This window comes from Pan troglodytes, chromosome 6, assembly GCF_028858775.2.
Source record: "Pan troglodytes isolate AG18354 chromosome 6, NHGRI_mPanTro3-v2.0_pri, whole genome shotgun sequence".
Classification (NCBI taxonomy): Eukaryota; Metazoa; Chordata; class Mammalia; order Primates; family Hominidae; genus Pan; species Pan troglodytes.
The window spans coordinates 156,896,833-157,004,846 of NC_072404.2; the positions used below are offsets into that span (position 1 = coordinate 156,896,833).

The 108,014-nt window shown below is 39.9% G+C and overlaps 1 protein-coding gene across 4 annotated transcripts; it reads left to right on the forward strand.

Moving 5' to 3' along the window:
- The first annotated feature begins 5,139 nt into the window (after positions 1-5,139).
- AGK (acylglycerol kinase) lies at positions 5,140-107,477 on the forward strand. Of its 4 annotated transcripts, none has more exons than XM_016945479.3 (16): positions 5,140-5,400; positions 9,414-9,528; positions 46,769-46,808; positions 50,175-50,254; positions 54,822-54,897; positions 64,790-64,882; positions 67,738-67,770; positions 69,067-69,161; positions 75,335-75,404; positions 87,482-87,561; positions 90,533-90,590; positions 94,822-94,972; positions 95,387-95,484; positions 102,840-102,910; positions 105,101-105,185; positions 106,357-107,477. In XM_016945479.3, exons 2-16 carry the CDS (start codon positions 9,428-9,430, stop codon positions 106,492-106,494), a joined length of 1,269 nt encoding a protein of 422 aa, XP_016800968.1. In that variant the 5' UTR covers positions 5,140-5,400; positions 9,414-9,427; the 3' UTR covers positions 106,495-107,477. The 4 variants fall into 4 exon arrangements, with proteins under 4 accessions (XP_016800968.1, XP_016800970.1, XP_016800969.1 ...); XM_016945480.4 differs by having other exon boundaries at positions 5,367-5,584; XM_016945481.3 differs by lacking the exons at positions 105,101-105,185; positions 106,357-107,477 and adding an exon at positions 104,050-104,183 and having other exon boundaries at positions 5,271-5,400.
- Positions 107,478-108,014: the final 537 nt, after the last annotated feature.

The window sequence follows — 108,014 nt, forward strand, 5'->3', positions numbered from 1 at the left end:
CAACAAAAATCACACAAAAAAACCTTGCCATCATTTTTTTTTTCTTTTAAATCACTGTCCTCATTGTGTTTCCTATCCACCAATATAGCCTATGGCTTGCAGTTTATCAAGTTGGGGCTCATGGCTCCAGGGAACAGAAAACCCTGACTCCCCCCTAAACAATAAGGGAATTTATTATTTCATGTAATAGGATGTCCCAGACTTTGGGCAAACTCCAGACATAGTACAACCATTTGGTTCCGTGATGTCATTGAGGACCTGGGCTCTTTATCTTTTTCCTCTGACATTCTCTGTGAGTCGGCTTTGCCCTAGGGCTGGCTCCCTTCATGGATGAAGAATGACTATAGCAGTTTCAGGCATTACGTACACATATATGATCCTATAGGAGAAAAGTGCGACCATCTCTTTCTCTTTTTTAAAAAACAGCTTTATGGAGATATAATTCACATACCATACAATTTTCCTACTTAAACTTCATGTTTCACTGAGTTTTAGTAGATTCATAGTTGTCCTACAACCACCACCATCAATTTTAGAACATTTTCATCTCCCTAAAAATAAATCCCATACCCATTAGCAATCATTTCCCACTTCTCCCCAACCTCCCCCAAGCTGTAGTCCTAGACAACCTCTAATCCATGTTCCATTTTCATGCATCTGCCACTTCTGGTGGTTTCATGTAAGTGGAGTCATACACTATGTGGTCTTTTGTGACTGGCCTATTTCACCTAGCCTAATTTTTTTTTTTTTTGAGATGGAATCTCACTGTGTCACCCAGGCTGGAGTGCAGTGGCGTGACCTTGGCTTACTGCAGCCTCCGCCTCCCGGGTTCTGGTGATTCTCCTGCCTCAGCCTCCAGGTGGCTGGGATTACAGGCATGCACCCCTGTGCCCAGCTAATTTTTGTATTTTCAGTAGAAATGGGGTTTCACCATGTTGGCTAGGCTGGCCTTAAACTCCTGACCTCAGGTGATACTCCTGCCTTGGCCTCCCAAAGTGCTGGGATTACAGGTGTGAGCCACTGCACCCGGCCCACCTAGCCTAATGTTTTTAATGTTGATTGCCATTTCTTTCTTGAATTCTCCCTTTTAAGAAGGAAACCTTTCCTAGAGATCTCTCAGCAGACTTCCTTTTAAGACTGTTCTAAATCGAGTGACATGATCTATTCCTAATCTAATCATTGGAGATGGAAGAGGAATGACTGTGATTACCTAAAGTGACTGTAAACTAACCCTTGGCAAAGGGGATGGGGTTATCTAGTCACCTGCTTTGTAGTTACAGGCAAACAGGGGCTGGGAAGGTGAAGAGTGGATGTCTGAACAAAATTTAATTCCTGTTAGGAAAGAAGAAAGGGGCAATGGATGTTAGGTAAGGAGATAAAATGTACAATACACTTTAATGATACAACATAACAGTTACGAAAGAAGCTAAGAATGGTGAAGGGGGCTCCACTTATCTTTGGTTTATTTATTCCACCAGTCTTCCTTCCTTCCTTTTTGTTTTACACCTGTAAGCTTCAGACTCTAGAGTGGTGGGTTCACCAACCACTCCAAATCCTACCCCTGCAATGGATTTTATTATACCACCAGGTTGAGTGAAGCTGACCAACTTCAGGGGCTTCAGGGAGGTGGTAAAGGCAGGGAGGGGATAACTGAGAGGTGAGAGTCACACAGTGCCCACTTTCTAGGTAATCAATTGACAGCAATTCAGCATGCCATCATTGCTGTTCTAGCTGTATGTAGTTGATGTACACAACTGAGAGGGAGGTTGCAAGTATGAGAATTTTTTAATACACATATAAAAAATTATATATCTCTATATATCTTGTCAATGAGCAAAAAATTGAAATGTGAGACTACCTTAAACCTTGATTCTTTCTCTCGTCTTATGTTCTTGAACACTCTTCCACAGTAGGGGGCAATCTGACTGGAGAGTGAAATACTCTTTCTTGTTGAATGACCATGGCACTCCTGTCTTAGTTTCTTCTCACCCTATTTCTAGGCCAAGGTCATTTCCCTGTAACATCCTTAATAACGGATTCTGAGCCAAGACCAGGCACGGTGGCTCATGCCTGTAATCCCAGCACTTTGGGAGGCTGAGACAGGCGGATCACCTGAGGTCAGGAATTCGACACCAGCCTGGCCAACATGGTGAAACCCTATCTCTACTAAAAATACAAAAATTAGCCAGGTGTGGTGGTAGGCTCCTGTAATCCCAGCTACTTGGGAGGCTGAGGCAGGAGAATTGCTTGAACCCAGGAGGTGGAGGTTGCAGTGAGCTGAGATCACGCCATTGCATTCAGGCCTGGGTGACAAGAGCGAAACTCTGTCTCAAAAAACAGACAAACAAAACCAAACAGATTCTGAGCCAAGAGAATGTTACCTCAGGATTGGTTCTGGACTAATGAGAAGCTACTGGGATGGTCAGCCACCATATTTGGAAAATGCTAGAGATCTTGAGTTGTAAGTAAGACTCTTCCATTCCTGGGAGCTACTGGTTGTCAGTCAGTACATTCGTCCTCAAGGGAACATAAATTCATTTTGTAAGCAACTGGGGCCCATACTTTCAATGTGTCACTTATTTCAATATGCATAAAGTATAGTATTATATGTGGCAATGTGTTAGATGTGAAAAGAGACACAAGTCCCTATCCTTGACAGTGCAAAATGTTCTTCTCTGACGATCCCAGGCAAGAGCTGAAGACCCAGGCAAATTCCAAATAGCTGCTTGGGATGACTTTTCTGCTCCTTGGGAACCTCACTCAGCTGTTAGTGATAGTGAACAGAGAACATGGAATAGGAAGTACATAAGCCAAGCCCTTCTCTCTGGCTGTGTGCATTTGGATCTGTCTTTGGTTCTCTCTGTGGCATGAATGTGCCATTGAGCCTCAGGGACTGTGCCCGAAGCACTGTTCCAGGCCTCTAAGGGCCAGAGTGTCAGACCTGAGTCTTCTCTGGCATCGTAGATCCTTAACACGGATCAGCAAAGGAAGCTCTCCAGGACTCTCTTTGACTATGAGAGGGAACTTGTGTTAGTCCTTGACTAAGAGTTTTGTTTTGTTTTGTTTTGTTTTTTGAGAGGTAGTTTTGCTCTTCTTGCCCAGGCTAGAGTGCAATGGCACGATATCGGCTCACTGCAACCTCCGCCTCCCAGGTTCAAGCAATTCTCTTGTCTCAGCCTCCCATGTAGCTGGGATTACAGACACCTGCCACCACGCTTGGCTAATTTTTATATTTTTAGTAGAGACAGTTTCACCATATTGGCCAGGCTGGTCTCAAACTCCTGACCTTAGGCAATCCACCCATCTTGGCCTCCCAAAGTGCTGGGATTACAGGCTTGAGCCACCGCGCCCAGTCTAACAGAAGTTCTTGGGGCTGCCTAAGTCAGAGTGTCAGGTTTCTGTTGGGCTGCAGGAACCCATTCAGGGCTGGCTAGAGCTTGTGCCTGATTATTATGGAATCTGAATGCATCCTAGTAAAATGGGATTTGGAAGAGAGTAGAATTGGTATAGGTCTCCAAAACTCCAACCTACACATCTGCCTGCAGGTGTGTATTCGGATTCCCTTAATCTCCTATATTTCCATCCTTCTTCATCCTTCATCAAAGCTGACCTTTTCTTATTTGGGGAACCACTTTCATGCTGAAGCCCTAAAGCATACGCTGAGTCTGACCCTTGGAACATCAGCATCAAGTCTCAGATTTTTCTAGCCTGCAGGTGAGCAGTTCAGAAGCTTATTTCCAAACACAAACGCTTTAGATAGTTGGAAAAGAGGAACTGAAAATAATGGTCTTCCATACCCTATGACAACATTTTAGAGCTAGAAGGGTTTTTTTTAATGGTAATGTTCTCAGTCCCCTAGTTTACAGGTGGAGACTCAGGAGAGAGGGCTAGAAAGTTATTGCTGCTAAACAGTGTGGCCCAATGGATTGGTGCACCCTGGCATAAGGAATATGTTTACTGCACCATAGCCTCATTGAATGTCCCCACCCCGGCCTTTTTTTTTTTTTTTTTTTTGAAGCATTCACCTAGGGGGACATAGGTAGGATGCATGTCTACACGTAGGAAATGTGCAGACTAGATAGCAAGCTCCATGGGGCAGGAACCATGAAGGGCGTTGTACCTGAGCATACCCCCAGTGCTTGATGCAGGGCCTAGCGCACCCTCAAATGTTGGTTGACTGGCCGGGTGCGATGGCTCATGCCTATAATCCTAGCACTTTGGGAGGCCAAGGCAGGCAGATCGCTTGAGGTCAGGAGTTCGAGACCAGCCTGGCCAACATGACAAAACCCCCGTCTTTACTAAAAATACAAAAAAATTTAGCTGGGCCTGGTGGCACACACCTGTAATCCCAGTTACTCAGGAGGCTGAGGCACAAGAATTGCTTGAACCCGGGAAGCAGAGGTTGCAGTGAGCTGAGATTGCACCACTGCACTAGCGCCTGAGCCACAGAGTGAGACCCTGTCTAAAAAAAAAAAAAAGTTGGCAGACTGAATGCTGGAAAGAAGAAGGACCTGGCTTTGTCCCCACACCAATCTGGTGAGCGAGTACAGAATGTAAACTGTCTGGAGGTTGGCATTGGCCTAGCTTCTCCGTTGCTCTCTTGTTCTCTAGAATCCAATCAAGCACCTGTGGCCAGAGAGCTGTGTGAAATGGAAACCAGTCCCACCAGCCCCTGATTGCACCCCCGCAATGCCTTCTCGCCCTGTTTAATGTTATGTCCAAACTCCTGGCCGCCGTGGCCTGTCTCCACCTCTCCAGCTTCCTCGCTTGGCCTGTCTCCTTAGCTCTCTCTGTCTCACCCACACTGGCCTGCAACTCGCCAGAGTGCCCCAGGCTTTTGAGCTTTTGCACGGGCCCTTCCCTCTCCAGGCTCTCTCCCCTGGATCTTTGCTTCAGCTGCTCCTTCTTGACATCCGGTCTCAGACCAATGGCCCCTTACTCAGAAGGCCTAGCACAGGCCGCCTAATTCCACACAGTTCTCCCCCTTCCCGCACTGCCTTCCATCACCTCGTTTCATTTTCTTCGTGGCACGGAGCACCATCTCCAATGGCCTTGTTCATTTAGTTAATTTATTTTCCGACTTAGTTCCAGGTGCTAAAACAGTGTTACCTTGGCAGGCTTCCCATCAAATATTGTTGCGCAAAGGATGGATGGATGAAAGGAAGAGTGAGCCAATAAACGAGGGAACGCCGGGAAAGGCAGCCTCAAGGCGGCGGGCCCTGCCACCCCCACCGTCCCAGAGCATCCCAGCCGGTTCCCGCCCCCGGCCCGAACTGGCCCGCGCGCGCTCGCAGCCCCGCGGCGGAACCCGAGGGCGGCGGCAGCGGTTTCCCTTGAACGAGCCGGGGAAACTGGAGGGAGCACACAGGAAAGGCAGAGCCACGAGCTGGACCAGCCGTGGTGAGTGCAGCGGCGCCCAGGCCGGGAGCCGAGTGCGGGTCGCTGGGACTGAGCGCGCGAGCGGGGTGGGAGTTGGGATGGGGGCCCGGGGCGCTGGGCGGAGCCTCTGGAGTCGCGCTGGGCCGAGAGCCGCGGGGACCCAAGCATCAGGGGTCGTGGGTGCAGGCGGCGGCGCGGCTTGAAGGTAGGGGGTGCGGGCCTGGCCGGCGCGGCAGGGGAGGGCCTCGCGCGCATCCCGTGGTCACGGCGGGAGTCAGCTGTCCTGGGTTCGAGTCCCAGAGCTGTCGCTAACTTGTGGACCCCCCTCACTTCGTCCCTTGGGCTTCAGCATAGTCCTTTGCAAAATGGGGCCAATAGTATCAGATCCATTGATGGGTTGGTTGGTTCATTCATTCTGGCGCTTTACTAGGTTCTGGTGCTGCAGATGGATAGACGAACTTGCCCATGAGGGGTTCACTATCTAGTAAGAAAAACATTTCCACCTGGATACTCCACAGGCGTGTCAAATTCAGTATCTCCTAAACCGCACTACTTTTCTCCACAAACCTACCACTCAAATCTAAATGACTGAAATCACTATTCAACCAGTCACCCAAGCACAAAAACCTGGCTTGGTTCCTCCTCTCTCACTTACTACAGTCAATGGACCACCAACTGCTGCCAATTTCTACTTTCTAAAGCTTTCCAAATCCATCCTTTATCTTGGTTTGTTCTTTTAGGTGCCTAGAGATTATGGCAATAACTTCCTAATGGTTCTCTTTAGCTTTAATTTTAGCTTCTTCCAGTTCATTTTTCATTCTGCTATAAAGTGGTCTTTTAACAGGTCAAATATGATTATATCACCCACCTGCTTAAAGCCCATTAAAGGTTTTTCATTGTCTTCAAAATAATAGCCAAAGTCCTTAGTGTGGGTTCCAGGTGTTTTCTGATCCCACCTGGTCCTCAATCCTTTATCTCTAAACCACTGTTTCTCAAAGTCTGGTATAGTGGTGACCTCCATTGCAACCAACGTGGGAGTACTTGTTAACAAGTGAAGATGACAGCTTAATTCCAGAACAAATGAGACTCTAGCGGGAAGGGGCAGTTCCCAGGATTCTGTGTTTTTAACAAGTTCTGCACTAAAGGTTGAGAACCCCTGTTCTAGACACTCCAATTTTTACTCCGCTGTTGATGAGATTCAGGACACACTGCCCCAAAATATGACTCGTTGGCATTAGAGGAAACAACTGAAGCAGGAAAGTCACTTTGTGTCTTCCCACTTTTCTCCCCTGAAGCAGGCCATAAAAGAATTGTTTGACCTTCTTCTGTATAAGACCCTCCAGTGAGAGGTGCTCATCCTATAAGTATAGGATCGAGGAAAGGAATGCCCTTATCTTTGAAGACACAGGTACACAGAGAAGAATCAGAACAAATAGGCCTTGCTAAATTCTCCCCAGCATATTACTGTTAGATCATACCCCCTTTTTCCAGTCTCAGCCATGAACCTAATTCTCCCCTCAACTATCTACGTATGTTTCTCTCAACACACTTTACTGTCTTTTATGCCTTTGTACACTCTCAGTTTGGGCTACTGTAAAAAAAAAATACCAAAAACTGGGTGGCTTAAACAACAGAAATTTAATTCTCACCGTTCCGGAGGCTGGAAGTCCAAAGTTAAGGTGCCAGCATGGTTGAGTGCATGGTGATAGCCCTCTTCCTCGGTTTGTAGAGATCTGTCTTCTTGCTGTATCCTCACAATGCAGAGAGACCATCTCTGTAGTGTCTAGTCTTATAAGGACACTAATCCCTTTCATGGGAGCCACTCTTATGACCCAATTATCTCCCGAAGGATCTATCTCCTAATACCATCTCAATGGGGATAGGGCTTCCACATCACCATTTTTGGGGAACACAGCATTCAGACAATAGCATCCACAAAACTCCTTCGTTACTTTAGTGACTCCTCCTCATTATTCAAGGCTCAGGGAAGACTTCATTGACTGTGCACCACCCCCTCAGCCCTAGACCAGGTTAGGTTCATTCTTGCAGACTCTCACAAAGCCTTGTGCTGACTCCTCGACAATTATCCCACTGTACTGCAATCATAATTGTATAATTGTGTTAGCATTGTGGGTTTGACAGTTGTGAGCTCTTGAGAGAACGCATGAGACCCATTCTTCTCTGCCCTCACCCCCAGCACAGAGCCTACCATATAGGTGTTTATTAAAGGGCTCTTGAATGAAGGAGTGATTTAGGGCCAGATGGAGAGGAGTTCAAGAATTAGTTGGGCCTTTGGAATCATGTGTCAGCCTGACGGTGTATGGGATTCACAGGAAGATGGTCTCCCTGGCACTGGCTTCACTGCTGCTTTTGATAAGGATGTTTCTACCCTTGAGAGGAATTTTAACCAATGGGATTTAAAGGGAGTCATAAAAGAACTGGACTTTTAAGTGGAAACAGTTTTTTTTTTCTTGGTCTATATACCTCACTAACAGATAGTCATAAAAAATTTTGCTTAAATTTTTGTTTATCTAGAAAATAATTAAGTTCATTTTCAAAAACTTAGAAAGTACATTGCAATTTTAAAAATAAACATCACCCACCATTCCACAACCTAGAGGGATCTACTTTAAAATTTCGTTTTTGAGCCAGGTGCAGTGGCTCACGTCTGTAATCCCAGCGATTTGGATGGCCAAGGCGGGAGGATTGCTTGAGGCCAGGAGTTTGAGACCAGCCTGGGCAACATAGTGAGGCCTTGTCTCTAACAAAAAAAGGAAAGAAAAAAATTAGCCAATTGTAGTGGTATGTGCCTGTGGTCCCAGCTACTTGGGAGGCTGAGGCAGGAGATTTGTTTGGGCCCAGAAGTTATAGTGAGCTATGATTGTGCCACTGGACTCCATCCTAGGTGACAGAGTGAGACCCTGTCTAAAAAAAAAAAAAAAAAAAAAATTGTTTTTGTTTAATTGTATTGGTTTTCTTTTTAAATTTATACTCATGTTTGAACATAATTGGTATAATGCCAATTATATATGGCTTTTTATCCTGCTAATTTTACTTAACATTATGTTTTGGGTTTTTTCCCCCATCAGTAAAACTTCTGGGTAAAAAAAATATTTAATTGCTATTTAACTTATTCATTGAACAAATATTTCTTAAACAGCTATTGTGTGCCGGATCTTACTTTAGGCATGGGATACAGCAGTGACCAGAATTATGTCCTTACTCTCATGGAGTTTACATTCCAGTAGGATTAGGCTAATAAATGAGCAAATGAATATAAGCATCATCAAATAATAAATGTCATGAAGAATAAAGATATTCTGTAGTGTCCCTCTGTTTTTTAGTAAAGTCTTCCTAATTTACCTTCTTTAAAGGAGTGTATGAGTGTCTATCATTTTATTATGTCATCAGTGAATATGATCATTTAAAAATTTATTTTGGTCAATAATGATAGTTCTTTGTAATATGCATGTCTGATTATTCAGGAAGTTGAACATTTTTAGATAGCCATGTACATTGCCTCTTCATTGAGTTTTCTATCCATGTTTTCCTATTGAGGACCTGGTATTTTCTTCTGTTTTGAACTCGCCCTTCATATTATTATTTTTTGGGACACTTACATTATGATGGATAGACAAATGTATACTCTTAAACAGTGGTACAGTGAGGCTGTAAGGAGTTAGAAAAACCAGAGGAAGCCTGGAATTCCCTTCCTCTCTTTCCGCCCCTCCCTCTTCCTTCTATTGCAATGAAGAAATAGTGATCAGAGAGGGAAGAAGTATAGGTTAGGTGGAAATACGTGAAGGAAGAAAGAAAGGTGGATGCATGTGTGGGTGGATGAGAAGATGAAGATGATGGAAATAGAAGGGAGAAGATGAGCTGAGGCCAGAGGAGAAGTGGTAAGGAGGAAGAGGAGTGAGTGGGAAAAAAAGGAGTGAGAGAGGATAAAAGAATGGAAGACAGAGTAATAGGGACATTACATGAAGACCATGGATAAATTATATTTTTTTCTTTTTCTGCCTCTACTAACCTAGCAAATCTCTAGAAGATGACGGTGTTCTTTAAAACGCTTCGAAATCACTGGAAGAAAACTACAGCTGGGCTCTGCCTGCTGACCTGGGGAGGCCATTGGCTCTATGGAAAACACTGGTAACTATCTGACAGCCCCATCCCACCTTTGCATCTGCAGCAAAACAGCCCCAAAGGGCCTCAGGTTAAAATCTTGCTCAGCTGTGCTTATCCCTATAAAACGTGGTGTAAAAGAAAAATAAATGTTATTCAAAGCAAAAACAAAGACTTCTTGTAACCAGAGCTGGAACTACATGCATACTTATATCCAGTGGTTAGAGAATAAAGTAGAGACATCACAAAGGAAGCTATTTTTATTCATTATTTTTATAGTGGAAGAGATTAAGACATCTTAGAGAAGTCCTTTCCCAAGTTAGTAGTGTGAACCCCCAAAATCTGAGACAGGTCTTAGTCAATTTAGTAAGTTTATTTTGCCACAGTTAAGGACGTGCGCCTGTGACACAGCCTCAGGAGGTTCTGACGACATGTGCCCAAGGTGGTCTGAGCACAGCTTGGTTTTATACATTTTAGGGAGATATGACACATCAATCAATATACGTAAGATGAACATTGGTTTTGGTCTGGAAAGGTGGGACAACTTGAAACAAAGGCAAGACAACTGGAAGTAGGAAGGGAGCTTCCAGGTCATAGGTAGATAAGAGACAAATGGTTGCATTCTTTTGAGTTTCTGATTGGCCTCTCTAAAGTAGGCAATCAGATATGTATTTATGTCAGTGAGCAGAGGGGTGACTTTGAATAGAATGGGAGGCGGTGGGGCACAGTGGCTCATGCCTGTAACTCCAGCACTATGGGAGGCTGAGGCAGGTGGATCATTTGAGGTCAGGAGACCAGCCTGGCCAACATGGTGAAACCCATCACTACTAAAAATACAAAGATTAGCTAGGCAGTAGTGGCGTGCACCTGTAGTCCCAGCTACTCGGGAGGCTGAGGCAGGAGAATCGCTTGAGCCTGGGAGGTGGAGGTTGTGGTGATCCCAGATCGGGCCACTGCACTCTAGCCTGGGTGAGGGAGTGAGACCCTGTCTCAAAAAAAAAAAAAAATAAAGAATGGGAGGCATGTTTGCCCCAAGCAGTTCCCAGCTTGACTGTTTTTCTTTAGCTTAGTGATTTTGGGGCCCCAAGATTTATTTTCCTTTCACAGTAGTAAGCAAGGACTGGAACTCATGTCTCCCTGGCATTTTATTCCTTCCATTTCTTACTATAGTCTCTTGATCTGTCATCAAGGGACACTTACTGAATTTGTTCCTCCATCCCGTGTTACTATCCTCATCTGTCCCATTAGCCTACATTAATTTAAATGAGAAGTAGACTTTCAAACCTTTTGTTTAAATAAAGAATTCAGAGGAGTCATGGATTTTATTAGTCTTCCTGCATGGAGGGAGAAGAAAGTGCCAGAGCTCCTCTTTTAGTTTAATATGGTAATAAGATTTAAATAAACAGAGAAGTTTTTGTATAAAAATTATACAAAAGACAGCCAATCAAATTGCAGTCTTTTGGAGATTAAGGACTACATTTTAAGTATGTAGCAACACTGAAATCCAGATGTCTTAAATGACGGCTTTGTTGAACAGAAAACAGAACAGTTACTCTTTGAATTAGAAGTCTCCACATTGGAAAAGAGATTCATATTGATATTTTGTGAACACTCAATTCACCACTGTGAGAATAACTTTATGATATAACATGATGTCTGCTTTTTTTGCAGCTGTGGAAAAATTGCAATACATTCCCCTTCTTTTCTTTCTAAGTGTTGTCAAGGCCAGGCACTCAAATTCCATTAGCCAGCATCTAAGGAAAAAAGCAGACATAAGAAGCTTAAAATTTGTAATTAAGAAAAGGGTGGAGCAGATATTTTAACAAATGGAGCATGGAATGTTTGGCTTCTTCTTTTTCTAACTACACTTGGGTCCTCAAGGCCCCTTTGCTGGAGCATCCAATCTAGGCCATGGCTAGGTCAGTCGGGGAAAATTCCCACCCACTGAGGATTGCTGCTGTTTCTACGACTAGGTGAAGATTTGAGGAACTGTGTACTCTGTTCAGGATGTCTTTAGAGGAACCATGATAAGTTCTTGCCCATGTAGCCTTGAGACCTTAAAAAAGGACCATTAAGTCTTCAGGACTAATGGAGGCCGTGTTCTAAATTGGATCTGAAACAGCTTGAGCCAGAAGTGTGGTGGCAGCCTGGAGGCCTCATTTTGCTCTGTCTTCACCCTTGACATTCAATGTTACTGCCCCAAATGCAAACTCCTGTTGTCCTATTGCTTTTCTTTTTCTCAGACTGTTCTCTTGCATGATTTGGTACTGTTTAGCCTTTTTAAAAAATTGTGGTGAAAAAACACAGGACATAAACATTTTCACCTTAACCATTTGTAAATCTGCAGTTCGATGGTGTTAAGTATATTCACATTGTTGTTCAACAGATCTCTAGAACTTTTTCATCTTGCAAAACTGAAACGCTGTACCCATTGAACAACTGCCCATTCCCGCCCCAACCCAGCTGTCCTTGACAACCACTATTCTACTTTCTGTTTCTAGGAATTTGACCACTTTATACTTTGTGTCAGTGAGTCATATAGTATTTGTATTTTTGTGGTTGGCTTATTTCACTTATAATGTCCATAATGTTTAAATTATCTTTACCTTTTCTTTTTTTTTTGAGACGGAGTCCTGCTCTGTCACCCAGGCTAGAGTGTAGTGGTGTGATCTTGGCTCACTGCAACCTCTGCCTCCCAGGTTCAAGTGATTCTCTTGCCTCAGCCTCCCAAGCAGCTGGGACTACAGGCACGTGCACCATGCCTGGCTAATTTTTCCGTTTTTAGTAGAGACGGGTTTTTTTTTTTTTAACCATGTTGGCCAGGTTGGTCTCGAACTCCTGACCTCAGGTGGTCTGCCTGCCTTGGCCTCTGAAAGTGCTGGGATTACAGGTGTGAGCCACCATGCCTGGCCTATATTATCTCTAAATGTAAAGATATATTCTTTACGTTTAAAGAGGTATGGTCTTTACATCTGTCAATGGACATTTTGGTTGCTTTTACCTCTTGACTATTGTGAAACATGCTACAATTAACTTGAGTGTACAGATACCTCTTGGAGATCCTGTTTTTAATTATTTTGGATATATGCCCAGAAGTGGGATTGCTAGATCATATGGTAGTCTATTTTTAATTTTTTGAAGAGCTTTCATACTGTTTTCCATTGTGGCTCATCATTTTACAATCCCACAAACGGTGTACAAGGTTTTCAGTTTCTCCACGCCCTCATCAACACTTGTTATTTTCTGTTTCTTTGATATGGGCTATCCTTATGAGTGTGAGGTGATATGTCATTGTGGTTTTGGTTTGCATTTTTCTAATGATTAAGGAAGTCAAGCATCTTTTCACATGCATGTTGGCCATTTAAAAATCTTTGGAGAAATGTCTGTTCAAGTCCTTTTTCTATTTTTAATTGAGTTTTGTTGTTGTTGTTGGCTTGTAGGAGTTCTTTATGGATTCCAGATATTAATCCCTTGTGAGATATATAATTTTGAATATATTGTCTCCTATTCTGTAGCTGGCCTTTTTACACTATTGATCATGTCCTTTGATATATATTGTTTTTAGTTTGGTTAAGGCCCATTTGTCTACTTTTGCTTTTGTTTGCCTCTGCTTTGGTGTTATATTCAAGAAACCATTGCTAAATCCAGTGTCATGAAGCTTTTTCCTATGTTTTCTTCTAGGAGTTTTATATTGGGTCTTACATTTAGGTCTTTAACAGATTTTGAGTTAATTTTGTTTATATGGTGTAAGATAGGGGTTCAGCTTCATTATTTTCCATATGGATATCTTGTTTTTCCAATACCATTTGTTGAAGTGACTGTCATTTCCCCATTGCGTGGTCTTGGCATCCCTATTGAAGATCATTTGACCATATAGATGAGGATTTATTTCTGGGCTTTCTGTTGTTCATTAGTCTATATATCTGTATTTATGCCGATACCACACTGTTTTGATTACTATTGCTTTGTAATATATTTTAAATTCAGTACATATAAGACTTCCATCCTTGTTCTTTTTCAAGATTGTTTTGGATATTTGGGGATTTCTTGAGATTCCATATGAATTTTGGGATGTTTTTTCTATTTTTGCAAAAAATGCCATTGGGATTGCATTGAATCTGTACGTTGTTTTGTAGAATAGACATTTGAACAATATTAAGTCTTCTAATTTATGAACACGGAATGTCTTTTTATTGTACTCTTTAATTTCTTTCAGCAGTGTTTTGTTTTTAGCATATAAGTCTTTTACCTACTTGCTTAAGTTTATTCCTAAGTATTTTATTCTTTTGATGCAATTGTTAATGGGATTGTGTTCTTAATTTCCTTTTCAGATTGTTCATTCTTAGGATATAGAAATATAACTGATTTTTGTGTGTTGTGTATCCTACAGCTTTGCTGAATTTATTAGTTCTAACAGCTTTTTTTTTTGGTGTAGAATCTTTAGGGTTTCTACATATAAGATATGTCATCTGTGAATAGAGATAATTTTACTTCTTCCTTTCCAGTTTGGATGCCTTTATTTCTTTTTTTTGCCTCATTGCTCTGGCTAGAACTTCCTGTGCTATGTTGAGTAGAAGTGATGAGTGGACATCTTTGTCTTATTCCTGATCTTAGAAGAAAAACTTCCAGTATTTCAAAATTGGGTATGATGTTAGCTGTGGGCTCATCATAAATGACCTTTATTATGCTGTGATACTTTTCCTTTTGTTGCCCTCCCCCCATTTTTTTTTTTTGCCTATATATCCCCAACCTTTTCACAGAACAGTGCTCACATTCTTTATACCAAACTTGTTTTTACCCTGAGAAAATCTTACCCTGTAGTCTTCTTGAGTGGAAGCTGCCTTGTCCTTTCTTCTTCTTCTTTTTTTTTCCCCCATCAGGTCATTTTATTATTATGGTTTTTACAAATTTTGTTTTATTTTAATAGTTTTTGGGGTACAGGTGGTGGTTTTTGGTTACATAGATAAGTTCTTTAGTGGTGATTTCTGAGATATTGGTGCACCCGTTACCCGAGCAGCGTACACTGTACCCAGTGTGTAGTATTTTATTCCTCACCCCACTCCCACCTTTCCCCCTGAGTCCCCAAAGTCCCTTATATCATTCTCATGCCTTTGTGTCCTCATAGCTTAGCTTTCACTTATAAATGAGAATATATGATATTTGGCTTTCCATTCCTGAGTTACTTCACTTAGAGTAATGGTCTCCAACTCCATCCAGGTTGCTGCAAGTGCCATTATTTCATTTTATTTTATGGCTGAGTAGTATTCCATGGTGTATATATACCACATTTTCTTTAGCCACTTGTTGGTTGATGGGCATTTAGGTTGGTTCCATATTTCTGCAATTGCAAATTTTGCAGCTATAAATATGCATATGCAAGTGTCTTTTTCATATAATGACTTATTTTCCTTTGGGTAGATACCCAGTAGTGGGATTGCTGGATTTAATGGTAGTTCCGCTTTTAGTTATTTAAGGAATCTCCATACTGTTTTCCATAGTGGTTGTACTAATTTACATTCCCACCAGCAGCGTAAGTGTTCCCTTTTCACCATATCCATGCCAACTTCTGTTATTTTTTAATTTTTTAATTGTGGCCATTCTTTTAGGAGTAAGGTGGTATCTCATTATTTTTTTAATTTGCATTTCCCTGATGATTAGTGATATTGAGATTTTTTTTCATATACTTCTTGGCCATCTGTATATCTTTTGAGAATTGTCTATTCATGTCCTTAGGCCACTTTTTGATGGAATTATTTTTTTTTCTTGCTGATTTGTTTGAGTTCCTCTGTGGTGGAGTGCCAGTAGGGAACAAGGACCTCTTCTCCAAGGCCCTATGTGATCACAGAGGCTGCCTGCCTATTGGGGTTTAGGTGCAACTTTCCCTACTGTGTCCAGTGCTGCAATTTTGTCTCTGCTGTGAGAAACTACCCACAAGCAGAAGGATCTGGAACTCAAGGCCTGCTCTTCAGATTCTTTTGTCCCATGAGGCGATATCTTGATGTGGTGCTCTCCTGCTCCTCCTAGGGATGGGGCTTCGTGAGAACCAAAGTGCAGTGATTGTTACTGGTCTTCTGGATCTAGCCATCCAGCAGGGATAGCGGGCTCTAGGCTGGTGCTGGGGAATGTCTGAAAAGAGTCCTGTGATGTAATCCATATTCAGGTCTCTCAGCCATGGGTACCAGCACCTGCTGTGGTGGAGGTGGCAGAGGAATGATGTAGATTCTGTGAGGATCCTTGGCTATAGATAGGTTTAGTGTGCTGGCTTTCTTGAATGCTGGTTATGCAAGCGGTGAAGTTGTCACATGGATAGACTCAGGACCTTTGGTTAGCCAGGATGTTGCAGGCAGTGGTATTAGCTGTTGTTTTCTCCTTCTTGGGAGCAGTGTTACTCTGTCATGAGTTGCGGTAATGGCCTGAGTTGGTTGGCCTTCAGCCAGGAGGTGGCATTTGCAAGAGAACACCAGCTGCGGTAGTCATAGTGGGATTTGAACTTGCCCTAAGTTGGGGCAAGTATTCTGGTTTCTCAGGCGATGGGTGGGGCCATAAAGCTCCCAAGAGTTTCTGTATTTTGTGTTCAGCTACCGGGGCTCATAGAGAAATACCTTCAGGTGGGGGCAGGGTTAGGTGGGTCTGAGCTAAGACTCTCCTTGGGGAGGGCTTGCTGTGACCACAGTGGGGTATGGGGAGGTGGTTCTCAGGCCAGTGGGGTTATGTTCCAGAGGGCATTATGGCTACTTCTCTTGTGCCGTATAGTTCACCAGGGAAGTAGGGGATAACTGATAGTGAAAGGCCTCATCCAGCTCCCACGCATTTAGTGTGGCTGGTCTCACTTCCAGAGTGCTCTGCTAACAGTGCCAAGTTTAGATCCAGGCAGCCTGTGCGCAGAACTCAGATCTGCCCCAGGTCATAAGCTTCCCCGCTGAGAAAGCAGGCAAGGCTTTCAGGCCATGCTTCTCGCTGTCTGCTCACAATGTTGGTGGCTCCTGCAAGATATAGTCAGGGATGGCGTCTTTGGGCTTGACCTGGAGACTGTGTGCCTACAAGGTTTTGCCCACTGCTGCTTCTACTTTTTTATTTCACAGAGTTTCCTAAATTTGTTCCAGCTCTAGGTAAGGTTAAATCCTTCTCCCATGATCTGGATTTTCAAATTCCCCAGTGGGGATGTGCGTTCAGAGGTGGGTTTTCCCCCCTCACACTTTGGGGAATCACGGTTTTTCGTCTGTCTTGCAGCATTTGCAACAGTGTGTTGCTTCTTTCAAAGCATCTTTGAATTCTTTCAGTTTTCCTGGTACATTCCTGTGGTGGTTCTTGGAACAAAAGATCACAGTGTGATTCTCCACACACTGTTCTGTCTGTCCAGGTGGGAGATGCAATGCACATTAGCCCTGCCTTTTATCTGTCATCTTGCTCCCATCTCTGTCCTTTCAAATGGGATCAGGGTGTAAGGATGTTGGGATTCTCCTGGCCCTTCAGTAGCTATTCCAAACCATTTATCTTCCATCTTATACATCTTCCATCATTCAAGACTTTTATCTGGCTATCCAATAAAACTATAAATCTTCCAGCCTTCTGGGATCTCAGTTACATTCAGCTTAGGCTTTGGCGCCTGGCTTATCAATGTCATTTTCTTTCTAAGTCCTGTTATCTTCCCGGACACCCTGAGTGTCCATGTGGATGACCTACCTAACAACTTGTCCCCACTTTCCTTGACTTCTTCTGTATCTGTGACTTTGACCCACTACTCCACCTTCTTCCAACTTCACCCCCTTCTCATTGGTTGAATGCTAAACTTTATCATCACTTGCCCCTGTTCCACTTCTGAAATATGGAACTTCGGTATCCCATTCTGTCATTATGGCCTTCTATTATTCCAGTTTTTCATTCCATTACTTCTGCTCTTCAGTGTTATTAGGATTTCTTGTCCCTTGGCTCCTCTGTTTTCTTCCCAATCTATCACTCTTCCTTGCTTTTCATCTTTTTCATATCGTAGATTCCTTGATCCAACACATCATACGTTCCTCAACTCCATTTTTCACATGTCATTCCTGGGCTTTTTAAGCTCTCATTTCCTCTCGTTTTCACAACTAAAGGTTTGTTTTTGTTATTGTTGTGTTTAGAGATGGGATCTCGCTCTGTCACCCAGGCTGGAGTGCAGTGGTGCGATCATAACTCACTGCAGCCTCAAAATCCTGGGCTCAAGTGATCTTCCCACTTCAGCCGCCTGAGAAGCTGAGACTATATGTGCATGACAGCACACCCTGCTGATTAAACCTTTTGGATAGGTTCTCTCTGCTTTCCTATCTCCCTCTCATGCCACATCCTCTCCAATTTTCATTATAATTATTTTCACCAGTTTTATTTTGCATTCTTCTTGACCACTGTATTAGTCTGTTCTCACGCTGCTAATAAAGATACCTGAGACTGGGTAATTTTAAAGGAAAGAGGTTTAATTGACTCACAGTTCCACATGGCTGGGGAGGCCTCAGGAAACTTACAGTCATGGCAAAAGGGGAAGCAAATACATCCTCCTTCACATGATGACAGCAAGGAGAAGTGCTGAGCAAAAGGGGGAAAGCCCCTTTGAAAAAACCATCAGATCTTGTGAGAACTGACTCACTTTCATGAGCACAGGGTGGAGGTAACCACTCCCATGATTCAGTTACCTTCCATTGGGCCCCTCCCATGACACATGGGGATTATGGGAACTGTAGTTCAGGATGAGATTTGGTGGGGACACAGCCAAACCATATAAACCACTCAGCTTTAGACACAGTTGACTCTCCTCGAAATGCTTCATTTCTTTGTCTTTTGACTCCCATATTCCTGTTTTTCCTCCTCTGTCTCTGGCTGTTTCTTCTTCTTCTCCTTTGTTACTTTTTTTTTTTGAGACAGAGTTTTGCCCTTGTTGCTCAGGCTGGAGTGCAACGGCATGATCTCGGCTCACCACAACCTCTGCCTTCTGGGTTCAAGCGATTCTCCTGTCTCAGCCTCCTGAGTAGCTGGGATTACAGGCATGTGCCACCACACCTGGCTGATTTTGTATTTAGTAGAGATGGGGTTTCTCCATGTTGGTCAGGCTGGTCTTGAACTCCCAATCTCAGGTGATCCGCCCTCCTCAGCCTCCCAAAGGGCCGGGATTAAAGTGTGAGCCACCGTGCCCAGCCTCCTTTGTTACTCTTCTCTGCCCTTCTACTCAGACATTAGAGGAGTAGTTCTCTAGGACTCTGCCCTAGGCCTTCTTCTCACATTATATTCTCTTCCTGCATGATCTAATCACTCATGATGTCTTCAGTTACCAGCAATATGAAGCCATATCCCAGATTTTTGTCTCTATAAAGACCTCTTTTGAATTCCAGACCTGTATATACATTCAGCTACTTGTCTATTTGGATGCTTCACAGGTGCCTCAAACTTAACAGATGGAAAATAAAGTAAAAAGTTTTCCTGCCAAACCTGTTCCTTCTCAGTAATTGGTACCACTCACCATCCATCTAATTTCCCAAACTAGGCTAGGCTTGGTGGCTCACACCTGTAATCCCAGCACTTTGGGAGGCCGAGGCGGGCAGATCAACTAAGGTCAGGAGTTCGAGACCAGCCTGGCCACCATGGCGAAACCCTATCTCTACTAAAAATACAAAAGTTAGCTGGGTGTGGTGGCGCATGCCTGTAATCGGGAGGCTGAGGCAGGAGAATCTCGTGAACCCAGGAGGCGGAGGCTGCAGTGAGCCGAGATCGTACCACTGCACTGCCTGGGTGACAAAGAGAGACTTCGTCTCAAAAAAAAAAAAATTCCCAAACTAGGAATTTAAGCATCATCCTTTATCCTCCTTCATTCCCTGCATCCAGGTCATACATTCTAAAGGATTTTGCTCCCTCTACATCTCTTAATGTATTGAGTTTCTTTTTCCTGTCCTCACTGTCATGGCTTTTGTCCATACTACTATTGTCGCTTGCCTGGGTTCTTAATAACAGCCTCCTCACTGTTCTGGCACCTACTTTTGCCTGTTCCTAATCCATTTTGGATACCGTTGCTAGAGTAATCCTTTGTAAGTACAGATTGCTATTGCTTTGAGACTCAAGCACAATATTCTTACCAGCTCTACATGTGCTTGGCCCCTGCATACATCTCTAGACTTGCCACATTTTATACTTTAACACGTGGACCTTTCCGATCTTCCGAAGTGACATGTTCTTTCTGTTTCAGGATTTCTTGGAATGTCCTTGCACATGTTGTTCTCCGCGGAACATTCTGACTTTCTCTTCTTCCTTAGACAACTATCATTTCTCCAAGTCTCAAATGTTATTTCTTTAAGCAAGCCTTCTTTGTCCTCTCTAGTCAGGATTAGGCAATCATCTTACATTTTCTCCATAGTACTATGAACTCCTCCTATATATTATTCATTGCTATTGTGATTTTCTGTTATTTGTTTCTTCTGTTATAAGACTCTACAGGCAGGGGTGCTGTTTGTCTTGCTCAGTGTTGTCCTGCAGTCCCAGTACATAGAAGATACTTGACACACATTTTATTTATGAAAGATGGAACAAACAAGAGAATGAAAGGATGAGTGTGCAGAGGGCAAATATCAACCTTATTGACTGACCATTAGGAATTCACAAACCTAGGCTGTTGAGTCCTTCTGAAGGAAATTATACCCTAAATTCATAGGTTACTCTTTCAATTTCTACAACATTTATTTTGAAATACTCATGAATTTCCTTACCCACTCTATCTTCTCTATACTTATTCTTAGACAACCTAAATCCTAGTTCAAAGAGAATGTAAAAAACATGGGCAGTTACCCCAGAGTGCATATTGATGTTCTGTCTCTCTGTCTCAGTGGCTGAAGCTGCCATCCTCCTGGTCAGCCCCTCTGACTCTCATCCCATTGTTTCACCTCCCATTGGTTGTCCATTTCCTCACTTGTATCTTTAGTCTCAGACTTTCAGTTTCTCTCTCCCCTATTTGTCAGAATCTTGCTCATACATCTTCACTCAAATCTGCATTCCCATGTGTTTGGTGACCTGCTCTCATCTTCCATTGACACCGTCCTCAGAAGTGTACCTCACACTTGCAGTCCTACCTCCATTTTAGAATAAGCTTAGTAAAATGGCTTGTATCCCATCATCTGATTGAACCTGCTCTTGATGAGGTCATTAATGGCCTCTTAGTTGTTAAATTAAAGGGATACTTTTCATGCCACATTTGATTTTCTTGGCCCATATCCTTTTAGGTACCTTTAGATATCTTCCTGCTTTGTTTGTGCCTTGAATGTTCATGTCCCTCATGTTCCATTCTCATTCTACACACTCTGTAAGGGATCACAACCACACAGTTGTTTTCAGGTATGATATATGGATTTTGGAGTCATATTTTTCTAGCCCAGGTACTGGTTCTCTTGACATTTTGTATGAATAGAAAACAAATATTTTTTGGTAACAGATTTGTGAAAAATTGCATATTTTAATTTCTTTTTATCTGACCCCTTTTGATTACTGCTCTTAGTTTGTCTTTTGATATCAGATATTATTTATTTGGAGGTTCTATTCCATTTTTACTGTATTTATAATTTTTTTTCTCCATTGAGAATTCCACCCCCTTCTTTTTCTCCCTTCCCCCAAGTTTCAAAGAAAAAAAAGTCTGTGATATTTTTCCCCTCTGCATAATTTCCCCACAGCAGGTTGCAGCAGTTGACAAGAGCAGCAGGGACTGCTCTCAACTGGAGAAGAGCAATTGCAGAGGAGAAAATGACCCTGTTTGCTGAAAGTAAAGACAGTTTAAGGATTGCTCATTCCTCTTCAACTGCTTTTACCAAGCTTTCCAGCTTCCCTGGGGAAGATTATGTTCCAGGTTGTTCGGTTTATCATGTCAGCAGTTTACCTGCAATAGTCTCTCACTCATTTCTGGTCCTTTTAGTAGCAAAGAGTCTGCTAATAAAAAGTAGCATAAGAAAGGAGGCAGTGGAGTATAAAAGTTGTCTCTGGAGTCGGACTGAACTGACGCTTCCTAGCAGTGTGACCCTGTGCTCTCTAAGCCTTAGGTTCTTCATCTGTAAAATGGGGATAATAATAATATCTCACTGGGTCACTGAAGGATTGATTAAGTGATATAACTGGAAAGCTGTTAGCATCCTGTCTGCTAGATTTAAGTGTTGAATAAATGCTAGTAATTGTGAGTAAACTTGATATAATACATACTCAGCCCTGTGGAAGTTAAAACCAAGTGCTGCTGGTGACTGGGTTGTGGGTGACTTGAGAGACCGCCAGTGGGAAGGGAGATGTGGATCTGCCAGGTGGTGTAAGGTCTGAGCCTTTTATTTATTTCGCCTTTCATATGTAACAAGACAGCTTGGAAAAGTATAGTTTCAAGACTGACCCAACATAACTACAAAAGAGGCCTGCCATACGTGGTTAAAAGCAGCAAGCCGTGTCGGAAGCCTTTTCCATCTGATTTGGGCTCAGATTATTCCTGCATCACTGGGGACCTTGTCCTCGCTCTTCCCAGCTCTGGTCTGTCTCCCCATGATTTTGGCTGGTGAGCTTTGGCACATCTCCCCAACTAACTCCCTTGGCTGAGCAGTTAACAATAGCTTGGCTCCTGCTTAGTTCTGGCACATGGTACTCAGTTTACTCCTTTGGCTCAGTGCTTCTGACACCAGTTCTGCTACCCACCTCGGCCTGTGACCCAGGGCCATCCCATTTCTTTCTTTCTTTCTTTTTTTTTTTTTTGAGACACAGTCTCACTCTGTCACCCAGGCTGGAGTGCAGTGGCACGATCTTGGCTCACTGCAACCTCCACCTCCCAAGTTCAAGCAATTCTCTTGCCTCAGCCTCCTGAGTAGCTGGGACTACATGTGTGTGCCACCATGTCCGGCTAATTTTTTTTTGTATTTTTAGTAGAGATGGGGTTTCACCATGTTGGCCAGGCTGGTCTTGAACTCCTAACCTCAAGTGATCCACCCTCCTCAGCCTCCCAGAGTGCTGGGATTACAGGCATGAGCCACCACGCCTGGCACCTCCCATTTATTTCTATGGAGCATCTAGCTTCTCAGCTTAGGATCCTGGTACTTTCCTGGAGATTTTAAAATCCCACAGACACCATAAATTCCTTGACATTAAGCTTGCAAAGCAAGTGTGCTACTGTAGCAATGGTCCTGGTCCTTGTGTTTAAGGGTTTTAATTAATATTGGAGTTTTCTTTCTCCAAACATAGGAACATTAATTTTGATTACTGTATATTGGCTTTTCTAAGCATTGGTGCAAGCCACCTTTCAAGTTCTATGGTCAAAAACAGTTTCTTAGAAGTAGTAAAATTAAATGGTTATGAGTTTGCCTGAGGGGTGTGTTCAGTGTCATTCGATTTTACTGAGAACGTACTACTAATAATAATGATAGGCTGGGCGTGGTGGCTCACACCTATAGTCCCAGCACTTTGGGAGGCCGAGGCGGGCACATCACGAGGTCAGGAGATCAAGACCATCCTGGCCAACATGGTGAAACCCCGTCTCTAATGAAAATACAAAAATTAGCTGGGTGTGGCGGTGTGCGCCTGTAGTCCCAGCTACTCAGGAGGTTGAGGCAGGAGAATTGTTTGAACCCGGGAGGTGGAGGCTGCAGTGAGCTGAGATCATGCCACTGCACTCCAGCCTGGGCAACAGAGCAGGACTCCGTCTCAAAAATAAAATAATAATAATAATAATAATAATAGCTAATACTTAATCAGTGATTGCCATGTGCCAGGCACAGTTCTGAGCACTTTACATTTATTAACTCATTTCATCTTCCTTATAACTCTATGAGATGGTTATTAATCTCATACTCATGTGAGATTAATAGCCCTATATAGATGAAGAAACTTAGGGGCAGCAAGATGAAGTAATTTGCTCAAGGTCACACAGCTGGTATCAGAGCCATCATACAAAGCCAGATAGTCCTGATCCTAACCTCTCAAAATGGCCACTGTGTCTTAGGAGCGTGAGAGAGATGAAGAACTGTAAGCTGAGATTACCTTCTATCATAAAATCCATTTGGAATAAGAGAAATTGTTATACCACAATGCTTCAGAGTGTGAGCTTCTGAGCCAGTGGAGTCTGGGTTTAAGTCTTGCCTTTGCCACTTTCTGGATGTGTGACATTGGGCAAGTTATTTAACTTGTTAAACTTCACTTTTATTTACCTGTGCAATATGTCACAATATTATCGTGATGCTAATCACTGCTCCTGGCACATATTAAAAATAGTACCTATTTTAGGCCAGGCGCAGTGGCTCACACCTGTAATCCCAACACTTTGGGAGGCTGAGGCAGGCGGATCACGAGGTTAGGAGTTTGAGACCAGCCTGGCCAACATAAGGAAGCCACTTCTCTACGAAAAATACAACAAATTAGCTGGGCATGGTGGTGGGCACCTGTAATTCCAGCTACTTGGGAGGCTGAGGCAGCAGAATCACTTCAACCCAGGAGGCGGAGGTTGCAGTGAGCCGAGATCACGCCATTGCACTCCAGCCTGGGTGACAGAGTGAGACCCTGTCTCAAAAAAAAAAGTACCTATTTTTATTAGAGATGTATAAGGCACTACTATGTGCTATGTTCTGTTCGAGGGGTACAAAGTAAATGTTAAGGATGTCTAAAGAGAAAAAGATTAATTTAAAAAACTTTTTATTATGAAAATCTTATGCATATAAAAATTAGAGAATAGTATAATAAATCCCCAAGTAACATTTACTGAGCTATAGCAGATATCAATATTTCACTAATTTTGTTTCATCTATGTCCTCTACTTTTTTTTTTTTTTAACTGGAGTAGATTAAAGTAAACCCAGATATTATATCATTTTACCCATAAATACTGCAGTACCTTACTCCAATAGGTAGGGACCTAAAAAAAAATCACACTGTCATTGTGATTATCATGAACTTGAAAAAAACAAAAATTCTTTTATCTAATATTCAGTCTGTGTTTCTATTTTTCTTATTGTCTCCACATTGTTTTACCGTACATTCTGTTCAAATCAGTATCAAAATGAGTTTCTGTCTCTTAAGTCTCTTAAAGTATAACTCCTCTTCTTTTGATAATATTTACATGTTTTAGAAACTAGGTCTACGTTTGCCCTGTAGAATTTTTCATACCCTCGACTGGGCAGATAGCTTCTGCATAGCTGTGCAGAGCCATATGGGAGCCTGAGGCAAGAAGAAAAACCAGTGATACTGGCCCTGACTTTATTTAAAATTGTGTTATTATATTCATTATAACTTTTTTGCATTCATTTTTGATTTTGGAAAATACCTATTAAAATATTTATCTCCAGTACTGTGTTTTTTGGCACACCCTTAAATGGTGCCCTTGAGGCAAGTGCCTCATCACTGTGTTCTAGCCCCAGCCATGAGTTGCTTAATTTGTTCCTCTATCCCTCCTGTGTCTTGTCAGCTGGTGATTAGATCCACATTCTGGAGCTTTGCTATTCACAGTGTGGTCCCGCAGCATAAGCATCTCCTGGGAGCTTCTTAGAAATACAGACTCTTAGGCCCCATCCAGAACCTACTGAGTCAGAATCTGCTTTTTAACCAGATCCCTAGATGATGTGTTTGCTCATTAAAGTTTGAGAAGCACTGAGTGGAGCCATAATTAGATTCCAGTGCAATTTATTTGGCAAGGATGCTTATAGGCCTGTGGTGAATTGCTTACTTGTATAACTTTAAGAGGCATATATTGTCTAGGTGTCCTGTTTTTGGTGATACTAAGATTGATCAGTAGATTCTCATGTGATCAGCTTGACCCATCCATGAAAGTTAAGAAGGATCACTTCTTAGAGTTCACTAGAGCAAAATGGTTAAGAAAGGGGGCTCTAGAGCCCAATAGTATGGATTTGAATCTTGACTTTACACAGCAAAGCAACCCTGGATAGTTACTTAACTGCTCTATGTTTCAAGTCTCTATCTGTAAACTGGAGATAATAGTAGTACCCATTTCACTGGTCATGCAGATTTTTTTTAGAACAATGCCTGACACAAAGAAAGCTCTCAGACAGAAATAACACTTCTTTTCTTCTTTAGTCTTTTCCCTCCTCATCAGAGAAAGCATCCTTACAAAGATATCATTTGAGTTAAGTCCTGCAGAATGAGTTGGACAGTGTTCTAGGTGATATTAATTACTTAATTATAAGCAGAAAATGGGAATTCACTCCATATTTTTGGAGAGTGGCAAAGAATTAGACTTGACTGTAAAGTTGCATGTTTTCAGGAGGATGGGGGAAAATCCAGCTGATGGAAGGCTTTGGATATAGGAAGTCTGTAGTATTTGGGGAACAGTGAAAATTTTTAAGGGAAGAGAATGTCATGAACAAAGTAGCATTCAAGAAGTTTCATGCAGCACATCTGTGCAGCAGGATACATTTGAAGGAAAAATGTCTGAAGGTTAAGAGTGCATTTAAATAGTTTACACAAAAGGTAATAAAGGCCTAAACCAGAGTGATGGCATGAGGAATGGAAGAACTTATGGGTGGTTGTGAGATTGTGATAGTGTGAATAATACATGAGCATGGGTGCCAAAGGCAGGGGGTGTCTCTGCTTTGAGTTTTGCTGCTTACTAGCTATGTGGCCTTTATCAAGTTACTTAACCACCTGAACCTCTGAGCCTCAGTTTCCTTATAAGTATAATGGGAATAATTACACCTGTTTGGCAGGTTAGTTGCAAGGATTAAATAGGTGTGTCAAGTGCCTGGTACTGTGCTCAGCTTATAGTTATCCCTCAATAAATGCTAGTTATTATTATTACTAGGTAGTTGACTGGGCATATGATTGAGGGAGAGGAAGGTAGTAGAAATGATTTTTTGGCTTCAAGACTAGGATAATTGGTGATAGAGAAATAAGAAAGTTGCCAGGGAGAATTGGTTTAAGGAGGAGATTTTATATTCTGTTTTAGATACGTTGAGTTTGAAACCCCGACAGGCTATCGGGGGGGAAATGTGTTGGATGCCAGGGGTAAATTATGCATAAGCCACACTTGACTAGACTCATAGATTTACTTTTGGTGCAGATTATGGTTTCAATAATGGTTTGTGCTCCGTTTTTCAGTATCTTTGGGGTTTCTGACAAAGCAGATGTCTTACCTTGACATCAGTTCAGATTAGACTCTGACTTTGCAGTCAATGGTCTGGGGCCTGGCTGCTTCATCCACAGCTGAAGGTAGGGAGGTTTTGTTCCCCCTCATGGCTTTTCCTCATTCAGATTCTGCTGACATTTTAAGAAAGCAGTTTGTTTTGCTTTTTAGCCATTTCAAAGTTTATCTTTTTCTCTCTGTGCACAGGCTGATGCTGAAATTGGGGTATTAATGGGTGCTAAAGAAGCTCATTTATGGGCAATTAAATAACATGCCTGTCAGCCCAGATTTGATAGGGAATAGGGGAACCTTTTTAAATTTTTATTTTAAGTACAATGAAGTTTAATTGTATTTCCTTTCTTTCAACTCTTTTGTTAGATTATCCAGAAAGCAGATTTCTTCTTTTAAAAAAAAAACTATATATTTATTTTGCTTCCTCCCCTCTGTCTTGGGAGTGGTGGGCTGAGATGGGCAGCCAGTATATTTAATTTATATTCTGTTTTGTTGATTTCACATGATTTTAAGGGAGTTTCATATCAATGGTTTTACACGTTCCAAGCGTTACAGAGAGAATAATCCAGCTGATGCTAAAACTAGACCCTCTGTAGGTAGTAACTGACATCTCAAACATTTCATGTCCCAGAACAGCAAAAAGATTGACAGTAGTAGCTGCTAACTTATGTGTTTATAGGCCGGAAGTTGTCCAGATCTGTCACGTATTCTGGAACCCAAAGTAAATATCATTTCATGCACGCTATTTATAGAGAACAACTTGTGAGGCAGAGGGACATAGGGACATAGGGACTCTCTCATTCTATTCTTTCTTCTGGAGTAGCTGTCAAGAGCTCTATGTAATCTGTTTTCTCTCCTTTTTTTTATTATTATTATACTTTAAGTTTTAGGGTACATGTGCACAATGTGCAGGTTAGTTACATATGTATACACGTGCCATGCTGGTGTGCTGCACCCATTAACTCGTCGTTTACTCTCCTTTTTTTTAAATGTAAATAGATCTGAGTACCTTGTATGTAATTGAGTCTCATTATATATATTTGTTTATAATTGTATATGCAAATACATAATGGCTGATGGCACAAAAAGAACTAGTAATTTGGTTGCCTAGTAAAGATAATGTTACACAGTATATGGAAGAACAGTATATGGCATAAAGTATTTAAATTGGAGTGTTGGATGGAAGCAAATAAATGAAAAAAGAGCAGAAAAATGGAAGAAGTGACTGGACCATGAAAGAATGTCAGTGCTTATGAGAATTAGGGGTAGAAATCATTGAAAAAATGGCTGGTGGTAGAAGCTCAGAGAAGGATGCCCATTAGTGGTACCCAGAGCTTTGCCTGATGGTGGTACAGTCTGGACTTCAGCATAAACATAGCAGCCAGTCAGAGGCAGAACTTTTTCCCCAGTGCCCACAGAACTCAGCTGACTAACGTGGGCTCCTGTGAATATTAGGAACAGAAACGGATATCTCGTGGAGACCTGAGGCTAGGATAAGAGAATGAAAATAGAAAAATTTCATGTTCTAACAGGAGAAAAAGTGAGCTATGAAGACAGGCTTCCTCCACTTCCATTTCTCTTGGTCAATAGAATGAGGGGATAAACTGCAGAACTATCCTCTGGTTAATGAAAAATTCTGCAGAACAGACCAAAATGATTAGCTTAGTTATGTGAGAGAAGCCTCCAGGCGATACATTTTTCATTAAGTCATTTCCCATCCTGAACTGGAGAGGGAACAAATTGTGTGGAGAAAATCTGAGAAATTAGAAGGTACTTGAAGTATTCACAAGTAGTAGCTTGTTCCACTTGAGTGCATAGAAGTGTAGAGTACAGTGGTTGGGATTTGATAAGAAGGGAAGCTGTGGTTTTGGGATTTCTATACTTTATTTCAGGGAGCGAGAAAGAATAGGTACCAAACTGGAGCTTTACTGCAGCCTTTAGCTGTTATTTTAGGTGAGGTTATTAGGTTATTTAGGTTATTTTAGGTGAGGCCTTCCCATGGAGGGCAGACGTGGCGTTTTGGCTAATAAGTGTTCTTGAATTAATGAATTCAAGTGGGGTTAGGTTTAGCTGGGCTTTTTCCTAAACCCACTTGCAGGAAAGAAAAATGGTAGTAATCACTATAGTGATAAATCATAAATTGAGGTGACCGTAAGTGTGGCATTTGCCAGTACATATGGCAGAACAGTGGACAGCACTTTCTTGATTGCGTTTTTGTCATTTGAGAATGTCTGTAGAGAACAGAAGAGAAGCAGAGTATTGAGGGGGAAAATGCCATGTTGAGAAGCAGGAGACTTCAGTTCTAGGCCTAAGCCTTTTAGTAACTTCTGTCCAAGTGGGCAAATCACCAGGCCAGATGCTTTTACAGACTAGGTCAATTAGTTATTTTCTGGGAGCTCTAAGGAGATGACAGCATCCTGCTTAAGTGAACATACCAGAATCACTTGGCACTTAGAGACCTGAGCTTATAGAATTACATGTGCTCTGTGTGTGTGCCCAAATGAGAATTATTGCTGTATTGAACTTTGTTACTAATGGGATATTGTCATATATTTGTTTCACGGGTTTCAGGGTGTGTGGAGAGGTTGACAAGCATTGGACTAGATAATTTCTAAGGACTCTTCCAATCTGAAAAATTAAGATTTCCAGGAAATGGAAATTGGGCTTAGATGCCTTTTACAAAGGCCTTTTTTTTTTTTTTTTTTTTGGCCTGGCTGCTTTTAGGGCTTTCAAACTTTCACAGAAAATAAAAATAATGATAGTAAAAACAGGGATTTTAGACCTGAAAATTGCTGTAAATATTTGGAAGCCATGGTTAAACAGTGGGTAAATTCATATCTCTGGGGTGAATCACAATCTCATGTAATGAGGTAAAACATATTTTGGCAAAAGGCTGCTGGGAGGATTGACTTTATTGAGACACAAGATGCTGCAGCCCTGTTTGTGTTGGTTCATTCCTCATTCCTTGGAATAGCTATTTTGTCAATTTAAATGCTGAATTAAACAATGAACTTGCTAACTATGAACTTGACTTCCTCCCTTCTTTCCTTAATGCTTCCCCACTTCTTGGAACAAAAATGCTTTTGGCTTGCTTTGTATTAATATTAAATATGTTGATTGTTGCCTTGTTAAATATACCACTAACTAAAGAAATTCATTCAGAGGAGCCATTTGTAAACCAAAAATATATCAATAAATTTTCAGTGCCACCAAAGAAATAGCACTGGAACATACATTTAATTTTCTCAGCAAGGCAATTTTTACTTCTATAGAAGGGTGTGATTCGTGGATGGAGCAATGGTGAGAGCACACCTGAACAAGGAAGGAGAAGGGATTCTTATTCCTGATGCAGGTAGCCCCTACTGCTGTGTCATTCCCTTGTTGTCTAGGGTTGGACCACACAGTCTAAGCTAATTCTGATCTGCTATTTTAAAGAGAGCAGGGGTACCAGCCAGAGTGGCGGGGTGAGTAGTTTGGCAGGAAGGGCAGTTACAGAACAGGTGACTCAGGATGAGTCAGGATGGAGCAGGTGACCAGGGGTGACTCAGGTCAAAGCAGATGACCAGGGGAACAGATTTGAACTACTGATTAGAACTGGTGGGATACTAGATACTAGATACTGGATACTAGATACTGATACTAGAGACAAGGGGGCGAAGAGTACCAGGAAGTTAAACCTTAAAATGGAGAATCAAAGAATAAGAGAGCTGAACATACTGACATAGTGATTCTTTGAAGAGAAACTTGGAGTTCACTATATCTAACAAAAAATAAAATTCAGGCCAGGCGTGGTGGCTCATGCCTGTAATCCCAGCACTTTGGGAGGCCGAGGTGGGCGGATCACAAGGTCAGGAGATCGAGACCATCCTCACTAACATGGTGAAACCCTGTCTCTACTAAAAATACAAAAAAAACTAGCTGGGTGTGGTGGCGGGCACCTGTAGTCCCAGCTACTCGGGAGGCTGAGGCAGGAGAATGGCGTGAACCCGGAAGGCAGAGCTTGCAGTGAGCCGAGATCACGCCACTGCACTCCAGCCTGGGCGACGGGGTGAGACTCCGTCTCAAAAAAATTTAAAAAGTAAAATAAAATTCAAAGGTCTCCCCAGCCCCCTCAACTATCTAAGTGGACTCCCTCCTCAGCCAGGGCACTCTAAAATTTAACCTGAAAGACTGGTTTGGGCCATGAAAGGAAGAGTAGCGGTCAGAGGGACAGGCCTCATTCTGTCTTTCCAGGGTTAACATCAGCACCAACCTTAAGGCTGATAAGAAACATTTACAATCCATTTTCTCTGAAGCTTGCTACCTGGAGGCTTCATCTGCATGATAAAACCTTGGTCTTCACAATCCCTTATCTTAATTCAGACATTGCTTTCTACAGATAATAACTTTCAACCAATTGCCACTCAGACTATGTTTAAATCTACCTATGACCTAGAACCACCCCCCAGTTCTGTAGTAGGACTTTTCCTTAGTTCAGCTAAAGACAGGGTCCTTGTCACGTGACCACAAAAAATCAGGCTTGCAGACAATTTGAAGGGTGAGAAAAATGGAATTTATTGGGCAAAAAGGCAAAAATAAAGGGAAACAGGGACTGTCAGCAGAGTGAGAGTCCTGCTACCATAGCCTTCCTGCCTTGCTGACTGAATTCCAGGTTCCACCCCAGAACAGGAGAGGCCAGTCTCCTCTCTGCTGCAAAAGGCAGGAACTTCCTGAGGCTTCACCCCAGTGTGCACTCCGCCCAGTGCACAGGCCAGTTGGGGTTTCTTGGGGACCCCTTTATACTTGGCTGTCTCAATTCAAGTTGTCCTGCCCTTCCGGATCGAATGCCCCAACATAAATCTTCTTTTTTTTTGAAACAGAGCCTCACTCTGTCACCCAGGCTGGTGTGCAGTGGTGTGATCTCTGCTCACTGCAACCTCCCAGGTTCAAGCAATTCTCCTGCATCAGCCTCCCAGGTAGCTGGGACTACAGGTGCATGACACCACGCCCAGCTAATTTTTTTGGAATTTTTAGTAGAGATGGGGTTTCATTATGTTGGCCAGGCTGGTCTTGAACTCCTGACCTCAAGTGATCTGCCTGCCTTGGCCTCAGTGTCACGCACGTCCGTGTGAAGAGACCACCAAACAGGCTTTGTGTGAGCAATAAAGCTTTTTAATCACCTGCGTGCAGGTGGGCTGAGTCCAAAAAGAGAGTCAGCGAAGGGAGATAGGGGTGGGGCCATTTTATAAGATTTGGGTAGGTAGTGGAAAATTACAGTCAAAGGGGGCTGTTCTCTGGCTGGCAGGGGTGGGGGTCACAAGGTGCTCAGTGGGGGAGCTTTTGAGCCAAGATGAGCCAGGAGAAGGAATTTCACAAGGTAAAGTCATCAGTTAGGGCAGGGACCGGCCATTTTCACTTCTTTTGTGATTCTTCACTTGCTTCGGGCCATCTGGACATATGTGTGCAGGTCACAGGGGATATGATGGCTTAGCTTGGGCTCAGAGGCCTGACATTCCTGCCTTCTTATATTAATAAGAAAAATAACATAAAATAGTATTGAAGTGTTGGGGCAGCAAAAATTTTTTGAGGGGTGGCATGGAGAGATAATGGGCGATGTTTCTCAGGGCTGCTTCGAGCAGGATTAGGGGCAGTGTGGGAACCTAGAGTGGGAGAGGTCAAGTTGAGGGAGGATTTTGTAGTAAGGGGTGATATTGTGGGGTTGTTAGAAGGAGCATTTGTCATATAGAATGATTGGTGATGGCCTGGATGCAGTTTTGTATGAATTGAAAAACTAAACGGAAGACACAGGGTCCGAATAAGAGAAGAAAAACAGCTATTAAAGGACTAAGAATTGGGAAGGTCCAGGACATCCAATTAGAGAGTGCCCAAGGAGGTTCAGCATACCCCTGCCAGCAAAGATTATTTATGTACTTTAAGAGGGAGTTAAGAGTGGCAGTTTGGGGATAGCACCAGGAGATATCAGCTGTGATGGCTTGGAGAAACAGTGTAAACCGGCAGTGTAAACAAGAGCAGGGCATTTATGAGTAGTTGAGAATGGTGAATAGGAGTATGACTAGACAGAAGATAGTAGGGATGACAAGTTTTTGGGGCACAGTCCAAGTTGGGCTGGTGTCTGGAATGAGACTGGGGCCTAATAAAAAGGAGCGTTCATACAGGAGCTCAAATGGGCTGTACCCTGTAGCATTCCAAGGACAGGCCCGAATTCTGAGAAGGCAAAGTGGTAAAAGTATTGTCCAGTCCTTTTTAAGTTGGTGGCTGAGCTTGGTGAGGTGTGTTTTTAAAAGACCATTAGTCCGTTCTACCTTTTCTGAAGATTGAGGATGGTAAGGGGTATGAGGGTTTCACTGAATAACAAGAGCCTGAGAAACTGCTTGGGTGATTTGACTAGTAAAGGCTGGTCTGTTATTGGACTGTATAGAGGTGGGAAGGCCAAACCGAGGAATTAAGTCTTACAGAAGGGAAGAAATGATCGCGGTGGCCTTCTCAGTCCCTGTGGGAAAGGCCTCTACCCATCTAGTGAAAGTGTCTACCCAGACCAAGAGGTATTTTAGTTTCTTGACTCGAGGCATGTGAGTAAAGTTAATTTGCCAGTCCTGGGCAGGTGCAAATCCCCGAGCTTGATGAGTAGGGAAGGGAGGGGGCCTGAACAATCCCTGAGGAGTAGTAGAATAGCAGATGGAACACTGAGAATTGATTTCCTTGAGGATAGATTTCCATGATGGAAAGGAAATGAGAGGTTCTAAGAGACGGGCTAGCAGCTTATAACCTACATGGAAGAGGCTATGAAATGACGACAGAATAGAATGGGCCTGTGAGCCTGGAAGGAGGTATTTTCCTTGGTCTAAGAACCATTTGCCTTGTGTGGGAAGAGATTAATAGGTGGAAGTTTCAGTAGGGGAGTAGGTGGGAGTGACCAATGAGAAGGAGAAAAACTGGCTGTGAGGGACAGAAGTTGCAATGCTAGCGGCTTTTTTAGCTACCTTATCAGCATAAGTGTTGCCCTAAGCAATGGGATCTGACACCTTTTGACAGCCCTTGCAGTGAATGACTCCAGCTTCCTTCGGAAGTAAAGCAGACTTGAGAAGAGTTTTTATTAAAGAGGAGTTAATGATGGAGGACCCTTGCATAGTGAGGAAACCTCTTTTTGCCCATATAACAGCTTGGTGGTGCAGGATATGGAAGGCATATTTAGAGTCAGTATAAATATTGATGCGTAGTCCTTTTGCAAGAGTGAGGGCCCGAGTTAAGGCAATGAGTTCGGCTTGCTGAGAGGTAGTGGAGTGGGGGCAGAGTGGTAGCCTCAATGATAGATGTGGAAGATACTATAGCATAGCCTGCCTTTGCTGGTGAGTGGCAATTAGGCCTGGTAGAACTGCCATCAATAAACCAAATGTGATCAGGGTGAGGAACAGGAAAGAAGGAAATATGGGGAAATTGGGTGAATGTCAGGTGGATCAGAGAGATACAGTCATGGGGGTCAGGTGTGGTATCTGGAATAATGTGGGAGCCTGGAATGAAGTCCAGACCGGGAACAATGGTAACTGTGGGAGACTCAACAAAGAGTGAGTATAGCTGAAGAAGCCAGGGAGCAGAAGGTATATGTGTCAGGTGTGAGGAAGAAAATAGATTTTGGAAGTTATGAGAGCTGTAGAGAGTGAGTTGAGCATAGTTTGTGATTTTGAGGGCCTCTAAAAGTATTAAGGCAGCAGCAGCCACTGCACGCAGACCATGAGGGCTAGGCTAAAACAGTAAGGTCAAGTTGTTTGGATAAAAAGGCCACAGGGCGTGATCCTGGTCCTTGTGTAAGAATTTCGACCGCACAGCCCTGCACTTCAGCTGTATGTAATGAAAAGGGAGTGAGTGATAGGGAGAGCTAGTGTGGGAGCAGCTTCTAAAGCTGTCTTCAAGGAATGGAAAGAGGAGTGGGGAAAGGATTTAGGATCTATGGAGTCAGCTAGGTTTCCTTTTGTGAGTTTATATAATGGTTTTGTTAGGATGGCAAAACCAGGTATCCAAAGGCGAAAGTATCCAACCATGCCCAGGAAGGAAAGGAGTTGTTTTGTAGAAGTGGTTGGGGTTTGAGAGATCAGTCGGACACGATCGGCAGGGAGAGCACGTGTGTTTTTATGAAGAATTATGCAGATATACGTAACAGATGAAGAAATTTGGGCTTGGCTGAAGTAATGGGGGCTGTCTGTGAAGTCTTGCGGCAGTACAGCCCAGGTAATTTGCTGGGCCTGATGGGTGTCAGGGTCAGTCCAAGTGAAAGCGAAGAGAGGCTGGGAGGAAGGGTGTAAAGGAATAGTAAAGAAAGCATGTTTGAGATCCAGAAGAGAATAATGGGTTGTGGAGGGAGGTATTGAGGATAGGAGAGTATATGGGTTTGGCACCACAGGGTGGATAGGCAAAACAATTTGGTTGATAAGGCACAGATCCTGAACTAACCTATAATGCTTGTCTGGTTTTTGGACAGGTGAAATGGGGGAATTGTAAGGAGAGTTTATAGGCTTTAAAAGGCCATGCTGTAACAGGCAAGTAGTAACAGGCTTTAATCCTTTTAAAGCATGCTGTGGGATGGGATATTGGCATTGAGCGGGGTAAGGGTGATTAGGTTTTAATGGGATGGTAAGGGGTGCATGATCAGTCGCTAAGGAGGAAGTAGAGGTGTCCTATACTTGTGGATTAAGGTGGGGAGATACAAGGGGAGGATGTGAAGGAGGCTTTGAACTGGGGAAAAGGGTGGCAATGAGGTGTGGCTGTAGCCTAGGAATAGTCAGGGAGGCAGATAATTTAGTTAAAATGCCTAGACCTAATAAGGGAGCTGGGCTGGTGGGGATAACTAAAAAGAGTGCATAAAAGAATGTTGTCCAAGTTGGCACCACAGTTGGGGAGTTTTAAGGGGTTTTGAAGCTTGGCTGTCAATACCCACAACAGTTATGGAGGCAAGGGAAACATGCCCTTGAAAAGAAGGTAATGTGGAGTGGGTAGCCTCTGTATTGATTAAGAAGGGGACGGACTTACCGTCCACTCTGAGAGTTACCCAAAGTGTCTGTGATGGTCCAAGAAGCTTCCGAGGCAATTGGACAGTGTCAGTCTTCAGCCGCTAAGTCAAGAAGATCTGGGAAGGAGTCAGTCAGAGCCTTGGGCCGGTTGGACAGTCCAATTTCCAGTGGGGTCCTGTACAGATGGGACATAGCTTAGGAGGAATCCCGGGCTGCGGACATTCCTTGGCCCAGTGACCAGATTTCTGGCACTTGAAGCAAGTTCCTGGGGGAGGTGGTCCTGGAGGAACGCCTGGCCGCTGCGGTTTAGGTGTTTGGAAGTTCTTGTGTGCTGGAGATGTGGCTGGGGTTTCTCTCACAGTGGAGACAAGGAATTGCAATTCAGAAATACGTTGCTACTTGCCTGCCTCTACTCTATTATTGTACACCTTGAAGGCAAGGTTAATTAAGTCCTATTGTGGGGTTTGAGGGCCAGAATTTAATTTTTGGAGTTTTATTTAATGTTGGGAACCGATTGGGTAATACACTGTATATTGAGAATAAGACAGCCTTCTGACCTTTCAGGATCTGGGGCTGTAAAGCATCTAAGGGTTGTTGCCAAATGGGCCATGAACTGGACTGGGTTTTTTATATTTGTTGAAAAAGAGCCTAAACGCTAACCAATTTGGGAGAAGTCGGATAAATAAAAAGGAGCATTAACCTTGACTATGCCTTTAGCTCCAGCCACCTTTTTAAGAGGAAATTGCTGGGCAGATGGGGGAGAGCTAGCCATGGAACGAAACTGTAAGCCAGATTGGGTGTGAGGAGGGGAGGTGATAAAAGGATTATAGGGTAGGGGAGCGGAGGCTGAGGAAGAATTGGGACCTGGCTCAGCCTGGTGAGGAGCAGCCTGGGGAGGAGGGGAGAGGTCAGATGGGTCCATAAAAAAGGAAGATTGGAAAGACTCAGCAATACTTGGGGTTGGGACTGAGGGGACAGGCGGGAGGGAAAGAAGGAAGATTTGGGACAAGTTGCATTGGGAACAGAGACTAGGAAGGGACCGATGTGTAAAAGAATGCCTGGACATTAGGCACCTCAGACCATTTGCCCATTTTACGACAAGAATTATCTAGATCTTGCAGGATGGAGAAATTGAAAGTGCCGTTTTCTGGCTTTTTGGAACCATTGTCGAGTTTGTATTGGGGTCAAGCAGTATTGCAGAAGAAAATAAGGCATTTAGGTTTTAGGTCAGGTGTGAGTTGAAGACGTTTTAAGTTCTTGAGAACACAGGCTAAGGGAGAAGAAGGAGGAATGGAGGCTGGAAAGTTGCCTATAGTGAAGGAGGCAAGCCTAGAGAAAAGAGATGGTAGAGACATGGAGAGAAGGGGTGGGGGTGCTTGCCCCCCAGGAAAGTGGAGAGGAAAGAGAGGGTAGAGACATGGAGAGAAGGGGTGGGGGGGTGCTTGCCTCCCAAGAAAGTGGAGAGAAAAGAGAGGGTAGAGACACGAAGAGAAGGGGTGGGCGGTGCTTGCCCCCCAGGAAAGTGGAGAGAAAAGAGAGTGTAGAGACACGGAGAGAAGGGGTGGGGGGTGCTTGCCCCCCAAAAAGTGGTGGTTGCCACTAACGGTGAAGGATCTAGGAAGGCGTCCCCACGGTGATCAGACACCTCTTAAACATGGGTGAATAATCAAGCAGGCATCCCCACAGTGATTAAACACCAAGGGAAGATTGTCTTCCTGCGTCCGTGACTGGCGCCGGAGTTTTGGGTTCACGGATAAAACATGTCTCCTTTGTTTCTACCAGAAAAGGAAGGGAACTGAAATTAAGAGAAGGTAGAGACTGAAAGATGGCACCAAGATTGAAAGGAGAAAGAGGTGGAGGGATAGTGAGAGAGGTTGGAGAAGAGAGTAAAAAGAGGCCGCTTACCTGATTTAAAATTGGTGAGATGTTCCTTGGGCTGGTTGGTCTGAGGACCTGAGGTTGTAGGTGGATCTTTCTCATGGAGCAAAGAGCAGGAGGACGGGATTGATCTCCCAAGGGAGGTCCCTTGATCCGAGTCATGGCACCAAATTTCACTTGTGTCCGTGTGAAGAGACCACCAAACAGGCTTTGTGTGAGCAATAAAGCTTTTTAATCACCTGGGTGCAGGTGGGCTGAGTCCAAAAAGAGAGTCAGCGAAGGGAGATAGGGGTGGGGCCATTTTATAAGATTTGGGTAGGTAGTGGAAAATTATAGTCAAAGGGGGTTGTTCTCTGGCTGGCAGGGGTGAGGGTCACAAGGTGTTCAGTGGGGGAGCTTTTGAGCCAAGATGAGCCAGGAGAAGGAATTTCACAAGGTAATGTCATCAGTTAAGGCAGGGACCAGCCATTTTCACTTCTTTTGTGATTCTTCACTTGCTTCGGGCCATCTGGACATATGTGTGCAGGTCACGGGATACGATGGCCTAGCTTGGGCTCAGAAGCCTGACACTCAATGTAAATCTTAAATGTATTGATTGCTGTTATTATGTCTCCCTAAAATGTATAAAAGCAAGCTGTACCCCGACCATTTGGGGCACGAGTACTCAGGACCTCTTGAAGCTGTGTCATGGCTGTGTCCTTAACCTTGGCAAAATAAACTTTCTACATTGAATGAGACCTGTCTCAGATATTTTGGGTTCACACATTTGACCTAAAAATTCCTGAACGCAAGTTGGTGTACTTTTTACTAGTGTAGGAGGCAGTGCTGTATATTTGTCCTTTGCATTTGATAGTAGAATTTTTAGCTGTTTTTCTTTTGCTAAACTTTTCACCATCAGCAATGCAGATGTTGAAATTTTAATGCAATTGCCTCTGTGGCCCTTATTTTCACTCACATCTTCTAAGCACTCTAAGGGGCATTGAAATGAAGACAGCCACCACTTAATATATGGTTGTCAATAGGATTTCTTCCTGACCGTTTATGCTTTCATGACATTAGGAAACTTCTTTGTTGCATTGGGCTTGGGAGAGGTAAGAAGATACAAATTTCTTTGGTAGCAGGTAGTGCATGATGGTGTGGTTTGGAGAACAAGAAGAGATAACCTTGTTTGGTTAAATGGGGAAGACCAGACTGGTAGGCCCTAAAATCCTTTTAAAAATCATTAACATTTTCATTGTTCCCTTGGCTTTCTGACCTGTTACACTGCATACCTTCTATCCAAATGGAGATTCTGTCGGCCCAAAAGATCAAGCATTCTTCCTTAGCAAGATGCATTTCCTCCTGCTGGATCAGCTGTCTTTCTGTCAGAAAGGCAGAGCTGGTCACTATTTTCCCATTATCTGTTTGGGTAGGGAGTCCGGGAAATGGGGAGGGCTATGCAATATATAGTTTAGAAAAGCTCTCTCCCTCTGCACACACTTTTAAGATTCATTTTTGTCTTTGCTTCCATTTCTTTCATTCCTATTGCTCCATGGGCAACCATGGGCACAGCCACTGGCAATATCATGATTAATTATTCTAGGAAGCCTGGATAAGTTGAAGTGGTTGTTATAAACGTCTAAACTTGAAATCTATTTTTTTAAAGCAAAGACTGTGTTTGCATGCACCAAGGGAAAAGCTGGTGGTAGAAATTGCTGTACAATTTGCCTCTAGACTGTAGTTGGAAATATTCTTTTTGGGAAATAGGACAGATCAAGGTGGTTTTTCTCTCCATGTAAAGTTGCTATTGGAATAACAACTTATCTTATTTTACAGTCCTAAAGTAATAAATAAAACATTTATGACTTGGAATAAATTGAGAGCATCCCATTACCTATAGTAGCAGGCATGTTCTTATTCTTTCCAAGCCTCAGGCAGAGTGACATCAGCAGATTTTTTTCATTTTCTAATCCAGAGCCTTCTAATTTCTTTCTGTCAAAGAACCTGCATTTTAATACTGAGCAGATCTGCAGGGACCCTTTTTGATATGACTACGTTTTGTAGCACCTCTTTTAAATTGTATTTAACTTCAATTCTCAGAAAACAGCATGGTGTAGTGGAAAGAACATGGGCTTAGAATTTATAGAGTGTACTTTTTTTTTTGGTTGGCTTGGAAATGAGGTCTTCAGTTCACATTCAGATTCTTGACTCATTAGTAATCTGGAATTTTCTGATGATCACACTCAGAGTTCTTCTAGCTACAGGGCCACTTCTTGTGGTGCTTGTGGTGTGTCAAAAGGAACTCCCCGCTTAGCCTCTTTAGAGGGTACTTCTTCCATTACACTCTACACACCCACACACCCTGGGAGCTTCTTGATCTGGTAACGTTTTTGTGCGTTTGGAATTTTTTAGTTTTTCATCCTGTACTACACCATAATGACTCTTACCCTTGCCCTTTGGTGATTATCACATTGGAGAACCATCCCCGCTCATCTGTGCTTTCAGAATGCCAAATCCTCATACAAAGAATAACCTTCAGTTTCTCCTGCAGGACAAAGCATGCCTGTCTGAGCACAGTGAGTCAATCTCTCCTGTTCAAACATTTGCCACTTATTTATTAAACAAGTATTTACCAAGTACCCTCTATCTACGAGTGTGTGCTGTGGGCTGTGGATGAGAAAATGGTGAATTATCCATGATTTCAAGAAGTCTATAATCTAGGAAGGAAAATAAGAAAAGCAGTTTTTGTGTGGTGGGGTAAGGGCATGGGTTGTATTGTGCTTGGCCTTTTTTAAAAAGGAAGGGATAAAATGATCCAATCCTTGAAGATGTAAAGTTTGTTGTGTCTCTTAAGAACAGCAAAACATGCAGTTTGCCAAGAGCAGAAGCAGCATCAAGGGGGAATGGTGGAAGATAAGGAAAATTTTTCCTCAGTTATCTACCTGATTTTTCCTTTGACTTTCAAATGAAGTACAGGGTCATTTTATTTGAGATTCATTTGGTATTCTCTGTCAACTGTCCATGATCAGGGTATCTCTTCCTCCTACTTTTCACCCTACTCGTATAGATCATCATATCCACTCTCATTCCTTCTATCAACATACAGCTAAGATTGCTATACACAACTTCAGACCTGCATTTCCAGCTGTGGCCTAGACACCTCCACCTGGGTTCTCACCCCACCTCGGATAGACAGACCCAGAACTAAGCTCAGTTTCCTCTCTCTCACACCTGCACTTTCTGCTTCATTCCATCTCTGTGAATGGTACTGCCTTCCAGCAATTGCTTAATGCAGGATGTGGGCGCTATCTTTGACCCCTCATCTTTTCTTTAATTCCCACCAGCCATCCCTCAAATTTACCTCCTGAATATCTGCTGAATCTGTCCTCTTCTCTGTGTCCCCTCTGCCACCATCCTAGTTCCAGTCATCATCACTGACTGTCACTGAGGGAGCCTCTGAAGTTTCACTAGATTCAGTCTTACCTCTGACCAATGCCTTCTTCACACACTGCAGCCAGAATAATCCCTCCAAAATGTAAACCTGGTCACATCAGTTCTCTTAAAACCTGTTAATGGCTCCTTTTATAGCCCTTAGGGTAAAATCCAAATTACTTAAATAGCTGAAAATGTCCTTGGTGACCTGGCCTTTACTGGCTCCTCCCACAGCGGGTGGCCTCCAGCGGTTCCGAACTACTTTCTCTTTCCTAAATTGGCCATGTTCTAGCACTTGCAGGCTTTGACATGCTGTTTCTCTTGCCTAGATTCTACTCCCTATTTTTGCCTGGCTACTTTTTATTTTTCCCCTAGATCTCAGCTTCAATGTCATATCCTGTAAAAAGCCTCTAATTCTCTCAAAACTAGGTTAGATGCCCCCATTATGTGCCCCTTTTATGGATTACCTAAAAGTGAAATTGCATCTTGATTACCTGTTGAATTGTCATCGTTCCCTACTAAACTATAAACTTCACTAGGACAGGGAATGTTGGGCTTATTCACCAGTGTGTCCAAGACACCCAGCACAGTGCCTGGCATATTATTTATCAAGAAACATGTTTTACTATGCCACCAATATTTACCAAGAGCTGTTCTTCTTTACCACTTGATCCTAAGCTTCTTCAGGGCAGGACCAAATCATATTTGTGTGCCATAGGCAGCACTTTGTGTTAAATGAGTTTGTTTCAACAACTACCTTCAGAAGCATTATTGCATCTGACCTTTTAAAAAATATTATGTGAATATAAATTGAAAAATTTAAATTAGATGAGACTATGCAATTTAAAAAAATGTGCTATAAAACATACAACTAAATGAGTAATTGCCCATTGAGTATTGTCTGAAGTTTAGAAGAAAAAGCATCTGCTTAGGGCCAGGCTGGCATGGGTCTGAATTCCGACCCTACCGTTAGCAGAAAGGGGTCCCAATCCAGACCCCAAGAGAGGGTGCTTAGATCTTGCACAAGAAAGAATTCAGGGTGACTCCATAGAGTGAAGTGAAAGCAAGTTTATTAAGATAGTAGGCCAGGCACAGTGGCCACACCTGTAATCCCAGCACTTTGGGAGGACAAGGCAGGCAGATCATGAGGTCAGGAGTTCAGTTCAAGATCAGCCTGGCCAACATGGTGAAACCAATACAAAAATTAGCTGGGTGTGGTGGTGCACACCTGTAATCCCAGCTACTCGGGAGGCTGAGGCAGGAGAATCACTTGAACCCAGGAGATGGAGGTTTCAGTGAGCCAAGACAGCGCCACTGCACTCCAGCCTGGGGGACAGAGTGATACTTTGCCTCAGAAAAAAAAAAAAGAAAGTAAAAGATTAAAAGACTGACTACTCCATAGGCAGAGCAGCAGCATGGACCACTCAGGTGCTTATTCTTGTTACTTCTTGATTATATGCTAAACAGGGGGTGGATTATTCATGAGTTTTTTCAGAAAGGGATGGGCAATTCCCAGAACTGAGGATTCCTCCCCTTTTTAGACCATACAGTGTAACTTCCAGATGTTGCCATGGCATTTGTAAACTGTCATGGTGCTGGCAGGAGTGTCTTTTAGCATGCTAATGTATTCTAATTAACATATAATGAGCAGTGAGGACACTAGAGATCACTCTCATCGCCATCTTGGTTTTGGTGGATTTTCGTTGGTGTCTTCACTGAAGGTTGTTTTATCAGCAAGGTCTTTATCAGCTATGTCATATGCTGCCCTCCTATCTCATCCTGTGACTTAGAATGCCCTACCTCCTGGGAATGCAGCCCAGTAGGTCTCAGCCTCTTTTTACCCAGACCCTACTCAAGATGGAGTCACTCTGGTTCAAATGCCTCTGACACTACCACTTAGTAACTCTGTGTTTTTGGGCACGTCACTTTCCTTCTCTGAGTCTTGGCTTCCTAATCTGTAAAATGAGAATATTTTCTGTTACCTGATAATGCCTACCTTGCAAGGTTGTTACAAAGATTAAAGGTTTATGAAAACAACTGCCATAGTACTTGGTACAAGGTAGTTGCTCTATGAATTTTAAGTTTTGTCTTTTATTCTGACAATGCTGATATTACTGAAATATTTTTGGAATTTCTTTGCTGAGATAGTTTTCAGAGCTTGCTATAGATCATTAGACTATCTCAATGGGAGAAATCTTTTTTCTTTGAGGATGTGTTTGATTTTTAGGAATAGTCGGGTTCAGATAGCAAGATCAAGATGGTTAACACCATTTTTGATATTAAACAAAGTATGATTTTTTTTTTTTTGAGATGGAGTTTCGCTCTTGTTGTCCAGGCTGGAGTGCAATGACGCGTTCTCGGCTCGTTGCAACCTCCACCTCCTGGCTTCAAGCGATTCTCCTGCCTCAGCCTTCCAAGTAGCTGGGATTATAGGCATGTGCCACCATGCCTAGATAATTTTGTATTTTTAGTAGAGACGGGGTTTCACCATGTTGGTCAAGCTGGTCTCGAACTCCCGACCTCAGGTGATCCGCCCATCTCGGCATCCCAAAGTGCTGGGATTACAAGTGTGAGTCACCGTGCCAGACCCAAAGTTAAGTATGATTATAATGAGATCTTCTTTTGTAATATCAAAATTGGTACATATTCTGGCTCTCTCACAGGTGGCATTGACAGGATATTCCATTTGGCACATTAAATTCAGGGAATTAACTATCACAAAATCTTTTTATTTTGAATAGCATTCTGATAAATTAATCAAAATTAATAAACTCAGGAGAGCTGAAATCTTTAATAATATATTTAATCACAAGCTAATAATCAGAAGTTTACTTCTAGCAACAAAGAACTTAGGGAAAAAAATGATCTAAGGTGCTACCCCATATTCTTGTGCATATTCAGGGCTATTGTCTTTTCAGCTAGGTCCGTGGAAATCAGTGTGCCTGAGCTGTGGCAAGGGTGATGTTCTTTATTAATCACCCAGAGGAGCCTGTTGCCTTTCGGAGACCTGTCCTTCATAGTAGAGGAGGAGCCTGGAAATGGGCAGGATATAGAGATGGGATTGTAGCTTTTACAGAAGCATAGAGGGCTTGTGCAGAAAAAATCCACAGGGCGAGTTTGTAGGAGAGATTGGAGGTACAAGGTAATTAGTCTACTAAAGGAAAGCATTGAAAGCAGTGGCCGGTGGGAGCACAGTCCGGAGAGGCTGGAAGCTGCGTTCCCAGGGCCTGTGCAAGTTGGACTAGGGGTCAGCACAGTCCAGGGGGAGGGTCAGTGACAATGCCCAGGTTACTATGAGGAATCTCATACTATTTTGTTATCCAGAGGTTACTGTGGGTTCAGTGTTTTACCTCTTTATTGTATATAAGGTCATAAATGCAAAGTATCCAGTAAGCTATAAGGAGTTAGTGACATGTTAATTATTTTGAAGATATTTCGCTAGTTTCTACCCTGAATTTACCTCATCTTGTAGTATATTTTTGTTGTTGTTACTGATGTTAGAATGATTCAGTGAGAGCATTTGATTGGGAGGGACGCAAGAAGAAAAGTGAAACATGAATATGTGTTATTTCCTGTGGGTCATTCAAAAAAACATGAATATTTGTGAATACTGGGTGTGGAGGAAGAGAAGGTTGCACAACGCTCTTTGCCACCTGGGCACAGGGGAGCAGAGTCACTTAAGCCAATGGGGACTGGGCTGACTTGTGCTGGATTTCACAAGGGGTGAGTCTCCTGAAAATCTTTGTTATCAAACAACATCAGCTTTTGGGGTACTGATGTCATGATAATTTCAGTAAAACATGGTTCTTAAGTTTTTTTTTTTTTTTTTTTTTTTGAGACAGAGTCTCGCTCTGTAGTCCAGGCTGGAGTGCAATGGCGTGATCTTGGCTCAATGCAACCTCCACCTCCCGGGTTCAGGCAATTCTCCTGCCTCAGCCTCCCGAGTAGTTGGGATTACAGGCATGCACCAGCATGCCCGGCTAATTTTTGTATTTTTAGTAGAGACGGGGTCTCACCATGTTGGCCAGGCTGGTCACGAACTCCTGACCTCAAGTGATCCGCCCACCTTGTCCTCCCAAAGTGCTAAGATTACAGGTGTGAGCCACTGTGCCCTGTGGTTCTTAGGTTTCAGATTTCAGATTCACAGCGTCCATACTTCCCTGTGGATGGTGTTCTCTTAGTGAAGCCGCCTGCTTTGTGAACTTCAGGGGTTGTTTTGCAGCCTGGCTGTGGAATCACTGAGCAGCAGCCTTTGACAGCAACTCTGGCAAAAAGCAAAGCTTGCTTATTGTTTTTCATTCACTGTAAATGTCAAATCACCCAGAGGAGCCTGTTGCCTTTTGAATTCCTGTGAAAATGCAAAATTTAAAGTTTTCAATGTTATAAAAAAAGTCTAGAAAGAGAATATAAGCAAAATAACCTTTTTTCAAGTTTTTCTATAAATTGGTTATTGTTCATCTTTTCTGGGTATTTGATTTCTTAACTTTTGTTAACCACGTTGAAGTTACTATCTTAGCAGTGCCAGCAATGTGCATTAGCACAAGCTCTTAGATGAAGATTCTAGAGCCCCGTAGGTGACTGGAGCCATTTAAAATGCTTTTATGGTAGAAACCTATTTTAGAGACCTTGATGTTAAATAAATAGGTGATCACATTCTGACAGAATGCTTTCATTTTTGGAAGCCAAAATTTTGCCTCATGACAAAATTCTCCATTTATGATTTATTGTCTGACAGTGATATAAAAAACAAGTGATTTAGATAAGACAGTAGCAGAAGAAACTTAATATCAAATTTACTTGTGGCAAATGACCTAATTTCCACTGGGCAAGAAAAATGCAGGATATGTATATTAGTTTTCTGTTGTTACCTTAACAAATTACCACAAATTTAGTGGTTCAACACACCACAAATTTCTCGTCTTGCATTCTGTGAATTAGAGGCCCAAAGCAGCTCTCACTGGGCTAAGACAAAGTGTGGCAAGGGCTATGTTCCTTCTGGAGGCTCTAGGGAAGAATCCTTTTGCTTTTCCAGCTTCTAGAGGCCACCACATTCCTTGACTCTCTTCAGAGCCTTCTTCCATCTTCGCAGCTGGCAAGGTTGCATTTTTCTGACCATTCTTCCATAATCACGTCTGCCTCTGATCACAACCACGAAACTCTCTGTTTTGGGACCTTTGTGGTTAGATTGGGCCCATCTGGATGATCCAGGACGATCTCCCATGTCAGGGTCCTAAGTTTAATCATGTCTGTAAAATCCCTCTTGCCATGTAAAGCAACATATCCTCAAGTTCTGAGGATTCGGATGTGGAAATTTTGGGGGGATGTGGCATTATTCTGGTTACCATAATATGGAAATATTTAACACAGACTTTTATTCGGAGGATGTATTTTTCAAATGTGATGATAAGTTGTTATCAGGGTTTTTTTGTTTTTTTGTTTTTTGTTTTTTTCAGCAGTCTCTCGCTCTGTCGCCCGGGCTGGAGTGCAATGGCATGATCTCAGCTCACTGCAACCTCTGCCTCCCAGGTTCAAGTGATTCTCCTGCCCCAGTCTCCCGAGTAGTTGGGATTACAGGCACCCACCACCATGCCTGGCTAATTTTTGTATTTTTGGTAGAGAGGAGGTTTCACCATGTTGGCCAGGCTGGTCTCGAACTCCTGACCTCAGGTGATCTGCCCACCTCAGCCTCCCAAAGTGCTGGGATTACAGGCGTGAGCCACCATGCCCGGCCTGTTATCAGGTTTTTAAGGAACTTTCACTAGGGTGTTTTTAGAGAAGAGGTGCCTATATTAAAAAATTAAAAAGCTCACAAATTTTGTTTGGATCATAATCTATTAAAGCTAATGATTATTCTCTTTTGCTTACTTTGATAGTGATAACCTCCTAAGGAGAGCAGCCTGTCAAGAAGCTCAGGTAATACTACTTAATGTGATAAAATTAAGCCCCTCCTTATCTTCATTGTGCAGAAAACTTAAGCTCTTTCAGGGGACTCGCACAGTGTCTTGCATCTGTGCAGTTTGGCTATTTTTTAGCACTATCAGGATGAATCACGCTGGGAGCCAACTCTGAGTAGAACTCCAGGAAGTTAACCATCTGGTGAAGAGCAGTTCTGACGCCCACCCCTGTAGACTGTTTGTTTCTGGATTGGTCCCAAGAACACAGAACTGGACTGGTAGAAGCTCTGGGAATTTGTTTGTGTCTGCAGTTGTCTTTGTAGATTTGTCTAACCCCTGAATCATCCCTGATCTGAATAACCCCCAAGGATATCAGTTCAGAGCAAGTGTTACCTCTAAAAGTCAAATCTTCTTAAAATTGTTGATTCATATTTTTAAAGCTCATCTCCAAGTTCAACTGATCCATATCATGTACACTGCTATATTCCATGAGATTTTACTTAAATATTCATTTATATGGCTAATTATAGCTGGATTATAATATTTGTCCTTTCAAATATAAGACAGCATTTTTGCCCCCCCCACTGCAAAAATGTGCATTATACCTTGCAGATGAAATTCTGAGACTGAGTTGCCTTTTTGTTTTATATCATTTGAGCTTATGATGTCAGAAATACCAAAATAGAAACATGAAAATCAAAAGTGGCAAATGCGTGAAGCATTTAGTAATAAAAGTAGGTGGCAGACCTCATGTTTGTTTCTGAAATGTTTTAATGGATGACAGTGAGAATAGATACTATAAATTAATTCCTCTCTTTAGCGATTGTTACAATAGATACTATAAATTAATTCCTCTCTTTAGCAGTTGTTACAGTATATACTATAATTCCTCTTTTTAGCGATTGTTATCTAGCTGTTCTAAACCTGTGTTTTACGAATTTGATTACTTCTTTGTTTAAATGTATTATCTTTCATATGGCTCTAAGTTGTTTTAGAAATCAATTCAAATAAACTTTAATATTAAATTAAAGGTGATCCCTGTCCCAAGCCAATCATTAGCGACTGGAAAATCTTCCTGGAGTACAGTGGTGTGATGTTGGCTCACTGCAACCTCTGCCTCCTGGGTTCAAGCGATTCTCCTGCCTCAGCCTCTTGAGTAGCTGGGACTACAGGCGCACACCACCATGCCCAGCTAATTTTTGTATTTTTAGTAGAGATGGGGGTTCTCCATGTTGGCCAGGATGGTCTCCATCTCAACCTCGTGTTCCACCTGCCTTGGTCTCCCAAAGTGCTGGGATTACAGGTGTGAGCCACCACACCTGGCCCCTTTCTCTCTTTAAGGAAGAGTAGACCTGTGTGATTGTAGGGCCCTCCCTTTCTTGTTGAAAGTAAATGCCTCCACCTCTGTTCTAAATTCTCTCTCCTCATACTTTTTCAGGGATGATGTTCCTTTAGTTATTTTCTCCTTCTCATGTATTTCTTTCTTTCTTTTTTTAGACGAGTCTTGCTCTGTTGCCCAGGCTGGAGTGCAATGGCACAATCTCAGCTCACTGCAACCTCCGCCTCCCAGGTTCAAGTGATTCTCTTGCCTCAGCCTCCTGAGTAGCTGGAATTACAGGCACATGCCACCAAGCCTGGCTAATTTTTGTATTTTTAGTAGAGACGGGGTTTCACCATGTTGGTCAGGCTGGTCTCAAACTCCTGACCTTGTGATCCACTCGCCTTGGCCTCCCAAAGTGCTGCAATTACAGGTGTGAGCCACCTTGCCTGGCCTTATTTCTTTCTATTCTAATTCTCCACTTCCCCTGCATGTTTAGTTCCTTCCATCTCACAAATGGAAGTGGATCTGTCCTTATAGCCTCAGCTGGCTAATTTTCCTATCTGTGTACTTCCTTTTACAGTCTAAATTCTTGAAAACATGATATTTAATAACAAATCTCACATAAACTTAATGTAGTCTCACATAAACTCCTTAGCTCACTGTGAATCTGAGATTTGATTTGCAAGTAGGTACCAACTTTAGACACTAAGAAATGAGGGCAAGGAGGAATAATCTTACTACCATAGGTGTGGAATCTGATAGGCCAGAGAGAATGGTTAGTGATATCATTTCTGCCACATTCCAGAAATAGTATAGATAGAAAAAGGAAAAATTACAGTATTTGGAGATTTAGCAGCAAAATGTTAAAGTCTAAGTAAGAATGAAAACAGAATAGAAATTATAATGTTCCAGAAACTTCTTACAAAGAAATAGTCTGTCTTTTTCTCTACTTCAGAAAAAAAGTATTTTTGTTTTTGTTTTTGTTTTTAAAGCAAGCAATAGACAATAATAAGAAAGGCTCCAAAATGAACTGTCAGGGAGATAGCAGATTTAGAGTAAGTTATTCAATAAAAAATATTTGCATTACTTTTTTTCCTCCTCCTATCTTTACTTTGTACTTCCATACTAGAATTCTACTTTGTTGGTTCAGGCCTCCTCCCACCATTCAAGACCCCAATTTTTGCCCATTTTGGTACTTTCCTATTCTTTTTGTTGACCATCATTTCCAATTCAGACATAATAGCAAGAGTTCCCATTCATTTCTCATTTGGACTCCTCACATCTAGTCCTCTGCCTTTTAATTCTGCCTCATCCTTGATCCTCTCTTTAGAGCTTAGAGAGGCTTTGGAACTAGAAGATGTATATTCCAGGCTTGTAATTGATCAACTCTGTGACTTTCAGGAACTTAATCTTCCTGATTCTGGACTTTCTAATCTGGAAAACTGAGATTATTTTATACCTCCTTGGTTTCTGAGAACTAAGAATAATGTGTGTAAAAATGTCAAATAAAAGGTGCTTGGTATATATTAGTTATGTTTCTTTTCCCCTGCCAGTTGCTGCTATTTAGTTATCATACAGGGTTGCAAAGAAGAGAAGGCAAATAGAGTATTCGGTTTATTTTGTATGTGTGTAAACATATGAAGATTAACTGGTAACACAAAGATTCTTCATGAACAAATTTTAGTAATGAGCTGGAAAGAATACTGTACTCTGAAAACTAAAGACATAGATTAAACTTCTCTCCTGACAGACTATGGCCTTACTAATTATATGTTATAATAAACCTAGCTATATCTTATAGAGAAAATAAATGTTATTTGCCTCTAGTAGATAAAGCAGGATTTTTTTATTCCAATACAAAATACAGCTTATTGTCATTAAATAATGTTACTTTTTGTTGTTGTTGATGGTGTTTTCGTTAATATGAGATCATGAAAGAATATTTTTCCCCAAGGGTAGATACCTTATGTGCTGCAAGTACATTTTTTTTGGAATGAAAGAATACATGTGACATTTACCAAATAAATGGACTTTTACTGAAAACTTTGCTCTCTTCTTTTTTAGGTGTTTGGCAATCAACTCATTCCTCCCAACGCACAAGTGAAGAAGGCCACTGTTTTTCTCAATCCTGCAGCTTGCAAAGGGTAGTTCCGTTTGTGACTTGTTATATACTTGCTTTTTCTAAGGGGGAAAGAAACCACAGACTATCAGGCAGCTAGTGAGATTGTGTGGAATTGGAAGAACTAGGTTTAGTACTCTTCTAGCAATAAGATTCATTTGTAATGTAGAAATAACAGTTAAATGAGAAATAACTATAAAACTAATGGATGCTTAGCAAACTTGTCTAATTGAAGTTTAATAATCATTCCATGATTAACACCTACAAAGATGTCTTATTTGCTTGGAAGTAGTCCCCTCGGGAGCGACTGCTGTACTGCTAGGACGTAAATCCTTAGGCCATCTCTGTCCACAGGATGTTCAGAAATGGCCAAGAATACTGTGGGCTTGGGAGATCAGAAATGTTCTTTCCAAAAGAGATGATCCTTGAGCTAGGCCTGGGAGGAAGCAGGCAGGAGAAGACTACCCATTCTTCTCAGCTGAGGAAACAGCCCATGGGACAGGGGCCTGGAGACAGGAGTGACCTAGTTATGGCTTTGTTATGACACAGGACAGCCTTTAACTGATCTGGCTGGCCTGGAAATGTCATGTGGGAATTGTGGGAATTAAGGTGTGAAGAATCGTTGAGACTTGGGTATATAATGATTTGATCATGGCAGTTCATTGATTATACAAATGAACCACACTAAAACGTGGAGAGGCTGTATGTGGGGGTGGGGAGTGGGTGTGTGGAGACTCAAAGTCTGTTAAGGAAAAATAAATAGGCAAAACTTTTTTTTACAATGTTAGATGTAACTATTATTCAATTGGAAAGGTGAATACAAAGACCTTGATGGCTTTAGAATAAATAATTAACATTTTATTTTGAAAAAATAGTCAGAATTAAAGGGTTGAGTGTTAAAAAGTGATATCTCTTATGTCCCTAATGTCGAGAACAATTCTTTTTGGCTTTTTGGGAATCAGAAAATTAGCACTTTGGGTGCAGTGGTTCATGCCTGTAATCGCAGCACTTTGAGAGCCTGAGGTGGCAGATCACTTGAGCCCAGGAGTTTGAGACCAGCCTGGGTAACATGGTGAAACTCTGTCTCTACAAAAATACAAAAATTAGCTGGAAAAAATGCAAAAATTAGACACACGTGGTAGCATTTACCTGTAGTTGCAGCTACTTGGGAGGCTGAGGTGGGAGGATCACCTAAGCCCGGGAGGTCGAGGCTGTAGTGAGCCATGATCGCGCAACTGCAGTCCAGCCTGGGCAATAGAGTGAGACCCTGTCTCAAAAAAAAAAAAAAAAAAAAAAAAAAAAAAAAAAAGAAAGAAAAAAAGAAAATTAGTAAATATGTATTAAATTGGATTCTATAAGATCTAAGTCAAATGACATTAAGGTAATAAGAACAACAACAACAAAGATAGTTTGGGCTGAATTGTAAGTGGTAGGCATAATGTTGTCTGGAGTAAAACACAGGGTCTCTGAAGTCAGTTTTTCTAGTCATTTCTTGAGAGGCAGTGAGTGTGACTTCACAGACAGGAGGACACATCCTGCTTTATTTCTTTGTAATTCAGTGGTTTAATTCAGATTGTCTAAACAGACTATTCTGCCTAACTGAATCATATCTGCTGGGCTTTGTTAGAGCCGCTTCCCTCCCCCATAAACGCACCAGTCATAATGCCTATTGATCATTTTTGTTTAATATCAATACTAAATCATACCAACAAATCAACAAGCCCTAATATAACACAGTCAAAATACCTAAGATAAGTAAATTGTCAGTGGTGGCCCGTGGCTGAAGATAACAGAGAACTCAGCCTGGGTCTGGGAGTTTGAGGAATCTGGTCTGTTTACTGTTTTGCCACTTACTAGCTCTATGATATTGTGAGAGTTAATTCACTTCTTAAATCCCCAGTTTACTCATCTGTAAAATCAGAAAGGCAAGAGTACATACTTTAAAAATTATTATGTGGAATAGGGACCTTTGGTATTAAATGAGATAATGCTTATTAGGCACTATTTCCATTTCATAATAAGCACACAATGTAAGAAATATAAACTGCTGAAATTGTTACTCTTGACTATGGGTTAGGTTCAGAACAGTCTTCACTTCGCTATCCCATCCTTCCCAGAAGCTCTTGTACCTCTCCTTCGACCTACTTCAGTGTAACTGTTCTATTCCTTTAGAGACCTAATAAATTAACAACCTGCTAATTTCTGATGAAACTTATGGCAATTTGTTTAAGCAATAACCAGTTATTTTGAGTTCCTGCTTCTAAGAGGTATCTACATTTTTAAAATTAATAAGCAAATTTTTCAGAGCAATTTTAGGTTCTTTTTACATGTAAATATATTTGCATTTTTAAAGGTAGATTCTTGTTTAAAACTATAACATCTTTATCTAAAGGTAAGCTAAAATACTGCCACTGAAGGAAAGTCTTTTCTAAAGGTGTTGTCTCCTTTAACAAGGTGAATCCCTGCGTGCTTCTGGGAAAGTCTGAAACTCTCCAGCATCCTTTCTTTTTTTCTTTTAAAAGCTTTCACTATTTAATTGCACTATTTTTGTCATCATAGCTCTGTCCTGACACATAATTTATAATTTATCATGTAGCTATTTCATTATGTAGTACTGGTTTAAAACTACATAAGAGCTTTAAGAAATAAGATAACTCTGTGTTTAGCATTAATAAATAATACATAAAAGAGTAATTATTTTTTGTGTGTGCCTGAGTCTGGAAATTGCTAAAAGTACCTAAGGTTTTTATTTAGCCTCGGTGTTATCTCACCCTTAATTATGTAATAAATAATTTATTTCTTATTAGTAACACTTGTTTTTCAATCTTTTATATAGAACATTAGAAGGAAAAAAGTCTTCACCTTCATTTTAGAGGTTTTCTGAACTTATAACATCATATAAAGATGTGAATAAAGACCCAAATATTCTAACCTGATTTCTTAAACTAACTCAGAGGAGGTTACAGATTTGTTGTGATTGATATGGCAGATTGAGACTTCTTCAGAATTTTGCTTTTAGGAAATAGATCTGATCCACTTCCAACTGATCCTTTCCTATCAATCTAGTAATGAAAGCAACCCTGGAAGGAGAATTGTTTGCAGTATCACTAGCTCAGTGCTTTAATGTTGGGTTAAGCCCCCAGAAATGGTGAGCTGGAAAGGAGAAATTATCATTTACCCTTTTATGTTCATTCTAATAATCATTCAGAACAGTAGAAAGGTAGAAAATATTTAATTTGCTTATAATACACTCAGGCCCTTGGTTTGAGATATTCTTTTGGATGGTTCTTGTGAAAATTTGTGCAAGCCTCTCAGTTTCTATTTTAATTCACAATAAGAAGTGATTTGTGTTCTATATGCCATTTGGTGGTTCTTTTTAGTTTAAAGAATATTGAGCTTGGCCTGTGCATAACTATACGTGTTCCTCATTAGCTGCCTTTGTAGCTGAATATAAAGTGTCTCTTCTATAAAATATCCTTAAATTCTTGTATAAAGTATCCTTAAGGTCAAAGGATACATCCTTAGTTTAAAAATAAGAAAGAGGACTGAGTAAATGTGGATATAAAAGTTAGGTGTTTGACATTGATTGAAAGTACTGGATTTTTTTTTCCTTATGTGATAGTTGAAATATTTGAGTAAAAGGTCAACTAATTGGTATGTTTTAACATTAGTTTGACTTTGAGACTATGCCATTGGTGGAAGAGATTGTTTTGCAACTTCTGTGTCCCTGGATTCCTACACTGTGTTTTTGAATTCTGACCTGAATTGGACAAGAGTTCACTGTCAGAATGATATGCATAATACTTTTGAAATATGCAAACTCTTTGAAGGCTGTTTTTTCTCTTCTTATAAGACATCGTGTTGTTTCCTTTTCCTCAGAATTTACATGTCTACATTTGGGGCAGGTTTATTCATTCATTTGTGCATTAATTCATCAGATACTTAGTAAGTACTTTCTAATTGTGCCATACGTAATCCTAGAGGTCAGGGGATTCAAGGATTAATAAGATTTGGTATTTATTTTTGGAACGCTTCCAGTCTAGTCCTGACAACAGTCTTGGAAGTCTCTAATCACCATACAGTGTGAAAGTCACTAACAGAGATGTGTATAAGGTACTAGGGGAGCACAGAGAGGGCATGACTGTGCCTGGGAGTTTCAGACTAGCTTCTGGTGAATTAGTAGTTTGGTCTGCTTTGTCATGTTGTATTCCTAGCTCCTCCACCTGTGTCTATCACACAGTAGGTGCTCAATGAATACTTGAGTGAATCAAGCATTGTTGCCTGAATGGAACCATATCTAGTGTTCGTTCTTCCCCTAGAGGAACTACTTTGTGAACTGTAAGCCTCCCAAATGGATAAGAGCTTATTGCATTAGATAAACAGCAAATTCTCAAAGGCCCCAGAGTTTAAGGTTCTATTTTTCCATTCATATTAACTCATTACTTGTTGTTAAACTTTCTGTGCTTGAACAAATAAAGGAAACCCGTATTGCATAGTCTTTCTTATTCTGCCCTGAAGAAGATTGTAAGGCTTTTTGTTCTTGCTCTTGATAACCTGTGTTAAAATGTTTATATTTTTTCCTTTGTTTACAGAAAAGCCAGGACTCTATTTGAAAAAAATGCTGCCCCGATTTTACATTTATCTGGCATGGATGTGACTATTGTTAAGGTAAGAATGGCTCCTGAATGTTTATTTCACCCAAGCAGCTGCCTCTTATAACAACCTCTTCTCTTGGCTTCTTAGCAAAAATTGCTTGTCACAAGAGCAAAGAAATTAATGTTGTATCCTGTTCTGACAATTAATAAATGTAGTTTTTTTTTTTCCAAATAGTGTCAGCTTTTCATTTTCAGAATAGGATTGGATGGAGGCTTGGAGAACTTGACACCTTTCATCTGAGAGATAGGATGTGGAATTACATCTCTTGGAAGATGAAAGTTGTTATAGCTGTAAGAATTCTTTTCCTGAAAATACACAACCTTCAAGTTTGAGTAATTAATTTAATTTCTTAGTAGTTCCACAAACAGGTAAACCATTTTCTCTCTGGTAAGGAATTATCTTTGGTGAAGAATTTTAATGGTAAAGCTTTAGAATTTGTGAGATTTAGTTAAGAAGAAAAGGAGGCAAGCATAAATTACAAGGAATTGTACTATTTCGAAGATGCAGGACTCTACTTGTTGAATTTTAAATGAGATATATGTGGGTAAGTACATACATGTGTATATAGTGAAAACCTCTCTTACTGTGGTTATAAGTCTGTTGACCAATTTCTAATATTGTACACTTCCAGGAAATCATAGAAGTTAAAAAGGATCATTTAGTCTAGTTTACCATGCAATGTTGAACCCTCTTTTCCAACTTTTCTGTCATGATTTTCCAGTTGTTTGCCCCTGGGGATAGGAGAAAGGGGAAGAAAACTAACATATATTTGAGTACCTGTAATGTGGCAGGTATGAGAGACCCTAGTATGGTTATGTGAGACTGATGTTTGTTTCTTCAATGATTGGTGAAACTCACAGCTAAAACCATCTGGATCTGGAGCTTTCCTTGAGGGGAGATTTTCTTTTGTGTGTGTGTGTGTGTGTGTGTGTGTGTGTGTGTGTGTGTGTGTATGTGTATGTGTATGTAGAGACAGGAGCTCACTATGTTGCCAAGGCTGGTCTTGAACTCCTGGACTCAAGTGATCCCCCCGCACCTTGGCTTCCCAAAGTACTGGGATTATAGGTGTAAGCTACCATGCCCAGCCTTTTTTATCTTTTTAAAATTTTCAATGTACATTAAATTTCTTTAACAGTTCTAGAAGTACTCAGGTTTCATTCTTCACTTAATTTTTGTAAGGTAAATTCTTCAAGGAATTTGTTTCATCTAAATTTTCAAATTAATTGACATCAGGTTGTTCATAATATCTTCTATTTAACTTTTAAATTTCTGTAGCATATGTAATGTCTCATTTTCATTCTCAATATTGTTTATTTGTACCCTCTCTTTTTCCCCTCAGTAATCTTGTGAGAGGTTTGTCAATTTAGCCCTTGCCAAGAACCGTTTTTTAGCTTATTGATCCTCTCATTTATATGTTTCATTCATTTCTGATCTTTTTTTATTGTTTCATTCATTCTACTTTTTAAAAAAATTTTTTCTGCTGTGCTTTTTCTGACATTTTAACTTCATTACTTATTTCATTTTTACCTTCCTTTCTTATTGTATGTATTTAAGCTACAGATCCACTCTACTGCTTCAGCTGCATCCTATACTTTTTGATGCATAATATTTTTATTATTTATTTTTAAATATTTTCAAATTTTCCTTGTGATTTTTCTTGATCTATGTGTTTTTGAATGTCCAAATCTAAAGTTTTTCTGATTGTCTTTGTTAATGATTTCAGACTTAATTGCATTTTGGCCAAAAAATGTAGTCTATAAAATTCTAGTATTTTAAAGTTTGTTGAAATTTGTTTTATGGTCTAACATGTGCTCTGTTTTCATAAATGTTGTATCTATGCCTAAAAATAGTATATATCAGTTATTGGGCACTATGTTCTATATATGTTCATTAAGTCAAGTCTGTTAATTGTGTGGGTTCAAATCTTCTATGTCCTTACTGATTTTTTCTTCTGTTTTAACTATATAAATTCTCAAGAGGGGGTATTAGAAATCTCCCACTGTAATTGTGGATTTGTCTATTTCACTACATAGATTTGTCCATTTTTGCATTTTGTATTTTGAGACTTAGGTTATTAGATGCACTAAAGTTTCAGATTATTTCATTTTTCTTACATTTCGACCCTGTCATAGAATGACTATTTTTAGCACAAATACTGCCTTTTGTGATAGTCTAACTTATCTAGTATTATTGGTAATTTATACTAGCTTGCTTATTTTTAGTTTTTGCCTGGTATCATTTTTATATCCCTTTATTTTTATCTTTTTTCTCTCCTGAGATTTTAGATGTATTGTTGATAAAATCATGAAAGCAGGATATTGTAAAGCCCATTTTCTCATCTTTTGACTTGACTGTTTAATTCATTCCAACATTCTATACCAGTTATCTATTGCTACAGAACAAAAGGCCTCACTGTTTTTCTGCTTATGATTCCATTGGTCAGTAGTCTCGCCTGGGCTCATAGTGGCATGGCTGAGGAAGGGTGGTCTTCGATGGCTTTACTCACGTCTCCAAGTTGATGCTGGCTGTCCCCTGGCTCATGTTGTCTCCACTATGTATCTTCACATGGTAGCTCGGTTCCCTGAAGTCAGTTACAGATATCCTCTAATTTTATCCCTAAATACTTTTATGTGTATTTTTAAACAAATAAGAATACTTTTGTATTTATCTACAGTGCCATTTTCATACTTAGGAAAAGTAGCCATTCTCTTTTATCATCTTACACTATCTAACCCCATCTTATACTATCAAATGTCCTGTGACTCATGTATTTGTGATTTTTTCCAGTTTAAGATACTTATCAATTACATGCAAGTACTAATATGTATATTACATATACAGAAAATAGACATTTAGAAGGATGAGATTAAAAAATAAATAGAAATACTAATGTTTACTTTTTATGCCTCAGTAGAAACCACTACTCTTTACAGGGTTTGTTTTCTTTCTTTGGATTAGCTTTTATTTTGAAATAATCTCAAACTTATAAAAAAATGTACAGGAATATACAAATTCCCATATCACTTACCCAAACTCCTCAAATACTGTATTAACATTTTACCATGTTTACACATGCTCTCTCTTTACATGTATGTGTGTGTATATGTATGAATGTGTATATATATATATATATATATATTTATACACACACACACATTATTTTCTGGCTTGTTTGAGAGTAAGCTTCAGAAATAATGTTCCTTTATCTCTAAATATCTATATCCTAAAAACAAGGGCACTCTGTTATATAACTGCAAGAACAGTTATCAAAATCAAGAAATTAACATTGATGTACTATTATCTTGTAGAATTTTTTTTTTTTTTTGAGACAGAGTCTCACTCTATCACCAGGCTGGAGTGCAGTGGCACAATCTCATCTCACTGCACCCTCCGCCTCCCGGGTTCAAGCGATTCTCCTGCCTCAGCCTCCTTAGTAGCTAGGATTACAGGTGCGTGCCACCACACCCAGCTAATTTTTGTATTTTTAATAGAGACAAGGTTTCACCATGTTGGCCAGGATGGTCTCGATCTCTTGACCTCGTGATCTGCCTGCCTCGGCCTCCAATTGTTCCATGAATGCCATTTATAACAAAAGAAAAAACACTTTTTCTTGTTCTGCATCCAATCTGGGATCACATATTGTATTTAGTTGTGATATTTGTTTAGGCAACTTTAAAAAATTCCTCAATTTTTTTTTTTTTTAAGAACGTCCTTCAGTTTGGGTTTATCTACTGTTTTGTTATAATTAGATTCAGATTATGTAGTTTAGTGGAAGTACCACAAAATGTTGTGTCTTTCTCAATGCATAATATATGTATGACAGTCCTGTGAATTCTTTAAATTAAATTTTTAGCTTGAGATTTTTCAGATTATCCGGGTAGCACACATTTCGGTTACTTATGTAAGGACTAGCCTAAAGTTGTGGATTCTCAGGGAAGATGTTTATCCCTTCATTTAGCACCAAATTTCAGAACACGAAGGTTTCTTTGCAGTGCCCTGGGAATCGTCTAGGAGTATGAGTGAGTCAACCTTGCTTTTATTCTCTCTAAACTGCACATGCAGTCTTTTGGGTTCTGGTTTATAGTGGGGTGTGGTTCTGTACTAGATTCACTAATCTTGAGCAGGTCCTGGGATTTTTGTTTGCTTTTCCTAGAACCTGGTGAAACTTTGAAAACCAACATTCAAATCTACCTGGTTTACTAGATGCCCTCAGAACATTTACTGCATAGGTGCTAGTTTTATATTTAGTGTTCCTTACTTTATTCTTGTTTATTGATGCATCAAAGATGTTTTCATTATTTTACTCAGTAGCTTTAATTTTCAATGGCAGGGTACCTAGCCTACCATTCTTTTAGAAATGCAATTGTAGCACTTCACATAGCTGGTTTTATTTAAGTCACATAAAGCTCAGTGAAGTTGAGTGTTATCATCTTTATTTTGTGAATGAGGAAATTGAAGATACAAACATCTAGAAACCTGCTCAGTTATACAATTTGTAGTGGCAAAACTCATTTAAACCTAGGTCTGTCGACTCTAAGGCATGTGCTTTCTACCTTAGGCTTTGTCTCCCATTTGACATGAAAGCTCCAAGGCAACCTATTTCATCTTAGGATATCACTATTAGAATATTCTTCTTAATTTTGAGAAGAAATCTGTTTCCCAAGAGTTTTTACACATAGGTCAGTGGTTTTCAACTCTGGCTGAATATCAAATTACCTGGAAATGTTTAAAAATATAAGTCGTACCCAGGTCACACTCCCTAGATATAACTAATGTGGAGTGGAGTCTGTCTGTATTTACAAAATAATTTCATTCATTCATTCACTTGTTCATTTGTTTATTAATTCCCAGGTGATTATAATATGTAGTTGGATTGAGAATCATTGACTTCAGGCTTGGTTCTATCCCATGGGTTCATGTGAAAAAAGCCTAATGTTTCTTCTGCAAAATAGTCTTTGGAATAATCAAGAATGTTATCCTGATGCTCCCTTGAGCCTTCAGTGGTTTAAACATTTCCAGTTTCTTTCCATGAGGTATGGGCTATCTAAGGAAGAGTGAAGCAAGACCACCAAGTCTCTTGTTCCATATACTATTCTTTCAAACAGCTCAAGCTTAGAGTCTTGTTGTTGTCGATATATCATATTTTGAGTCATATTGGACTCATTATCTTGTTTGCTATGTACCATCAGCCACCTTATAAAAAAGTAGACTTTATTTTTTAGAGCAGTTTTAGGTTTAAGGAAGAATTCAAGAGAAATCACAGAAAACCTATATTCCTTCTCTCCCCTGCCCACAATTTCCTGTATTATTAACATCTTGCATTAGTGTTATAAATTTCCTACAATTGCTGAGCCATTATTGATGCATTATTATTAACTCAAGTCCATAGTTTTCATTTGCATTTGGTCTTTTCATTTGCATAGTTTTCATTTGCATTTGTGTTGCACAGTTCTATGGGTTTTGAAAAATGCATAATGCATTGTGTTCACCATTATATTATCAGACGGATTAATTTCACTGTCCTAAAAATCCTCTCTGTTCTTCTGCTGTGCCTATTCATCCTTCCCTCCACAGCTGTTTTTACTGTCACCATACTTTGCTATTTTTAAAATGTCATATAGTTGGAATCATACAGTATGTAGTCTTTTCAGATTGGCTTCTTTCACTTAGCAATATGCATTTTAGGTTTCTCCATTGTGTTTTCATGGCTTGTTAGCTCATTTCTTTGCTGAGCAATAGTCTATTGTCTGAATGTGCTACAGTTTATCCATTCACCTACTGAAGTACATCTTGGTCACTTCCATTTTAGCAACTATGAATAAAATTGCTATAAACGTTAATGTGCAGGTTCTCGGGTGGACATAAATAAGTTTTCTAGTCATTTGGGTAAATGCCTAGGAGTGCTTTTGCTGGATAATATGGTAAGACTATGTTTGGTTTTATCGGAAACTGCCATTCAAAGTGGCTGTACCATTTTGTATTATTACCACCAGTGAACTAGAGTTCCTGTTGTTCCATATCCTCGTCAGTCTTTGCTATTGTCAGTGTTTTGGATTTTAGCCACTGAAATAAATGTATAATGAAATCTCATTGTTTTAATTTGCAATTCCCTAATGACATATAATGTTGAGTGTATTTCCATATGCTTATTATCCATCTGTAGATCTTTGGTGAGGCGTCTGTTCAGATCTTTGCCCTTTTAATTGGGCTGGTTTCTTTTTGTTGAGTTTTAAGAGTTATTTATATATTTTAGATGCAAGGTGTTTGCTATGCATTTTGCATATATTCTTTCTCAGGCTGTGGCTTGTCTTTTTATCCTTATAATAGTGTTTTTCATAGAGCAGAAGTTTTAAATTTTACTGAATTTTAATTTATCAATTTTTTTTCTTTCATGGATCTTGCTTTTGGTGATGTATCTAAAAACTCATCACCAACCCCAAGATCACTTAAATTCCCTCCTGTGTTATTTTACCTTTAGGCCTATGATCCATTTTGAGTTAGCTTTTTTGAAAAGTGTAAGGTTAGTGTCTAGATTTTTTTTCTGGGAGGGGGCAACTGTTAGGCCACCTTTTTATCCTTCCTCTTTTAGTGCATTTGGGATTTTTTTTCTAAGATCAGAGCCTCAAATATATTAATATTATCTCTATTAATCTTTGAAATTATGGTCTGTCAAATCTGTCAAGATCTTTTAAAATTTTTATTCTTTTATTCATACACCTTTTCACATTTATTAATTTTTGAGACAGATATTTGTTTAGTGCCCACTATGAGCTAAGCCTTGTTCTAGGTATTGGGGATATAGTCTTAACAAAATAAATTCCCTATCCGTCCTTAAAGAGCTTCATTTCAAGGTTTGAAAGCAAGAATGCAGGTGAGAAACAAATATATCAGTAAATGTATAATTTGTCAGATGGTGATGAGTGCTAAGAAGAAAGATTAAGCAGGGTAAGGAGACAAAGGCTAATAGGGGTGTTATTTTACTGCAGATAGTCAAGGAAGGTGGGTCTGACAAGATGAGCTTTGAACAGACACCCAAAGGAAATGAGTTAGTTATGTAGATGCTTGAGGAAGAAGTATCACAGTATCACGAGCTGTGATACTGCATGTCCAAAGGCCCTGAGGCATGTGTGTATTTGACATATTTGAAGCATGGTAAAGAGGCCAGTGTAGTTGGAGTGAAATGAGCAAAGGGTGAGAGTAAGAGAGGATGAGGTTAGAGAAGTAAGGAGGGGGAAATGTCAGCTTTGTATCATTTATGTATCTAGTAAATTACCTTTCACTTCCATTGTTGATGAAGTATTGCCTAAGAAAAGGCTGAAAGGGGACCCTTAATGAAATGTCCTAGGAATCTTCCAGCAATTTGACATCATTCCAATGAGCATCACATTTTGGACATAGATATTCAGTTGGTAGCTCATCCACTTACTTGTTTTCTAGCATGTTGTTTCCACATGTCTTCACCTTGTCCACAGGGATATCATAAAGTGACTTGCCAGGCATCTTGCTAAAGACCTGATGTAATGTGTCTGTCTAATTTCCAAGATCTACTAATGTAGCTAATCTGTCAAAGAAGGAAATGAGGACAGTATGAAATCACTTGGCCTTAGTGAGAACACAGGCTAATTCCTCATGATCACTTATTTCTGGGTGTTCATGAACCATCCTTTTCATCAGGAGTGACATACATACATTTTTTTAAAAGTCAAATATTTGCGAATATGTAACTGTAAAGCCCATAATTTTATTTTTAGAATAAAAGTGGAACTATTCATCCTAAAATTAGATGGTAGTATTTTAAGGAGTCTTCCTTTTTCCTGTGTGTTCACTGTGAATTAATGTCACATAGGACTTACTGGCTCAGATGCTGGAGTCTTTTCTCGCACTAGTTGGATGTCCAACAATTCAGTTCAATTTGATTGAATTCAATTCTGATACCAATGCCTGGAGTTAGTGCAGACTCCAAGGGGTTAAGGGCTGAGTTTCACAAGACTGTCCACACTTCAGGCGCCAGTCTCACATCCTGGGGAAATGGTCACCTGTTCTTCTGACCTGCCAACTACGAATCCAGGGTTCTCCCAACCTCCCCTCAGGTTCGGTAACTCAAACTCAGGAAAGCACTTTACTTAGTTTACCAGTATATTATAAAGGATACTACTCAGGAACAACAAATGGAAAGATACATAGGGCAAGGTATGGGGGCAGAGGGATTGGCATAGAGCTTCTATGCCCTCTGTAGGTGTGCCTCCTCTCAACACTTCAGTGTTGAGGTATTTGCTTCCAGCCTGGAAGCTCCCCACACTCCATTGCTTAGGAAGGTTCCCTTAAGCAGGCATGATCAATTAAATCATTGGCCATTGGTGAGTAAACTCAATCTCAGGCCCCTCGCTCCTCCCTGGAGGTTAGGGGTGGGGCTAAAAGTTCCAACCCTCTAATCACCTTGCTGATCTTTCTGGTGACCAGCTCCCATCTTGAAGCTATTCAGGGGCCCACCAATCACCTCATTAGCACAAACTGGCAAGATTGAGAGGGCCTTGCCATGAATAACAAAAGACATTTTTATCACTCAGGAAATTCCAGGGGTTTTAGGAACTCTGTGCCAGGAACCAAGGACAGAGACCAGACATACATATGTATATATATGTACGTATGTATGGGTTTTTTTTTTGTTTTTTGTTTGTTTGTTTGTTTGTTTTCCTGAGACAGAGTCTCGCTCTGTCGCCCAGGCTGGAGTGCAGTGGTGCAATCTCAGTTCACTGCAACCTCCACCTCCCAGGTTCAAGCGATTCTCCTGCCTCAGCCTCCTGAGTAGCTAGGATTACAGGCATGCATCACCATGCCCGGATAATTTTTGTATTTTTAGTAGAGATGGGGTTTCACCATGTTGGCCAGGCTGGTCTTGATCTCCTGACCTCGTGATCCACCTGCCTTGGCCTCCCAAAGTGCTGGGATTACAGGCGTGAGCCACCACGCCTGGCCCAGATATATATATATTTTTATTATGCCATAGGTGCTTAAGCCCATCTGAAATCCAGACATTTAATTTTTGTCTATTAGTATGTATAGCGTGATATCAATTGGAGGGAGTGTTTCCTATTTTAATATTAGTTGCATTATGTCTATTGAAATTTAGTGTTTGGTTTTAGAAGTATACATATTATTGGTGGCTTAAATGGTTCATTGAAGTCTATGTATGTATCTGAAATCAAATGGTATCAATAAAAATGGTAAGTCTTAGGCATTGTTTTGTGACGACTTTGAATCCTACCTGTATTTCTTTATGTATGGTCATAACAAAACAATAATAACCTCCTTTTATTTAGTGCAATACCAGTTATGAACAGTTACCTTACCAGTTGCTTTACATACTGCTTTACAACTGGTTTACAGAGAAGTTATCATTATTCCCTCCCTCAACACACATAATTTCAGTGATGAGGAAATTAAGATCCATAGAATTTAAGGTCACTCAGCTAAAAAGTAGCAGAGTTGAGATTTAATCTGGGTCTCTTGGGCTCTGACATCTGTGCTCTTGTCATTACATCTGCTTCTCCCTATTTGCATGTACACTTGACTTCCTATAAAGGATGTAATAGAATCTGCACTCGACTGGAAATGATGCCCTTGACTAGCTAGCTGTGTAAGAGACAAATTATTGGGTTTGAATTTTATTTTCAAAGTATGGAGCTGACTAGATGGTTTCTGAGGTCCCTCTGGCTCTAAAAGTGTAAAACTGTAATGACTGTACATAATTGCTTTGATAGCTATTTTTTAAATGTCTATCAGTTATGTAAAATTTACGAAGACAGTCAGTGTAAAACTTTAAAGAAGATATCCCACATTTTTAAACCTTTAACCTTGTGGCTCTAGGTTGATAAACTCACCAAAGGCTTCCTTGGTATTTCAGACAGATTATGAGGGACAAGCCAAGAAACTCCTGGAACTGATGGAAAACACGGATGTGATCATTGTTGCAGGAGGAGATGGGACACTGCAGGAGGTATGACTGTTTTTCTCTTTGAAGCTATTTTGAAGGTGAGAAAAATGGAAATTAAATCCTAGAGCAATGGTATCTTGTAATTTAAAGAAATTTTTTATTTTAATTCATTATTTTAGGATTGTTGCTCTCTAAAGCTAGTATAGCTTTAAATTTTTCTCCTGCACTTCCATTTCATTGCTTTTTGTAAACCCTCTACCCAGCACATAGAAGGATTTTTGTATTATCATATTTAAGTTTGATAATATTGAATATAACAGAAGAAAAAATGGTGGTGGATGGGATAATCTCGTTATATTTTGAAGACTCTTATGAAGTAGCCCTGTTTGTAATGGAATCATAGTTTCCATCAGCAGGTATGTTTCTTATAAATAGATATTCAGCTATCCATTCTCACGTCATTTCCATTACATATAATATTATACTACATTAATAGGAAGAGGTATACATGTTAAGATACATGCATCTGCTTTTGTTTTAATATTGCATCTTCTCAATGAGATGCCACTATGCACCTATTAGAATGGCCAAAATTTCAGAACACTGATGATATCAAATGCTGGCAAGGATGTGGAGCAACAGGAACTCTCATTGTTGGTAGGAATGCAAAATGGTACAGCCACTTTGGAACAGCTGGGTGTTTTCTTACAAAACTGAACACACTGTTAACATACAATCCAGCAATCATGCTCCTTGGTATTTACGACAGGAGTTGAAATCCTGTGTCCACACAATTGCACATGTAGCAGCATTATTCATAATTGCCAAATCTTGGAAGCAACCAAGTTGTCCTTTAGTAGGTGAATGAATAAGTAAAGTGAGATATATTCAGACAATAGGTATTATTCAGCACTAAAAAGAAGTGAGCTATCAAGCCATGAAAAGACATGGAGGAAACCTAAATGTATGTTACTAAGTGAAAGAGGATAGTCTGAAAAGACTACATACTGTGTGATTCCGACAATTTGATATCTGGAGAAGGCAAAACTATGGAGGCAGTGAAATCGTCAGAGGTTACCAGATGTTGAAGAGAGGGATGAATAGGCAGAGCACAGAGGATTGGTAGGGCAGTGAAACTATTCATTATGATACTGTAAGGGTGAATACATTTGTGTTACACACAAATTTGTTTAACACAAATTTTGTGTGTGTGTGTATTTGTTATACACAAATGTATAAGTGTTATACATTTGTGGAAACCCATAGATCTGCAACACCAAGAGGGAACCCTAGTGTAAACGATGGACTTTGGGTGATGATAATAATGTGTCAATGTAGGTCCATCAGTTGTAACAAATGTGCCACTCTGGTGAAGGATGTTGATAATGGGCGGAAGGTTCACGTATAGGGGGCCAGAGGGACGTGGGAAATCTCTGTATTCCTCTCAATTTTGCTGTGAACCTAAAACTACTTTTAAAACATAAAATTTATTAATAAAGATACCCTTAATGCTTATTTTGGTCCATTAAGGGTGGTAAGTATGTTACCCTGCAAGTACTCTTCTTTTCTAGCAGCAGAGTAGTGCATTCATTATATTTTGGAAACCCCTAAAGAGCCCAGTGCAGGTGATCCCATGCACTGCTTAATTATTCAATCCTATATACTATAATTCATATTCATACCTCATTTCTGATTGCCTGTTGTCCCCATTCATTGGTTTTACCAGTGTTCAGGGATCAGAAGCTAACAGCAGAGTACTGTCCTATGTTTGACTTAGTCATTATGTGAGCCTTAGTAAGCTTCTTTTAAAAAGGCTGTGCTAATGATGTTGTAATTGTTTTTATGGCTTTTTAATGAAGTGTGAAGAATATTGATAGCATGCCTACAAAGAAGGAAGTAGACCTCTCAACAGCCCCATTTATTCCTGAAATTCAGTGAGGCAGGAGAAGATGAAGGGAGGAGATCTGGGTCAGGTTTTACTTTACAAAATGTTTTTAAAGAAATTGTGTATTTGGTATAATTACAGTCATATAAAAATATGCACTGATTAGAAAAAGGATTGGAGGGAAATATATCAAATATAAACAAGTGATTTATAATTGGTTATCTGGGACCGGGTGCGGTGGCTCATGCCTGTAATCCCAGCACTTTGGGAGGCCAAGGTGGGCGGATCACCTGAGGTCCAGAGTTTGAAACCAGCGTGACCAACATGGCGAAACCCCGTCTCTACTAAAAGTACAAAAATTAGCTGGGCATGGTGGTGGGCGCTTGTAATCCCAACTACTTGGGAGGCTGAGGCAGGAGAATCGCTTGAACCTGGGAAGCAGAGGTTGCAGTGAGCCGAGATCATGCCATCGCACTCCAGCCTGGGTGACAGAGTGAGACTCCATTGCAAAAGAAAAAATAATAATAGTTGTTTATCTGGCATGGTGGAATTATGAGAAATTTTTTTTGTATTTAGGTATTTTTCACAGTTTTTACAGAATACTATCCTTCTTCATATTTGTCAATAAGAATGATTTGTTAAGTGCACACTCTCTGAGTGTAGCAAAGTGCTTTTTTCCTGTATGTGTACTTCATAGTAGTAAACTAGGGTTTTCTGTATAATTGATGTGTACATCATATTTATACCCATTTTATAGAACTTAAAACATATTTTTACTAATACAACTTGGAGTTTTTATAATTATTTTATCTTAGCCTTTATTGTATTATTGATCCTAGGTCAAAAATAAAATCTAATTTAGCTCTGATTGTATTGGAGAATACTATATGTTTTAAGATCCAATGCATCTTTTAACAGAGCTTCTAAGAAGAAAACAGGAGTAAGTTTATGGTCTATGAAAATTGAATCCAATTCTTTTATTGTAAAGGAAATACATATTATTTATAACAATGTTTTATTATTACATTTGTAGGTTGTTACTGGTGTTCTTCGACGAACAGATGAGGTGAGCATTAAAGAAAGAGTAATTGCATTTTAACTTTTATTTTTCTGTTCTTTTTTATTGCTTTTCTTTCTTTTACTTTTTTTTCCATTTTATATTTTAAAACGGGTACAAATTGTGCTTTCTTGAATTTTAGAAAAGAAAATACTGCTACCCATGTCATAGAACACATATATTAACACATGGGGACTTTTCTGGTTTGGTAATTGATGGTATCCAATAACTTTGACAATGGTTATTTAAAATTTTGTTATGGAATATTTTTTTCAAAGAACTTTTTCATAAAAGAAATTGTGGCATATTCATATAGTGGGAATCATCTAACAGTTAAAATGAATGAACTAAATGTATAAATATCTACATGGCTAAATCTCAAAAGTTTTGAATAAAAAAAAAGCAGGTTGCCCAGGTATGTTATGCATTTCTACAATGTTTTAAAATTCAGAAAACAATACTATGTATTGTTAATGGATGCTTAGATATGTAGCAAAAGAATAATAATGTGGATGAAAAGGAATCACACCAACCTCAGGATAATGGTCTCCTCTGGGAAGGGAGAGAGGAGAATAGTTTTAGAAGGGACTTTCATTGTATCTCTGTCGTTTTATTTCTTGAAACATATGAAGCAAAAAGGTAAATGTTAACGTTTGTTAAATATAGGTTGTGGGCACATGGGTGTTTTTGTAACATTATTTTATGCACTTTTCTACAATAGCTAGAAGATCCTTCTCAGTCCCTTTGGTAATAGTACATTGTGCTCAGAATTGTTTTGAACCTTACAGTATCTATTGTATGTGTGGCATTTAATTAACTGCTATGCCAGTACCATCTATTATTTGAACTTGTTTATTCTCTTTGCCTTATTTGTACTTAAGATAGTTTATAAAGCACCTTCACCTGTCGTTGGTCACTGTATAAATGGTAGACATTTTTAGTTGAATTTTATCTGCAACTTTATCAAATAGTGTGACAATGTAATACAGTCTCTGTTGCACTAGTGCATTGATATATTATCTTCAAAACCCTCATTATCTTAATGAAATTTCTTTCAAACAGTTGTCATTAATGAGTACTAAAATATTTCTTCCAAATTCTGAGTCATTTTGTTTTCATTGACTGCCTTGTTTTAGAAATTACCCACCTAGCTTTATTTGATTACTGGTCTAAGGATGTGGAAAGGAGATGGGGAGGCAGATACAGGGTCAGTTATTTGTCATAGTGGACACAACTGTGCTTCTCCATTAAGCCTGATTTTCTGATCATAACAATAAAACTTTCCTTTTCTTTTCCCCCCACCAGGCTACCTTCAGTAAGATTCCCATTGGATTTATCCCACTGGGAGAGACCAGTAGTTTGAGTCATACCCTCTTTGCCGAAAGTGGAAACAAAGTCCAGTAGGTTGTCAATGTGGGGAATTAGCATTTGTGAGTGAGCGAGCCTGGGAATGAAAAATTTATGTGTATGCTATAACTTTCTTGAGTTTTGATAGCCTGAAACTTCAAATAATTAAGAGGAGGACCTAGATCAGAGTTCAGCCTTTCAGTTCATTGGGAAGTCTCCCAACTTGGTTGTGGGACTCTTATAATAAGTCTCCAGGTCAGGTAGGGAGGTGAGTACTTGATGTCCTTTTGTCAGTTATGAAGATAATATCCCTGACCTAAACCGTTTTTGTGCTTGTACATTGTAAGATTCTTTAGTGAAGACATATTTGTGCTGATCATTTGTTTGCTTTAAGTATATGCAATGACAAATAACAAGTCCCTTGTGAAGACTGAACTAGTAGCCTGGCTTCATTATCTTGATATTAAAAATAGCTAAAACAAGTAAATATAGCCACATCCTTTTGGGAATACTTAAAGTGGTAGACAGTGTAGACAAAGTAGACAGGGAAAGCAGTGTAGCTCTGACATCTAAATTAAATTGCTGTGAGTCTCACAGTGTTTTTGGGAGTCAAGCAAATTGTTGTTATTATTGTTCTTTTTTGCTTGAAGGCATTATGTAAACAAAGCTCTGCTCTTTCAAGAAGATAGGAATCTTGAATTTGAGCTTTGACAGTGATTAATAACATAATTTTGAGCAAATAGTTGTCAAGAAGACCCAAATAAATGGAGAGATAGCTGAGAGACCAGTTGCCTGATGGTTAATGTAAGCTTTGTGACACATTGGAGGAAGTCAATAAATAAATATTTGTTGCATGATTTAATGAAAATTTTCTCATGATTTTTCTGGTTATAATCTTCTAGAATAAATAATAAAAATACCCAAGTGATTTTCTGTTTTGGTTAAGGATTTTTTTTTCTGCTTTGGAATTCTTTGATTAGGCTGGCTTTTGTGAATTTATTTTTGCTATTGTAATGTTAGGAGTCAACTGTATCTCTTTTAACAATTCTATATTTTAATAAGCATCTTAGTCCAGTTTTCAAAACACTAGGCATACACACATATATATATGTCAGATCTTCATTCAAACTTCTTTTATATTTCAAACCTTAATATAATGGGGATTATTCAGCTATTCATTAGCCATCCTGAGGGCCTAACTACAGGAGAGGCCATTTCAGTTGGCCATCCTTTTTTTTTCTTTTTCTTTTTCTTTTTTTTTTTTGAGACGGAGTCTCGCTCTGTAGCCCAGGCTGGAGTGCAGTGGCGCGAACTCGGCTCACTGCAAGCTCCGTCTCCCAGGTTCACGCCATTCTCTTGCCTCAGCCTCTGAGTAGCTGGGACTACAGGCGCCCGCCACCACGCCCGGCTAATTTTTTGTATTTTTAGTACAGATGGGGTTTCACTGTGTTAGCCAGGATGGTCTCGATCTCCTGACCTCGTGATCCGCCCGCCTCGGCCTCCCAAAGTCAGTTGGCCATACTTTTTATTCCCGGTTTAGAATTTCTGAGGGGCAGTAGATAATGACAGTTAATTGCTCACATTTTTGCTTTTCCAAGATGAATCCTGTCTGATTCAGGTGTTGGTTACATTAGAGAGCTTGTCTTCTCCTTGTGTCAGTGTAGATTTTTTGAATTGCTTTAGCCAGTATTCCAAATAGCATATGTCATTGATCCAAGGGTAGACCATTTTCCTTGGAGACCCCTTGCCTGTCCAAAAGCTAATTTACACAGAGTGTGGCAACCCCCAGGGTCTGAGAGAGTCTTCAGTTTGGGGGAACTGATTTTCCCTTGTAGTTAAACTACTACTGTTGCTGCTGCTATTTATAGTTTAAAAATTTATAAAACTTAATTTATAAGCATGCCCCAGGGCTCTTAGGTAATCCAGGAGGTCTGTCCTGAGTTCAGAGTTCTGTAGGCCTCATAAAATGGCAGAAGCCTAAGGCTATTTAAAAAGAACAAGGCTTTGCTTTTTGCACTGCTGTCAAGATTTGTTGTACCATAGTTACTACAGAGGAAAAAAGAATTTTGAATTTGGAATGTTGCAAGTAAATAATCTGAAAAGTGCTATTCCATGCTACAGTGCTGCTTTATTTAGAACTTTTAGTTATTGGCAGGAGAATGATAAATTATAGGTTGCAATTTTAGCTGTCTTCTGCCAAGCAATTTAGGAAAAAAGTTTAATATAAAAAGACTTTATGAGTTACAACAATTTTTTTTTTAAGGTCAGCCTCTCAAAGGCATTTACTAAATCTCTCAGTGTGTTAAATACTGTTCAGAATAAGTACAGTGCTTTAGGATCCTTTCTGATAGCTGTTTTCAGAATTAATATATTCATATCAAATTAACTTAAACTTGTGAGCATGCTGCTTACTTTCTCCTACACTGAAACTCATATTCCAAACTGCTGCCTACTTCCCAAGTAGCATCTATATTGGAGAGAAAAAAATGGTGTAAAAATGAGTTGATAGAGAAACATGAGAAAGTATAATAGTTTCAGCTAGAGTTTAATCCAAGCATTTGAGTTAATGTGTCTATCTTGGGATTTTAAAGTATCTTACGTTGTACCTAACTTTGTTAGAAACACTGGTTTAGGTGGATTTGATTCCTTAGGTGTTTACATTTAGTCCTGAGCACATTGATGGGGAGGCCTGTAGAGCACCCAGATTTTAGATGTGGGTTTTTTCTTTGGGAATCCATTGATATCCATTTGATACGTCCAAAGCAGCCTTACAGGTTAAGTTAGCACATCTTTGGAGGCAAATTTCATTTTGTGACATGCCGGGTCTGTCCTCTTGGTAATTTCATTCAATCTCTCTGAACCTCAATTTCTCTTACATGTGTTTATCAAATGCACACTAGTAGTACCTACTTCAGAAGATTGTCAAAAAGCTAAAATAGGTCTATTTACGTAAGTGTAATTATGCCTAGTAAAGTGGACTTTATTCATATTTATTAAAAATTCATTTGGGGGGACAAACAGTAAATAAATAGGTTGACTACAATTACTGAGTCTAGATTCTATAATTAAAACAAATATAAATCAAAACAGATAAGCCTCTATTCTATTGCTAACTGCTTCACCTAGAAAAGTTTTTTTTGTTTGTTTAAAAAAGGAAAGAATGTTTTGTAGTCATTCAAATCAGTTACCATAAGATGGCAACAATTTCTATGAAATTCACAGTATCAACCAGTTCTGCACATAGCAGAATAGATTAGGAGGTGCCCTGTTTGGTTAGGAACTGCCCTTTTTTGAATGGAAATTAAAGTACTTTCTAAATGACTTCTACTTGTAGTTGTACTTAAACTCCAGACAAAATAATTATTTTACTTTATTAATAATTACTGTATTTATTTTTCCAAAATATAGCTATGTAACAATAGAGGCAATAGGACACTAACACTGATATACCTTTACAAAAACATGAAATACATATGGATAAATCTAACAAAATATGTGTAAGATTTATATGATGGAAACTACAAATCAGTGAAGAGAGAAATCAAGAAGACCTAATTAAATAGAGATACTTCTGTGTTCATGGATTGTGAGGCTTAGTACTGAGATGTCATTCTCTCCACAACTGATCTATAAATTCAATACAATCCCAATCAATGTTTCACAAGGCTTTTTGTAGAAATTGAAAAATTGATTCTAAAATTTATACAGAAAAATAAAGGAAGCAGAATAATCAAAATAATTTTGAAAAAGAACAAAGTTTAAGGATTTACCCTATCTAATTCCAATACTTACTCTAAAGCTACAGTGATCAAAACAGTGTGGTGCTGGCAAAACAAGAGACGTAAATCAGTAGAAGAAAGAGTCCAGAATTAGACCCACACACATATGGACAATTGATTTTTCAATAAGGGCACCAAAGCCATTCAATGTATGATAGAAAAGACAGTTTTTTTCAACAAGCAGTATTGGAACAGTTGAACATATACAAAAAGTAAACTTCAACCCATACCTCACACTGTATCTAAAAATTAGCATCAAATGGATTGTAAACCTATATATAAAACCTAAAACTGTAAAGCTTCTAGAAGAAAATCTTTAGTCATTAGAGAAATGCAAATTAAATCTACCATGAGATGCCACTATGCATCTATTAGGACAGCATAAACAAGAAAAAAAAAAGCAAACAAAAACCCGTCAAATAAATGCAGCAACTGAAACTCTTGGATATCATTGGTGCAAATACGAAATGGTAGCCACTTTAGAAAATGGTTTGGCAGTTTCTTGTAAAATTAAACATATACCTACCATATGAGCAGCAATCACACTTATAGGTACTTATTCAAAAGAAATGAAGATATATGTCCGTACAAAAACCTGTACATGAATATTTATAGTAGCTTGATTCCTAACTGCCAAAAACTGGGAACAATGCCAATGTCCATCAACTGGTGAATGGATAAACAAATTCCAGTACATCCATACAATGGAATATGGATAGTCTACTGATACATCCATTCATAAACAATAGTGTAGATGAATTTCAAGCTCATGCTAAGAGAAAAAAACTGAACTGGAAAGGCTCCATACTTTTCGATTCTATTTTATGACATTCTGGGAAAGGCAAAACTCTAGACGCAGAAAACATAGTAATTGTCAGGAGCTGAAGGTGCAGGGAGTGGGTTGGCTGCAGAGGGTTATGAAGGAACTTCTTGGGATGTTGAAAATGTTATATATATTTGTCATGGTGGTAGTTATATGACTGCAGCTTTTGTCAAAATTTATAAAACAGTGTACCTAAAAGTATGAATTTTACTGTGTATATATCATACCCCAATAAATCTAACTTTAAAAAAGAAGTTACACTTCCAGTTTCCAGTTCCACATGTAAGGAGCTTGGAAGTTGTCACTCTGTCCTAACAATAAATAAAAAGCTGAACAACCTGAAAACTCAGCAACTCTTCTTGTATCTGAAGGAGAAGGTAGGACATAGGGCAAACTGCTGCCCCCAAGATTGGAGAGACAGGGGAATACAGGGGATTTTGACTTAACGAAGACACACACTGGAAACCACTTTGGAAACCACTTTGGAAACCAGTGGCAGGGTAGGAAAACCTGACCTGTAATTGATAAATTGCTGAAGCTCAGTGTGATTAGCTCTGAGAGGAGTCCCAGTCTACTGGGATCCAGTCATAAGGAGTCCCCCACAATATTGTGAGATATGCCTCCAGGAGCTCAACCAGGAACTCACAATAAATATCAGAGAAAAATCGCCTTATACTTCTGGCACTGGTGGGGAAAAGGAACCATTTTGAAATATGCCACAGTATTCTGTTCTTCTTAACAAGGCCTGTCCTCAGGAGAGACAAGTTAACCAGAGCCCAACCTGCTGGAGTATTATCAAGGTTTAACTGGGGAAGGGAAATACTTAATTCTAGTCAGCTCCAGCCTTGCATGTGGGAGAAGGGAAAAAGCCAATTCCAGCCTACTCTAGCCATTCTGTCCACCTAAGGGAAGAGAAAAAACTGAGAAACATTTGTTCAAAGTCCAGAGACAGGCTCATTAAAGCCTGAGACCTAATCATCGAACCTAATCATTGCTTCCCCTCCCTTCACATGCTACATGGATGTCAATAGTACATGCCTTTTGATGATACTTTTTTTAACCTATAGACTTTCCAAATGGCTCTCAGAATGTAGATAAGAACGGTCTGTGTTCAAAAGAATCAGCAATTAAAATGAAGCGCATCCTAGTAGTCCTGGAAAATAAGAGAAATATGTCTCAGGTTCTGGATTATATTTTGCTAAGATAACTATAACAAATTCTGCCCTTTAGTTACCCTTCTGGCTGTTAGAGCAAGAATAAGTATTGTTTTTGGAAATGCCTGAATTTCTTACAATGAATAAAAAAAGTTATTAAGTGTCATATTTTCCAATGGTAAATAGGAGTCGGGCACAATGTAGAGACTCAGTAAATGTTAAATGAATGAATGATCAGTGCCTTGTATGAACTTCTCCTTGCCAAAGCTTTCTCTTTGAGTCCCTATAAACTACTAGTACTTTGGCAGGAGGGAGGGAGAGAGGGAAGGAGGGGGAGAGAGAGAGAGGGAGAGAGAGAGAATGAGAGAGAATATGTGTGTGTGTGTGTTCGTGCATGAGTGCATGTGGCAGTGTGGTGGGGGAGATGTTGCCTATTTTTCATAATATGATCATTTCCTTTTCTCTTTTAGACATATTACTGATGCCACACTTGCCATTGTGAAAGGAGAGACAGTTCCACTTGATGTCTTGCAGATCAAGGTAAATCTTTTCATCACATATTGAAAAAATTGTGAAAGTAATACTCGCTTACATGTTAAAGAAAATAAAATGTAGCAGTTCAAATGAGGTTATAATGAAAACAATAGTTGCTCTTCCATTCCTACCCCAAGTATTAGTCCCCAGAGGAAATAATTTTACCTGTTAATTCTAGTTATTATCACTAATTAATATGCTTTTGCTCCTATTTTAAAAATGTGGCTAAAAGTGTAATATTTACCATTATAGTCATTTTTAAGTATACAGTTCAGTAGTGTTAAGTACACTTAACTACTTTTTTTTTTTTTGAGAAGGAGTCTTGGTCTGTCACCCAGGCTGGAGTGCAGTGGCACAATCTCAGCTCACTGCAGCCTCTGCCTCCTGGGTTTAAGCAATTCTCCTGCCTCAGCCTCCCAAGTAGCTGAAATTACAGGCACCCACCTCCACAACTGGCTAATTTTAACTACTTTTTGATTTATCAGTTTTAGACCTTATCTTTGACCTCTTTGTTATACAGGCATACCTCATTTTATTACACTTTGCCTGACTGCATTTCACAGATATTGTGCTTTTTACAAATTGAACGTCTGTGGCAACCCTGCCCCAAGCAAGTCTACCAGTGTCATTTTTCCAACAGCATGTGCTGACTTCATGACTCTGTGTCACATTTTGGTAATCCTCACAATACCTCAACCTTTTTCATCATTACTATATTGTTATGGTGATCTGCTATCGGTGATCTTTGATGTTACTATTGTAATTGGGGCACCACGAATTGTGCCCACATATAATGGCAAACTTAATTAAATGTGTGTGTTGACTGCTCCACCAACCAGCCATTTCCCTACCTTTCTCTGTTCCCTGTGACAAAACAATATTGAAATTAGACCAGTTAATAACCCTACTTGGCCTCTAAGTGTTCACATAAAGAAGACGCATCTGTCTCTCACTTTAAATCAAAAGCTAGAGATGAGGCCAGGTGCGGTGGCTCATGCCTGTAATTCCAGCACTTTGGGAGGTCCAGGCAGGTGGATCACTTGAGGTCAGGAGTTCAAGACCAGCCTGGCCAACATGGCGAAACACCATCTCTACTAAAAATACAAAAATTAGCTGGGCATTTAAAAAAAAAAAAGAAAAAAAGCTAGAAATAGGTATGCTTAGTGAGAAAGGCATGTTAAAAGTTGAGATAGGCTGAAAACTAGGCCTTATGCCAAACAGCCAAGTTGTGAATGCAAAGGAACAGTTCTTGAAGGAACTTAAATGTGCTACTACAGTGAGCATATGAATGATAAGAAAGTGTGGCCTGGTGCAGTGGCTCATGCCTGTAATCCCAGCAGTTTGGGAGGCCGAGGTGGGTGGATCACTTGATGTTGGGAGTTTGAGATCGGCCTGACCAACATGGAGAAACCCCATCTCTACTAAAAATACAAAATTAGCTGGGTGTGGTGGCACATGCCTGTAATCTCAGGTACTTGGGAGGCTGAGGCAGGAGAATCACTTGAACCCGGGAGGCAGAGGTTGCGGTGAGCTGAGATTGCGCCATTGCACTCCAGCCTGGGCAACTAGAGCAAAACTTTTTCTCAAAGAAAAAAAGAAAGAAAGAAAAAAGAAAAGAAAGTGAAGCAGCCATGTTGCTGATAGGGAGAAAGTTTTAGTGGTCTAGATAGAAGACCAAATCAGCCACAACATTCCCTTAAGCCACATCCTAATCCAGGGCAAGGCCCTAACTCTCTCCAATTTTATGAAGGCTGAGAGAAGTGAAGAGGCTGCAGAAGAAACGTTTGAACCTAACAGAGGTTGGTTCATGAGGTTTAAGGAAAGAAGCCCTCCTCCTAACATAAAGTGCAAGGTGGAACAGCAATTAGCTGATGGAGAAGGTGCTGCAAGTTATCCAGAAGATCTAGCTAAGATCATTGAAAGAGGTACCCGTACTAAACAACAGGTTTTCTATATAGACAAAACAGCCTTTTATTGGAAGAATGTGCCATCTCAGACTTTCATAGCTAGAGACGGGAAGTCAATGCCTGGCTTCAAAGTTTGGGACAGGCTGACTCATGTTAAAAACTACTGCAGCTGGTGACTTTAAGTTCAAGCCAATGCTCATTTACCATTCCAAAAGTCCTAGGGCCTTTAAAAATTATGCTACATCTACTCTGCTTATGCTGTATAACTGGAAAAACAAATCCTGGGTGATAGTACATCTGTTTACAGCATAGTTTACTGAATATTTTAAGCCCACTGTTGATACCCACTGCTCAGAAAAAACAATTCCTATCAAAATATTACTGCTTATTAACAATGCACCTGACCACCCGAGAGCCCTGATGGATATGTACAAAGAGATTAATGTTGTTTTCTTGCCTGCTAACAGACATTCATCCTGCATCCCATGGATCAAGGAATAATTTCAACTTTCAGGTTTTATTATTTAATAAATAAATTGTGGACCAAAGGTCATCAATAGATGAACTACTGTCTTGGCAACAAAGTGAGACCCCATGTATACAAAAAACTTTGTAAAAAAATTAGACAGGCATGGTGGTGTGGGCCTATAGTCCCAGTTGCCATAGATAGTGATTCCTCTGAAGGATCTGGGCAAAGTAAATTGAAAACCTTCTGGAAACGATTCACCATTCTAGATGCCATTAAGAACATTCATGATTCATGGGAGGAGGTCAAAATAACAATGTTAACAGAAGTTTGGAAGAAGTTGATTCCAACCCTCATGGATGACTTTAAGGGGTTCAAGATTTCAGTGGAGGAAGGAACTGCAGATGTAGTAGAAATAACAAGAGAACTGGAATTAAAAGTGGAACCTGAAGATGTGATTGAAATGCTTCAATCTTATAAAATTTGAATGGATGAAGAGTTGTTTCTTATGGATGAGCAAAGAAAGTGATTTCTTGACATGGAATGTAATCCTGGTGAGGATGCCGTGAACCTTGTTGAAATGACAAAAAAAGGATTTAAAATATTACATAAACTTAGTTGACAAAGCACTGGCAGGGATTGAGAAGACTGACTCCAACTTTGAGAGAATTTCTGCTATAGGTCACATGCTATCGAACTGCATACATGCTGCAGATAAATTCATGAAAGGATGAGTCAACAGATATTGCAAACTTCATTGCTGTCTTATTTTAAGAAATGGTCACATCCACCCCAACCTTCAGCAACCACCACCCTGATCAGTCAGCAGCTATCAGCATGGAGGCAAGACACTCTACAGCAAAGATTATGACTCACTAAAGGCCTAGATAATTGTTAGCATTTTTAAATTTAGCATTTAATGTTAGCATTTTTTTTAAGTTAAGGTGCATACTTTTTTTGACATAATGCTGTTGTGCACTCAATAGACTATAGTATAATATAACTTTTATATGCACTGGAAAACCAAAAAGTTTTTTTGACTCATTTTATTGTGATACTCACTTTATTGCAGTGGTCAGGAACCAAACCTGCAACGTCTGTGAGGTATATAAGAATTGCTCTCTATCTCCTCTCAATATAATTGAAATGCTATTTTTAGTTCCTTTATTTTATTTATTTATTTATTTTTGGACAGGATCTCACTCTGTCACCGAGGCTGGAGTGCAGTGGCACAATCACAGCTCATTGCAACCTCAAACTCCTGGGCTCAAGGGATCTTCCTGCTTCCACCTCCTAAGTAGCTGGGACTATAGGCCCATACCACCATGCCTAATTTTTTACAAAGTTTTTTTGTATAGATGGAGTCTCACTTTGTTGCCCAGGCTGTAGTTCATCTATTGATGACCTTTGGTCCACAAGTAATTCATCTACCTCGTATGGTTGTTTTGAATATTAAAAGAGTTAATAAATATAAATAAATATAAAATACTTAGGACAATGATTTTTACCTGTGTGTATGGTGGCCACCTCTTCCTCTCATGCCCTGCCAAAGGTGAAACTGTTCTCATATCTCATCACTCTATTAGAGTAGCTTGTCTTTTTTTGAATTCAGGCTACTTGGTCATCTTGCAATCTTAGCTCTCTGGTGAGCTTTATTAAAGTTATGATTTTGTAGATTATCTGGCTTTTTCTCATTTTTAGGGTGGGACTATGTTCTTGTACTTTCCTGCATGCTAGGTGGGAATAGAATTTCCCATTTTTCTTATTGTGTAATGTTTTCTTACTGGTTTATACATGAACTGATGAATTATTTTAGAAATATATTTTTTAAAAAGCCTTAGAAGCAATGATACCTAATAGCAGTGATCATACCTGGCACCCAGAAGGTGGTTTTAAATACCATTCCCAATAAAAATAACCAAGGCGCTGTGAAGGATTGGCTTTCGCAGGGCAATAACAAGACAAGAAAGTACTCAAAAGCTGATGGAGATATCACAAAAGATGTAGCCTGCAGGTGTCCTACTCGCCAATTTGAGACTCTTTGAATATTACAAAGAACAACAACGATGGATCATAACCTTAAAAATGAAGAATCCATGAGTTTCCAGTGATATTTCAGGATTGCCAGCTTGTAAATGCAGAAGGAATGATAGAAAATCGCCATTTTTTAAATCACCTGCGTAATAATTGATTCAGGTAGAGATCATCAGTGAATACTAAAACCACTGGATAAAAGATTGTTGGGAAACAAAGCCCACAGTCTCAAAGTATCTCAGATTACTTAATAATTTAAAAGGGAAAAATATACTTTGATAATGGAGAAATCTAGTGATCAAACTTAGCATCATGAATAATGGATAAACTGACATTGTCTGCCTCCCGAAGTGATATACTGAGAAGGCTGTAACATCACCTATGTATTTTGCTGCACAAAGTGTTAACTAACTGAATATAATCATGAAGAATTAGACAAATCCAAATTCTAAAAGCAAAAATTGGACTCATCAAAAAATGTCAATGTCATGAAATCCAAAAGAAGGTACACAGTCTGTTCAGGATTAAGGAATACTAAATAAATAACTAACTGCAGTACAAGAGCCTGAATTGGAAAAATGAGAAACAATGGCAATCATGAGAGGCAGTATTGGAACAATTAGAGAAATTTTAGTATTAACTGTATCTTAAATATTATGTATTGATGTTAGATGTCTTGAGAGGGACAGTGGTGTTATGGTTAAGTCTGTGTATGTTCTTGTTCTTAGGAGATGCAAGATGAAATATTTAGTGGTACAGGGTCATGAAGTCTGCAATTTATTGGCAAATTTAACATCTCTGGAGAACATATACACATAGATAAAGCTAATGTGGAGGAAATGTTGGCAGCTGGTGAATCTGGGTGAAAGCTTTAAATGGTGTTCATTGTACTGTTTAAAAATTGTTTTGGTTTGACACTTTTCCAAAATAACTTTGAGGGTAAGAAGGTCCAGTAGCTGTTGTCAATTCTTGATCAGGGTTCTCTATTAAAAAATAATTTAATTCTTAGAAAACAGATATTCTCACTTGGATAGTAGTTACATAGCGATTCCTTTTTCATCTAAACTCTTATTTTTTTTTCTGGAAAGGGCAAATTCCTAGGAAGGCAAAGCTGCGAAGTTAAATAACCCTATAAATAGTGAGCCTCATGTTCTTAGATTTGGCCTTAAAATGTACCAGCTACTTTCAGGATGAACATCTTATATTCATTCACGTTCCCTGGTATTTGTGAAAGAAGGATCCTCACTGTGTCATGATTCCAAACTTCAATCCCAAAAAGTTGCTGTTAGTTACATAGAGCTTGCTATATGTATATTTACAACTGGTGAACCCATGAGCTTGCCTTTTACTTTCTTCTCGTGCACTGATGTCTGGACTCTTCACCATGACCTCATTGATCATGATAAAAGTGATTTAAATTGCAGTCGATCTTTTAGCATATAATAAAGCTAACTTGTTTTCATAAAATGGGATGGCTATGCTGAAATTTCAGCCTAAGAAAGGTACTACAGATTATTATCTATGGAGATACTATTTAAAATACTGTTATTACCAAAGGAGGTGCATCAGGATACATCTCAATAACTGATTTATTCTTTCTCATATATGTGTTAGAAGTAATCCATCCCAGAGTATCTGAGATTTAACTGGAAATTCTTGCTGTGCTTTCATTTATTTATTTATTGAGACGGAGTCTCACTCTGTCACCCAGGCTGAAGTGCAGTGGCACAATCTTGGCTCACTGCAACCTCCACCTCCCAGGTTCAAGCCATTCTCCTGCCTCAGCCTCCTGAGTAACTGGGACTACAGGCGCATGCCACCACACCCAGCTAATTTTTGTATTTTTAGTAGAGACGGAGTTTCACCATATTGGTCAGGCTTGTGTTGAACTCCTGGCCTCCTGATACACCCACCTCGGCCTCTCAAAGTGCTGGGATTACAGGCGTGAGCCAGCGCGCCCGGCCTGTGCTTATATTTAAATGTCTCTTGTCTCTTTTATGTTTTTCTTTGAAATATGCTGATTTTGTGAATTGATGAAACCAGTATCAAATTTACCACAGGCTCTGTGTATTGATGACACAACCCAGGAAGAAAATTCTGAAAATCAGTTCCTAGAAAACGTGGTACAACAGTCTCTGCTCTGGTTTCTGAGGAACCCAACTAAGTTGGATACATTTTCTCTTTTTTCCTTATTTCTGAAAATTAATTTCAGAATATGGGGAAAAAGATTATAGACAAAGCCTTGTACTATAAGCATTACAGATAAAGCCTGATACCACATTTTTCTTCTTTTAAAGAACAATCCAACCCTATTAAACATATGTCTGACAATTCTCCATAGATAAAAGAAATAGTTCTTGGAAACAATAATGCCTTATGTTTAGCTTTTTAGATTGTTCAATATGTGTTCACATTTCACTTGAATCTCCCACTCAGTGAGGAAGTCGAGGTGAGATTCGTATCCTCATTTGACAGGTTAGGGAAAAAAAGAATCCTTTGATTATGACGAGTTGTGCTGGAGATGTAACTAGAATTTAGATTTTCTTTCTCATAGTCTGTTGGTTTTTCCACTTAACTGCTTTGTCCAGGTGGCATCATAGTTGGCACCATTCCATGATTTTTGAAGGGCAGTTTTTCCCATATAGACATCTATGATGCCTGATAACTTGACTTTAAAGTAATTACTGGGAAGGTTTATAGAATTCTTTGTAGCTTTTTCTTTTTGTTTTTTCAACTAGATTCTTAAGACCCTGCCAACCCAGAACCAAATAAGGCATAGAGGGGAGTTCATGGGGAGTTAGAACCTTTCCCTTTTCCCTGTTTGCCATTCCTGGCTAATTACATGGACTCCTTCTTTTTAGACCCTGGCTTTGATGATTCTCTTAAGATGATGCTTGAAGCTGCTTCAGAACTCCTTTAGAACACCTTCTACTTTGTTTCTTTCTCTTTATCTAGGATCCCTGAAATTTCCAGATTAGGCATCTATCTAGTTTATAGGACTTGTTTTCTTTTCAGTGTTCCTTAAGCGTTTATTCCAACCCGCTCGCTCCATTATTTTCTTCCACAAACCCTAGGCCATTTTCTCCCAGGGATTTACTGTTTCTAGGGGAGGCTGTGAATTGGGGCAGCACATCTCCTTTGCTGTGAAGATCTGACTGTGTGCTTGTCTTTCTTTTTCTTTTTGTTTTTGTTTACTGACCCAAGCATCTCAAAATTTGACTGCCTACCCAGATGAGTGGGTTAAGATACAGTGGGACTTTGTCTATTATTGGCTTCTACTTTGTCCATCTGACCTTGCATGCTTTTTCTGTGTTCATGTGTACCCCAACAGGGACTAGTCTCTCCATGACTGGTCCTCAGGGCTCTTCTGAATCCTGACAGTCCTATGCCCATCTGGAATACTAATTATTCTCTAGATCTGCTCACACATATTCTGCCTTGCTGGCTCATTTCCTGTTGTCCAGAGCCATTCTCACCTTTTGCTAGGACACAGCACTCCACATCAGTGGAACTTTGGGGTCACAAGGCTTTTTATTTAATTCTAATGGAATGTTCCTAAAAACTCTTCCCCCGAGATGAAGAAAGAGAAAACAGGGTTAGAGGATCAGTCGGCAACCCTCAGTACTTATCTCAGCGCTTCTTGCCTACACTACATGCTTTAGAACAGCATTTACCAAGAAATACGAATTATACAAAAATGTCCTCCCAAAGAAGGGTTGCACAGTTAACAACTCAGGAAAGCTGTATATTGTGCTTCCTCTTTTGGAAATGTGTAATGTACATTAACATATTAAAGACTCTAAGAAGAACTGTAGTAAACATAACTGGCTTCAAACCAAGTAAGTTTGGTATTTTCCAATTTATTTCACCATGGAATCTTCTATCACCATCATCAGCAGCAGCAGCATCATCCTCAGACATAGCACTTGTTAACATGTTATGAAACATTTGGGGAAATGATGCTAAAGACATATACTGTTATTTCTCTCCCTTGGACTAGAATCACTTTCTTCTCTCCTTTCTCTTCTTTCCAGTTCTTTCCAATCTCCCCTAATCTAGGTACCTTGTTTTTTAAATGCTGGCCAAATAGTGCAAAATTGCAGTTAGATAGGAGGAATAAGTTTTGAGATCTATTGCACAGCAGGGTGACTATAGTTGATAATAACGTATATTTAAACATAACTAAGAGAATAAACTTCAAATGTCTCACCACAAAAAAGGATAAGTAAATGAGGTGATGAATAATTAGCTTGATTTAATCATCCCACATGTCAATTACATTGTACCCCATAAACATATACAAGTGTGATTTATCAATTAAAAATAATAATTTATGTTTTGTTTTAAAATTTATATTTTCCTTGACCATCTCCTTAGCTCCCCCCACCCATTGTACAACTGTACCTACTTCCCTGATACTCAATAGGTATCTCAATATAAATCAGAAGCCTTTGGTGTATGAAAACTTACCACACTATTATACTTACTTAGCAATTTTGTTAAGTTGAAGGCATTAAGTGGGATTTAATTTAGACAATTTTTAGATTCAGTTCTAGATGAGAGAATTAAGAGGGACACTGACAAGCAACAGAGGGGGTTGGGTAAACAAGATAATGAGGCTGTAAAATCATGGCGGAACAACGGAAAGACTAGACGTTTAGCTTGGAGAGCATTAAGGCTAGGGAGGGAATGTAAGTGCTTCGAGGCAGGGAGTATGTTAGTGTGTTCACCAATGTGTCCTCAACTCCCAGCACCATGCTTGGCTGAGTAGGGGTTCCATCAATACTGAGTGGATGAGTGAAAACATACCTGTCTTCAGATACATGAGAGGTGAGGTTTGTGAAATTCCAGTGAGGGTAGGAATATTTTTGGCTCATGTAAAAGCTTTATGAGGTTATTCTGTCACCTCATTTTATGATTAAATATAGTAATTTTTAAATTTTATGTATTATTATAAATTTTTACTATTGGCCACTCACTGCTAGCAGGTGAGGATACAGTGCTGATAGCCCCTTTATACACTCATAGGAGATAATGTAGAGAAGGTTGTTTAAGCAAAAGATGACCCTGTTTTCAGAGGTAGAAGCCAATGTTCAAAAGTTAAGTGACTTGCCTAGGATCACTTAGGTATTCTGTGAGGATTCTCACTTCAAAACAATTCTACGTTATTATGCCATTTTATAGATCTTTAATGGTCAGCATGTAACATTCCTAAGAAATAATACAGTCTTTAAATGATCACTTATACTTTGATAAAATCATCACTTATTACATCCCAAAATTCTGGAGTCATCTTTGACTCCCTCATTCAGGCAAGAAGTCATGTTGGCTCTATCTTCAAAATATATCCAAAATCAAGCATTTCTTCTTGCCTCTGCTCTTACCACTCTGGTCCCAGCTGCCTTCATCTTTTATCTGGATCATTCCAGGAGTCCTCAAATTCTTATCATTCCCTCTCCCCTTGCCTCCCTACAATCTGTTGTCAGCACAACAGCCAGTGTGTGGTCAGGAATTAGAGCATGTCACTTCTCTGCCCAGAGCCCATCAATAGCTTCCCATCTCCGAATAACACCAAAGTCATTCAAAGGCCTTCAAGGCCAAACACAGTCCAGTCCCTCTGACCTCTCCGGCCTCATTTGGATTTCTCATGTACTTCAGGTCTCTGTTCAAATGTTAGTGCATCATTGATATCCTCCATCACCTCCTTATATTAATAAGCAATCCTGGGCGTGGTGGCTCACACCTGTAAGCCCAGCACTTTGGGAAGATGAGGCAGGTGGATCATCTGAGGTCAGCAGTTGGAGACCAGCCTGGTCAACATGGTGAAACCCCGTCTCTACTAAAAGAATACAAAAATTAGCTGGGCGTGGTGGCGTGCACCTGTAATCCCAGCTACTCAGGAGGTTGAGGCAGGAGAATCACTTGAACCTGGGAGGCAGAGGTTGCAATTAGCCGAGATCACGCCACTGCACTCCAGCCTGGGCAACAAGAGTGAAACTCCGTCTAAAAAAAAAACAAACAAAAAAACCCCCAAAATTTAAAAATCCTCCTTACCCTCAATGTCTTTGGGCTGTTTTTTCATCCCACTCTCTCTGCTTTCTACTATTTCTAGCTCCTTTATTGTTGGTACATAAAGCAATGATTAGAGAAAAATCTTTTTCCTTACCATTCCCTCTTGGTTGCTGATGCCCCTGTGCTGGCTGTCTTATGGGTTCATGTGTGAATTCTTTGGGATTCCTCCCCATGGCGTACATAGTTTTCTGATGTTAGAGATCTGTTCTAGCTCCACCTTTTTCAACTTCCTGTGGAGAGCATCCAGGCTTGGTTCTCTCCACAGCTTCTAACTACTGGGATACTATCATCCCTGGGCTAGACTCTTAGATGGGGTATTGTCAAGATGACTCAAAGCCCTGTTATCTTACACAATATCCATTAGGCACCCAGAAAACTAATATGTCCTTGCTGTAACAGCCACTGAGTTGCTGCACGTTCTCCTTTTTTCTCTGCCATTTCTCTCTGGTTCCCTTGTCCCTTACTAAAGCAGGTACAGAGAGTGAAGATGCAAGTCTACTGCACGAGCAGATACTCGACAAAGGGATGAGAGGCCAGCGTCCTTTCCTTGCAGGCTTCTTTTATTGTGTTTGATTCTCCTAGAAATTTCTCTGATTCTCCTAGTCATTCCAAAGCAAGTGACCTGCTTTTGGCGTAGTGGAAACAGGAGTGAATGTGGTGTTGGGGGAAGCACTCTTACCCTTGCGGAGAAGACAGCATGCTTTCTCTAGGCAGCGACTTGCACTGCCAAGGATTTGCCTCCAGTTCCTACTCTTCTCCTTGCACTGGCTGTGGTGGGAATCAAGCTGGTTCTGCCCACTTTTAGCAACTTCTGTGGAGTCTTATGTAGCATTCGGTAGCTCTCTTTAGAGTGTGGGGGCACTGGGTGCCTGTCAGTTTTCAGCTCTTAGACTTTAGATGAAATTCTGAGCTACAGGAAAAATTCCATTTAGAATCCTGGTACCTAGATTATTTATAATTTTTAAGGAAGGTTCAGGGTAGAGTATAAACTCTTAGGGACATTGGCTGTATTGTGTATTTTTTCTATATATTGCTTAATTCACTGATTTATTAGAAACTCACTGATTATAATATGCAGTATTTGGCCATAAAGCATTGGACCAAATCCAAATCACTTTTTATTTTGACTTTTTGTAACACGTATTTGACTGTATTTTCAGATATTCAGGTGAAACATTCTAGAGTACCAGGATTCTGATCTGACTTGAGAGCTCTTGATCCTATAAGGAAAATGCAGGCTTAAGTTATCTTTGCCTTGGACAAGTACATGAAAGAAAAGAAATTCTAGCTGACCTGACTACTGACTGGCTCGAGAGGTAACACAGTTAGGTACTCTCAAATTTACAGTCCAAAGTATGACAGTATGTTCCCCTGCCAGCAGATTCATGAAACCTGATGTGTAAAAATTACCTTCATATTACAGTGTGGCTTATTCAAGTATTTTTACTAAGCACTCACAGGGTTAATGTCTTTAATGTTTGAGCAGACTTTTTAGAATTTTGGTTTGATGAAAAGTAGGCCATGAACATTTGCTGAGTACTTACATGTAAAGAGTTCTGAGTGATTGTAATCATGAATTTAAATGAAATGTATTTAACTTCCAGGGTGAAAAGGAACAGCCTGTATTTGCAATGACCGGCCTTCGATGGGGATCTTTCAGAGATGCTGGCGTCAAAGTTAGCAAGTAAAGGATTACTATATTGATGTGTGATGTTTTTTAAAAAAATCTTATTCTGTCCCTGCCTTTCAGGTTTTAATTCACAGTGATCTTCTGGGAATAAATTTGGTGGGCCTGGAGGTTGAATTATGTGTGAATAATGGAGGTAGGAACAATCAGGTAGAGGTTTATGTCCTATATGCAGAAAGGCTGGGGCAAGTTGCAGCTTCCTCAACACTAGCTGGGCAGTAGCTGAAGAGGAGAAGGGTATGTCTCTATTTTTAGACACACTATTTGAGCATAGGTTAGGCTCAAGCTAGGCTGTAGGGAGAACTGGATTGCCTATCATTCTGCAGCTGCTTAGCTGGGTACCAAGTGGAAGGGACTGCCTGGGCTACAGCCTTACGGAGCTGTTGCAGTCAGACGACTTTTCCTGAGAGGTATTTTTGTGAAGGCCTCGCAGATTGGGAGACCACAGGCCGCTGCTCTTAGAGGAGGAAGAAAGGCGGCGCCTGGCTGTGCTGTGAGATGGGAGAAACAGGCCTATCGAGGAGCTGATTAGAGGGCCAGTGTTGGCTTTTCATGAGAATTGACTTATTTTTGGAGAATCCATTGTATGCAATGAAACTCTTGGCTTGGAGAGAGGGTGTGTCATGTTCCATTTGCTGTGGAGAGGTAAAGTAGGCAAGGGCTTGCTGAGCAGGACTGAAGGGGACACCATGTGAGATTCGCTTCATACCTGGTGGTGGTATTTTCTCTTTACCTTTTCTTAAAATCGAGGGCTTACAGTTTGAGTATAGTTTAAATGAATTGTGGCTGATCTCACACATAGCTCTCAAGAAATTGCTCTTTCACTTAATAGGCCAGCCTGCCATGCTTTTTTTTTTTTTTTTAACAGAAATTTCTCTCACTTGTTTCACTTTATTCTTGCTAATGAGATTCCTGACAGTGAAATGTCAAAAGAGAGACATTACCATATTATATTACATATTGCATTCTGAAGTATTTCACATCTTTTTATTTGCAAGTGTGCCATGATTATGGGATTCCACAAATTACCTTGTGTTTGATCTGAAATCTCAAATCCAGCAGCTCAGCAAGAGAAACTGCTTAGCTTTCCCCAAAAAAGTCTGGTTAGGACAAATTGCTTTCCAAAATGTGTTAAGCAACAAGAAAGCACAGTACAGATCAACACTTTTAGGACTATTTTATATACTAGCCCCATATCTCGATTGGTTTCTGCACAAAGAATTTTAAAATTCTGATTGTTATTATGTGCTACCTTGGCTAGGCCCATCCACAGAGTTGCTGTTTGTATTACGAAAGAAATGGTAGAGATATGAGAAATCATTTCCTAGCTGGCTGTAGGAAGACTACAAAGACAGTGGCAAAATGTACTATTGGTAGAGGTGAAGGAAACCGAGGAAATTTTAGAAGGTAACTGCCTGAGTTGAGATGACCTTCTACTTGGCTAACTAGGGAAAGAAGCAAGCTATAAAGTAAATTTTAAAAAATAATAACACAAAAAATCAGATGATCAAGGGCCTCATCAGTAGTAGCACAGTATCAACCTGAATAATAATTTAGAATGTTTCTGCATTCCCTCTTGGATTATATCTAAGCTCTTTGTCTGTTATTCCAGGCCCAACTTACTCTGTCATCACCCCTAATTATATAATTATGTATCTTTACTTCTAAGCTTTTCCCTCTTTCTCTGACTGTTATCCTATTTCCCATACTCTAAGTTTTGTACCCTGACTTTATTCTGTGCCATTTTATAGGCATGGCTGCTCCAGTGATTTTAGGCCCTTAATGACTTTGTCTCTTTAATTCCCCTTACCAATAAGCAGTGATCAGTTCATGCTTTTCCTTATAGTCATTCATTGTTTGCTTTTACATATTTGGGTCTTATTTTCTCAAATCATAAGCTCTCAAAGGTGGGAAATTTATACTTTATATTTCTTCTGTTTCCTCCGCATTCATAGTGAGTGCTAAATAAATGTATATGATCAGAATCAACAGAGAGCAGTTAATGTTGAGTGATTTGTTAACAGAGATAAGTTTTAAGAGAAGAATCTATTTTATGCCATTTTCTAATTCTGATTAGGTGTCTTCCTCTCTCCAGTAGCTTTTATGTATTTAGCAATATGCAATAGATTCTCATTATTCCCAGATTTAACATTTGCCATTTTAGAGCTATATAACATGAGTAATGTGAAATTATGCTGGTTTACACATTTTTAATTGAGTGTGCCTATGTGCATTTGTGTGTGTGAGAGGACATGGTGTACAGGATCTAGTCATTTAGCTTGGGATCAGCACATCAGAGCATGCAGTGTTTGCATCTTAGTGTGGCTGTATCATCCTTTACTCATAGCTCTTTTGAACGTACACTTGACCCATTGTATCCATAGATGTAAACAAATGCAGACACAGAATATTTGGGGAAAAAAATATTCCACAAAATTCCAAAAAGCAAAACTGGAATTGGCTGCACACTGAGTACTGTGTTGAATCCGTGCAAATAAAGTGATGTGTAGGCACTGTATTAAGTGTTATAAGCAAGGTAGAGATGATTTAAAATATGCAAGAGAATGTACATAGGTTACGTGCAAATATGCCATTTTATATCAGGGACTTGAACATCTGCAGACTTTGGACTGAGGGACAACTCTATACCAAACTGTATTCTATGGCTTAAAGGATGTGTTTAAAGGATGTTGTGAATTTAGTGACTCAAGGAGCCTGGTTATATATCTCTCATAAATTGCAAGAATCTTTACTGCATAACTAATTACATATAACTTGACAAGGCATCAAAATGTGGATTTAAAATTGAATGTAATACTCTTTTATACTAAGCCATAACCTCCTAGCTACCAGAATAGCCACTCATAGCAGAGATGTAATTCTAATGTATTGTCTGCCGTGAATGGTATCTATCACATGATAGTTCTTTTGATATTCTTATCAGATTTTTATCTTGGTCTTTTCACAGGTACTGGTATCTTGGGCCTCTAAAAATCAAAGCAGCCCACTTTTTCAGCACTCTTAAGGTAAATGTGATTTACAGTGTAGAAATTTGCTGTGTTATTTTGTTGTTTTTCTGTAATGCATATATTTGGTATTTTTTTTTAATTACTTACTACAGATGAATGTGGCATGCTTCAACACTAAAACAGGGCATGTTTGATTAAATACAAATATAGAACGCATTCCTGTTTTGATAAGCAATCACCCTTCATCTACCAATTCATTCCCTCTACTACCAAACCCATATTTAATCTCTCTTAAGCATTCTACTTGCCTTTGCTATTAATTCACTCTCTTGCCCGACAGACCTTGAGCATAATGACATACTTCTCACCAATTATTTTATGCTTGTCTATGTTAGTACCTGGAAATGAATTGAAGATTTGTATCTGAATATATAATATCTAATTGTACAGGTTTGTGTTTATATCAGTAGGTTTCAAACTATACTAGCTAAATATGGGTGGTGGTTACTGTACTGGAGAGTATAGATAGGGAACATTTCCATGATCAGAAAAAGTTTTATTGGGCAGTGCTACTCTATATGATACAATAAAAAATACTGGCATAGAGAAAAGCCTAACAATTTTTATTAGTGAAAATGCTAATAGAAAAGTCATCTTTAACTGTGGACTACAGACTATATTCAGCTTTTATGCAAATCAAAGTGGTATATTGATAGTTTGTCTGGCCAATCTGAAAATTGGCAGATGGGGTTTGAATGTAGTGAGAAGGTTGGTTCCACTGTTAATATTCGGAGTTATTGAGTGTTTTTCTAATTATAAAAGTAATACATGTTCCTTGCAAAACATTTGGAAAACATAGCTTCCTTTACCTTTTAAAAAAATTCTGGCTGGATTAAAAAATTAAATGTAAAACCCTAAAATCACTGAACTACTAGAAGTAAATGTATGTGATTTTAAAAATGAACTTGGCAGGGCAAGGTCTTTATATACCAAGGGCAAACTGGATTAGTAAAATCGGTTATTCCTCGAGTTTCATTGGTGGAGTTGTGAGTGCATTTAGGAAGAAACAGAGTAGCTACATATTTAAATGGAATATAAACTGTTTCCACTATTTATTCAGCAAACAATAGTTGACATATGCTTGGGATACAAAGTCAAATGAGACAGGTTTCCTGCCCTCAAGAAGTATTCAGATGCTGGGAGGGAAGTGTAAGTAAATCAGCAGTTTGGCAAGTGCTGTGAGAGAAAGATAGAAAGACTAAGAAGGGAGCAGAGAGGAGGGGCATCTAAATCTAATGAGGGTCAGAAAATCTTCCCAGCGGAGGAGACACACTAAATTTTGAAACATTTAAAGGCTGTGTGAAGTCACAGTGGTGTGACATGGCCCTTAATTATGATGAATGCAGTAAAATGGCAGGAAGTGAAGCCAGTGGGTTAGGTAAGGGCAGGTTATGGCGGGTTTTGATGTGCAATTTGACTTTTATCCTTAAAGCAATGGGGAGTTATTGAGTCTTAAGCAGAGGCATGAAATGAGCAGATTTGCATTTTAGAAAAATTGTTTTTTTCTAAACAGAAAAACAGGATGTGGGTAGCTCAAGGCAAGGACATTAGATAGAAGATTGTTAAAGTAGTCAGGTGGGAAGTGACGTATAGACTAAGGAGGTAACAGTATTGACAATAGAAGACGGATTAAAGAACTGTTAAGTTAGAACCTCAAAAGTCAGAAGAATGTAGGATTATCAGATTTCTGGTATGAGGGACTAGAGTTTGGTAACTGGAGTTTTCCACTGATGTTGGTAATACTAGAGTAAATCAAGTTTGTGAAGAGAGATGAAATTTTCAGTTTAATCTATGTAGAGTTTAACATACCTGTGGTACAGACAAGCAAAGATACAATTGTGATTTAGGTCGGAATTCAGCAGAGAGGTCTGGACTAAAGAAACATATTCAAATGTCATAAGTGTGTGAGCGGTGTTGAAACCATGGGTTGGGTGAAATTACCATTGAGTACAGATGGCCAGGAATATCCCTAAGGGACATAAACATTTAAAGAACCACCAAAAATGACTGAGAAGTGCTAAGAGAAAATGCAGGAGAGAATACTAACATAGAAGCCAACAGAAGAGAGAATTTCAAGAAAAAAGTAAGAGTTTCGAGAAGCAAAAGCGAAGACTTTAAATATACAGACAAGAGAGTATCCATCGAATTTGGCAGCCTCCAAAAGCTGGGCAGCCTCCAAAGTGTGGTGGCTAAAGCCAGACTGAAGAACATCAAGAAATAAAAGTGATGTAAAGAAGTGGAGACAGCAAGGACAGGCTACTCCTTCAAGAAACCTGACTTTGAAGAGAAGGAGATAGGGAAGGCAAAAGCTGAGAGAAACATGGGGTCAATATGGAGTTTTTAAAAGTGGAGAATATCCATGTGTTTCTAGACTGAAGAAAAAGAAAAGAATGTGAGGAGGTGAGAAGGGAGACAGAAAGCATGACTGAATTGGCAAAATCCAAGAGTGGGTAGAAGGGTGTGGGATCCAGAGTACTGGATTGTCCCTGGACAGGACAAGGGACACCTTTTTTCATTGATACAGGAGAGGAGTAAAGGGTAGGTCCAGATGGAAATGAGATTAGAGAAAGTTAAGGTATTCTCACTGATGTCCCTGATATTCTCACTGAAGTGTAGGAAGCAAAGTGATCCTGTCAGAAAGGCGGTGAGTAGTGGTATGGGGTATCCTGAAGAAAGATGAATGTACGAGGAGGCTTAGGATTATCAAGTAGCCCTGAAGACCTGAGGCTAACAATTTGTAGACATGAATGTTCCTTTGGGTGACTGCTTTTCCCTGTATTAATACTCAGCAGGAGTATCATTTTCTCCTCTAGTAATACTGAGCCATGATGTAAGAGTACAGGAACTTAGTGACAAGGCTGATCCAGAACTGGGGCTTTTTAGGACATATTGTAGAAGAATAAAGACACAGGAAAGCCAAGAGTAAGTGGAAAAAGAAAGCAATTGAAAGTAATTGACTATCAGTTTGGCAGTGAGGGGAAAATGAGTGGTCAGGGAGTAGAATCCTCAATGTGATTGAAAACTTGGTGCAGTTAGGTCTTCAGGGGCCCACAATAAAATCCCTCTCTTCCTCTTTTTAGTTTGAACCAAGGTATGAAAACAAATGCAGGAACTAGGCAGATGAAGATCAAAACGTCATCTTTATAAATGTCAGCAGGAGTGGAGGACAGAGCACAGATATGTGGTCTCTATCTGATCTCCTAATACTGTGAACTGAAGGTGTCCATTGAAACAGCTCCTTCAGGGCAGAGACCACCACAAGAAGCTAATTTTCACCACATGAAAATTAGAAGCAGTGACCGTTTGAGACAAGGACAGCTGCTGTCAGAGAGAAAGGAAAGGGCTGGATCCATGCATTGGTCCTTCTAGACTTGGGGAGGAGTGAGTAAGCGGTGGAGTGAGAGAAGCCAGTGTTGCTACTGCTTTGTAATTCACCACCTGGAAACTTGAGAACAGGGAAGCATTTCACCCTAAGAGACACAATGGGCACAAAAGAATCAACCAGAAGAATATGGGATGTGATTAGAGAGCAGGATCTCAGGGTTTTAGATTTCCAAAGTGGAATAGTTCTGGGTGACATTAGGGGCCAGGATGTGGCCATGGAAATGGGTGGATGTGGTGAATCAGAGGTGATGTCAAGGGCTGAGAGGCTGGGGTATGGTTTTAATTATTCATGCGGTCAAGATGTGATCCAGGGTGACACTGGACTTGGGATGCCAGGACGTAGAAGACAAAAAAAATTAGAGTGTGAGGGTGATGGGCTTTGAAGCAGAAGTGAGAAGCCTTGGGCTGGATTGTGAGCCTGGGCTAAACCATTCTGGCCTGTGTGTGGAATAAGATTCCAGAAGTGAGATAGGTACTTGATGCAACTGGATTTCCTCAGTTTCATTTTGCATCACCATCCGTAAGCCAAAGATAAATTTATTACGGATGACCCTATGTTCATTCACCCTCTTTTTGGACAAATGTAAATGGTGGTGGTTAGCCTATTTTAGGGGGAGCAATGGAGGCAGTACTTCCTGAATTCATGGTTTTTAAGATGTAGCTTTAAGAGGAAAAGAAAGCTTGAGGATTCCATGCTCCAAACTCGCATTCCATCCAGTGAGAGGAGATTATTAGTTCACTTTCTAGCACGTATAGGTAGACAAATAAATAACTTTTGCAGAGAGAAACTCCCAGAGTGGAATTGTACATGCATAACAAAATTTTTCTCTCTCCACATTAAAAGGAGTGGCCTCAGACTCATCAAGCCTCTATCTCATACACGGGACCTACAGAGAGACCTCCCAGTGAACCAGAGGAGACCCCTGTACAAAGGCCTTCTTTGTACAGGAGAGTATTACGGAGGCTTGCGTCCTACTGGGCACAACCACAGGATGGTGAGCAATGTGGCGACTAAAGATTGGAGGGCCCTGGTCAGTTTAGAAGTGCCCTAAAGTAGACCTCCAAAATCAGTTTTAGAAACTTAACTAGAGCAGGAGAAGCCTCTCAGGGATCACTGAATTCATCCTTCTGTGTGCCACCAGAGCAGGCCCAAGCAATGTGCCATCAATGGGCATAGCAGTCTCTGTGCACAGTCTTTCTGTTAATGTGACTGCTTTTGGTAGTGATGTTTCAGGCACAGAGATGCCATTTTTACCTCTATGTATAAGAAGCATGAAATAAATAAAATGAAGGCAAAGAGTCAGCAGAAAGGTTGAGAAGCTGAGCTGAGCAGCTAGCAGCTAGCCGTCCGTGGTGGGTGGTGAAATGTTAATGGAAGAAACTGACCTGTATCTAATGGATTCCCACAGCCCTTTCCCAAGAGGTGAGCCTGGAGGTCTGGAAAGATGTGCAGCTGTCCACCATTGAACTGTCCATCACAACACGGAATAATCAGCTTGACCCGACAGTAAGTGTGCTTTTTTATTAGAAAAGCATTTGGTACCTAAGAAAAGTGACAATAGCTATAGTCCTCTCCCACTAATTCAGTTATTTTTGTTTTTACCCTGTGGAGACAGAGAGGGCAGTGTCAGGAGAAAGAGGATGTGGTGTGCCTTTAAGGAATAACAGCAATGAGGAGAAGCTGCCACCTGCAGGAGTGGCATAAATGCTTCTGGGGCTCTGATTACATGCTCTGCTCATTGCTTAATTGGCATTCAGAGAACTTAGGGCAAGAGGGCTTTAGAAATGAAAATTAGCTATTCCCATTTGTCACTGGAAAAAAATTGTGGAACTTTTACTTGAGTAAATATCCACGATTTTTGTGACTATACTAAATATATCAAATTAGATCCTCAGGAGAAAAATACCCACACACATACATCTGTATCTATATCTACATATGATTTATTTAGGCCCAATCTATAGGTATGCACTATCCCATACGGTAGCTATTAGCCACATGTGGCTAGTTAAATTTAAATTAATTAGAATTAAATAAAATTCAAAACTTAGTTCCTAAGTCACACTCACCACATTTCAAGTGCTCAACAGCCATATGTAGCTAGTAGCCACCATACTGGAAAGCACAGGTATACAGCCTGTCCGTCAGTGCAGAAGGTTCTGTTGGGTGGTGCTACTATAGACAATACACCCAAAAGTATTGAAATAAAGCAGGCATTGGCAAACTGGTCTGCCACCTGTTTTTGTATAGCCCAGAAGCCAAGAATCTTCTAATTTTAAATGATGCAAAGAAAATCAAAAGAATAATTTTTGTGAACAGAAAAATATGTAAAGTTCAAGTTTCAGTATCCATAAATAAAGTTTTATTGGAGCACAGCCATATTCATTCACAAATATATTGTCTGTGGCTGCCTTTGTGCTACAGGGGAGAGCTGAGTAGTTGTGACAGATTGTATGGCCCAAAGCCTAAAATGTTTATTATCTGGTCACTTACAGAAAAAGTTTACTGACCCTAGTATAGAGAAAACCTTGGTAATTTATATCAATGAGAATGCCAATAGGAAAGTAATTGTTAACTGTGGACTAATTACATTCAGCTTGTATGCAAATTAGTCTGTTCACAGTTGTCTAGGCCAGTCTGAAAATTAGCAGATGGAGTTGGAATGTCGTGAAAAGTTTGATTCCAATATTAATAGAGTGATAAGTTTCATTCTAATATTAATGTTCAGAGTATTGAGATGTTTTCTAACTATGAAAATAATACATGTCCATTGCAAAACATTTGGAAAACATAGCTCCCTTCACCCTATAAAAAAAATTCTAGTTTGATTAAAGAACTAAATGTAAAATAATAAAATCATTAAAGTAGTAGGGTAAATGGCACACGTTTATACCTATGTAACAAGGCTGCGCCTCCTGTGTATGTATCCCGGAACTTAAAATAGAAGTTTGAAGTTAAAAAAAAGTATTAGGGTAAAATCTAAGTGATTATCAGTATAAAATTAAGGAGGACAAGGCCTCTCTAAGCATGACATTTAAGGCAAAAATCATATTGATGCATTTGTCTTTTTATTTAAAAAGACATTCTAAACGAACTTTTAAATGACATATTGGGAAAAATATTAGCATGTGATAGACCAGGAATTCACTTTCCTTTTAACAAGCTCTTAGGATAAAGCAATGAGAAATGGGCAAAGGACTAATATAAAAAGTGAGCAAGGGGTAAGAATAGAAAATTCATAAAAGAAATAAGCATATGAAAAAATAGCTTATATTTGCTGATTATTTACTACATGTGAGGCACTGTCCTAAGAATTTTACATAATATTATGTAATCCTTATAGGTAGATATCTTTATCTGCATTTTGTAGGTAAGGAGACAGAGTGATTTCAGCAAAGAAATGCAAATTAAAATAGTAAGATTGAATTGTCATGACTAAAAAGCATGTTATAGATTAAAAGCTTAGTGGTGGTGTGTGTTTCTGATGGGAATATAGATTGGAATATCCTGTCTCAGCAATTTGGTATAGTATACATAAAGTGTCTAAAATATATGCATACCTTCGGCCCTATTAACTGTATTTCTAGGAATTTATCCTACTGAAATAACCTGATGAATATATAATGTAGGCAGTCCTTTTTTACATAATGGAAATCTGAAAAACACTGGTGAAAGTGGATATGTGAATGCTAAAAAAAAAAAAAATAGATTCTCTTCCAGAGGAATTTAAAAGAGAAAGATAAAATGTCTAATTATACATCTCCTTTATACTAAGTCTTTAATAATATGTATTCCGAGTATTTTGTTCATGTTCTTTACCATTGTTCTTTTCTCTGATGACTGAGTACCCCTGAATGGATTGAGTTCAGTGAGTATGTGACTGCGCTCAAGATTAGCCACACTCACAATGCCAAGTGCTTTTTATCTTTGTGCCTATTATAAAAGTATACGATACTGTGCCGCTTATCACGAGTAGCAGCAAATTCATTTGTTTCGTTTTTGCACAATTCTTTATAAAAATAAAAGCAAATGCAATACAATAAAGGCAATGTAGCTGCCGTGTAATAGCTCAAAATGTTCACTTATTAAAAGCAGCACATTCAGTGTATGAAAGAAGCTGTAGGAGTATAGAATGTGTGAAAAGTAGGATCTCTTATACAACTATGCTCACTGTATAATAGTAAAATATTTGCAATGAACTAATCAGACTGAATAAATTTTGGTACATTTATTAAAAGTCATATCTATTTTATATATGTATTATTTTCTATCTATTGACATGGGAAAAATAGGTGAAAAGTTTTGCAACATAGTTCCATTTTTCTTTAAAAAGGAAATACCCCCACTTATAAGTGAGTTTTGTGAATGATGGAGGTAAAGCTCCAATTTTATGTTCTTTCCAAATAGAAAGCCAGTTGTCCAAGCGCCATTTATTGAAATCTCCATTTTCCCCCATTGATCTTCAATAAACCTCTGCCATACATCATGTCTATATACATGTAAATGTTTCTAGTCTCTTTCTTCTATTGTTGTTCCATTTTCTCATATTTATACTAATACTCTGCTTCTCTTATTATAGTTTTATAATAAGTTCTATGTTTTTCTCTTTTTACACAGTCTCTTGGCTATTCTTAGCTCATTTGAGTTCTATAAATATTTTAGAATGTTTATTTTATTAAATTCCACATAAAAATGTTATAATATTGATCTCACTGCATTGTACCCATAGATCAATTTGGAGAGAAATGACATTTCTACAATATTGACTCCTCTAGCATATGAACGGGGTATATCTCTTCATTTATTTAGGTCTTCAATGTCTTTCAATGAAGTTTTATAGTTTTCTCTGGAATATCCTGTCTTTTGCTGGATATATTCCCAGTTATCTTAATTTTTATGCTATTCTAAATAATATCTATTAAAATTTCATTTTCTACCTGATTTAGTAGATGGACATATAATTGATTTTTATATCAATGCTGAATCAGCAACCTAATTAAATTATTATTAATTATTCTAACTTTCTTTCAATGAATTCTTTCAAATTTTCTACAGATTTAGTCATGGCCAATGCAAATAGTGCAAGTTTTGTTTTCTCTCTTCAAATACTTATCCTTACAATCCTTCATTTTACTTAGAGCACTGGATAGGACCTCAGTACATGGTTAAATAGAAGTAGCAATAACAGGAGTCCCCATCGTCTTTCTTATTTCTGATTTAGAGAGAAAGTCTTCATTGCTTCATGCTTGTATTTAATGTGCTTTCTTTTTTTATAGACACCCTTTATCAGATTAAGGCAGTTCCTTTCTATTCCCAGTTTGCTAAGCATTTTTATCTTTCATGTTAAATATCTTAGATATTTAATTTTATCAAGTACTCTTCCAGCATCTATTGAGATAATAAAGTTTCCTCATTTAATCTGTCAAAGCAATAAAATGAATTGATTTTTGAATGTTAATGTGAGACTTTTGGCCAAGATGTAGCAAAAAGCACCAGCTTTATACCTTAAACACCTTAAAAATTGGACAAAATCTTTGAAACAACTATATGAGACATTGGTATGAGACAAGCAGCATAGGACAGTGAGTCCAGAGAGCAAGAAATTGAACACAGTGAGCCTGATGCTTGCCCGAGGTGACTGCTGGAGAGAGGCCACAGCCTGCGGAGAGGGAGCCCACACAGAGCCCATGCCCTACCTCAGTTGAGGGGTCTTTGAGAATTTTGAGAAATCAAGGCAGCTAGAATTGCAAGGCAGGATACAAGAGAGCCCCATGGAGAGGAGAGCCGCACCCAGAACCAAGCTAGAGGTTTACGGAGGTGTCCTCTGGAATCTTCAGCTGAGTACTGACAGGTGCATGCATGTGAGAAACCACCACCCAAGACAGAGGTTGAGTTACCTACCAGTGAGCAGGCGGGACAGTCTCAGGAGAGTCAGTCCTCTCACAAAGCCAGGAATAGTTCGTGTTCAAACCAATTAGAGTAGAAAATCCTCTTCAGACATGGGGCATTGGGTAGTGTCCTCAGAAAGGTATTGCCTCACTAGTGAGTCAAAATTAATTCTAGACTAAAGGCTGCCCTCTTCCCTGTTAACAAAGCTAAAGGCTCACCTCCAAAGAACCACAGTTTCTTTCTAGGTAACTTAATTGTGCCTCCAGAACAAAGCTTTAGAACAGGGGTCAGCAAAGGACAGCCCACAGGCCCGACTATCCTGCTGCCTGTATTTGTACAGCCTTGAAGCTAACAATATTTTTTACATTTTTAAATCATTGAAAAAAATCAAAAGAAGAGTATTTTTCCCCGTTACGTGTGGAAATTGTCTTCAAATTTCAGTGTCTTTAAGTCAAATTTTACTGGAACACAGGCAGGCTAATTCATTTGAGTATATTCTCTGGTTGCTTTCAGCTACTATGGCTGAGTTGAATAGCTGTGAGAGAGACCTCATGGTCTGCAAGCCTACAGTGTTCACTCTCTCGCTCTTTACAGAAAATGTTTCCCGACCCTGTTCTAGCTGAAGTGTGGCTCTCCCCTGAGTTTTGCCTTTCCCACAGTCTTTAAGCAGTGGCTGTGCTTTCTTTCTTTTCCTCCCCTTGTATGCTGGGCCTGGTGACTTGGTGGTTGTCCTCCTGACTCATCACTGCTTTAACCCATTCTTCCTCCTCCTCTCTAACTACCCCCCCCAGCCCCACCTCTCAATGTCCTATTGTCAGAGCAGATCATTGCTCCTGGGAGCTCCTGAACCCTGGGCCATTCTTACACATTTATCTATAATGTTAATTCCTAGCCCACTGTCTCCCTCTCCAATCTACTCCTGTCTTAATTCTCAACACGGCAGCCAGAGTGATCCTAATGAAATGAAGCCAGAACATATTTCCCTCCTTAGAACCCTCCAGTGGCTCTCTGATTCATTCAGCCTAAGAGCCAGCTTCCTCGCCATGGTCTATGAGGCTCTGCTGATGTAGCTCCTCTCTTCCCTGTCTTCCTCACTTGTTGCCCCTGTCATTCGCTCTGCTCCAGCTACACGGGCTTCCTTGCTGTTCCCTGCTGTCAGACATGTTCCCCCAGCACCACCTGAAGGCCTCCGCCCCAGTAGTTCCCCTTGTGTGGATTGCTCATCCCCGGATTAGGGGTTCTCAAAGTCCAGTTCTCAGATCAGCACATCAGTATCACATGGAAGTTGCTCGAGATGAAAATTCATGGGCCTCACCCCAGATCTACTGAACCAGAAACTTGGGATGGGGCCAGAGTCTGAGTTAAAAAAAAATTATTTTTATTGATTGATTGATTGAGACGGAGTTTCACTCTTGTCACCCAGGCTGGAGTGCAATAGTGCGATATTGGCTCACTGCAATCTCTCCCTCCCGGGTTCTAGGGATTCTCCTGCCTCAGCCTCCCGAGTAGCTGGGATTACAGGCGCCTGCCACCACACCCGGCTAGTATTTGTACTTTTAGTAGAGACGGGGTTTCACCACGTTGGCCAGGCTGGTCTCGAACTCCTGACCTCAGCTGATCCGCCCGCCTCAGCCTCCCAAAGTGCTGAGATCACAGGTGTGAGCCACTGCGCCTGGCCAAAAATTATTTATTTTTTAGTTGACAAACAAAAACCAGAGTCTGAATGTTACCTGCTCTACAGTGACACTTGCTAAAGTTTGAGAACCACTGCCCTGGATGGCCACATCACTGACTCCCTCACCTCCTTCAGGTCTCTTCTCCAAGGCTTCTCCACGGGACCCCCTTTTTTGTAACACAGCCACTGCCATCAGCGCCACCTCATGTTCCTTGCTCTGCTTCTTTGATCTTATTTTCTAATAAACTCTAATATAGTTGTGGCATCCTTATCTTCTAACAGAGTTTATAATTTACTGTTTTACTATGATCGATCTATTCCCTCCAGTCTCTACAGTAGAAAGTAAGTTCTTTGTAGACAGAAAGTCATGTGGGTTTTGTTCATTGGTGTAACCCAAGCTCCGTGGGTTCATGGTGCATGACTGGCACTCAGTAAGTAGTTAAATAAAAGGTGAACTTTCAAAGTCATCCACTTTATGTTTTGTAATTCTTAGTTGAGAGTTGTTAGTTACCCTTTAATCTTAGGCAAAGGCTTTAAGGCTCTCAGAGGCCTCAAATCCTGGGCCTGAACATTTTGAACCTACCCCAAAAGAAACAAGACCTCTATTTGAAGCTGACATAGAAGTTGTGGGATTGATTTACAGAGGGCTAGGTTTGTATGGCTAGTCACGGACTGGTAGCAAATTATGGGAACTGGTCCAAGAACCAAGTCTGTTTTGATAGCCATTTTGTCGTAGCTCAAATCATCCAGAGCTTTCTGTGGCTGGAAATGGAAAGTTTTTAAACATTACCATAGAATAAACGGATTGCTGTTTTCCAGCTCTGGTTGCACACCAAATTTGTATGTAGAGCATTAAAGAAGCACAGGCACTTGGGCTCTCCACACCAAGCAGCCGATTCCATGCTGTCATGTGAAGCTCATGTACAGTGAACACTGAGATTGCTGGGATGGGCTGAAAGCTTGGCCTGCAAGGGAAGTAATCCTAGAGACTAGAACAGCTAATAATTACTAGTGAGTGACAGAACGTCCAGAACCTCCCACTCTGAGTTTTGTTTGCTTATGTAGTAAAAAAAAAAGCCAAGCAATGGAGATGAATTTTCTATAAATTATACCTCAGTAAAGCTCTTAGTGAAAAAAAAAAAAAAAGACTGAAAATAGGTTTGGAATTAAATCACTACAAGTAGAGTCCCCTATCTATACATAGCTTCAAACTATGAACCATCCAAGCTGAGGATGACAACAGGCTGCATTAGCCAAATTTTAAGAGTAATGACGTTAGTGTTCTTAACCATTTTAGAGCAAAGAAGATTTTCTGAATATCTGCATTGAACCTGACACCATCAGCAAAGGAGACTTTATAACTATAGGGTAAGTGGACTGGGGTTCACAGGAAATGAGGCTTGTGATTTTCTCAGATTTTACTATTCAGAGTGCCCCATGAAGTCTAAGACAGAAATCCAGCCAAAGCCTTGTCTTGTTTGGGAATTTCGATGTTATTTCTTTCCTATGGGCTGACATGTATAGTGCCCCTCTCCTATGCTGGCCATCACTGTTCATTTAGTGGGGATCAGAATGTAAGAGCAGTCTTTGTTTTTCAATTGAAACCAAAGAATTCAATGAAGCATGACACAGCGTCAAGAACTTTGGTTTCAGGGTCAAAGAGCTGAATGCAAATTTTGGTTCTGCCACTTACCCGACGTCATGACTCGGATCATTTAGCATCTCTGAATTCTTTCCGTCTACAGAATGAAATAATCATCTCTGCCGATCTCAGGACTGGCTTTCAGCCTTGAGTAAGAGAATGTGTGTCAAGCCTTTTTATATTTTGAAGCACTTCACAGTATCCATTACTATTTATGTCAGTTCACCATGTCCTCCTATTCCCAGGGCCTTCATGAAAAACTGGAAAAGGTATTGAGTACCTTGGACATTTCCCAGGCCTTTTTCCCTTTTCCAATACAGAATACCCTTCCAAGTTCTGTGATTTGTTAAGTCCTACCTCTGCCAGAATTTTATTGGTAAAGAACACTATAAATCCTCCTTCAGAGCATCTGAGGAGCTGGTGTGTTCCCATGCCAACTGGTAATCTGCTCAGCTCCGCTTTTCTGTGCTTTGTCTCAGAGCTCCCTCTCGTGCCCATTTAGGGATCACACATTTCTGCTGCAGCGGCCTGGTCTCCATGGCTACTTCATTATCTACACAGGCACATAAGTTTGTTGTTCTTGCCTTTGGCATAAATTCTTCAGAGACTGAATAGCTGATTCTGCAGCCTTTGATTTTCTTGCTGTATCTATAAGAAGGGAAAATCCTGTTCCTTCTACAGAATGTCCAGAAATCACACAATCTTCATTGACAGTCTGGCCAGTGAGACCAGCAATATTCAAATCTCCTTTATGATACTGGTATCCAGAAATAGAGACCCCAATTCTATTGCTAAGGTTAGGCGAAGCCACTATGTTCTGCATTGTTAGCACCAGTGGCAGCCAGTGTCCTTCTGTTCTCTACAGGAAGTGAAATCAAGTAATGTCTGTTTCCTCTGGATATCTGAAGAGAACATTGTGAAGCTGCGTTAGAAAACTCTGATACCGTTTTGTAGAGTTACTGTTGTTAATAAATGATAAATAATGGACTGATTTACTTAGATTAGCTTTTACTGTATTTCCACTGCCTAAAAGATACATCTGCATGAGGTGGAGTGTGTGTCTGTATATGCGCTGGAAATTTTACTCCATAGTCACTCAGTCAAGGTAGATATTGTATGCCAAGTAGACCGCGTTATAAATACAGTCATCTCACGGTATCCTTGGGGTATTGGTTCCAGGACCTCCCTCAGATACCAAAATCCACAGGTTGTCAAGTCCCTTCTATATAGTGGCACGGTATTCGCATAGACTTACGCACGTCCTCCCTATGCACATTAAATCATCTCTAGATTACTTATAATACTCAATATAATGTAAATGCTATGTGGATGGTTGCTGTCCTGTATTCTCTAGGGGATAAGATAGTCTGTACGGATTCAGTACAGGTGCAAAAATATGTATTCTCTATCCTCAGTTGGTTGAATCCACGGGAGTGGAACCCACAGATAGGAAGGGTTATCAGAGAACTTCTAAGACTAGTTGTTCATATACATAAAAGAAATATCTACATTAAAGTAAAAATATTTTCTCCTTCAAGTAATCACAAGAAGTACCAAATACCAGAAGTTTAGTACTTTTCCTAAAGAATTTCATTCTGATTTTTAAATTTGAGACTAACAATCTAAGAATTAGGTACATGTGGAATGATTATTTTTAAATCAATTTTTAGATCAAATTAAGAGCATTTCAGAGAAAGTCATAACTTCATGCCCAGTTCTCTACATTCAGTCTAGAATGTATCACAAGGCTAAGCAAGAATCACTGTTGGAAAAATTATTTACAGAATTCTATGGCTTAATAGACCATCTGTCCACTTATGTAAGCTCATAAAAAGGGGGAAAGAAGTTGCTACATTGTTGCAACCTAGTGCCGTTGCCATCACTGGTCTTAAGCTTGCTTTTTCCTGTGCTCACAGAAGTCGAAAGGTGAGAAACCCCAAGCTGCACGTGGAGGGCACGGAGTGTCTCCAAGCCAGCCAGTGCACTTTGCTTATCCCGGAGGTGAGTGGGGAAGGGGTCGGTAGTCACAGCATTTGATTCGTTCATCATCGGCCTGCCCCTCTGTGGTGTCCCATCCTTCCTCTCTGTTAGCTGACCTACACTTAGGCACATATTGTGTGCCAAGCATTTTGCCAGGCTCTGGGTCATATTAGCGGGGAGCTGAAAAGGATGGCAGAATCTCCTTGGGAGTCATGGATTTAGAGTGGACTTTTGAAGACTCCCATCGTTTTCGAACCAAGGTTCTTCCCTAAAGTGAGTTTTAGGTCTCCTTTTATTTTTCCATATGTAAATAATGCAGAAGGTTACTGCATTAAGACACATAGAGAATTGTCTAGCTGGCAAATGTTAATAGTGGCTTTTACTTTAACATTTTTTATAAAGGATCTGGAAGCAGTTTTCAGTTCAACACTGAATTTTTCTGTATTATGAAATGCCATGCTTAGAATAACCTATGTAAGTGAAAAAAATTGGAAATAGAATCTGGAATTGGGAGGTTATTCAATTGTCAATACGGAAAAAAAGGAGGCTCTTCATATAGCCTTTGAAGACATGTGGCCATATATTACTGTATTCAGACAAGACTATAGGTAAACAGAAGGTATCCCCATAGTGACTGGCGTCACAGTTTCGATATAAATATTGAATTAAATGCATGAGTTATGGAAGGGTTTCATAGACTGTAATGATATTAATGTTGATACACCTTAGGTATATCAAGCTAAACAAGTCTTAGAGAATAATGAAAATGATCCAGCAGATACAATAGCTTGTCGTAAGAGAATTAGCTGTCTTTATTTTTATTTGAGAAGGATTAGCATAATATAGAAAGACTATGAGTTCCTTAAGACATGGCAGGACCCTTGCCTTTTAATACATATTTGAAAATTATAACCATGTTGTTCAAATCCCAAAATACTCTGGGAGGAGATAGGGGCCAAAAAAAGAAAATAAATCCTTTTTCATGGATGGTAGAATTAGGATGTTTCCAGAACCAGCACTGTGGCCATCATAGTAGGCACTGATTTTTTTTTGTAAAAGAACATTAGGATAGCTCCTCAAGAGAGGATGTTGTTTTCCATAATGAACTTCTTCTGGTGCTGCTGTGAGACCTCCAACTCCAGTAGGCCACTGATGTGTGTTTGAGCTGTTCTGAATATTCTCTTCTCCCCAGGGAGCAGGGGGCTCTTTTAGCATTGACAGTGAGGAGTATGAAGCGATGCCTGTGGAGGTGAAACTGCTCCCCAGGAAGCTGCAGTTCTTCTGTGATCCTAGGAAGAGAGAACAGATGCTCACAAGCCCCACCCAGTGAGCAGCAGAAGACAAGCACTCTGAGACCACACTTTAGGCCACCAGTGGGACCAAAAGGGAACAGGTGCCTCAGCCATCCCAACAGTGTCGTCAGAGGGTCCCCAGGGCATTTTCATGGCAAGTACCCCTCTGCCCCCACTCCAGCAGTGCTTCCCAAAGTGTGCTCTGTCACCTGCTTTGCAATCAGCTTCCATTAGCGCATGTTTTATTTTGGTGTGACGGTTGGCCCTCCTAAACACGGACTTTCCTCAGGCTGGTTCAAGACGGAAAAGGACTTTCTTCTGTTTTCTTCCAAAGTGCAACCACAGTGGAGAGCCCACAGTGGGCTTAGCCTGCCTAGGCCCTTCCATTTCTCTTCTTTGACCGTGCTAGGAATTCCAGGAAAGTGCATTCCTGCCCTGGTGACCTTTTCCCATTTCTAGGCTCCTCCACAGGTGCTGCTATTTTGTGAGCTCCGGCTCCTGTTTAGCTTTTATTTCAGTTCTAACCTCAGTCCAGAAACATATGCGAGGTTGTTTCCCTCTTCAGCCACGGCTACAATACTGGGAAATGCTAGTTTTTATTTTTTTAAGTAGTGCTTCCTAAATGGTTTGCATGAGAGCCACCTGGGGTACATGTTGAAAACTGATTTATTTGGGGTCTACCCCAAACCTAATAACCCAAATTTGGGGATGGGGCCCAGGAATATGCATTTTTAAAAAGTCATCTGCCCTTCCCAGGTGATTCTGTAAGTTGTCCCTCAACTGTACTTGGAGAAATCGTGTTTTAAAGCAGTAGTCCACAAAGTATTCTGCTCATGTACCCCCAAAAGTATTTTGAAAAATCATGTATACCCTCACCCATCTAAGTTGATATCTAAAATTTTATCTAAGTTGGTATCTAAAATTTTTCATGGGAAGTTAAATAGTTGACAAAGTATGTATTTGCTGGTGTCGTGTAAATATTGGTATTTTAAAATAAAAACTGTTACATCACTATTTTAAACATATCCAGTACAATTTAAATATCACAACAATTTGACACCCTTCATTCATTTATAAAAATAAATGAGCTAGTTCTTTAGTAGTTAAACATTTCAAATTGGCTTTTCTCCTTCTGTATTTCCATACCACTTTTCAGCCAAGAATCCTATCATAATGTAATCTATTATGCCCGACATCTTTTAATCATTCACCCCATTACTTCTTGTCAACAAAAAATATAAATGGAAATTTTTTTTTTAGCTCTTGCTTTGTTTGTTATCTCAGTCCAGAACCAATATTATCGTAATTAATTATTGGTATATAATGAAAACGGTATTAATATAATTCTTGGATGATTAAAAGTTTTTTTTATTAGAATGTTCTTTATCCTAATTAGTTCATTTATCCAAGAATACATGAATGTGATTTACAGCTGAGATGGGGTTCAACCTCAGCTGTATTCCTTGTTTCTGTATAGATGTAAGCACATAAATTCTATGGAATAGAATTACGTTAACAATGTTTTTACAGTTCTTTGGATTCCTTTGGCATTTTGACA

Coding starts and splice junctions, on each gene's coding strand:
- AGK (XM_016945479.3), top strand. CDS start 9,428: ATGACGGTGTTCTTTAAAACGCTTCGAAATCACTGGAAGAAAACTACA. Junction 46,809..50,174: donor CAGCCTGTCAAGAAGCTCAG/GTAATACTACTT, acceptor CTTCTTTTTTAG/GTGTTTGGCAATCAACTCAT. Junction 94,973..95,386: donor CTGGGCACAACCACAGGATG/GTGAGCAATGTG, acceptor GGATTCCCACAG/CCCTTTCCCAAGAGGTGAGC.